Source organism: Colletotrichum jinshuiense, chromosome 3 (assembly GCF_051148585.1).
Source record: "Colletotrichum jinshuiense chromosome 3, complete sequence".
Taxonomy (NCBI): Eukaryota; Fungi; Ascomycota; class Sordariomycetes; order Glomerellales; family Glomerellaceae; genus Colletotrichum; species Colletotrichum jinshuiense.
In genome coordinates this window covers 4,729,322-4,838,079 of record NC_139310.1, presented here as the reverse complement: position 1 = coordinate 4,838,079, position 108,758 = coordinate 4,729,322, and the positions used below count along the sequence as shown (strand labels likewise).

At 51.7% G+C, this 108,758-nt stretch overlaps 29 protein-coding genes across 29 annotated transcripts; 12 read left to right on the top strand and 17 right to left on the bottom strand.

The window, feature by feature from the left end:
- Nucleotides 1-11,928: 11,928 nt before the first annotated feature.
- On the bottom strand, nt 11,929-16,817 carry EsH8_III_001265 (uncharacterized protein; the record flags this gene model as incomplete). Its single annotated transcript, XM_083262990.1, has 2 exons — nt 11,929-16,576; nt 16,783-16,817. 2 exons carry the CDS (start codon nt 16,815-16,817, stop codon nt 11,929-11,931), a joined length of 4,683 nt encoding a protein of 1,560 aa, XP_083123477.1.
- Nucleotides 16,818-18,172: 1,355 nt separating this feature from the next.
- Nucleotides 18,173-19,621, top strand: EsH8_III_001264 (uncharacterized protein; the record flags this gene model as incomplete). The annotated part of the gene is made up of 2 exons (XM_083262989.1): nt 18,173-18,264; nt 18,349-19,621. 2 exons carry the CDS (start codon nt 18,173-18,175, stop codon nt 19,619-19,621), a joined length of 1,365 nt encoding a protein of 454 aa, XP_083123476.1.
- A 441-nt stretch (nt 19,622-20,062) lies between these two features.
- EsH8_III_001263 (uncharacterized protein) lies at nt 20,063-21,658 on the bottom strand (the record flags this gene model as incomplete). Its single annotated transcript, XM_083262988.1, has 1 exon — nt 20,063-21,658. The coding sequence occupies one exon, from the start codon at nt 21,656-21,658 to the stop codon at nt 20,063-20,065; it is 1,596 nt and encodes a 531-aa protein (XP_083123475.1).
- Nucleotides 21,659-22,808: 1,150 nt separating this feature from the next.
- Nucleotides 22,809-24,029, bottom strand: EsH8_III_001262 (Phospholipase/Carboxylesterase-domain-containing protein; the record flags this gene model as incomplete). The annotated part of the gene is made up of 4 exons (XM_083262987.1): nt 22,809-22,893; nt 23,012-23,409; nt 23,482-23,517; nt 23,643-24,029. 4 exons carry the CDS (start codon nt 24,027-24,029, stop codon nt 22,809-22,811), a joined length of 906 nt encoding a protein of 301 aa, XP_083123474.1.
- Nucleotides 24,030-24,887: 858 nt separating this feature from the next.
- EsH8_III_001261 (Extradiol ring-cleavage dioxygenase, class III enzyme, subunit B) lies at nt 24,888-25,932 on the top strand (the record flags this gene model as incomplete). The annotated part of the gene is made up of 2 exons (XM_083262986.1): nt 24,888-25,088; nt 25,156-25,932. 2 exons carry the CDS (start codon nt 24,888-24,890, stop codon nt 25,930-25,932), a joined length of 978 nt encoding a protein of 325 aa, XP_083123473.1.
- A 4,641-nt stretch (nt 25,933-30,573) lies between these two features.
- EsH8_III_001260 (S8 family peptidase) lies at nt 30,574-32,322 on the bottom strand (the record flags this gene model as incomplete). Its single annotated transcript, XM_083262985.1, has 2 exons — nt 30,574-31,800; nt 31,945-32,322. The coding sequence occupies 2 exons, from the start codon at nt 32,320-32,322 to the stop codon at nt 30,574-30,576; spliced, it is 1,605 nt and encodes a 534-aa protein (XP_083123472.1).
- Nucleotides 32,323-36,319: 3,997 nt separating this feature from the next.
- EsH8_III_001259 (uncharacterized protein) lies at nt 36,320-44,435 on the top strand (the record flags this gene model as incomplete). The annotated part of the gene is made up of 7 exons (XM_083262984.1): nt 36,320-38,936; nt 38,984-39,378; nt 39,430-39,898; nt 39,956-43,402; nt 43,452-43,609; nt 43,660-44,346; nt 44,403-44,435. 7 exons carry the CDS (start codon nt 36,320-36,322, stop codon nt 44,433-44,435), a joined length of 7,806 nt encoding a protein of 2,601 aa, XP_083123471.1.
- Nucleotides 44,436-44,789: 354 nt separating this feature from the next.
- Nucleotides 44,790-45,091, bottom strand: EsH8_III_001258 (NADH:ubiquinone oxidoreductase subunit NDUFA3; the record flags this gene model as incomplete). The annotated part of the gene is made up of 2 exons (XM_083262983.1): nt 44,790-44,836; nt 44,899-45,091. 2 exons carry the CDS (start codon nt 45,089-45,091, stop codon nt 44,790-44,792), a joined length of 240 nt encoding a protein of 79 aa, XP_083123470.1.
- Nucleotides 45,092-45,567: 476 nt separating this feature from the next.
- EsH8_III_001257 (dolichyl-diphosphooligosaccharide-protein glycotransferase) lies at nt 45,568-47,127 on the top strand (the record flags this gene model as incomplete). The annotated part of the gene is made up of 4 exons (XM_083262982.1): nt 45,568-45,709; nt 45,773-45,883; nt 45,942-46,645; nt 46,702-47,127. The coding sequence occupies 4 exons, from the start codon at nt 45,568-45,570 to the stop codon at nt 47,125-47,127; spliced, it is 1,383 nt and encodes a 460-aa protein (XP_083123469.1).
- A 1,809-nt stretch (nt 47,128-48,936) lies between these two features.
- Nucleotides 48,937-51,002, top strand: EsH8_III_001256 (Rec8 like protein-domain-containing protein; the record flags this gene model as incomplete). The annotated part of the gene is made up of 2 exons (XM_083262981.1): nt 48,937-49,202; nt 49,259-51,002. The coding sequence occupies 2 exons, from the start codon at nt 48,937-48,939 to the stop codon at nt 51,000-51,002; spliced, it is 2,010 nt and encodes a 669-aa protein (XP_083123468.1).
- Nucleotides 51,003-51,472: 470 nt separating this feature from the next.
- EsH8_III_001255 (GTPase-activating protein MRS6) lies at nt 51,473-53,300 on the bottom strand (the record flags this gene model as incomplete). Its single annotated transcript, XM_083262980.1, has 3 exons — nt 51,473-51,813; nt 52,005-53,113; nt 53,227-53,300. The coding sequence occupies 3 exons, from the start codon at nt 53,298-53,300 to the stop codon at nt 51,473-51,475; spliced, it is 1,524 nt and encodes a 507-aa protein (XP_083123467.1).
- A 731-nt stretch (nt 53,301-54,031) lies between these two features.
- On the bottom strand, nt 54,032-54,645 carry EsH8_III_001254 (uncharacterized protein; the record flags this gene model as incomplete). Its single annotated transcript, XM_083262979.1, has 2 exons — nt 54,032-54,261; nt 54,471-54,645. 2 exons carry the CDS (start codon nt 54,643-54,645, stop codon nt 54,032-54,034), a joined length of 405 nt encoding a protein of 134 aa, XP_083123466.1.
- A 376-nt stretch (nt 54,646-55,021) lies between these two features.
- EsH8_III_001253 (ribosomal protein S5 domain 2-type protein) lies at nt 55,022-56,050 on the bottom strand (the record flags this gene model as incomplete). The annotated part of the gene is made up of 1 exon (XM_083262978.1): nt 55,022-56,050. One exon carries the CDS (start codon nt 56,048-56,050, stop codon nt 55,022-55,024), a length of 1,029 nt encoding a protein of 342 aa, XP_083123465.1.
- A 2,576-nt stretch (nt 56,051-58,626) lies between these two features.
- EsH8_III_001252 (alpha/beta hydrolase) lies at nt 58,627-59,415 on the top strand (the record flags this gene model as incomplete). Its single annotated transcript, XM_083262977.1, has 1 exon — nt 58,627-59,415. The coding sequence occupies one exon, from the start codon at nt 58,627-58,629 to the stop codon at nt 59,413-59,415; it is 789 nt and encodes a 262-aa protein (XP_083123464.1).
- Nucleotides 59,416-59,897: 482 nt separating this feature from the next.
- EsH8_III_001251 (NAD(P)/FAD-dependent oxidoreductase) lies at nt 59,898-61,142 on the bottom strand (the record flags this gene model as incomplete). The annotated part of the gene is made up of 2 exons (XM_083262976.1): nt 59,898-61,094; nt 61,128-61,142. The coding sequence occupies 2 exons, from the start codon at nt 61,140-61,142 to the stop codon at nt 59,898-59,900; spliced, it is 1,212 nt and encodes a 403-aa protein (XP_083123463.1).
- Nucleotides 61,143-62,273: 1,131 nt separating this feature from the next.
- EsH8_III_001250 (uncharacterized protein) lies at nt 62,274-63,562 on the top strand (the record flags this gene model as incomplete). Its single annotated transcript, XM_083262975.1, has 3 exons — nt 62,274-62,525; nt 62,585-62,874; nt 62,944-63,562. The coding sequence occupies 3 exons, from the start codon at nt 62,274-62,276 to the stop codon at nt 63,560-63,562; spliced, it is 1,161 nt and encodes a 386-aa protein (XP_083123462.1).
- Nucleotides 63,563-68,232: 4,670 nt separating this feature from the next.
- EsH8_III_001249 (NAD-dependent epimerase/dehydratase family protein) lies at nt 68,233-69,162 on the bottom strand (the record flags this gene model as incomplete). Its single annotated transcript, XM_083262974.1, has 1 exon — nt 68,233-69,162. The coding sequence occupies one exon, from the start codon at nt 69,160-69,162 to the stop codon at nt 68,233-68,235; it is 930 nt and encodes a 309-aa protein (XP_083123461.1).
- Nucleotides 69,163-71,736: 2,574 nt separating this feature from the next.
- On the bottom strand, nt 71,737-72,614 carry EsH8_III_001248 (uncharacterized protein; the record flags this gene model as incomplete). Its single annotated transcript, XM_083262973.1, has 4 exons — nt 71,737-71,805; nt 71,865-71,931; nt 71,990-72,159; nt 72,228-72,614. 4 exons carry the CDS (start codon nt 72,612-72,614, stop codon nt 71,737-71,739), a joined length of 693 nt encoding a protein of 230 aa, XP_083123460.1.
- Nucleotides 72,615-74,269: 1,655 nt separating this feature from the next.
- Nucleotides 74,270-74,690, top strand: EsH8_III_001247 (uncharacterized protein; the record flags this gene model as incomplete). The annotated part of the gene is made up of 3 exons (XM_083262972.1): nt 74,270-74,332; nt 74,391-74,543; nt 74,607-74,690. The coding sequence occupies 3 exons, from the start codon at nt 74,270-74,272 to the stop codon at nt 74,688-74,690; spliced, it is 300 nt and encodes a 99-aa protein (XP_083123459.1).
- Nucleotides 74,691-77,990: 3,300 nt separating this feature from the next.
- EsH8_III_001246 (uncharacterized protein) lies at nt 77,991-80,963 on the bottom strand (the record flags this gene model as incomplete). Its single annotated transcript, XM_083262971.1, has 11 exons — nt 77,991-78,439; nt 78,492-78,521; nt 78,578-78,655; nt 78,712-78,754; nt 78,806-78,884; nt 78,939-78,974; nt 79,030-79,210; nt 79,263-79,449; nt 79,505-79,873; nt 79,926-80,710; nt 80,765-80,963. The coding sequence occupies 11 exons, from the start codon at nt 80,961-80,963 to the stop codon at nt 77,991-77,993; spliced, it is 2,436 nt and encodes an 811-aa protein (XP_083123458.1).
- A 3,090-nt stretch (nt 80,964-84,053) lies between these two features.
- EsH8_III_001245 (uncharacterized protein) lies at nt 84,054-85,236 on the bottom strand (the record flags this gene model as incomplete). The annotated part of the gene is made up of 2 exons (XM_083262970.1): nt 84,054-84,487; nt 84,537-85,236. The coding sequence occupies 2 exons, from the start codon at nt 85,234-85,236 to the stop codon at nt 84,054-84,056; spliced, it is 1,134 nt and encodes a 377-aa protein (XP_083123457.1).
- A 433-nt stretch (nt 85,237-85,669) lies between these two features.
- EsH8_III_001244 (Alpha/Beta hydrolase protein) lies at nt 85,670-87,226 on the top strand (the record flags this gene model as incomplete). The annotated part of the gene is made up of 1 exon (XM_083262969.1): nt 85,670-87,226. One exon carries the CDS (start codon nt 85,670-85,672, stop codon nt 87,224-87,226), a length of 1,557 nt encoding a protein of 518 aa, XP_083123456.1.
- A 586-nt stretch (nt 87,227-87,812) lies between these two features.
- On the top strand, nt 87,813-88,703 carry EsH8_III_001243 (uncharacterized protein; the record flags this gene model as incomplete). Its single annotated transcript, XM_083262968.1, has 2 exons — nt 87,813-87,905; nt 87,966-88,703. The coding sequence occupies 2 exons, from the start codon at nt 87,813-87,815 to the stop codon at nt 88,701-88,703; spliced, it is 831 nt and encodes a 276-aa protein (XP_083123455.1).
- Nucleotides 88,704-88,746: 43 nt separating this feature from the next.
- Nucleotides 88,747-89,485, bottom strand: EsH8_III_001242 (NUDIX hydrolase domain-like protein; the record flags this gene model as incomplete). The annotated part of the gene is made up of 3 exons (XM_083262967.1): nt 88,747-88,985; nt 89,059-89,392; nt 89,453-89,485. 3 exons carry the CDS (start codon nt 89,483-89,485, stop codon nt 88,747-88,749), a joined length of 606 nt encoding a protein of 201 aa, XP_083123454.1.
- A 1,267-nt stretch (nt 89,486-90,752) lies between these two features.
- Nucleotides 90,753-95,165, top strand: EsH8_III_001241 (DHS-like NAD/FAD-binding domain-containing protein; the record flags this gene model as incomplete). The annotated part of the gene is made up of 8 exons (XM_083262966.1): nt 90,753-91,092; nt 91,153-91,266; nt 91,317-91,449; nt 91,504-91,930; nt 91,996-92,200; nt 92,255-92,373; nt 93,470-93,656; nt 93,730-95,165. The coding sequence occupies 8 exons, from the start codon at nt 90,753-90,755 to the stop codon at nt 95,163-95,165; spliced, it is 2,961 nt and encodes a 986-aa protein (XP_083123453.1).
- Nucleotides 95,166-95,662: 497 nt separating this feature from the next.
- EsH8_III_001240 (uncharacterized protein) lies at nt 95,663-97,462 on the bottom strand (the record flags this gene model as incomplete). The annotated part of the gene is made up of 4 exons (XM_083262965.1): nt 95,663-95,819; nt 95,899-96,734; nt 96,786-97,166; nt 97,232-97,462. 4 exons carry the CDS (start codon nt 97,460-97,462, stop codon nt 95,663-95,665), a joined length of 1,605 nt encoding a protein of 534 aa, XP_083123452.1.
- Nucleotides 97,463-101,103: 3,641 nt separating this feature from the next.
- Nucleotides 101,104-102,002, top strand: EsH8_III_001239 (zinc metalloprotease; the record flags this gene model as incomplete). The annotated part of the gene is made up of 2 exons (XM_083262964.1): nt 101,104-101,581; nt 101,641-102,002. The coding sequence occupies 2 exons, from the start codon at nt 101,104-101,106 to the stop codon at nt 102,000-102,002; spliced, it is 840 nt and encodes a 279-aa protein (XP_083123451.1).
- Nucleotides 102,003-103,663: 1,661 nt separating this feature from the next.
- EsH8_III_001238 (fumarylacetoacetate hydrolase family protein) lies at nt 103,664-104,608 on the bottom strand (the record flags this gene model as incomplete). The annotated part of the gene is made up of 3 exons (XM_083262963.1): nt 103,664-103,699; nt 103,760-103,948; nt 104,006-104,608. 3 exons carry the CDS (start codon nt 104,606-104,608, stop codon nt 103,664-103,666), a joined length of 828 nt encoding a protein of 275 aa, XP_083123450.1.
- Nucleotides 104,609-106,094: 1,486 nt separating this feature from the next.
- EsH8_III_001237 (chitin deacetylase) lies at nt 106,095-108,172 on the bottom strand (the record flags this gene model as incomplete). The annotated part of the gene is made up of 2 exons (XM_083262962.1): nt 106,095-106,649; nt 106,709-108,172. The coding sequence occupies 2 exons, from the start codon at nt 108,170-108,172 to the stop codon at nt 106,095-106,097; spliced, it is 2,019 nt and encodes a 672-aa protein (XP_083123449.1).
- Between the last annotated feature and the right edge of the window lie 586 nt (nt 108,173-108,758).

Genomic DNA, 108,758 nt, shown 5'->3' with positions numbered 1-108,758 from the left:
AGAACCTGGAACTATCGTGATTGCCACACCAACAGCTACAGCCACCACGACAGTTGGAAGTCAATTTATCACAACTACAGTCGCCTACTCCGGTATAGACCTAATTACAGGCCCAACAGCAATCACTACAATCTTCCCCACAGGCACAGAACCTGGCACAGTTGTCATTGCAACCCCAACAGCTGCTACTACACCAACAGCTGGAAGTCAATTTATCACAACTACAGTCGCCTACTCCGGTATAGACCTAATTACAGGCCCGACAGCAATCACTACAATCTTCCCCACAGGCACAGAACCTGGCACAGTTGTCATTGCAACCCCAACAGCTGCTACTACACCTATAGGTGCTACAACACCAACAGTTGCTGCAACACCTACAAGTGGAAGTCAGTTTGTCACAACTACAGTCGCCTACTCTGGTATAGATTCAATTACAGGCCCGACAGCAATCACTACAATCTTCCCAACTGGTACAGAACCTGGAACTATCGTTATTGCCACACCAACAGCCGCTGCAACCCCAACTGGCTCAGGCCAGTTTGTTACAACTACAGTTGCCTACTCCGGTATAGACCTAATTACAGGCCCAACAGCAATCACTACAATCTTCCCCACAGGCACAGAACCTGGCACAGTTGTCATTGCAACCCCAATAGCTGCTACTACACCTATAGGTGCTACAACACCAACAGTTGCTGCAACACCTACAAGTGGAAGTCAGTTTGTCACAACTACAGTCGCCTACTCTGGTATAGATTCAATTACAGGCCCGACAGCAATCACTACAATCTTCCCCACAGGCACAGAACCTGGCACAGTTGTCATTGCAACCCCAATAGCTGCTACTACACCTATAGGTGCTACAACACCAACAGTTGCTGCAACACCTACAAGTGGAAGTCAGTTTGTCACAACTACAGTCGCCTACTCTGGTATAGATTCAATTACAGGCCCGACAGCAATCACTACAATCTTCCCCACAGGCACAGAACCTGGCACAGTTGTCATTGCAACCCCAATAGCTGCTACTACACCTATAGGTGCTACAACACCAACAGTTGCTGCAACACCTACAAGTGGAAGTCAGTTTGTCACAACTACAGTCGCCTACTCTGGTATAGATCCGATTACAGGCCCGACAGCAATCACTACAATCTTCCCAACTGGTACAGAACCTGGCACAGTTGTCATTGCAACCCCAACAGCGGCTGGCACATCTACAGGTGCTACAACACCAACAGCTGGAAGTCAGTTTGTTACAACTACAGTCGCCTACTCTGGTATAGATCCGATTACAGGCCCGACAGCAATCACTACAATCTTCCCAACTGGTACAGAACCTGGCACAGTTGTCATTGCAACCCCAACAGCGGCTGGCACATCTACAGCCGCTGTCACACCTACAAGTGCTACAACACCAACAGCTGGAAGTCAGTTTGTCACAACTACAGTCGCCTACTCTGGTATAGATTCAATTACAGGCCCGACAGCAATCACTACAATCTTCCCAACAGGCACAGAACCTGGCACAGTTGTCATTGCAACCCCAACAGCGGCTGGCACATCTACAGGTGCTACAACACCAACAGCTGGAAGTCAGTTTGTCACAACTACAGTCGCCTACTCTGGTATAGATTCAATTACAGGCCCGACAGCAATCACTACAATCTTCCCAACAGGCACAGAACCTGGCACAGTTGTCATTGCAACCCCAACAGCGGCTGGCACATCTACAGCCGCTGTCACACCTACAAGTGCTACAACACCAACAGCTGGAAGTCAGTTTGTTACAACTACAGTCGCCTACTCTGGTATAGATCCGATTACAGGCCCGACAGCAATCACTACAATCTTCCCAACTGGTACAGAACCTGGCACAGTTGTCATTGCAACCCCAACAGCGGCTGGCACATCTACAGGTGCTACAACACCAACAGCTGGAAGTCAGTTTGTTACAACTACAGTCGCCTACTCTGGTATAGATCCGATTACAGGCCCGACAGCAATCACTACAATCTTCCCAACTGGTACAGAACCTGGAACTATCGTGATTGCCACACCAACAGCCGCTGCTACACCAACAGCTGGAAGTCAGTTTGTTACAACTACAGTCGCCTACTCTGGTATAGATTCAATTACAGGCCCGACAGCAATCACTACAATCTTCCCAACTGGTACAGAACCTGGAACTATCGTGATTGCCACACCAACAGCCACTGTCACACCAACAGCCGCTGTCACACCTACAAGTGCTACAACACCAACAGGCGCAAGTCAGTTTGTTACAACAACGGTCCCTTACTCTGGCATAGATCCAATTACGGGTCCGATACCGATTTCCACTATTCCGCCATCTGGCACTAATCCTGGAACTCTTGTAATTGCAACCCCAACAGCACAGTATATCACAACTACAATCCTGTATTCCGGAACTGAGCAGATTACCGGTCCCATACCCATTACCACTATTCTACCATCTGGCATTGCGCCTGGGACGATTGTGATTGCCACTCCGGCTGCTGCAGCTCAATATGTTACGACCACAGTCCTTTACAGTGGAATAGGGCAGATTACCGGCCCTACCCCGATTTCCACCATTTTACCATCCGGCATCGCGCCCGGAACTATTATCATTGCAGTGCCAGCAGCAGCCCAATTTATCACGACGACAATACTCTACTCTGGTACAGCGCAGATTACTGGTCCTATTGCTGTTTCTACGATTGAACCCAGCGGAACTGCCCCAGGAACAATCATTGTTGCTACGCCTGCAGCTCAGTTTATAACGACTACGGTCCTCTATTCTGGCACGGAGCAGATTACCGGTCCCATACCGATTACCACCATTCCTCCATCTGGCATTGCGCCCGGTACGATTGTGATTGCCACTCCGGCTGCTGCAGCTCAATATGTTACGACCACAGTCCTTTACAGTGGCACAGAGCAGATTACCGGCCCTACCCCGATTTCCACCATTTTACCATCCGGCATCGCGCCCGGAACTATCATCATTGCAACCCCTGCTACTACAGCAGGCACTCAATATGTTACAACTACAGTGCTTTACTCTGGTACTGAGCAGATTACTGGTCCCATCCCGATCTCAACTATCCAACCAAGTGGAACTGCACCCGGAACCGTTATCATTGCAAATCCTCAATCACAGGTGTCCTACGTTACCACTACAATCCTGTATATTCCAACTGCTAGTGAGCAAATAACAGGCCCAACTCCTGTCTCCACCATTGCGCCAAGTGGAACAGCCCCAGGCACTGTGATTGTGGCAACGCCCGCGGCTGCTGTATTTGTGACAATAACAGTCATATACAGTGGAACTGAAGCGGAAAAGATTACAGGCCCAACTGCAATTACAACAATCCCGCCGAGCGGCACCGCGCCTGGAACAATTATTATTGCAACCCCCACTGGTTTCTTCGTAACCAGAACAATTACAGACCCAGCTTTCAACTCTCTGTCACTTACTCAACCTACACCTATATCAACTATCCCTCCTAGTGGCACAGCTCCAGGAACAATCATAGTTGCTGTTCCAGAGTCTCTAGCTCCTAGCTATGTGACCTCTACCGTCCTTTACACAGGAACTGACAGTCTCACAACCCCGACAGCGTTGACAACAATACCGCCAAGCGGAACAGCCCCAGGAACTGTGATAGTTGCGGCACCGTTCATATCAGAAAGCGGAACATCAACTAGTAATACCGAATCTTCAAGGATTATTGAGCCTTCGAGCACCACTGAGCCTGCAAGCTCAGAAGGCATTTCGACAGGAGAGTCCTCAAGTAATGCTGAGTCCTCTAGCAGCACAGCGGAAAGGGAGTCTTCAAGCAGCACCGACGCCCCAACTACTACTGAGTCGTTCGAGTCGTCTAGCAACACAGTGGCAAGCGAGTCTTCAAGTAGCACCCAGTCTCTAACTAGTGCCAACTCCTTAAGCAGCACTGAGTCTCTAACTAGTACTGAGCCCTTAAGTAGCACTAACTCCTTAAGTAACACTCATATCTCAACAAACACCGACTCCTTAACTACAACCTTGACAAGCGAGTCTTCTAGTAATACTGATACGTTGACCAGCAGTGACTTATCAGCTAGCATCGACTTCACAACTAGTGGTGATTTATCGACTAGCACTGAGCCTTTTAGCAGCACTGATCCATCTACCAGCACTGATCCGTCAACTAGCGTGGATTCAACAGCCAGCGCGGATTCGACATCCAGCGCGGATTCTACAACTAGCAGTGATTCAGCAACCAATACTGATTCAGCCACCAGCACTGATTCGGCCACCAGCACTGATTCAGCCACCAGCACTGATCTATCTACCAGCACTGATCCGTCAACTAGCGTGGATTCAACAGCCAGCGCGGATTCGACATCCAGCGCGGATTCAACAGCCAGCAGTGATTCGTCTACTAGCACCGATCCGTCAACTAGTAGTGATTTGTCTACCAGCACTGATTTGACATCTAGCACTGATTCCACAACCAGTGCAGATTCCACAGTCAGCACGGATTCCACAACTACTAGTGATTCAGCAACTAGTAATGATCTATCTACTAGCGCGGATTCTACAACCAGTGTAGATTCAACAACCAGCGCAGATTCAACAACCAGCGATAATCCAACAGCTAGTACTGATTCCGCAACCAGCGCTGATTCCACAACCAGCGCGGATTTGACAACAAGCGTGGATTCTACAACGAGCGCAGATTCAACCACCAGTGATTCAGCCACCAGCACTAATCCGTCTACCAGCATTGATTCTACAGCCAGTGTGGATTCCACAACCAGCAGTAATTCAGCTACCAGCGCTGATTCAACAACCAGCAATGGTTCTACAACCAGCGCGGATCCGACTACCAGCATTGATCCGTCAACTAGCGTGGATTCAACAACCAGCGCAGATTCAACAGCCAGCGCAGATTCCACAACTAGCAGTGACCTGTCTACCAGCACTAATCCAACTACCAGCAATGATTCCACAACCAGCGCCGATTCCACGACTACTGATCTATCTACCAGCGTAGATTCCACAACCAGCCCGGATTCAACTACTAGTGATTCAGCAACTAGTACTGATCCAACAACTAGCGCGGATTCAACAACCAATGTAGATTCCACAACCAGTGTAGATTCAACAACCAGCGCAGATTCAACAACCAGCGATAATCCAACAGCTAGTACTGATTCCGCAACCAGCGCGGATTTGACAACAAGCGTGGATTCTACAACGAGCGCAGATTCAACAACCACCAGTGATTCAGCCACCAGCACTGATTCAGCCACCAGCACTAATCCATCTAGCAGCGCGGATTCTACAACCAGTGCAGATTCAATAACCAATGTAGATTCAACAACCAGCGCAGATTCAACAACCAGCGATAATCTAACAGCTAGTATTGATTCCGCAACCAGCGCTGATTCCACAACCAGCGCGGATTTAACAACAAGCGTGGATTCTACAACAAGCGCAGATTCAACAACCACCAGTGATTCAGCCACCAGCACTGATCCATCTAGCAGCGCGGATTCTACAACCAGTGCAGATTCAACAACCAGCGCCGATTCCACGACTACTGATCTATCTACCAGCATAAATTCCACAACCAGCGCGGATTTAACTACTAGTGATTCAGCAACTAGTACTGATCCAACAACTAGCGCGGATTCTACAACCAATGTAGATTCCACAACCAGTGTAGATTCAACAACCAGCGTGGATTCTACAACCAGCGCAGATTCAACTACCACTAGTGATTCAGCCACCAGCACTGATCCATCTACCAGCAATGATTCTACAACCAGCGCCGATCCTACAACTAGCGCGGATTCTACAACCAGCGCGGATTCTACAACCAGCGCGGATTCCACAACTACTAGTGATTCAGCAACTAGTACTGATCTGTCGACCAGCAATGATTCTACAACCAGCGCAGATTCAACAACCAATACTGATTCAGCCACCAGCACTGATCCATCCACTAGCACTGATTTCACAACCAGTAGTGATTCAACAACCAGCGTAGATTCAACAACTAGTGCAGATACTACAAGCAGCGCAGATTCAACTACCACTAGTGATTCAGCCACCAGTACTGATCCATCTACCAGCAATGACTCTACAACCAGCGCCGATTCTACAACTAGCGCGGATTCTACAACCAGCGCGGATTCTACAACTACTAGTGATTCAGCAACTAGTACTGATCCATCAACTAGCGCTTCAACAAGCGAGTCTTCTAGTAGCACTGATTCCACAGCCAGTAGTGATTCGTTAAATACCAGCGCGGATTCCACAACCGGTGCAGATTCAACAACCAGCGTAGATTCTACAACCAGCGCTGATTCCACAACCAGCAGTGATTCAGCAACCAATACTGATTCAACTACTAGCGCTGATTCAGCCACCAGCACTGATTCAACCACCAGCACTGATCCATCTACCAGTGCAGATTCCATAACCAGCGCGGATTCTACTACCAGCACTGATCCATCTACCAGCACTGATTCCACAACCAGCGCCGATTCCACAACTACTGATCCATCTACCAGCGTAGATTCTACAGCCAGCGCGGATTCAACTGCCAGCAATGACTCTACAACCAGCGCCGATTCTACAACTAGCGCGGATTCTACAACCAGCGCAGATTCAACAACCAATACTGATTCAGCAACCAGTACTGATCCATCAACTAGCGATTCAACAATTAAGTCTTCTAGTAGAACTGACTCCACAACCAGCAGCGATTCAGCAATCACTACTGATTCAGCAACCACCACTGATTCAGCAACCACCACTGATTCCACAACTAGCGCGGATTCTACAACTAGCACTGGTCCATCTACCAGCACTGATTCTACAGCCAGTGTGGATTCCACAACCAGCACTGATCCGTCAACCAGCGCCGATTCCACAACTACTGATCCATCTACCAGCGTAGATTCTACAACCAGCGCTGATTCAACAACCAGCGCAGATTCTACAACTAGTGCAGATACTACAAGCAGCGCAGATTCAACTACCACTAGTGATTCAGCCACCAGTACTGATCCATCTACCAGCAATGATTCTACAACCAGCGCCGATTCTACAACTAGCGCGGATTCTACAACCAGCGCGGATACTACAGCTACTAGTGATTCAGCAACCAGTACTGCTCTGTCGACCAGCACGGATTCTACAGCCAGCGTGGATTCTACAACGAGCAATGATTCAGCAACCACCAGTAATTCAGCCACCAGCGCGGATTCCACAACCAGTGCAGGTTCCACAACCAGTGCAGATTCAACAACCAGCGCAGATTCTACAACTAGTGCAGATACTACAAGCAGCGCAGATTCAACTACCACTAGTGATTCAGCCACCAGTACTGATCTGTCGACCAGCGCAGATTCTACAACCAGCGCAGATTCAACAACTAATACTGATTCAGCCACCAGCACTGATCCATCCACTAGCACTGATTTCACAACCAGTAGTGATTCAACAACCAGCGTAGATTCAACAACTAGTGCAGATACTACAAGCAGCGCAGATTCAACTACCACTAGTGATTCAGCCACCAGTACTGATCTGTCGACCAGCGCAGACTCTACAACCAGCGCAGATTCAACAACCAATACTGATTCAGCCACCAGCACTGATCCATCCACCAGCACTGATTTCACAACCAGCGCGGATTCCACAACTAGCAGTAACCAGTCTACCAGCACTGATCCAACTACCAGCAGTGATTCAGCTACCAGCGCGGATTCCACAACCAGTGCAGATCCAACAACCAGTGCAGATACCACAACCAGCGCAGATTCAACTACCACTAGTGATTCAGCCACCAGCACTAATCCATCTACCAGCAATGATTCTACAACCAGCGCCGATTCTACAACTAGCGCGGATTCTACAACCAGCGCGGATTCCACAACTACTAGTGATTCAGCAACTAGTACTGATCTGTCGACCAGCAATGATTCTACAACCAGCGCAGATTCAACAACCAATACTGATTCAGCCACCAGCACTGATCCATCCACCAGCACTGATTTCACAACCAGCGCGGATTCCACAACTAGCAGTGACCAGTCTACCAGCACTGATCCAACTACTAGCACTGATCCAACTACCAGCAGTGATTCAGCTACCAGCGCGGATTCTACAACCAGCGCTGATTCCACAACCAGCGGTGATTCAACAACCAGCGTAGATCCAACAACCAGTGTAGATACCACAACCAGCGCGGATTCAACTACCACTAGTGATTCAGCCACTAGTACTGATCTGTCGACCAGTGCGGATTCCACAACCAGCAGTGATTCAGCAGCCAATACTGATTCAACTACCAGCGCTGATTCAGCCACCAGCACTGATCTATCTACCAGCACTGATTCAACAACCAGCAATGATTCTACAACTACTAGTGATTTAGCAACTAGTACTGATCCATCAACTAGCGCTTCAACAAGCGAGTCTTCTAGTAGCACTGATTTAACAACCAGCAATGATTCTACAACCAGCGTAGATTCCACAACCAGCGTGGATTCCACAACCAGCGCGGATACTACAACCAGCGTGGATTCTACAACTACTAGTGATTCAGCAACTAGTACTAATCCATCAACTAGCGCTTCAACAAGCGAGTCTTCTAGTAGCACTGATTCAACAACCAGCAATGATTCTACAACCAGCGCAGATTCCACAACCAGCGTGGATTCCACAACCAGCGCGGATACTACAACCAGCGCGGATTCCACAACTAGCAGTGACCAGTCTACCAGCACTAATCCAACTACCAGCACTGATCCAACTACCAGCGCGGATTCCACAACCAGTGCAGATTCCACAACCAGTGCAGATTCAACAACCAGCGCAGATTCTACAACTAGCGCGGATTCTACAACCAGCGCGGATACTACAGCTACTAGTGATTCAGCAACCAGTACTGCTCTGTCGACCAGCACGGATTCTACAGCCAGCGTGGATTCTACAACGAGCAATGATTCAGCAACCACCAGTAATTCAGCCACCAGCGCGGATTCAGCTACCAGCTCGGATTCCACAACCAGTGCAGATTCAACAACCAGCGCAGATTCCACAACCAGCGTGGATTCTACAACCAGCGCGGATTCCACAACCAGTGCGGATTCCACAACCACAAATGACCCGTCTACCAGCACTGAGTCTTCTATCAGTACTGATCCGTCTACCAGCAGCGATTCCTCAACTAGCGTGGATCCATCAACTACTAGCAGCATCTCGACCAGCCAGTCGTCTACTAGCACTGATTCCACAACCAGCCCAGATTCTATAACCAGCGCGGATTCTACAACTATCAGTAATTCAGCAACTAGCACTGATCCATCAACTAGCGCGGATTCAACAACCAGTGTAGATTCAACAACCAGCGTCGATTCAACAACCAGCGCGGATTCCACAACTACTAGTGATTCAGCAACTAGCAGCGATTCAGCAACTAGTACTGATCCATCAACCAGCGCTTCAACAAGCGAGTCTTCTAGTAGCACTGATTCCACAGCCAGTAGTAATTCGTTAACTACCAGCGCGGATTCCACAACTAGTAGTGACCCGTCTACCAGCACTGGGTCTTCTAGCAGTACTGATTCGTTGACTACCAGCACTGATCTCACAATCAGCGTAGATCCAACAGTCAGCGCGGATTCCACAACCAGCGTAGATCCCACAACTACCAGTGATTCAGCAACTACCAGTGATTCAGCAACTACCAGTGATTCAGCAACTACCAGTGATTCAGCAACTAGTACTGATCCATCAACCAGCGCTTCAACAAGCGGGTCTTCTAGTAGCACTGATTCCACAACCAGCGTGGATTCTACAACTAGCGCAGATTCTACAACCAGCACGGATTCCACAACTACTAGTGATTTAGCAACTAGTACTGATCCATCAACTAGCGCTTCAACAAGCGAGTCTTCTAGTAGCACTGATTTAACAACCAGCAATGATTCTACAACCAGCGTAGATTCCACAACCAGCGTGGATTCCACAACCAGCGCGGATACTACAACCAGCGTGGATTCTACAACTAGCGCAGATTCTACAACCAGCGCGGATTCCACAACTACTAGTGATTCAGCAACTAGTACTAATCCATCAACTAGCGCTTCAACAAGCGAGTCTTCTAGGAGCACTGATTCCACAACCAGCGTAGATTCTACAACCAGCGTAGATTCCACAACCAGCATAGATTCCACAACTACCAGTGATTCAGCAACCAGTACCGATGTATCTACGAGCACGGATACTACAACCAGCGCGGATACTACAACCAGCGTGGATACCACAACTACTAGTGATTCAGCAACTAGTACTGATCCATCAACTAGCGCTTCAACAAGCGAGTCTTCTAGTAGCACTGATTCTACAACCAGTGCGGATTCTACAACCAACGCAGATTCCACAACCAGCCTAGACTCCACAACCACAAATGACCCGTCTACCAGCACTGAGTCTTCTATCAGCACTGATCCGTCTACCAGCAGCGATTCTTCAACTAGCGTGGATCCATCAACTACTAGCAGCATCTCGATAAGCCAGGCGTCTACTAGCACTGATTCCACAACCAGCCCAGATTCCACAACTAACACGGATTCGTCTACCAGCGTTGATCTGTCAACTAGCACCTCAATAAACGAGTCTTCAAGCAACACTGAGTCCTCCAGTAGCACTGACTCGACAGCCAGCGCTGATTCATCAACCACCAGCACGGATTCGTCTACCAGCACTGAGTCGCCTACAAGCACTGATTCCTCGACTAGCACGGATTCAGCTACCAGCACTAATCCATCAACCAGCGCGGATTCATCGACTACCAGCATCGCTTCGACAAGCGAGCCTTCTAGTAGCACTGATCCATCAACTAGCGCGGATTCATCAACTACCAACATTGATTCGTCGACCAGCGCAGATTCCTCAACCAGCACTGATTCCTTAACGAGCAGTGGCTCGTCTACCACCACTGATCCGTCTACTAGCAGCTCGACAAGCGAGTCTTCAAGCAGTACTGATCTCTCTACCAGTACTGAGACGTCAACTGCTAGCAGCGCTTCAACAAGCGAATCTTCTACCAGCAGTGATTCGTCTACCAGCAGTGATTCGTCTACCAGCAGTGACTCGTCAACCACCGCCTCGGCTAGCGAGTCTTCGAGCAGCACCGAGCCCTCATCCAGCAGCAGTACCGCAACAAGCGAGTCTTCTAGCAACACCGAGTCCTCTAGTAGCACTGAGTCATCAAGCACAGATTCCTCAACTATCAGTAGCACTCCTACAACTGAATCTTCTGCCATCAGTGATTCATCAACCAACAGTGATTCGTCAACCACCGCGTCGACAATCGAGTCTTCTAGCAGCAGCGACTCATCGACTACCAATATTTCGACAACCGAGTCTCCAAGCAGCAGTTCAACTATTGACTCCTCGACTACGAACAGCAATTCGGTTAGCGATTCTTCAAGTGAAACTTCGAGTAGTGAATCTTCCTCCAACAGTGCCGCATCGACAACCGACACGTCTACTAGCAGTATTTCCACTAGTGAATCTCCATCCAGCAGTCCTTCAAGTAGCAGCAGCAGCAATTCTCCAAGTCAATCAGCTACGAGTAGCAGCAGCGGCAGCAGTAGTATCTTGACCGGTTCATCATCTGCTGTGTCAGTCTCGATTATCACAACAACAATTTTCCTCACAGCCTCAAACGCTCCTGATGTCACAACAATCACAACTCTTGCCGCTAGCGGCACTGGCCCTGCAATTGTTGTCGTAGGCAGGCGTGCGGCCTTTGTTACAGTTGTGGGTCCTTACACCGGCATTCTCCCCTTAGTGACAGGCTCCACGATCGTCTCAATTGTTCAGCCAAGCGGCACCGTTCCTGGTACCGTTTATGTTGAGACGCCTACTTCAATTGTGGATTCCTCTGCATCTTCCTCGTCTTCAGACATTACTTCATCGACCAGCCCATCAGCAGCATCATCTTTCTCGTCAGAAGCACCATCTACTTCATCAGAAGCAGAATCGTCTAGCTCATCAGCAGCAGCAGCAGCAGAGTCTAGCTCATCTGCAGCAGCAGCTTCCCTCTCGTCTGCAGCAGCAGCTTCGAGCTCATCAGCGGCAGCGGCAGAGTCTAGCTCATCTGCAGCAGCAGCTTCCCTCTCGTCTGAAGTGGCAGCTTCGAGCTCATCAGCGGCAGCGGCAGAGTCTAGCTCATCTGCAGCAGCAGCTTCCCTCTCGTCTGAAGTGGCAGCTTCCAGCTCATCATCAGCAGCGGCAGCTTCCAGCTCATCAGCAGCAGCAGCAGAGTCTAGCTCATCTGCAGCAGCAGCTTCCCTCTCGTCTGAAGCGGCAGCTTCAAGCTCCTCAGCGGCAGCGGCTTCTCTCTCGTCTGAAGCGGCAGCTTCCAGCTCATCATCAGCAGCGGCAGCTTCCAGCTCAGCAGCAGCAGCAGAGTCTAGCTCATCCGCAGCAGCGGCTTCTCTCTCATCTGAAGCGGCGGCTTCCAGCTCAGCAGCAGCAGCAGAGTCTATCTCATCCGCAGCAGCAGCTTCCAGCTCATCATCAGCAGCGGCAGCTTCCAGCTCATCAGCGGCCGCAGCAGCGTCTATCTCATCAGTAGAAGCAGCATCCCTTTCATCAGCAGCAGCAGCATCTAGCTCATCAGCGGCCGCAGCAGCTTCTATCTCATCAGTAGCAGCAGCATCCCTTTCGTCGGCAGCAGCAGCTTCTGGCTCATCAGTAGCAGCAGCAGCGTCTATATCATCAGTAGCAGCAGCATCCCTTTCATCTGCAGCAGCAGCTTCAAGCTCCTCGGCGGCAGCGGCAGCATCTATCTCATCCGCAGCAGCGGCTTCTCTCTCGTCTGAAGCGGCAGCTTCCAGCTCATCAGCAGCAGCAGCTTCCCTCTCGTCTGAAGCGGCAGCTTCCAGCTCATCATCAGCAGCGGCAGCTTCCAGCTCCTCTGAAGCGGCAGCATCTATCTCATCCGCAGCAGCGGCTTCTCTCTCGTCTGAAGCGGCAGCTTCCAGCTCATCAGCAGCAGCAGCTTCCATCTCGTCTGAAGCGGCAGCTTCCAGCTCATCAGTAGAAGCAGCATCACTTTCCTCAGCAGCAGCAGCATCTAGCTCATCAGCGGCGGTAGCCGCAGCTTCCCTTGCATCTGCTGCAGCAGCTTCGAGCTCCTCAGCGGCAGCGGCAGCATCTATCTCATCCGCAGCAGCGGCTTCTCTCTCGTCTGAAGCGGCAGCTTCCAGCTCATCAGTAGAAGCAGCATCCCTTTCATTTGCAGCAGCAGCATCTAGCTCATCAGCGGCGGTAGCTGCAGCTTCCCTTGCATCTGCTGCAGCAGCTTCCAGCTCGTCAGCGGCAGCGGCAGCAGCATCTATCTCATCAATAGCAGCAGCAGCGTCTATCTCATCAGTAGAAGCAGCATCCCTTTCATCTGCAGCAGCAGCATCTAGTTCATCAGCAGCAGCAGCCGCCTCTATCTCATCAGTAGCAGCAGCATCCCTTTCGTCGGCAGCAGCAGCTTCTGGCTCATCAGCAGCAGCAGCAGCGTCTATATCATCAGTAGCAGCAGCATCCCTTTCATCTGCAGCAGCAGCTTCAAGCTCCTCGGCGGCAGCGGCAGCATCTATCTCATCGGCGGCAGCAGCTTCTCTTTCGTCTGCAGCAGCAGCGGCAGCGTCTATCTCATCAGTAGCAGCAGCTTCCCTTGCGTCGGTAGAGGCAGCATCTAGCTCATCCGCAGCAGCAGCGGCAGCTTCCCTTGCATCTGTAGCAGCAGCTTCCGTTGCGTCGGTAGCGGCAGCGTCTAGCTCATCAGTGGCAGCAGCAGCGTCTAGCGCATCAGTAGCAGCAGCATCTAGCTCATCAGCAGCGGCAGCGGCAGCGTCTAGCTCATCAGTGGCAGCAGCTTCCCTTGCGTCGGTAGAGGCAGCATCTAGCTCATCCGTGGCAGCAGCGGCAGCTTCTATTGCGTCGGTTGAGGCAGCATCTAGCTCATCCGCAGCAGCAGCAGCAGCAGCCTCTATTGCGTCAGCAGCAGCAGCATCTAGCTCATCAGCGGCGGTAGCAGCATCTTCCCTTTCATCTGTAGCAGCAGCTTCCAGCTCATCTGCAGCTGCAGCTGCAGCTTCCATTGCATCGGTTGCGGCAGCATCTAGCTCATCCGCGGCAGCAGCTTCTAGCTCATCAGCAGCAGCGGAAGCCTCTATCTCATCCGCAGCAGCGGCTTCTAGCTCAGCGGCAGCAGCGTCGTCTATCTCATCAGTAGCAGCAGCTTCCCTTTCATCAGCAGCAGCAGCTTCCAGCTCATCAGCAGCGGCAGCAGCCTCTATCTCATCAGCTGCTGCAGCCTCACTTTCCTCAGCAGGGGCAGCTTCAAGCTCATCCGCAGCAGCGGCAGCGTCTATCTCATCAGTAGCAGCAGCATCCCTTTCATCTGCAGCAGCAGCTTCCAGCTCATCAGCGGTGGCAGCAGCGTCTATCTCATCTGTAGCAGCAGCTTCCCTTTCGTCGGCAGCAGCAGCTTCAAGCTCATCTGCAGCAGCAGTAGCGGCTTCCCTTGCATCTGTAGCATCAGCTTCTAGCTCTTCTGCTGCAGCGGCAGCATCGGCTTCCCTTGCATCTGCAGCAGCAGTATCTAGCTCATCGGCAGCGGCAGCGGCAGCATCTATTGCGTCGGTAGCATCAGCTTCTAGCTCTTCTGCTGCAGCGGCATCGGCTTCCCTTGCATCTGTAGCAGCAGCTTCTAGCTCATCAGTAGCGGCAGCGGCAGCATCTATTGCGTCGGTAGCAGCGGCATCTAGCTCATCTGCTGCAGCAGCATCGGCTTCCCTTGCATCTGTAGCAGCAGCTTCTAGCTCATCAGTAGCGGCAGCGGCAGCGTCGATCTCATCAGTTGCAGCAGCGTCCCTCGCATCCGTTGCAGCAGCTTCCAGCTCATCCGCAGCAGCAGCCGCAGCAGCAGCAGCGTCTATTGCGTCGGTGGCGGCAGCGTCTAGCTCATCAGCGGCCGTAGCAGCAGCTTCCCTCGCATCTGTAGCAGCAGTTTCTAGCTCATCTGCTGCTGCTGCTGCTGCTGCTGCTGCTGCTTCCATTGCGTCGGTAGCAGCAGCGTCTAGCTCATCAGCAGCGGCAGCGGCAGCGTCTATCTCATCGGTAGCAGCAGCTTCCATTGCGTCGGTGGCGGCAGCGTCTAGCTCATCAGCGGCCGTAGCAGCAGCTTCCCTCGCATCTGTAGCAGCAGCTTCTAGCTCATCTGCCGCTGCTGCTGCTGCTGCTTCCATTGCGTCGGTAGCGGCAGCGTCTAGCTCATCAGTGGTAGCAGCAGCGTCTAGCGCATCGGTAGCAGCTGCTTCTATTGCGTCGGTAGCGGCGGCATCTAGCTCCTCTGCTGCTGCTGCTGCAGCTTCCCTTGCATCTGTAGCAGCAGCTTCAAGCTCATCCGCAGCGGCAGCAGCAGCGTCTATCTCATCGGTAGCAGCAGCTTCTATTGCATCGGTAGCGGCAGCGTCTAGCTCATCAGCGGCCGTAGCAGCAGCTTCCCTAGCATCTGTAGCAGCAGCTTCTAGCTCATCTGCTGCTGCTGCTGCTGCTGCTTCCATTGCGTCGGTAGCGGCAGCGTCTAGCTCATCAGTGGTAGCAGCAGCTTCTAGCGCATCGGTAGCGGCAGCTTCTATTGCGTCGGTAGCGGCAGCGTCTAGCTCATCAGTGGTAGCAGCAGCGTCTAGCGCATCGGTAGCAGCTGCTTCTATTGCATCGGCAGCAGCAGCTTCAAGCTCATCCGCAGCGGCAGCAGCAGCGTCTATCTCATCGGTAGCAGCAGCTTCTATTGCATCGGTAGCGGCAGCGTCTAGCTCATCAGCAGCGGCAGCGGCAGCTTCCATTGCGTCGGTAGCAGCGGCATCTAGCTCCTCAGTCGCGGCAGCATCCAGATCGTCAGTAGCGGCAGCTTCCAGCTCGGCGGCGGCGGCGGCGGCAGCGTCCAGCTCGGCGGCAGCGGCGGCGGCAGCTTCTATTGCATCGGTAGCGGCAGCGTCTAGCTCATCAGCAGCGGCAGCGGCAGCTTCTATTGCGTCTGTAGCGGCGGCATCTAGCTCATCCGCGGCAGCAGCAGCAGCGTCTATCTCATCAGTAGCAGCAGCTTCCGTTGCGTCGGTAGCGGCAGCGTCTAGCTCATCAGTGGCAGCAGCAGCGTCTAGCGCATCAGTAGCAGCAGCTTCTATTGCGTCGGTAGCGGCGGCATCTAGCTCCTCTGCTGCTGCTGCTGCAGCTTCCCTTGCATCTGTAGCAGCAGCTTCCAGCTCATCAGCAGCGGCAGCGGCAGCTTCTATTGCGTCGGTAGCAGCAGCATCTAGCTCCTCAGTCGCGGCAGCATCTAGATCGTCAGTAGCGGCAGCTTCCAGCTCGGCCGCGGCAGCCGCGGCAGCGTCCAGCTCGGCGGCCGCGGCGGCAGCTGCAACCTCGACATCCTCCCGAGTCGTTGCATCCGCCACCCGTGGACCCGCTTTCGCATGCCCCACAACTGGTTTCCTGATTCAATCCTTGACTCTCTTCTCACTCAATCTCGTCACTGGTGCTCGTACTCAAATCGCCGACAACATTGGTGGAGACTCGACCCGCAACATCAATGCCTTGGGTTATAATGCCCGGGAGGATTACCTCTATGGTGTTTCTCAGAACGAGGCCGCCACCAGCTTCAGAATCATTCGTATCCTGGCCAACGGAACCGCGACTACAGTCGCTTCTGTGACAAATAAGATCGTAGCCGCATTATTCAACTCTGGAGATATTGATGAGAGCGGCCAATACTGGATTACTACTGGTGGCAATGACTGGTATCAGTACAACTTGAATCCGGGCACAGCGACTTACGGCACAGAGATAGGTCGCGGAACTGTCACCAACGGAACAAATGGCTACACTATCGGCGACTGGTCAGTCGTGCCAGGCGACGGTGGTGGAGATCTCTGGTCTGTTGGTGTGCTTGGTGTTAACGCATACTTGTTGCGCTGGAACCGAACTACAAAGCTTTTCACCACAGTCCGCAATCTCGGCAACCTTTCAGGAGCGGTATCAGGAGGTACTGCACCATTCTGGGGTGCTACCTATGCTACCAACGATGGCTACCTATTCGCCGTTGAAAACGGCACTGGCCAGATCTGGCGTATCTCGATCTCTGGTGCTGTTGCGCCACTAAGATTGACCGACGCTCCACCCAGTAATCGTAACGACGGCGCAAGATGTTTGGATTCGGGTGCTATTAGTGTGTCATGAATTTGAGTTTTGAAAGCGACACACTTTCCAGAAAGAACGAACTTATTCGTACATCTTTTCTTTGTATCTTTATAATGTAATAATTAGTCAACTACTTGTAATACACAATAATGATAATATCATCCATATAAACAAGAAGATCAACCTAAAACCTGTTAGTTGCTGTGACGGATTTCAAAGCTCAAAATATATCCTCAACTATCACCTAAATTGTAATTCTTCACATACTCGCACTAGTTATGACTATTTTGCGTAGTTGCTTGCGCAGATGTATTTGTCGCAAAAGCTGAACCTTTAGCCATGTTAAGAACCTTTTTTCACGAGGTATGAAATTAGAAGAGCCGATATATATACAGTTGTATTCCAACCGTTCGTCAGTTATAAAGGTATTCCAAAATCTAGGTGGAAGACAACGACTTGAGATTGGCTACACAGCTGAGTTGGCATGTGATATTGGACCCTATCCGGCCTTGGAGCTGGCGCCCCACCGCCTGCAAGGTGCTCCGTGCATTGACCTATTTGATACGGCGCCAAGGGCAGGGTGGGGGCTGGGGTAACTCGGGCACCGGTAGCGAAATAATCCGCCGTTGCTGGGTCATTCCTTTCGCATTGGAAAATCATGGCTGCCGCCAGGTTAAGGAAACCGACACGGCAAGACGGTCCTTGTATCCCAACGCCGAAGGCACAACAGCACCTCGACGGCCTCCACACGCTTCTTTCCCTCTCTTCTTTGTACCCACCCACGAGCTTCAGTGTGATTTGTGTTCTGTCTGGTTGAAAGAACCGGAAGAACAACCCCCTCTGCACGACAGCTGGCTGTATCCGTCGAGATCACGTCTTATTATTGGTGCAATGGCGCCTCTCATCCTCCACAATGTTCCTGATGATGAACTTTATATTGGCGACGATGGGATAAAACGGCCGTATGCCATGGTTTTCCCCCAGTATGTCAATCTACCTACGCCGCCCTACAAGGGGGTATAACAGCGCGCGCGCAATAGCGTCCCACTAACCCAAAGCCTACACAGACAAGATGGCCTTCCAGGCGCCCGATCCCGTCGCGGAGTTGCAGAAACAGGCTCATTCGGAAAATCCACGCGCCGTTCGCGCTCACGCACCGGAACCCCCGCGGGTCGTCGAGAGAATCCTACAGTCGCAGCAGCAGATAAGATCTTTGGCGACTGGATCTCCTCCCAAGCCATCAACACGAACCTGGCTGCCCCCCCCTCCAACGCCGCCTCGACGACAGCAGGCACGACATCCTCTTCCTCTACAGCAGCTACTCAACGTAAGACATCAGGCCTCTCTCAACCGCCCCTTCTGGCCTCGACAGCAGCCGACGACACTCCTGCCGCTACCGGACCCCGCGCCATCCGACAGGTGCCCACCGAAATCATCCTCCGCGGCTACCGCTCGCCCTCGCAACAGTACGCTGCAATCTCTCACTACGAGCAGCTAGCGGGTCTCATTTGCGAGGACTACCCCCGAGAGCCGCCCCTCGAGCAGCGCCGATACAAGTCTGAGCTTCGCGACACGGCTTTCACCCGCCGCCGGGGCCTCACCGGAGAGGAACGCACGAAGGTCAACCGTGCCGACGGCGGCGAGCACTGGGTGAAGGTTACATTCGAGTCGGCTGATGCAGCTGACGCCGCTGTCTATGCTAGCCCCCAGCGTGTGCTGGGCTATCTCATTTACGCTGAGCCCTACCACGGCCACCCACCCTCCCGTGACGAGCCTATTCCCGATGTCGACTCCCTCGTCCATGGCCACGAGGACGAGCACAACCGCTCGCAGTCCGTTCCGACAGGCGGCTTCGGAACCCACAGAACGCCACGCAAACACCGCACGGCAAGCAAGAGCGGTGGCAACTCCTTCGCAGTCTCCAACAACCGTTTGATGAGCGACCTTTCTCCACCCATCTCGCTCACTTCCTCCAACACGATCGAGACGGCGACCATCTCCAACACGACGAGCTCCTCGGCAACTGTGACCGAGTCGCAGCCCTTGTTGCGGACCGAAGACAGCATGTTCTGCAGACGCATCCCCACGGCCCGCAAGGCCAAGCTCCTGCCCGCCGAACAGGCCCTCCTGCCGCAACAGAGCTACGCACAACGGCTAGTCAACGCGGTCCCCTTCCTCAAGTGGTTCAGCGGCTCCATGATAGGAAACGAGGTACCGCGAACCGACTTTGGAGATTTTGACTGGAACCGCGCCAGCCTGTACTGGAAGATCATCTGGTGGCTGGACGCGACGTTTGGGTTGTTCGGCGGCGAAATTTTAAACGCCGACAAGGACGATTGAGGAGGGGTCGCGTACGGACGGCTCAGCTCGGCTTTCTCAAATGGTTTTTTTTATCGTACCCTTAAGAGGCGAAGGCGTTTAAGAGAGGGGGGAGGAAAAGTTTTTATGCTCATATGAATACCACGCACATACTAGTTGCCATTGTAAATGTCTTTTTTCCCCCTTTTCGCCTCCTCACCCCCCTCCCTGGGGTTTGGAGTCAAAGGTCAAAGAACCTACCGGGAGAGCGACAGGAAAGAATACAACAAAAAAAACCCCAAAGAAAATAATGAAAGTTCTCTGTGAACAATTTGTAAGACTATGCCGCGCCGAGGGGCGTCCGTCCCTCGTCCATAGAACGCCTCTAAATGGGTATAACAAGAATAATCATGAGTTCGCCGCCGTCATCAAACCAGGAAGAAGAGCAAGAAAAAGAAAAAGGAAAAGAAAGAAAAAACCCCTCTACGCGTCTTCCTCGTTTACACTCCATCGCCTGCCCTGCCGGCCCCTCTCGGCCGTCCCGTTTGCAAATTCGGTGGCTTCCTCGTCGTTGTCCTCCTCCCCCGCCACGTGTTCCGCCGCATCCCCCGCCAAATCGCCCGCCGCAACCTGCCCAGCTTCTTGTTCTTGTTCTTCTTCTTCCTTTTCTTCAACCTTCTCTTCCGCAGCGTTTCCGCCGTCATGTTCCTCGGGCCGGCCCGTTGCACCGCCGCCGGCCAGCTCATCGGCCCAGGGTTGCTGCTCGGGCGCCTCGGCCTCGGTCTCGTCCTCCTCCTTTAGGACGCCGTGCACCCTCTCCTCGGCGAACCTGTTGTCGTCCTCCCTCGAGTCCTCGCTGAGCCCCACGCCCAGGCTGTCAAACGTCACGTCGGTGGGGTGCCGCCTGATGGGCTGCGGCGAAAAGGGCCGCACGCCCCGCGGCCGGTTGAAGTTGGTCTCGGAGAAGATGCTGTCCGCGTCGTTGTCGTGCTCCCCCAGCCCCGGCGACGCCATGGCCGCCAGGCTCTGGTAGCGGTCCGAGTCGCTCATGAGGCTGTCTCCCCTCGCGTGGCCTCCGTGCCTCGCCACGTCGGGCGCCGCGTCCGCGAGGATGCTCTTGGGCGGGAGGATGCTGAACAGCTTCGCCGTCTCGGCCGGGCCGCCGCCGGCGCCCAGCCCCGAGTGGTCCGCGGCGTCGTCGCTCGCAAACAGGTCCGCGCCCTTCTCCAGCAGCTCGTCCAGCCCGCCGCCGCTCCAGCCCTTCCGCGCGAGCGACTCGAAGATGTCGACCTCGGCGCGGACGAGGCTGCACGACGCCTCGAGTATCCTCCCGCTCGTGTCCTGGCTCTCCCTCAGCAGGGTCCGGGCGTGGTCGCCGTGCAGCTCCGTCAGCCCGTCCAGCCTTGTCGTCAGCTCGACCAGGTGCGCGCGGAACTTGCCCACGTCGCGCCGGCGCTGCTTGTGCAGCTTCAGCCCCTCCTTCTCGAGCTTCCGGATCTGCCCGCTGCGGGTTTTGACCTCGCGCACGTACGCCTCCTCCTCGTCGTCGACGCGCTGCCGCCACTTGTCCAGCTCGTGGAGCAGCGGCACCTCGAAGTCGCGGTACACCGTCTCGGACAGGATCTGCTGGTGGTTCGCCACGAGGTGGTGCACGCCCGAGGCGGACATGAGCAGGTCGGCGGTGCACGACCCCTTGGACCCCGCCGTGAAGCTGGCGGAGAGTGTGGCGCCGGGCTGGCTTGCGCCCGTCAGGGACTCGGCGCGGGCCTCCTTCAAACGGGCGCAGGACTCGAGGGCGGAGCCGAAGGCGGAGGCGGCCGTGGAGAGGGATGCAAGTGCGATACGGTAGGCTTTCGCGGTCTGGATGAGGTCGGAGTAGGCGGTTTGGGAGAGCTCAAGGTCGGACTTCGTGAGGATGGCGTGGACGGGCCGCGGGGGCGGCGGGAGGGGGAGGTGGTAGGAGGACAGAGGGTTCGCTGTCGAGGCGAGGGAGTAGACCGGCGATGATGGGACTGGGGGAAGTTGTGACGGGGTCGGCGATGACGGCCGGTCGGTGCCGGCTGCGGTTGAGGTCGCCATGTGGCCGGCGGTTTGGTGTCTTCTGTGTGGTGATGCCGGGCGGGATTTTTTTTATTTTTTTGTTTACGGTAGCAACCCTGCGGGGATATGACGCGGTTGCTATGGGCTGGGAATGCGACGGGAGCTTTTGTTGTTCACCGTGATATGTACGCCGAAGCAGCCACTAACATCTCGTTTCAGGGTCTAGCAAAAAGAAAGTAATGAATGCGACGCAACGAAATCTGCAACAGAGCCTTCCGGAGGATGACGAGCAAGATGGGGGTGAGAGGAGGAGGAGGAGGAGGAGGAAATGGTGTATGGCGATCTCTTTGGTGGCCGATATGCTGCAGATAGATGCAAGCTGCAGCTCTTGGCCGGGAGACTTCCGGCTGGCGGATTACGCCTTCATGGGGCCCATGGCGCTGGGCGTCCTTGTGATTCGGGGAGGGACACAGGTGACCCGCCACTGGACCCGGATGGGCCTTGCAGAAGGCACTGCAGCGCCACACCGCAACAGCGATAAGACCCTGGCAGGCGCCATATTCGGCGAGACGGCAAGGCGTCTGGCTGCGCTGTCTTAGGTAAGCCATGATTGCGCGTGCCTGGGAGAGACCAGGACGACCCCCCTCTCATCGAGGGCACTCAATAAGACAAGACACACTCCATAATTTTGGGCGCGCGTGACCTCACCTTTCATCTCTCAGAAATCTGACTAAGTAGCAACTGGGGACTTTGGTGATGGAATAAGCAAATAAGAGATCAAGCAGGCTTGGTGTAACCCCCCCGAATATGAGTGAGGGTAAAGTCTTTGTTGAGGAAGCGCACAGGACCATGCTTCAAGTTTCCTATGCACTCGTTATCCAGCTGCAAAGGCGATTCATCCCGTCTGCTAGACATCAAGACCGCAGACTGCCCCCTTCTGCGTTCGTCCCAGTAGTTTTCAATTGGATTGGTCGCATTCACGTAAACAAATGCTGGAAAATACTCTTATAGGCATCTTTTCGTGGGCCATAAGATAAATAATATGCGATGGCAACCGAAATTATTCCCATAGAGCGAAAAGTCTAGCTACATCATGTCTGTAAGGAAAAGCATCCCCTGCCTTCCGACTATTGCAATCGTATTCCTTGTCTCCTGTCGCTTCTAGACGTTGTCCGTCACATGCTGCCACTCACTCCTTAGTAGGCGGCAACCGCTCCCGCAGGAAAGACTCCACATCATCGAGCTCCTCGAGGCAAGCAGAGTGAGGCATGCCGCTATAAATGGACAAGTACGTCAGCAACCATACTCAAGAGAAACAACCCCCGTCAAGGCTCCAGCATAGAGACCATTCGCATGGGACAAGGGGGGTGAGGAGAAGACAGGGAGACTCACGGGTAAAGAGATCTAGAAACCTTGTACCCCAGCTTCTTCAACGCCTCGGCGCTCAACGCGCCAAGCTCGGGCCTCACGAGGGGGTCCGCATCGCCGTGTCCCAACCACACGGGCGTGTCCTGGTTCGGCTTGTCCTCGGGCACGATGCCCGCGAACTTGTTGCTCAGCAACAGCCAGCACGACAGGCCGACGATGCCACCGATCTTGTGCTTGCCCGTCAGGCCCGAAAAGATGGCCATGGCGCCGCCCTGGCTGAAGCCGCCAAGCACGATGCGGTCGGCAGGGATGCCTGCGTCAACCTCGGCCTGGATGAGGTTCTGGAAGTACTCCGAAGAGGCGAGGATGCCCGGCTCGTCCTCGGACTCGCGGAGGGCCTCAACGGTGCCGTCAAGGGTTTTCTGGGGCGTGGCGGCTGTGGTCAGTTGTGATGGGGATTGGGGGTGTCGGTCGAAAATCGTGCCGCGACTTACAATGTCGAACCAACCCGGCATGCGCATACCCCAGTTCTGTCCCAGTCGTTAGCGTTGTTGTTCTCTTCGCGGAACCTCTTGCTTCCATCTCGTGTGTCACCGATACATTGGAAACCAAAAGAGAAAAGGGATGGCAGAGGAGATGGGACTGGGGAACTCACGGCAGTAATGGGGATCTGAGGCGCGTGAGGCAGCACAAACTTAACCTCATCGAGCCTCTGTCTCCGCCTCCAGTTCTCGACGGCACTGGCCCAGCCGTGGCCCGTGTCGCCGAGGCCGTGGGCGAAGATGACAGTCGCCGTGTGCTTGCCGGCGGCGGCCGGGAACACCAGCGGGGCCGTCCGGGCGATGGAGGAGGACATGACTGTGGGGGGGAGGCCGGAGGGTGCGAAGAGTAGTTGGTCTTCAGCGACGGCAGCGAGGGAGGGATGGTGATCCGAGTTCAAAAGCGGGTCCTGCTGTTGCTCCCCGGGGTGTTGAGCTGCGGTGTTGAGGGGTGAAAGACTGAGGAGAAGGAGTGTCGTGAGATATCCCGGTGAGAAGCGCATCGGTTGGATGCAAGGGGCGGGCAGCGGGAAGATGCGATCCGAATGAGATGTGTGTTTTTTTTTTTTTTTAATGGCTCCGTTCCGATGGCGTGCGGGGCGTGACGGGAAGATCTGGCGCGGGTGGGCTCGACGTTTTGAGTGTGCAGCGTTCAGCTTCGCACTGGAACAGAGACCAATGAAGACCACTCTGTACAGTGGGACTGGGGGGGACAGAGACAGATACAGATGGCCTTGTATCTTGGCATTGCACCCGAGTAGAGAGAAAGACCGCCTTTTATCTTGGTGCTATTTGGAACTGAAGATGTGGAACATGACTGTATTTCACCTCTCACCAACCCATCTACACCTACCTGCCTGCCTTGAGCTTACAGCATGCACCACACGTTAGCCACCCCTGGCCAAGGCTTCCGCCGTGGGGGCAGAACCGCGGTGCACTATCCTATCCATCCCTAGCCCACACTTTCCCACTCGGCGGTAAACTCTAGCGCGACACAGCTCACTTCACGTCAGGCCATCAGTGGATACCTTGCCCCTAACCTCCCACTAATCCCCCAGCAACTCTTGGTAATCAACACCACTGATTATTACATCTCCCGCCCTCAGTGTGCTCAGGCACAGACCGGTACCCTCCTCCAGCCCGCCGCTAAGACACCAGTGGACCCGGCCGCGCGCGACGAAAACCACCCCCCATCATCCGGCCCCTCCACGGCGTCCACTCCGTGGTTCTCATCCGGCCGTCGGATAGCGCCCCCCCGGCTTCCACACTCTCATAAAGTGCCGTTTGTTCGGTGTCACCTTTATCAACTCCATCCATTCCCATCCCGCCTTTTGATGTTGAAGTCCCTCACGACCTTCAAGATGGCCCGTCTCAACCCCTTGTTCTTTCTCTCTGTTACAGTCGCCCTCTTAGCCTACATGCTCTCGCCGACCCTCCGCTCGTTCCTCACAACAGTCACCACTACCCTAACTGAATCCTCTCCCCAAGTGACAGAATCATCATCACAACATTCGACGATGAAGAAACCCCGAATGCCAGTCTACTTCTTCTCTCACGGCGGTGTAAGCTCACCTCGCCTCATCTCTTGGCCAAACCTCGTCCAACTAACAACCCACCCCCTCCCCGTAGCCAGACGTCATGTACAACAAGGCTCACCCAGTCTACCCAACCCTCCAACATATAGGCGCTGAAATCACCTCACTCTCTCCAACCGCCGTGGTCGTCTTCTCCGCGCATTGGCAGTCCCGCTCCTCTCGCGACATCTATGTAAACTCGGCCCCCGCTGCCCCCCTGATCTACGACTTCTCTGGCTTCCCCTTACACTACTACTCGGCATCCTACCCAAATGTTGGTTCCCCCCAGCTAGCCTCCCGCGTATGTTCCTTGCTTTCCAGCCACAACATCACTTGCACTCCGAAAGAGAGGGGCCTGGACCATGGCGTCTGGGCCGGCTTCCATGTTGCCTTCCACCCCGACACGAACCCCTTGAATGTTCCCTTGGTACAGGTCTCTCTATTTCACTCTGAGGACCCGGACGCCCATTACCGCCTTGGCCGAGCCGTCTCTGCCCTCCGCGACGAGGGCGTCGTCATCATTGGTGCCGGGATGTCGGTGCACAACCTTTACGACATGGGCAGCAGTCCCGAACCGATGCCCTACTCTGTCAGCTTCGATGATGCTCTCAAGGATGCTGTCGAGGCCAAAGTCGACGAGAGGCAGGAGAAGATGGCACAGATCTGCAGGCGTCCCGACGCGAAGCAGGCGCATCCATGGATGGATCATCTAATGCCCATACATGTGGCCGCTGGTGCCGCAGGAGACGACGCCGGGAAGCAGCTGTGGACCATGAAGGAGGGAAGTTTTGCGTGGGCTCAATATCGCTTCGGATCCGTGCCGAGGTCTTGACATAGGCAGGATGAAGGCCACCACGACTATAAGAAAACCACGTGTAAACATTGAATTTTCTGCGACACATCTATTACACCGGCCCAGGTCACTGCCGGTTTTCCATGCACCAGCTGATTACAAATGATCAACGACTAAAGCAATAGGTATGCAGTCGTCATCTATTAGGTCGTCGAACCCTTTGTGATCCATTAAGCCCATGCTTCCATGCAGTGTTCTATGTCTTTCGTCATTAATCATAAGCTGAATTTGCCCACCATCCTTGATAAAACCCCTTGCAGTCGCACACACGGAGCTCCAATCAGTAATACTCGGAAACCCATCCTCACAAGAACGCTCCTGAGGTGCTTTCATTGGACGTCACCTGTCGGCTGCTTTTTAAGAAGTTCTCGACCATAGGATGGCTGCCGGGTGTTCGAGATCTCTTTTCGTCGAGACTGGAAGCATCAAAATTGACGATGCTATTGGGGTCGCTATTATCTATTAAACGGTGGGCGGAGGCTCCCTTCTCCTTTGGAGACCCACGATTCGATTGTTCGCTGCCCATTTGAGTACCAAACTGCCGTTCCATGACCATGCCAAGCCCCGGGCTGGACGCCGATAATTGGAGTTGCCTTCGCGGCCCAGCACGCCTGACCAGCTTCACTGGAGAGCGAGTCTTTGTCCCGGAGGGAACTTTGGCCAGTTTGTTACTTGTCATGATGTCTAGGCTGGGCATTTTTGAAACCTTGTCCGTAAACTTGGTAGGGATATTGCTTTGTAAGGGACGTGGTTGTATCAACGGCATCGAAGGGGTCGTTCGCAGAGAACTTCTTGGTGGAATGGGCGGAGGGTCATATACGCCACGGAACTGCCTGGACACGCGTCCATCTGACGAAGGGACCGCATTTTCGTCCCTGCTTGATATCATGAACCTTGAAGTTTTAGCACCGAGCTCGACACGACTGGCGGATGAAGCCTGACGAGTGTTCTGGCTCATTATTCTGAGTGGCGTGGCCAATTTGAATCTGTCGGGGCGAGTTGACTTGGATGACATTGAACCCTCTGGGTCCTCAACCTCTGCACCCTCGCGTACATGACCCAGAACTTTGGGCACGTTGGCTTTCTCATATTGATCTTCGGCTATTTCATGGGCACGGGCATTGGCCAAGTTCAAATCGGTTCTCGAAACGTTGGCGGAGAGCCAAGTCTTCCACTCCACAGAACTCGCATTCGATGCTGTTCGGTTAATCGGCATTGTGGACATGCGCATCTGAGGCTCCAGTGGGATTTTCCGGTGGTTTGAAGCTTCGTGACGAAGATTATTAACGGGTGTATCTGTGTCTATGTCACGTCCAGTGGGAACATCTGAGAACACACTCCTAGAACATGCCTTGTGGAGATCCGTATCAGTAGCTCTGTGGTTTGGATGCCGCCATGGAACATCAGGCCGAGCTTGTGAGTTCAAACTCAAAGACTCTGAGTTGATTTTAGGCGAGAGAAGGTCGTCTGAGTACAGACTTTCCGAATAGGCAACTCGTGGATCTTCCTGCGAGATGCTTGGACGTCGTCGGATTGGAATCATGTCTAGATTCAACGATGAGACCGTCGGTGATCGAAGTTGAGTAGACGTCTCAATGTCCTCTTTCATCGATTCTTGCAGTGCTCTGCGGTAGGGGCTGGTCGTCCGAAACAAATGACAGGTTGGACTCCCGAAGAAGGCCGAGCTACGATGTGATAACGTTTTCAGAGAAACTGTGTTATCCTCGCCATGCTTCGTCAATGGCATTGGGGGCGAGTCTTCATGCTCATCGCCTGAAACAGGCCCAGGATAGGGTTTGCAGCATGCAATCGTCGTACCAGAATCAGAACGCTGACGATGATGGATCACACTTCCTGATGGGGATGTGGCCTCTTTTTTACCGGGGTTTGTTGCTAATATCCCGGTAGTAATGTGAGGAACCAGTGCCCGAGGCGTGTCTTGAAAAACGTCGTCCGATTGCAGCACGCATCTGATGGTAGGCGGGCTTTGACCCACGGCTTCTTTGGTGTCCTGATATTCACAGGAATTTTCTATTCTGTTGTTCTCGAAGCTCTTGGGGCTATTGCTGCGTTTTCGCAGCTGCTCCGATTGTCGTTCCTTCAGTTTGGTCTCGTTCAACCGACCCATTAGGGCCGAGTAAACTCTGGCGCTATCTACTGGTGGGACAGGACGGATCGGCTCGCCCAATTCATACCGGGACTGTGGCTCGAACTCGTAAGGATTGTGGCCGCCAATACTTGGTCGCCTGAAGGAAGAGGATGGAAGATGGGGTCCGATTTCTTTGATCACAGATAGACGTTGTCGGTCCCGTTCCCTGTCCCAATTGCTTTGACTGTTGATGGTGTAGGTTCCCGAGCTCGTCCAGCTGGTCACGCGAGACTTTTCATCGGATATCTTTCTCTCACTTCCAATGCTCTCTATACTTCCTTGACGAGAACAGAGCCTTTGGACCGAGGGTACGTTGTGTAGAGAAGGAACTCTCGATGGTACCTGCGAGACCGAGGCTTCGTCCGTCAAACCTGTGTCAATGATGTCCATGTATGGATCATCCTGTTCGCTGTCAACACCAGTCTGGTAATCAACCGCATGTGCTTCTTTCCTATCGTCCATTGCGACATGTAAGTTGTCCTTTTTGTTGCGCCGGAAAAGGACTTTGAGCTTGCTTTTGAGGCTGTTGGAAACTTTGCGAGCCTTCTTTCGCAATGAAGCGTCTTTATTGATGGTCTTGCTGCTGGTCGAATGGGCGAATTCCCCGGTTTTAGTACTGTCTCGCATTGATCGACGTAAATCAATGGAATCTTGACTCTGTTTCTTTTTTGAGAAGAAGGTGGATTGCCGGGGCTTGAGCTGTTGCTGTTGCTGGACATCCCGTCTGAAACTGTCCTCGGCTTCCTGCACTGCTAAATCGTTTTGCTGTTGATTGCTTGCTTGGGCACTTCCCGCTACGCCTCGAACTTTCAAGAAGCTCGTTGACTTCGGCGCACGAAGTCCTAAACTCTTCAATGGAGATTTGTTCTCTTCCATGTTCTGCATGGAGTCTCGCCGTAACCCGGACTGCACACTCAGCTGCTGTGGGGATCCATCATAATAATTCTGTTTCATTGGAGCCAGATCGGAAGGGGTGAACATCGACCGTGACTTGCGTAGATTTCTGTATGATGCCGGAGCAGGCGCGCATTCATCCGCGGGTCTATATGACCCTACAGGCGGCAACGAATCAATGTAGTTGGTCGTGTAAGTGCTCACCCATGGGGCCTCAACTTGGGGAGCTGCTTGGCTTCGCGGTTGATTTTCGAAAACTTCCAGTGCTCTTCGACGGCGGATGCTAGCCATCTCGATTGAATTATCGTCTCTATGATTCTGTGGTCGTCTTGACCGGGAGCCATGTTCATTGAAACGCACACTCTGTTGGCGGTACAGACCATTCTCGTCATGTTCATGGTGCACGGTGGTCTCGCTCTGGGGGCGCCTGTGGTTCGCAGGATCCTTTGGCCAGTTTTCCATGTCGAAGAGACGGCTATGGTGGTGCGATACCCAAGCTTTGATTCCAGGATCTGGGACCGAGTTTTGTCTCGCGCGAGAGAAGGACAGTGTGGCGGCGATATGAGCGTCTCTTTCGGCAGTCGCTGGGTCAATATACTCGAGTGTTTGAACAGCGGAACGGACGGAAACCGTAGACTTGCTCCGGTTCAGAGTCGATCTCGACTTGGTATTGTTGTAACGCCGCATAGAGACGGGATGTGTAGGAAACTAGGCGAGAGGATGTGGCACGATTGCGCGTCGATTAGGTATAAAGGAATTTAGAGAGATTCAAGTGAAGCTGCTGGTGGTCGACGTGCCAGACCGGGCCCAAGGCTAACCAAAAGCAAGTTGCGAGAGCATGAAGAAGTATTGTCTAAGCTTTCAAATGATGGACCGAGCAGACCGTGGTAAAGAGCGTGGGGACGGGTGTCGTCTCTCTGGCAAGGCCACGAGCGAGGATAGGGCCGAAGAGAACCTTCATGATTGCTCCTTCTTCGGGGCCGAGCGAGCTTTGAAAAGAAGGGGAGATGATATGGAAGACAAGTCCTACCCAGAGGCAGGCATGAATGAGAGGGGCCGGCTGATCCCTGATTTAGAGCAGGCATGAGGTGGCGCCGGCAAGAGACAGCTTGTTGTGTCATTCCTTCCTTGGTAGGAAAGAACAACATTCCAGAGCGAGAACTGTAAACTGACCTCAAGATTCAGGACCAAGCTCCTCAAACTCAATGTCTTAAAGCATGTTATATCAAGCAACGGGGAATAGGGCAATGACCACCATCCATAATAATAAAGACGTAACCTGGTGGACTTGTTCATTCATCTGTGGAGAGCCGAACGGTCTACTGCTTCGACCAAATTTTCCACCGCAAAGACAAGAGCATGACACATAATATAGTTTTCGACATCATTCACGTACAATCTGTGAACCAATTGTATAGGTAAGGAGACTAATTCGTTGTGCTATGAGATCTGTATGTAGCTATGAAAGCGATGCATCCATCCCAACCCATCCGGCAGTAGCCCTATGCGTACACCGTCGTTGACCCAAGAAAAAAGAGAAAAAGAAATAACTATTCAGCGCCCTGGTGGCACAACGCTTACATGGCGGTGTCCTTGAGGAACTGCTTCAACTCCTCATCGACGAGGTTGTGAATCTTCTTGGCGAACTTCTCGGCCTTGGTGCCAACGTTCTTGGCGCCCTTGACAACCTTGCCAGAGAGAACCTCGAAGTCCTCCTCAATGGCCTTCTCGAGGTCATCGATGGTGGTATCCTTGGACTCCTGCTTGATCTCGTAGCTGCCAGCCTCAACGATGGCAGTGTAGTTGTTGCAACCACCGCCGTTCCAGGCGAGGACGTTGGGGGTGTCCTTGGGGATATCGGTGAGGGCGCCAACAGTGCCAACAGCGATGAGGGCCTTCTTGAGCTTCTCGGGGGTAATGGGAGCAACGGAGTACTCGGAGTCTGAAGCGGGCTGAAGGGAGAGGTAGTAGGCCAGGAGACCGCAGATGTGGGGCGAGGCCATGGAAGTGCCAGAGATGGTGTTGACAGCATACTTGCTGCCAATCCAGGTAGACTTAATGTTGGTACCGGGGGCGAAAATGTCGGTGCACTTGCCGTAGTTGGAGAAGTAAGAGCGGCGGTCGCCAAGCTCGGTGGCACCGACAGTTACGGCCTTCTCAGCAGCGGCGGGAGAGTAGTTGCATGCATCGGCGTTGTCGTTGCCGGCGGCGACGGCGAAGTGGATGCCGGCATCGACAGCAGCGTTAACAACAGCGTCGAGGGCCTGGGTCTTGCCACCACCAAGAGACATGTTGGCGACAGAGCCCTTGAAGCCCTTGCGCTTGCCGTCCTTGGCAGCCTGAACCTGCTTAATGTGCGACTCGGCAGCCCACTCAACACCCTTGACGACGTCGGCCATGGTGCCGGAGCCGTTGGAGCGGAGAACCTTTACAGCGTAGACGTTGGCCTTCTTGGCGACACCATACTTCTTACCGGCAATGGTACCGGAGCAGTGAGTACCGTGGCCGTTGCCATCGGCATCCTGGTCACCGGAAGGAATGGTCTTGCCCCACTTGGCACGGCCCTCGAAGTCGACGTGGTCGACGTTGGTGCCAGTGTCAATCACGTAGGCGTCAACACCTTCACCGGCATCCTCAGCGTAGAGGTACTTGTCGTAGGTGCCGAAGCCCAGAGACTTACGGTGGGAGACACGGGCCAGACCCCAAGGGGCCAGCTTCTCGAGCTCGCCGTTGCACTTCTCCTCAACCTGGGACTTGACGGGGACCTGAGTGTGGACTACGGAGTCAACCTCGATGAATTCGACCTGTGGAATGATATGTTAGCAAGCAACTTCAACCAAGCGATTGGCACAGCGATGACCGAAGCTATCTGAGCCGAGCTTGGCGCTGCGGACCAGTGTAGATGTGGGTCGGGTGATGTTTTGGGCATTGTCTGGGGTCGGACTTACGTCAGGGTGCCTCCGGACCTTCTCGATGGTGGCATCATCGAAGTGGCCGGCATAGCCCAAGAAGTCCTTGCCAATCTTGTAGGTGTGCTTGAGGCCGCGGAAGACATCGTCAACCAAGGGCTCTTGGCCACGCTTGCGCAACTCAAGACGCTCATCCTGAGCGGAAGAGTGAATCTGCTGGACCCAGTTGTGGTGGTCCGAGGCACCAGAGTCGGAGACGTGCTTCTTGAACTTGACGATGTACGAGTTCGGGATAGCCTCGGCGTTAGTGGAGGAAAGAATGGGCGCGGCGCCGTCGTGTACAGTCTCAATGGAGAGGGAGGGGGTGGCGCTGGCAACAGCAGCCAGGCCGGCCACAGCACCGATGAAGCCTCTCATGATGGGCGGTGTTGTGGGAAGGGTCTACCGGAGACGCTCGTTGAGAGAACAAAGAAGAAAATGGGATTGCTGAAGCCGCCAGAGAACGACGAATACACGATGGCACGGGAGGATGGATGTCGATGAAGGAGGGGGAGGATGGGGGAGAGATGGAGCAGGAGAGCAGATGATGGAGCTTCGGAGAGCGGGAGCGGGCACATATAAAGGGAAGGCGGCGACAGCGGTTGCGTGCGCACAGCTCCTGGTGAGGTATCGGCCTTAGGACGGTTTGCGCCGCCCCAGTGTGACGCAGCCAACCAAGATAAGAGCTGGAGGGTGGCTGACGAAGCCGAAGTGGGTTTAGCGCGAAGTAGCGGCAGCCAATGGAATGACTCGATAGGGTTTCCTCGGCAATACGATAAGGGAGGGTCACGTTTGGGGATTCCCTGGGAGACTCCTCCGACGGGGTACACTAGTACGTATCCAGTACCTTACCTGGTGCTCCAGGCACCTTGTTCGATACGGGAATCCTGCTTGGGGGTTAATGGGAAAGTGCAGGTGGCCGATAGGAGGGTACTTTCCAGGAACGGGCGGCTACCTCTTCTCCTCCCCCCAAGACATCTACTCCAGCTATCCGTCCGTCCAATCCAGTCCAACAATCAGCCGCCTCTCCAACGAGGGCTTCATGCAAAGTTAGTTCAGAATGTACCATTAACTCCTTCATCAGCTTCCAATATTCCTTGTTTGGTTCTCCATTGAGAATATATTTTGTTGCGTATATAGCCGTCCTTTGTTCGTTGCAAGAACCTTTCGGGAAAGGCGGATGACCGACCAGAGTCAGAGTCAGAGCCCAGGCGGCGACGTCATACCCAAGACCATCAAGGGCGCAGGCCGATACAATGGCAATCAGTCACGGGGAAGCATGGACAAGCAGTGTGTACCTTGGCCCGTACAGCCTTGGAATCCTCCTCAACCCATGGCACCGAAGATACGCCTTCATTTCCGGGGAAGTGTTCAACGGCCGACAGGGCTCTTAAACGGCCACCCCAAGCAACAAGCGACGCTGCGTAGTTATGGAAAAAGCAAGAGAGGAGCTGGACGCCAACGCAGCCTGTTGCACAGCCTACAACCGACCCCCAGCTTCGGACGCCCGCTTTGTTCCTAGGGATGTCAGCGCTATGTACTACACTATCGGCACTCCTCATGCATTCTTCACCCAACTCTCGCCTAGTCAACAACTCTTCCCCCCTCCTACCCACCCAGCACCCACACTGTCCGCATATCCCGCATAACGCTGCATGCGATAACGCGTAATGGGTGATGGACGGAGCGGAGGGCGAGGCAGATCTATCCGGAGGACCCTGAAGCTTAACAGGCGCTGCCATCCCGTCTTATCTCAACCCTCGAGTCTTGCGTCGTTTCGTTGAGCACTGCTGTCAACCATTGAGAGTAGAGGGCGCTGCAGTTGTCATGTGCTGGCCGCCGCATTACCCACCCTGTCCACATCTGCTTTGTGCGTTTTCCCGGATCTGCCTGGCCTCGGATGGGGGAAGGAGTCTCAGCTACCCTCAGCTTGTTACTGAGCTGCCACTTTGAGCAAGGAACTTGCTCAGCGATGATGCGATTAACTGTAATAAGGTGTCCGGTCCTGCTGGGTCTTTGTGGGTGAGACCCATCCAGGATTGAATCCAAGGCGAAGAGCATACAGGGCTCCAGAGCCACTGGTGACTGGAGCTTGTTGGTCTCATCACTGCCCCGAGGTTGAATGCTGGCCGGCGGCGGTTGTCGCTCAAGGGGCCCAGTGCTTGAGCTATCCCGCAAGGTACCTTTGCTGCCCTGCTCAAGCAAGCTCCGACTGGAAGGGGTTCAAGAGCTGTCCTACTGGAACATGGAGGCGGGGGAGGCGAGGCCCAGCACCAACGCTACGCTGATCCGAGCTAGCCCAGACGCCTGACCCACGGGTCAGATGAGGACGCCCCCGTCGTGCGGTGCCTGGCACGTGCCTCCATTCCCCTGTCTCCCGTCATCGGGAGGCAGTTTGGTGTCGGAGTTGCCTGGGCCTGCCTGAGGTACGAGTTGAGGCAAGCCAGGCCAGCCGGAGCTACCAGCGGACTGAAGCCGGCGGACAATGCAGTGCCTGGCAGCCAGTCATCCAGGTTCTTGAGTGGCGACACCGAAGCTGAGGCGGTCCATGGCGGCCTGCGTTACTCGCGGTGGCTAGCAGGAAGCATTTGCCCAAATGCTGACGATAGTGCCTGAAGTTCGGATTTGTCTTCATTTTTAGGATGATGTTTTTTCCTCACGGTTCATCACCCATAAACCAAGTGGTTATTATGAGCTTGCGAGTCGTTGTCAATGCGAAGGCTGCTCCTTGGCACACCATCCTTAACCTGTTCGTCAAGGCAATTGGACCATCCACGCCAGTTTGATATGGGTGATGCATGGGGTACGCGTGTCGCGGTCTATAGAGGGTGACCCAGCTCGACACCACCAGCGGACTAGGGTCAGTACACCGACAAGCTCTACGCAACAACCCTCTGCCGTTGCCATCGTTGAACACTTTAGCAAGTGTGTGATGAGTCCCATGTCTCGGTGCTTGGGGGTTTGAGAGGCAGGCTGAAACTACGCATGCCGCCCAAGCTTCTTCCCATATGCAGCAACGCTCCGAGAGGATCCCCAGCGCCTGCGCCGATGATCGCTCAAGCAACCCCCGGTCAACGGAGTCATGACACATGGGCAGTGACCGACTCTGTTTCCTTTACTGCATTGTTGTATCCGTACCTAGCGCCGCAAACCGGTCACTGACTCAAAGAATGAGAACGACGACTACAAGACTGATAGGCCCTCACCAACTGATTCGCGTTTCTGGCCCTTCTAGCTTTGAGGGGGGTTTCATGCATCAAAGAGGGTGTTCACTTCAACCCATTAGCTCAGGTTGCGCATACAGAACAAGGCATCCATACATGGCCAGCTATTTCGCCATCCAGCCAGGCAAACAAGACATCTCGCGTCAGCTCTGTGCTCAGGGCTGGGCCGACGAGCGAACAACACATCTTCTATCAGTATGTAGTACATATCGCTATCTGCGCCTTTACGTGTGCTCGAACGGGATGAAGCAACCATGTTTCATGGATCCACTCTGCTTATCCATGTCCATTCTTGGGACCGCTTGAAGCCTTACATATCTGTCTGTCTCTCTGCTGTCTGAATTACTGGTTAGATGCTCACCATTGATCAAAGCTAGCTCGTCTGGCTCAGCTTCTAAGGAACCAGCACTGGATAACCAACTACGTTTGCTGGATAGGTATTAATTTGGGAATATGGTCTAGATTCCCTTCAAAATAGTGCAAGAAACCGTAATTGTGGCAACCAAACACGTGATGACCCGGCCATGATGCTTCGAACAACGCTTCTCCATGCAGTGTGAGATGTTCCATGAATAGTATGCGGGAAACGTATCACCACCGTCTCTGCTCTATGCGAGGACGGGGGACGTGGACCTGCTTCGGTGGAGCTGTACCTCAATGGGCTGCAATCCTTCGGCGGGCACGTACAAAGTACATTGTGCACCACTAGCACCGCCACAATACATACCCCACTCCTTCCAGCAGGGTCCGCACGTCAGACCTGCTCTTTGGCGACAAGGCGGCCACTGAGAGTGGTTCAAGCCACACTTCATCACCCAAGGCTGACACTTCCAGCTCCAGCTCCGTCTCCGTCTTCGCGATAACGCGTAGCTGCCTTGCTGGAAATTGGAGCTCTGCGAGCGTATTATCTTTTACTAGCATTTCTGACCTATCGCCTCTTGGACATCAAATCCGAAAAGGTTGCCCTTTGCCTTCCTTGGCCGAAACCCTCGATACCCGTTCCTGCCCGAGCTTCGAGCTGCCGTTACATCCCACGCCGCATCCCACTTTCGATGCTGACCAGTTTCGACCGCTGCCTGGACCCTCGATGGGTGCTGGGACTGAAGGTTGTGGAATGAAGGAATCGTCGAACTAGCCAGTAAAAAACAATTATGTCGACCCTACAGGTATCGAGGCGATACCGCTCCTCGACCTCAGCGTCGTCCCGATCATCCAGCGCTGCCACCTCCAAAGCTACCGAAATCTTGCGCGGCCTCCTCGACACCCTCGCTGCCAGCACACAACGGCGCACTAACGATGGCTATCCCGAGTTTCCCGTGCTTTCCAAGAGTCTGCGCCAAATACGACAGCATATTGCTGCGACTGAGCCCCCGAGCCCGCCCCAAGATGACTTCAGGCATCTGCGCGGCTTTCACAACCTCCTCGACGTGTTACGATCCTACTCCGGCTTTTACAACCCGCAACGCCGGACTACAGACGAAAAGGAGGGCTTATTCGGATTGTTAGAAGCCGTGCTGGACGTATTCGCTGCGGCTTTCTTGGACCATCCTGGAAACAAGCGCTACTTCCGACACCGAGTTGAAGGCGGTGGATGGGAGGCCCTCGAGCAGACCATCGCGAGTGTTGGACTCGGCGGAAGTGACTCTGATTTGTGGACCAACTGCCAGATGTTTGGAAAGCTTCTGGCCTTCTCCCTTGGCGACAAGAAAGTGGACACTCTGTGCCAATCGATCGCTTCAAGCCCAGAGAAAAAGGACACGGCTGCCAAGATAACCCCAGAGAAAGCCCTCGAACATGATGCGCCCCAAGCAGAAAAAACGACGACCATGAATTCGATAGATATTGGCCAGGATGTCCGCGACACCGTTCAGAAGAAGGCCATCTTTAGGAACCCCGAAATATTGCGGGCTGTTGTGGGCTTTTGGGAGTCTATACCGAGAGCGCAGGACATGCCGGCCAACCCCTGCTCAATGATAGTCCTCGAGATCATGTCGAGTGTGGTGTCAATCTCAATGTTCAACCTCGCGGCACTACATGCCACCGGGGTTTTGTCACGCTTTCTTCGCGTGCTCTTCGACCCCGTTCCGAGACTCGACCAAGCTGAAAAGGACAAACTACTCATCATGTGCAAGAAACTCATGTACCTAGGAGTCAATCAGCCCGCGGATACTCAGTTTTTACTGGCAAACGCCTTACCAGAGGCATCGGAGTTTTGCTTGGAGATGACGTCGACGTACAGCGGCCCCCCTTTCTTCCAATTCGACCTCTCGTTACACGGCCATTCATCCATTGAGCTGCCAACCCTAGGCCGGTCTTTCCCTCCCAACTCATCTCCGGGATACACCTTCACGGCATGGATTCGTGTGGATCGATTCGATCCCAATTCTCACACGACCATCTTCGGCGTCTTTGACGCCACCCAGACATGCTTCCTTTTGATGTATCTTGAAAGGGACACCCACAACTTCATCCTGCAGACTTCAGTCACATCCAGCAGGCCCAGTGTCAGGTTCAAAGGCATGTCATTCAAAGACAAGCAATGGTATCACATTGCCCTTGTTCACAGACGACCGAAGACAATGACTGCTAGCAAGGCCTCTTTGTATGTCAATGGCGAGTTTGTGGAACAAATAAAGTGCGCTTATCCCTCTTCGCCTCCTTTCACAAATGGCAGCACCGAAAGCTTCGCATCTTTTGCTTCCACCAATGCGAAGCCACAGCCTGTTCAAGCATTTCTGGGAACGCCAAGGGATCTGTCGAGCCAGCTTGGCGCAGGTCTAGTATTTTCAAAATGGTCTTTGGCCTCCGCACACCTCTTCGAGGATGTGCTTAGCGACGACTTTCTCGCTGTTCACTACGGCCTCTCCCCAAAATATCAAGGCAACTTCCAAGATAGTCTGGGCGGCTTTCAAACCTATGAAGCGTCTGCCAGTCTAGGCTTGAGGAATGAGGTCTTCCACCCTGGCAGGGACGAGAGCTCCGACATTATACGAGCCATCAGAGACAAGGCTGGCACCTTGCTACCAGAACACAAGGTTCTTCTCAGCATACTCCCCGCAGGTGTCTTTCGGGAAGACGGTGTTTATCAAGATACCCAGCTGTACAGAGCCTTGCCCCGTTCTGCAGCGACAAACCTCATTCAAATGACACATAGAAGCGGCTCGGCAATTGCAATCAATGTTGCGCTGCCATGCCTTCTGGATGCATTGGCAAGAACCCAAGGAGTGGCCGTTTTGACCGGTAATCCGGTGGTAGCGATTCCCTCCTACTTCGACGACAACTTCTGGCGTCTCGCTGGCTTTACTCCTTTGGCTCTTAAAATCGTCGAAAGGGCAACTACTGTGGAAGAAACTGTCCGCGCTGTCGAGATGACATTCCTTTGCATCAGGAAGAGTTGGAGAAATAGCGAAGCCATGGAGCGCGATAACGGTTATGCCATTCTCGGCATGCTATTAAGAGCAAAACTAGGCTACACAGTCAATGTCGGTGCTGATAACGCCAACTTGCGACTGCCCATTACAAATGAAGAACGAGACAGACTGAGCTTCCAACTTCTCAGCCTTGTCCTCGAATTTGTGGGATACAACCATCTCGAACCTCTGGAATCCTTCATTGTGAATCCTTTGGCATACCGTATTCTCCTTATCGACTTTGATACCTGGAGGCGGTCCGCTTCCATCACCCAGGAGCTCTATTACAAGCAGTTTGTAACATTCTCAGTGAAGAGCAAATATCATCAATTCAACAGCAGGCGGTTAATGCGCATGAGTATGTCCTTCCCCGCAAAGAATACTGATATTTGCTGACTGTGGCAGGAATCGTCAAACGATTGCTTGATGCAATGAAAGCAGAATTGATCTCGGAAGAAGTGCTACCGCACTTTATGAACGCCTTAGAGCACCTTGTGAAGTGTAACTACACGGCAGAAGTACATAGGTCCCTTGCTTTGTTCATTACATATGCCTACCATTCACCCGCGGCCTCTCTGGTACGATCCCCGAGACCGATCTCTGCCGTTGCTCGATCCCCTGTCTCCGGGTTTGCAAGGCGAGCCACCTTCGACACCAACAGCACCTCGAATACGTCGTCCTCCCGGTTCCTGACGAAAAAACAACTCGGTGCCAAGATTTTGGGAATGTACTCGACTCTTCTCTGCGAAAAAGGAAATTTAGCCAATATCCGCAAGTTTGCGAGGACGGTGACAAACAAGGTGAGACCACCGTTTGACGAAAATCAATTATTCTTATTGAGTATGGACCAGTGGTTGCTGTATCTCCTGGCCAACGACGATCCCGAAACCGTGGTATATGGAAGCAAGATTCTGGCCAGACTGCTGATCACACACGGTTCTGCGTATACGTCCAAATTCTCCGGCAAGACAGGCGGTTTCACAATCATGGCCCATCGACTGAAGCGCTGGTGGCATGTCCCTTCGCTATGGCCGATTTGCCTCAGTATTCTTTTTGGCTTTGATGTGGCGACGATTGATATAGAACGCAACTTTGAGTTCTCCAACTTGCTGGAGACATTTGGCAAGGCCCGAGTGCTCTATCCGGATTGCCTCCAAGTGCTGACCTCGATGCTACAACATGGTCTAAAGGACGTCATGAGGCACCAAGAGGATCCAAACTCGCCCCAAAAGCCACAGAACTTACACGCAAGCGGGTTTGAGGGGCTGGAAACACGACCAAGGGCCAAGTCAATGGAAACTAGAGGCCTTGATTCGAGAGGTAAGTCCTGGCCATCTTGTGCGGGAATAGCTAATCTAACTTTGAATGCACTTGCAGAAAACACACCGCGCAATAGCGAAATGATATCAAGTCATGCACCCATGCTTCTTACTATCATTCGATTTCTATCAGACTTGCATTCTCGCTCCGCAGACTTTAGAGACTTCGCATTGACGTCCGAGTACGTGAGGTACATCCTGTGGGCCTGCTACCCCATCATCGTCAGCACCGACGCCGTCACCCCCGACATTGAGCTCAACTCCCGAGACTCCGCCCTCACATTCGAAGGGGGAGACGTGATGATTCGCCCGCTTGCTGGTTCTCAGCCTGGACCTATCGTTCGAACCACAAGCACTGATGCGGTGGCTGCATTAGCAGGAAACCCCCGCGGCACTCCTCTCCGGAAAGCGTCTGGGTTTGTCTTGCTCACGAACCAAACATCCCCTCAGGCTCCAAGTCCAGCACGGTTCGCTCCAGTAATGTCACCAAAGAAAAAGGTGGCGTCACAGCAGTCAAGCAGCGCCACGCTGGACAGACTGGTTGAGTTGGTTATTGATGTCTTCATCGACCAAGTGTTCACCCGGAAAGAGTTCCCAGGCTTTGGCCTGTTCTTGAAAGTCCCACCTGGGTTCCAAGAGCATCAAGCTTACTTTGAATCATTTGTCCTCAAAAAGACACTGCAGCGCCTTGGGAATCATGTTCAACCAAATTTGAAGGTATTGTCCGAGCCGAAGGTCCTCACCAACATGGGCAGACTCACTGCACATGTTACTGATACCATCTTCGAAGGATGGTTCATCAACGGCACGGAACCAATGCTGGAATTCGCCGGTATGCTGCTTGAGTACCTTCAGCGGCCTGAGGTTTCCACTCTTAAAAGCGTCCGTCTATGTAGTCAGGCGGTGACAACAATTCGTCAATGCTTTCTCAAGCTGCTATTATTGCGGTTTTCTGAGCTGGATGATACGGAGACACCCGATTCCAGTGCGAAGGAATTCATGAGCAAAATCCTTTATTGGCAAGCTCCTATTCTAGGTTGCCTCTCCAACGAGGAGGAGTTTATGAAGCTTTTCTGGTACCAACTATATACGAAACTCGTCGACCAACGAATGCCCATCAGATTCGCTGCGGCTACCATTATGCGCATCATGCTCGTACAGAAGCCTGACGAGGCCAAGGTACTATTCCGACAGTGCGTGGCGACGGATCAACAACAGTTGACAAAAGACTTTGCTGTTAAGCTCACCGAAGTTGATGACGAGGCTTTCATCGAATGGGTAGACCAACATCGTGCTTCACTAGATGCATTTTTCTTTGGTGGCATCTCTAAAATTTGGGAGGAGTTTGTTGTTGTAGAAAATCAGCGGACTGTTGATTCGGCTAAGTTCCGGTTGGCAAAACGCAGAGACCGGTTAAAGTCATGGCAAACAGAGGCTTTCACTGTGGACAATGTCCTCCTTCGGCACGACATGGCCAATGGGGCTTGGATGAAAAGCATCTTCACAAGCGAACACTTCAAACACCAGCGTCTTACCCAGGACCAACAAGATGACATGGCCTTCCTCGCTGCAGCTTTCGTTAAGATGGATAACGACTTGCGACGACCTGGGGCTGTCTTCAGCGAGCAGGCGCAGCTCAAGTGGAAGCTTGACCGTACGGAAGGACGGAACAGAATGCGCCTGAGGCTTCTACCGGACTACTCCAAGAAGCATGTTGAATACCAGCCGAAGCGAAGAGCAGGAGAACCTACGACCCCATCTGCCCTTAAGGTGAACACCACTATGGTTCCGGCTCAAATTGCGCCATCACCTATCAAGTCAGCTACGCCGGCCTCATCACGCATGCAGTCAGTTCCGAGCCTCGACGGCGGTGCAGAAAATTCCGACACTCCAGCAGATCCGGAGCACGAAGAGGACGCAAACGAGTCTGGCGTCGGCGCTGAAGAAGACTTTGAGCTTGTAGATGACCCCAACGAAGCCAACGAAGGTGACGATGGCTTCGAGGACAAAAATCGTAAAGTCATGAGGCGACTTGAAACAGGGGACCAGGTCCAAGCCGTTTACAACATCTCCCGTATCGTCGGACTCGAGGGCTGTGAGGGTATTCTGATTATCGGCAAGGAGGCCTTGTATATCATGGACAATGTGTTCCAGTGCGCGTCTGGCGAGATCGTCAATGCATGGCAAGCCCCCCCAGAGGAACGAGATCCCTTCTCAGAAATCATTACCGATGCCAAGACAACAGAGCAACGCCAGAGCTCCAGTCGCAGCGAACAAGAGTCGCGAAGCTGGAGGTGGCACGACGTGATAAGTATCTCAAAACGACGGTTCCTATTCAGAGATGTCGCGATTGAGGTGTTCTTCACAGATGGGCGCAGCTATTTACTGACATCTATCAATCCGGCCTTGAGAGACGAGGTCTTTGGCAAATTGATGAACAAAGCTCCGCACACCAATGCAGCTAGCTCCCTGCCTAACCCAGAGGACGCCTGGCGTCTTGATGCACTCAAGGTTTCCGAAGAGATGCCCCAAGGCTTCGGCTCGAAGTTTGGGAGCATCTTTAATTCGTCGCCATGGAATCCCGCCATGAAGAAGTGGCAAAAGGGTGAGATGTCCAACTTCCACTACCTTATGCTTGTCAACACGATGGCCGGGCGGACGTTCAATGATCTCACTCAGTACCCTGTCTTCCCATGGGTTCTGGCAGACTACACAAGCGAGGAGCTGAATCTGAGTGACCCGGCAACCTTTCGAGATCTATCGAAGCCAATGGGCGCTCAGACAGCTGGCCGTGTATCGGGCTTCAGGGAGTCATACGAAGCTTTGGCTGAGATTGGAGAAACTCCTTTCCACTACGGAACTCACTACTCTTCCGCCATGATTGTGTCTTCGTATCTTATTCGCCTACCTCCCTTCGTCCAATCCTACATACTCCTTCAGGGCGGGTCCTTCGACCATGCGGACCGTCTGTTCCAGTCCATCCCTCATGCCTGGAAGTCTGCTTCTTGCGATAACAAGGCTGATGTCAGAGAGCTGATTCCAGAATTCTTTTGCTTGCCAGAATTCTTGACCAACATCAACCAATATAACTTTGGCAACCGTGAAAGCACCGGGACGAGAGTAAATAACGTTGTCCTGCCTCCCTGGGCCAAGGGCGACCCCAAAATTTTCATCGCTAAGCATCGCGAGGCGCTTGAGAGTCCCTACGTCAGTCAGCACCTACACAGCTGGATTGACCTTGTGTTTGGTTACAAGCAGAGAGGGGATGCAGCAGTGGACAATCTCAACGTTTTCCATCATCTTTCCTATCGAGGAGCGACGGACTTGGACAACATCAGTGATCCGCAAGAGAGACGAATCACTGCTGGCGTCATCCATAACTTTGGTCAAACACCTCACCAAGTGTTTACGAGATCCCATCCAGCCCGCGAGCATGCATCGTGTCCAATTCGGCGACTTGACACCTCCGTCTATGCTCTTACCAGGCTTTCTCATCCCTTGCTCGGTAAGTTGTCTCGTCCCAACGGTCTCTCCATACTAATACCCCAAAACAGAATCCCACGAAAGGGTAGCGTCTTTGATCTATTCCCCCAAGATTGACCGCCTTATTTGCGCCTCACCCTTCCGCCTCAACGTTGCTCCTTATGACAAGTTCTTTGAATGGGGATACGCAGACAATAGTGTCCGTTTCTTCTTCAGCGACAACCGCAAGGTAAGGATGCCGATACATTATTTTGAGTGATCTTTACTAAGAACCAATAGCCTGCTGGTCTTTTTGAGAATCTTCACATTGGACAGTTGTCTTGCGCCATCTTTGCCGACTCAAAGACACTGATCACAGCTGGAGAAGACTGCGTCATATCCGTGTACGCAGTACAAACCGCTCCTGGAAAGGTCGTTGACCTCCTTCCACGCTCGTCGCTCTTCGGCCACCGTGCCCCTGTGACAGGCATTGCGGTTTCCAAGTCCTTCAGCACGTTTGTGTCAGTGTCAACCGACGGCCAGGCCTTCCTTTGGGATCTCAATCGTCTAGAGTTTATCCGCAAGTTGCCTCTCTCGCGGCCTGTCGAATGCGCCCGCATCAACGATGTCTCTGGCGAGATCATGCTAGGATCCGGCCCAAACGTGGTCCTTTATACCATCAACGGGACCGTCCTCCTTGACCAGAATGTCTGTGCTGAGCCCGACGACTACGTTCACTCATGTGCCTTTTACGAGGGCGCAGGTAACGAGTGGCTTGAGAATTATCTCGTCTTCACCGGCCACAAGAGAGGCCGTGTGAACGTATGGAAGAAGTGCGTTAAAAACGGCAAATGGACGTTGGAGCTGCTTCGGCGACTGGATCATGTGGATCCGCGCTCAGAAGTGGGAGCCAACTATGAAGCCAGCATCACTTGCATTGCGCCGATGCCGCAGTGCGTCTACACTGGCGATGACGACGGGCGAGTGGTAAGTTTTTCTGTAACCAGAGCGCCAGCTGGGCAGCTACTAATGCAGTTGTTTAGTACGAGTGGAACCTTGTTCAACGGGACAGATAGAGTCTACCCAGCATTAAAAACTTGGGAGGTGGCGGTCGCATCCGAGCGAGTTTGTAAGGGGAGCATAGCGGATTTCTACCAGGCTAGCATAGAATTGGCGTCTTCGTTCTTGATAACCCTTGAAGATACGGTATTGGAGAACCTTGAGCATGCCACAATTGGATCGGCAGCGCTTTGCATGATGAGTAGTGTACAACGTGAGCCTTGTATTCGGTCTTCCCTGTGGAAACCAGCCGTGAGCTACATTTCCGACTCAGCAGCTCGCCAAGAGCCCACTCCTCCCTACTTGCTGTCTAAAGCCCAAACGCCATCATATGTACAAAGTTTCGCTATCGCCTTTGGGATCTCGTTTGTTCATTCATCGTCGTAGCCGGTCAGCTGCTTCCTGGGACCTGCGGGGACTGCACAATTGGCGTTAGCTACCATACGTTGCACTCCTAGTACCATAAAGAATTCGACTCACCAGGGTATGTGACGGGAATGGGAGGTGCGTTGTAATCGCCGAGGGCGTTTCTGACGGGAGGGACGAGTGCCAGCTGGACGGGGCCAAGGGCGCCGAGAACGACGGACCAGAAGTATGCGGGCTTCTCGCGGGATGCCCAGCGGCAGTATCGAATGGGCCCAGCCCAGAATCGGGGAGAGGCGGCGGTGGACATTTTTGGTACTGCGATTGGATCAATTAGACAAAAGGACTCTGTAATTTGCGTGTTTTTAGGTGTGCCTACTCAATTGACCGTAAAGTGCGTCGTCAAACGATTGATGCGATAGCTGGCGGACGTTTCCATGATGCCGAAGCTCAGAATGGAGTCGCGGGCGAGAGCCGCAAGATCGGATAAACCTCGTCGGATTAATATGCCCCACAGCGCTCCGGCCCCTGCAACCAGACCTCAGTAACAACCTCGCAGCTCCTGCCCACCTGCCGGGGATTCTCCGAGCTTGGCAACGGCTACGTATCCCCAAGCTTCAAGACACATGCACCGGATCCCAAAAGTGCAGTAAGCTCTCTCGCGCAGCGCTACGCAACGCACCCCAGCTGTGCGCCAACTTTCACATTCCCACCCACCACCCCCACGAAATTTTGATTTTTCGTTGAACAGACCGCAGGCTTCCTTACGCCTGTGAATTGTCAATCATGCGGTCTCTTCTTTCGCTTTGTCTGCTCTTTCTGGCTGCCGCTGTGCACGCTGTAAGCGTCACCGGCGGACGGCTCCTGGCGATCCTGGACGATGTCGCTGAGAAGGAGGGCTACTCCAAGTTTCTGGGAGATCTGGAAAGTATGTGATGGCCCATAGGGAAGCTTGTAAGGGGAAACAATAACTGACCAATTGACTTCATAGGCCGGGGATTCACCATCACATACGAGACACCCAAGAGCGATTCTCTGCAGCTCTTCAAGCTCGGCGAGCGGGTATACGACCACGTCTTACTCTTCCCCTCCAAGATCAAGGGTATGCAACGCTTTCTACAGCTCTAGATGCCTCGTAAATTTGCTTACAAGGCATGCAGGCCTCGGTCCCAACTTGACGCCCAACATCCTCGTCCAATTCATCAATGCCAAGGGCAACATCCTGCTGTCCCTCTCCTCTTCCTCGACTGTTCCCACTTCCATCGTGAGCCTTCTGGCTGAGCTCGACATCGCCCTCCCCGCCGATCGCACCGGCCTCGTCGTCGATCACTTCAACTACGACACCGTCAGCGCTGCTGAGAAGCACGATGTCCTCGCCATCCCCGCCCCGACGACCTTGCGCCCCGGCTTGAAGAACTTCTTCCACCAGGACGGTGAGGTCATTGCCTTCCCCAACGGCATCGGCCACGTCCTCGGCTCCGGCCAGCTCCTCACCCCGATCCTGCGCGCACCCAAGACAGCCTACAGCTACAACCCCAAGGAGCAAGCCGAGGTTGTCGATGCCAACGATCTCTTCGCCGCCGGTGAGCAGCTTGGTCTGATCTCGGCCTTTCAGGCTCGCAACAGTGCTCGCTTCACTGTTGTTGGTTCTGCTGAGCTTCTCAGCGACAAGTGGTTCGATGCGAAGATCAAGCCCTCTGGTACGGCCAAGGAGGTTAAGACGTGGAACCGAGAGTTCGCCAAGAGAGTTGCTGGCTGGACTTTCCACGAGATCGGTGTCCTGAGGGTCAACAACATTGAGCACCATCTGAACGAAGCTGCCAACGAGACGAACCCCGAGATCTACCGGGTCAAGAACGAAGTCGTAAGTGAAACTAGTGTCTGATCAATGTGAGAGGGGATTTTGCTGACTCCTGACAGACCTACACCATCTCCCTTTCCGAGTACTCCTGGGACAAGTGGACTCCCTTCACTGTTCCCAACAACGACGACCTCCAGCTCGAGTTCAGCATGCTTTCTCCCTTCCAGCGCCTCAAGCTTGATTCGAAGGCTAGCACCGCCGACGCATCCACTTACGCCGTCTCCTTCATCCTGCCTGACCAGCATGGTATCTTCAACTTCAAGGTCAACTACAAGCGCCCATACCTGACCAACGTCGACGAGAAGAACACCGTCTCCGTCCGCCACATGGCACACGACGAGTGGCCTCGCTCGTACGTTATCTCGGGTGCTTGGCCTTGGCTCAGCGGCATCGCTGCCACCGTTACTGGCTTCGTCTTGTTTTCGGCCGTGTGGATGTACAGCGCGCCTACGGGTGCTGCGACTGCGACCAAGAAGACGCAGTAAGCGAAACCATTTTGGGGGAGAAATATCGAACGCAGATACATAGAGGTGTGGAGACTGCGACACTTATGAACTCGGATAGAGAAAGAGCAAACGGCATCTGGATTTCTCTGGGGTCTAGGGCTTGTAACTGTAGTGTACATCTGGCATAGGATGCCCCGTTAGGTCGAGATCAAAAGCTTAGGTATCAATGACTTTTTACGTTTAGTGACCATTAAGTGTTTCCGTTGGTGTGCTTGCTTCCGCTAAGGACCTTAAAAATCGACTGTCGTGGATTAAGGTAGTCTTGGTCATGGGCGAGTCGGCTCTCTCGGACCACCTAAATACCTCGTCGTGGTCGGATTGATATTCATATATGTCATGGCTGCTCCGAGAATCCCGGTGTATATAGGCCGTAGTCCATATCACGAGGAGATGATTGACATAAGCCCTTTACCGGTCCAGCAAGTCACTGCAAAGGCCAAAGCTGTAGCGAGGTATTCCTCGCCCATTTCCAAGATCTTGTCTGGCTGCCTCCGCCCCAACTTGACCCAGAAACGCCTGGTCATGAAGCCATCATCCACATCTCGGCAGAGTATTTCTGCAAGGAAATATTCTTTTTTATTATTAAAAAAAAACCCCTGCATAAGAAGGAGCACAAGAAAGCATGAGACAAAAGCCGAGACTTATGCTTGATTTCAGACAACGTCGATCTAGTTGATGCTAGTGAATGTCGCGATGATGGAGAGGGCAAATCAACAACCCCCATACACCGGGAGATAACAATCAAGAAGAAACGAGACGATAATGTTGGTCTTTGATGTCTGTCACATAGTCAAGTTGGGTCGACTGCATGGCCAGTGCCGTCAACCAGCCCCTTTCACACCTTCTGCGCCGGCCACTGATCTGTGGGAGGACAAATTCCACAGTGCATTTATATTCCTGCTCTTTCTGTCCCTCTTTTTCTCTTCTTTCCTTCTCTTTTCTTTTAGAACAATTTTAATGAAGTTACTCGAGTAGTTTCACTTTGCCCAGATATAGAGCAAGTGCCGAGTTACGTTTTCTAGTCGTATTTAGGAAATCATGTATTTGTATTGTCTCATTGCTCAATATTTGCCGCATGGTATTTGGCCTAGGGCAGAAGTATGACTATGCAGTCAAAAAGAATAAATTCCCATTCAAAGGCTCGCACACTTCGTTGCCTCGCTACGTATCGCAACAAAAATAATTTGCATTAGTACTGTACTTCAGCGAAATCAACAATATTTGAGGGATGGCAAAAGCTGGACTTTCTTCGTATTCGACCAACAGAAGGGTATCCAGACAACTGTCATGCTCGAAAGTGGGCATGTCTTTCAGATATCACGTGTTTGTAATGGAAAACACTGCCTTGACATTTTTTGACAGTTACATACGGAAAATCCGTGCGAGGAAAGCACGAGGAGGTATAGAATCCCGGAGTGGTAGGCACCTTCCTCTCCCAGCTCCAGGACGCAACTTGGACGGATAACTCCTTTCCTCTCCACCTCACTCCTACCATTTCTGACTCAACACCGCCTACCTCATCAAGATATTCTGATTCTGCTCGGAGACTGGAGTCAACAAGAAATTAACAATACGGCCAGTTCGGCTTTGACCTTGTGTGTAGAATTCACCATGTTCTACAGCCACGAGAGTTCGTCGCCCCTTTCACATCGTAGGATGCCTTTCGACGCGTGTCTAACCATCAGCCAGTTCTCACCAGTCACCAATACGGCGTTGCGACCATTTGGTAAGCCAAACCTCGTGTATAAAGCAGACAGAATAGTTCTGATTATCTCCAGGGTCATCGCGATGATCGGCCCTCGTGGTGGTACGCGTAAGGTCACTAGGAAGGCCATCGAAGACGTCAACATTCGCAAGGCTTGCGAAAAGATTATAGAGCCTAGTGCGCCCATCTCCCTCCGCTTGCAAAGCAATCTCCTCTACGGCGTCTCGCGTGTCTTCTCGTCGCAATGCAACTACATGCTCACCGATACCGAGAAGGTCCAGGCGATGATGAAAACCTTCTACAGACTCATCGCCAATAACCAGACAGATCCCAACGCCGGTAGAGTCAGGTAAACATATTGCTATACTACTTCACTGGGTTGACACACTTTCTGATGCTTGGTAGACGCGACCAAATAACCTTGGGTGATGACCCGAGCTTCGTTCCTTCAAGCATCATGCCCCATTTCACCATCAACGACGATGGCAGTCCCTGCTTCGTCACCGGAAATCACCACTCTTTGGGCTCTGGCAAGAACAAGTCACAATCTCAACTCAGTCCCTTCCCTGGTTCTGTTGAATTATTGCCGGGCGACCGGTCTAACCTATTCATCGGGCTTGATATTTCTCAATCCCCCGACGTTCCTGGTTACCGACTTCCCTCTCCTTTCAGACACTCCTCGTCTGTGCAAAATACACTCCTTCCTCAGACCCACGACAACATGGATATCAATATGAATACGAACCTGTTCGGGGCTCTGGATGATTTCGACAATTTTGGCGGCGTGGAGCTGGTCATAGATGAGAATGGCGCGGTCATTCTTGACGAGGACGAGCTTCAATTACCGGTTCTTGGAGGGTTAGATCTTGCAGAAGCCGAAGTTCCAGGGCAACCAGAGTATAACCAGAACAAGCAACCAGTCGTCCACGGCCCCGAGGGCGATGTTCCCATGCTGGGCAGTGATCCTTTACTTTTATTCGACGATGATGCTTCCCACCTCCCGAAGTCGGCCGATCAAATACAAAGCAACCAGGCAGCCGCTCCTTCCAGAAAGCGTCGTCGTCGAGGCTTCAACCTAGATGATGAAAGCACCACACTCTCCCGTTCAGTTCTCAAGTCATGGCAGGAGCAATACGTCGACAATGCAGAAACAGCCACCAAGAGGCGTAAGCCAACCACTGCAGCCCAGGCAAGAAACAACGCATACTTCTTCATCCTTGGACAGGGAATTGGTGGTGCGGGATGCCACAGGGGGGTCTCTGGAGTCAACTATCCGCTAGCCCGGTTCTTCTCCAGGGATGCTCTTCGCGATCTTGTCTTTGGTCTGCCCTGCGAAGAAGGTCAAGATGCGCCGACGCCTTCCCCCAAAGGCCGCAGACGACGAGCAGCTGACGCATTTGACGAAGCTGGCAACGAGGGTGACGATCGCAACGTGCGAGTCAGAGTTTACGAGACGCCGCAGCAGGGCCGTTCAATGGACGAAGAGGCTGACTTTGCCATGATGCTTGGGGACGAGTCGATGCCTGAGATGGGAATGGAGGCTGCTGAACCTATGGACGAGCACATGTCGTCCTCCTTAATGCCCTGGAACCGGACTCCGTCCATCGGCAGAGGCTCTTCAGTCATCGGCCACAGTGCTCAACGTCACGAGCAGGGTAGCCGCCAGAAGTCTGCTAGTGTGAGAGGAAGCAGCATTCCTCCATTCGAGCCCCTTAACGATCTGCAGAGAAAAGACCTGGGTGAAATCCACTCTGACATGATCGAATCACATATTCTAGGACCCGAGGGACTTCAATCGGCGGGCTTCGTCGCTGATGCTCAAGAAGAAGATGAGAACGAGTCTGAATGGACGCGATCAAACCTCGAGAGCGCTAGCAGAGAGTTTCTACTATGGACCGAGGAGGAGGCGAAGACGATCGGCCAAGTTAAAGAAGGAGACCGCAACGAGAACCGTCGATGGGTCGACTTTGACAGCCTTGTTGAGCCCACGAAGCAGAACCATGTCGTCGCAGCTCAGGCGTTTTACCACATTCTCTCACTCGCAACAAAGAATGCCATCTCAGTCGAGCAGGAGGTCGAGGAAATGCAAGCTTTCGGCTCGATTCGTATTGGTGTCGACATGAAGGCGCATCTCAACAAAGTGGAGTGAGTGAAGAAGCGATGCATTTATCAGACATCTTTTTTCTCCCGCGTTGAGGCGTACGATTTTTATGACGCGACTTTGCCTGCATATGGAGGTGAACACAGACGGGTGTTGTTTGCTTTGAAGCATTGAATTGCGGCCGGTTTTTTTCTGCGTCTGGTTTAACATTACTTTGCGATGCGTCTGGTTTCCATGCATCAAACGTACATCACCATGTTCAATTGGTGGAACTGGGCGGTTGTTTCTCAATCATTAATCAGAGACCATGGGCAACTTGCGAAAACTGGGTGGGTGAATGGTCGATATGGGGACAGGAATTTGCTATCTGACAAGGTATGGGATTGCATAGAGACTTGCTAGGCTTCACACATATTAGCTAGATTCACATTCAAATGACATGATTTCGAACAAGTATGTGCCATCAAAGTCATCATCTTCATTACTTCGTACACTGCAGTCAAAGCTATCGGACACATCTACTCGTAAATCTCATCCTCTTCACCAACGCCTTCCCGATCCTCAAACTTCATGTATTGCATGTCGGGATCGTCCGCAACAGGACCCACGACTTTCGTCCAGGCCTCTCTGACTGGCTCCAGTGCAGTGTCACTGAATGCGAGATCCAGAGGCAGGCTTGGGAGGACGTCGGAAGCATCAACAGGAACTGAAGCTGCCACATGAGATTGCTGGTAAGCGACTTTGTAGATCGCCTGCGGCTGGTTTTCACACCCGCCAACGACTGACAGTAGAGACGCCAAAGCCTTTTCCAAGGCTTCACCCGAGGTGGGTGTCTTTGGTGTGACGAAGTAAAGGACACCTAGAGCAATGACCGAGTCAGTGATGTAAAATATGACGAGGTTTGCTTCGAAAAGGTGTAACATAAGGTGTACATCAGTTTGTCAGGAATTGTCGTCAAAGCAAGGCTCAGACAATGTAGATAAGAATTTTTACTGAAATCATCATGTACAGAGGAAAAAAGAAAGGAGGTAACGCAAAAGGGTAACGTACTCTGCCCAGATGGACATTCGCCCGTCTCGCTCGAGTGAGCAAAGACGTAGATGGGTGACGGCGAGACAATGTCCTTAATAGAACCGGCTGGGAATGCAATAACAGCCACAGCAGGCGTAGGTGCTCCTTCCACAACTGTCTTGAAAAGTGAAGACAGCGGCGAGTTGACAACAGCAGTCAGTCTGCTCACGCGCTGGGCATCAGAGGCAACCTCTTCAGCACCGCGGATCAACGCCCGGGATTTCACCGTGACGTCGCTGGTTAAGTCAACCTCAAACCGTGCGCCATCTTCCTGCGCATCAATCGGGCGCGTGGCTTTCACACCCGTGCCCAGCATATAGACTGCGCCGCCGACAGCACATGCACGGCAGCCGACTTGAGCGATCTCAGAAAGACCGCCCCATTTGGGGTATACGGCGGCGAAACCGGGCCCAAAGGCTCCCATGGACGACAAGTGTCTGTGAATAGACGCTAGGCCGTCCTTTGTTGTAATCTTCCCATCCAGACTCAACGTCAGGGTAACAACATAGGTTTGTAGCGCAGCGTCGAGCTTGAAATCGGACGCCAGGAACTCCGACAGAGGCTTGTCGGCGTGCGGAGTCCATATGCTCTGTTGTTCCTCCGAGTTGTAATCCAAGACGAACTTGAGGAACTTCATCAGAGACCGCTTCGCCCTTGCGGGGATGGCGGTCGTAGAGAAAACGGCCTCGCGGGTGGAAGGAATGGGCACGATGCTCGGCTTTTCATCCTCGGAACCGCTTGCTGATGGCGTGTAGATAAAGAAGGACCCGACGGCGAGAAACTCGATTTGCCGATAGGCACGCGAGGACACGAGCTGTCTGACGAGCTCCGAACGGGTGTGAACGATCTGCGGCGCGAGGGCAAGAGAATATGCTCTTGGGAAAGAGAGCGAAGGACCGCGCCCTGTTTCTACCTCAAGCTTGCTCACTGTCGCCGAGGAGAAGACGCGCGCAGAGGCGGCATCGTCGGCAGCTGCGTGGGCAGCTGCCCACTCCTCGATTTCCTGCAGGCTGAAGGCTGCTTCGGAACCGCCATAATATTCGTTGGGGTCGAGGTGCAGGATTTGTTTTCCTGACCGAGAGAGGGCTCTTTATGGTCGGACAAGGCTGCGTCAGCCCGATCGACGCTTCTGGGAAAACGAATGCCAAGCGACGACGCGCAAAAAGAGGAAGAAAATGAGGGAAGAGAGGCAGGAGCTTACAAGGCTAGCAGCGATTGCTGCAGGCCAGTGCCGTGGAGTATGACATCCCACGTCTGCTCGGCCAGCGATTCCATGGTGTAGGAAGGAGAAACCGGAGAGAAGCAAGAAGAAAATTTGCGAAAGTTGTGAGGTTGGAGAAAAGTGCAGATGACGATGGAGACGTGGTGGAGAAAACGGAGGCTCAGGTGTGCGAGCATTCGATCGGCACTGTTACTCAGCACTGTGCCTGCTTCGCCTAAAATTTCGGCTCCGTGAGATCGCGCCAATTTTTTCTCTTTTTCCTTCTTCACCATCCGTCCGGTAACCCAGCTGCGAATCGCATTCAGTAGATTCGCAGCTTATGAGGGCCTTTCATTAGGCTTCCTCGGCGCCGGGCGGTAGATTGAATTACATTCCCTAGTATCTACTGCCTTGGAATACCGCCTGAAAAGGTAGCTCGAATTGTGGAATACATATCGTCACCGCGAAGACATGCTTGTCTGTTTGCACATGTGGCCGATTCGCTTGGGCAACAGATTTCTGTTTGCCATTTTTCCGACCAAGTGAAGCAATTTCAATAGCCTACCAGTTTATCCTAGCCGGTTGTTGGTAGACATACCGAAACGTCTTGTCATAATTTGGTATGGGCAATGTCCTTGACCTTCCGACGTCTATCACAGCCATCCCTCAAGCCTTCAGCGATGATCAGCTAGGCAGCTGATGCTGATACCTCCTGCGCAAAGCCATCTTGCATTTGGATAACATACTGCCCATAAGCCATTGTGATATCATTGTCGTATCTCATCATCGTGTCGCAGAAGGACCATCAGTTTTCGCCGGCGATGTTCTTGGCATTATCCTTGGTCGTCTCGGCTTCAACGTCCGCAGCAAGGGCTACATGCTTGCCAAAGGTACATCCCTCACTGATACCCTTCTCTGTATTGCAGCAGCTCAAGATACGCATGAGGTTGGCGTCTGCTTTGAAGCGATCATGTGCCTTCTCCTCGAACTCGAACCAGATGTAGCTGTCCTCCTCACACTCGATCAACCATTCGCCTGTTGCAACGAATTACGTTAGCATTGATTTCCAAAGCTTACAAAATGTTAGCGATAGAGGTGATTTGGCCAACCTGGATGATAACAGCACGACTTGCTCGAATTCTCCTTCTCATCGTACGCCTTTTCACATAATTTGCATATCTTAACAGTACGCTTCACCGTCTTGGACGCCTGGTTTGAGTCCTGGGACGCCTCAGACGACGCACGCGTAGAGATGCGGCTGCTGCGACGCTTGAGGTCGACCTTGGCCTTCTTTGCATCGAGATAGTTGATGACGCTTTCGACATGGTTGCGGGTGGTCGCATGAGCGCAGACGGCAACGAGAATCTGAAGAAGCTCCTCTCTCGAAGCCTCCGCAAGTCGGGCCTTAATGTCTGCCATGGCTTGATGTTGATGGTGTAATTTTTTTTCCTATCCAGGAGTTGGCGAGGTCGAAAGCTTTGCCTTGCTGTGCAACTTCCCAGAAAAGGTGGTGTAAAAGGTGTGACCTCAAGATATTCTATGAGGAGTCGTCGGCAAGACGAAAGAGGTTAATAAGTGTTGATGCGCCCATGTAGGTACGCGCCCGCCTTTTCACAGCTTCCGCACCACCTACGGCTAGTGAATAGAAGCCGGCGGGTCATCAAAGCCGACGAGAGCAAGCCGTTTGTCGTCCGGTAGTTGGAGTACAATCAGGGAATCCGGAAAAAAAGAGAAGAAAATAGTCCTTTCCCCAAACATGGTTTTATTTCTCCTCCTTTGGTGGGTATCATTATCTTCATGCCATAGCCATCTTGACCTGCTCCCATCTGCGCTCCGCAACACCAACAAACTCCCGTATAAGCTGGGGCTGCAGCACTGTGCCCCCGTGCTTCGATATAGACAGCACCTTCGTTTCTCCATCGCTACGGTCCACTACCGCCGTGATCTCCTCGTCACACAAACTTTCTTCCAGCCGATCCGGGTCCACCAACGTCCAGAACTTGCCCGCGGCAGCAGGACCCTCTGCTGCCTCTCTGCCGGTGAACACGCCCGCGGTGCAAGCAACGGGGAAACCGTGCAGCGTGAGAGGCTTCTGGCTATCACGGGAACAGATGACTATCTCCCGGTCTGTATCCCACCGGGCAACAGGTATCGTAGTGTCTCGGAGGGCGGCGACAACGGCGGCCCAGGCGACGTCGAAGGGGTTACCGTCAAAAGAAATGAAGAAGATGTCGATGTAGAGGACCCAGTATGCAATCACCACCTTCTCGCCTTCGACTTTCTCCTCATCATCGTCCATCTTCTCGTCATCGTCTTCGCCTGCTGCGCCGGCGTTTTCAGAAGGCCGGGTGTGCCATATTCTCAGGTTCTCCGGGTCCACGAGCTTAGAAGAATGCAGCAACGAGTACACTCTCGTACTCAGTGTCTGCGCAAGGGTTGTAGGAGGCACTCCGGGAAGGAATTGTGGCGCGCAGCCGGTGGCAAGCTCTATGTTAGGGACAAGGAGGTCGTAGTCTTTCAGCTCTGAGCTGGGTTTGGTCTCGTCGATGTTCGCGGAGGTGCGGAAGTTGGGGATGTCGGAGGCGAGGACAGTCTCGGCACGTACGCCGCAGATGACAGTTGTGTCACCTGTGCGGACAACAGCGCTGCCATTGGCATGGGTCAGGCTGGAGGTGTTGATATTGGGGATACGGGCTTCGTCGGGGGCGCGGCCATTGCTTCTAGCTGCGTTGGCCGGTGCTGGAGGCTGGAGGTTGGCAAGGAGGAAAGGATGAGGTGAGAGCTTCGCAAATGTGTCGCGAGGGAGACCTTTTGAGGTAGCCATGGTCGGTTTATTTGGTCGTGTTGTGTGAAACCCGTGTTTTCACTCAATTGAGCGCAGAATATCTCGGCTGGTTGCTTGAGGCAGGACTGAGGTGGGATGAAGCGAGAGCTGGAAATTTTGGGTGGAGTCGGAGGTCGGCGACTCTTGCTCCGGTGGGGTTAAAAGTGCCCGGACGGTGAATGTAACGACGGGTACTCAACGACGTGACGCACTGGCGTCTTCCTTTGCTGCCCTATGGACCGTTCACCATCACCTAAAAAACGCTAGACCTAGACATGTGCAAAAGCAAGCATACAAAAGTGCCTACCAGAAAGTCTGAAAACACCACCCAATTGCTGCGCCACCTGAGCGGTGTTTCCAGACTTTCTGGTGAGCACTATACAAATTCAGCCAAATCCACGAGATCTGGAACAAAATACCGGAGTCCACGGAGAGTGAAATAAATTAAATTAAAAATGGCAGTACTTGGACTAATAGAACATTTGACCTTGAAACTCCTGCTACGGAAATAGTCTTAAAGCCTCACCCATAAACCTAGTTCCATATATCAGCAGTAGCCGGGGAAGTGCGAGTCACTTCCAACGATGTAGTCCCAAGGGGGGTCGCAACCGTGACGACTATTGTTGACGTTGTCTTAGCTGACCTGGTAGATTGCTCCTGGAGATCGTTTAGCCCTTCATTGCAGTTTCATTACCCCCATCACGCAGTTAACGCTCTTACCACTGGAGCATTGGCAGACCGTTAGCACGCAGCAGCGGGGGCCGGCGCTAAGAGTTATTTGGTCAGTTGATTGGCCCTAAGAGATGAAGAATGGAGTTCGCACAAGTAGCTACAACCGCTGGCTGTCTGGCGCTTGGGGGTCAATTTTGCTCGGAGATCGAGCTTCGAATAGATATCCTAGGTTGTGTGGGGCCAGGGGTGTGGATTCGAGATTCCTACAAGCCCCAAAGGGCGTGTTGTAACTTGCCAAATGTGTCCAGTTACTTGCATAGAGCTGACAGCCAAGACTTCATATGTAGTAAGCTGCTCACGAAAATGCACGGGACTTCAACCCCTTGTTTTTGTAATACTTGTGCTGTGCCGCTAGACAAGACACTCAAAACGGTACATGCGAGGTTGTCCGCATCGTTCCTGTAGGGGTGGGTTCCTTGGCTGTAACCTTGCTATGCATGCAACGCGATAATAATCCGTCTGTTTTTACGATATCAAAATCTAAAAGCATGAAGTTGTTCAGCTACTTGAAGGATGCATGGTCACGATGTTCTTGGGAACAATGGCCGGACCTATACTGGGGAGCAGCCATGTCTACAGCCATGGGAACCGTTTTTCGTGACACGTCTTACATTTATCGGAGAAAAAAAGAGCCGATGCGACTTTCAGAGTAGTTATGTATGTTTGAATTGCTGCCATATTGAAAACGTCGTATCTTGCTCTCCGAAGTAAGATGGGCCGGCCGTGCCGAGAGCGTAAGCAAAGCATCAGCTAGAGGGTGGGCTGATATTTCTGCAAACGTAACGTTTGTTCACGAGCCCCACGCATATGCAGCCCTTAAGAGAAACCGAGTCCAGAAGACTATTATTTACGGGTGAATTTTGCCATGAAAGTCGCCATCAGTCGTCTTAATTTATTACCCCCCGTAGATATACTTTTAGATTCACTCTGACGAAGTGGCGTAGAGTGTCTCCTGTATATATCGTCAATACTCTTAGTGAACTTGAGACTATTAGCCCTATCCTATAAAACAACCAGGGTGTATTGAAGTTCAGCTCCGCAAAGAATTGCCTTATCATGTTCTGCAGCTTTAGAAAGCTGTCAATATTCAACGAGTTGTCTATTTCACCCAAAGCTCGGGTCATGATTTGCAGACAAAATATCAGTTGGCAGCATGGGTGTCGCTATGATGACTCGGACTGCAGGGACGACTTAACAACAGTACCTAGCGTGTTGTACGTGTCCCCATATGTTCGTGAGATTCCGAATCCCGGTGTTCCGAGACCTGGGCTGTGGATCGCATGCCATGCCCCTCCCATCCATCACGGTAACACGATAACTATGTAGAGAGAGTTATAAAAGTCTAAAAGTGTTTTGATTGGAAATCCTCGGAAATACATATTTTGCTGCTGAGTATTCATTTCACCAACGGCCCAACACAACGACCAATTATTCAAGTTCGTTGCAAATTCGGCTTGGTAAGCATGGATGTCGGACTCATTTGGTGTTGCTGATTCTGACTGTCTCATGCATCTGGGGCATCTGGGCGTACAGTCAGCGTAAGCAACGTGGACTCTTCAGTTGTAAGCAGCATGCATTCTTTCGGCATTAGAAACAATTTCTACGTCATTATGATCGGTAATTCTGTGCCTATATAACAGAAACGAATCATTCGTCGATAGAGAAATATTTTGAGAAGCTCAAGATGCGAAATATCACTTGGTCTTCTCGGCGTCCAAAGTGGTTATTGGCGCTTTACTTTATCAAAATAATTGGCAGTGACGCCCAACAACGGAGCTTTTACACCTGAATCCTCAAATCCAACTATACCAACGCAACGAGAAATTGAAAGAAAATCAGAAGAAATGACTGACGTTAAATCTCCTTACAAACCGTTGGGTATCATTTTCGTCCACGGCGCCTTCCATCTACCCTCGTGCTTTGACATGGCCAAATCCCGTCTTGAAGATGCTGGATTCTCTCCTGTTATTGCAGTGCGCCATCCTAGTGTAGGAAACGACCCCAAGGTTACTACAGACGATGATAGTCGCAACATACAGGCGGACCTGGCCCCTTACTTGGAGCAAGGCATAGAGTTTCTCGCATTGGCGCACTCTTACGGCGGTACACCTCTGACCATAGCGGCACAGGGCCACTCAGTTGCCGAGAGAGCAGCTAAAGGCAAAAAGGGCGGCATACGCGCTGTTGTTTTCGTTACAGCCAATATGCCACCCAAGGCCGGGGCTAGCGCATTGAGCGTACTCCCCCCGGGTTTGGATATCGTTGATGTGGCTGACGGCTTGATTAAAGCGAACGCCAAGGCCAAGGCAGCCTTTTATGGCCCCGATATGGCAGAGGAGCTAGCAGAAAAGTTTATGACCACTCTGCTGCCACAGTCTCAGGAATCTTTGCTTGGACCAGCCTCTGTGGGCCTAGAAAACCTGACTGTTCCTGCGTATTATATTCTTTGCGAGAACGACCAGGCCATCTCCCTAGAGACGCAAGAGAAGATCGCCTCGACCATTCCGACACTTAGGAGGGTACTTCGAAATCCTGGTGGTCACTCGGCCTTCATCACGGAAGTGAATAAGTTCGTTGAGCAAATTGGTGAGATTGCAGACGAGGTCGAGAGAGAAGCCGAAGGCAGAGCATAATATAGAAAATGGCAGGCGAATTCACGCCAATTACTGTATTTAGAAAGCAGACAATCCTAAATCCTCCACCGTTTGGTTCCGATATCTCTGCAATGGAGTTTTGTATGTGCTAGGTGTCACTGGAGTCAATCATTCAACAGCGAACGGATCAATATAGAGAATACGAGACGAGATTCACGGATGAGAGAGACTTAAAAGAGCATAACGCATTCAAATTACAGAGAATCCCATGGCCCAATTAATTCAGGTGATGGCGTAATGCTAATTCAGTATCGTAGTTTAAGAGTTTGGTTCAGCTAGTGTCTCTGAATGTCGGAAATGAAACCTATTCTTACATTATCAACTAGTGGTTTCCTGCTCAAGTTATCAAAACACTGTGAATTGTCTACTTATTGAGTTTTTGTATTGTGAAGGTGAAGTTAAGAGTTTCAGGCGATCAAAATAAGTGTTTATCTAAGGCCCACTCTTCCAAGCTTTGTCTTCTAACCGGAACTGTATCCCACCACTGCAAGAATCCTCTTGACTAACTCATCAGAAACAGGGAGGACATGATTGGCCGCTTCCAATGCTTCCTGTGCGTAGTCAGGAGGATATATTAACTTCTGGTTGATATGTTCCTTGACTTTCTTTGCCAAGTCTCCCGAAAACCGTACCTCTCTCTCCCAACCCCCAGAAACGACAGCCCCCCATGAGCCGAGATCAAGACAGCAAGTATACTCAGCCTGTGAGTACTCTACAAGGGGCTGTCCAAGGAGTTCTGCCGCAGCATTGTGACCAGATATGCGGCCGAGCTGAAGGGCGTGCTGGCAAGACATTAAGGCGTGATGGCCATCGGTGTCTGCAAGAGCACTGGCAGCGTCTCCCGTGACGAATACATTCTTGGTTGAAACCGCACGGAGATATCGGTCGACCTGAATGCGAGACAGATTGTCTCTGGGTCCGTTGATTTGCTGGGTCAGAGGTGTCGCCCTCATCCCGGCGGTCCAGATGGCCGTTTTTGTTTCAATACGCTCCCCAGAAGCGAGATTCACACCCTCGGCATTAACTGCTGCGACAGCAGACCCGAGTCTCACTTCTATATTGAGCTCTTTCAATGCCTTCTCGATGACGGGACGAGGGCCTGGTCCAAGCTCAGGACCGAGAGCATCTGCAGATTCCACCAGAATGACCCGGAGGTTGGCAACGTGACTGAAGCGCTTAGGTAATTCAGCTGCGAGCTCAATCCCAGTAAATCCGGCGCCACAGATGACGATGGTATCGCGAGCATTCGTTGCTGGGAGTGATGCGAGACTCTCAAGGTGAGCTTCAAGCTGGGCAGCAGAGTTCAGTGTGTCTATGTCGAAGGCATGTTGTTGAAGTCCTGCAACGCTTCGAGGTCGCACAACAGAACTCCCAGCTGCAAGAATGAGCCGGTCATAGGTGATGCTGGACTCGACACCCGTTGGGCACCGAGCATGAATAGTGTGAGACTGAGTATCAATGGTCTCGGCGCTACCCTGGAAGAAGTCTATACCTGCGGACGTGAAAAGACCCCCAAGTGGAAATGTCATGCTAGAAGCGTTAGCCTCGTATAGTCGTGGTCGAAGAACCAAACTCGGTTCAGGGGCCAGAACAGTGACCTCGACGGTCTTGTCCTTGTTGTCGATTTGGTTGATGAGACGCTTGGCTGCGAGGGCGCTCTAGACGCCGGCAAAACCCGCTCCAATAATGACTATCTTGGTTGACATGGTTGAAAGAAGTTTGGAGGGCACGTCGTTTAGAAGACGGTTTGAAACACGATTCAAAGGTCTGTTGATTGGAAATTAAGCAAAATGCTGCTGTAAGGATTCTTAGTCTCTGCGTCTCTGGGTTCAATTGACAATGGGCCTCTTGCCCTTTAAATCCTCATGTTCCCAGAAAATTTTGTGCATTCAGTTAAATGTCAGAATACATAGCATCGGGGCTGTTTAACCATTCAGACTACTAGAGTACCGGGTTTCCATTGTGCCTTGTAATAGGCCAGTCACAGGGCCTTTTTTTGTTCCGTCAGCGTGGGCTTACATCGGGTACCCGATAGGCCCACAACGGGTCCCCGAGTACCCGAGTCCCCACACTGGTCGATGTCGTGAACCGCAACGACAACCTCATCCCGTTACAACTTTTACATTCTACCAGTCTCCATGTATTCTGCTACAGCACACGTGCCACCCAATGATGGAGCTAGCCGCTCTTCATTGGCCTGCTTGACGTGTCGCTCGCGTCACGTGAAATGCGATGGGAACAGACCACACTGCCACCGATGCGTTGGTGCCGCGAAGCAATGCCAGTACGCCCCGTCACGTCGTGGTGGACTAGACCGTGCAGCTTTGGCAGAGAGGCGCAAACGTCTTGCGGCATCAGAAAGTGTTGCGTCGGTCGATAGACCCACTTCGCAGCCATCAACGGCTGCCCGTTCGAGCCAAGAGCCTACCACTCAATTCGTCGAGGGAGACAACTTCAATGGTTTTAGTTATCTCAATGGCACCGATTTAGGTGATGGTAATTCTGCCTTAGTAACATCAGAAGAATCTCAAGATCAATTCAACAACATCGAGAGGGATCCCTTGATCGCCTCATACTACAAGAACTTCCACAAGCTTCATCCTTTACTCTTACCACGGGTCCATCTCGTGAGGCTATACCAAAATCAGAGCCGACAACTAAGCTTCAATCCTCTCATCGCCGTACTTCGTCTTATTGGAAATATATACGCCTCTCAAGAATGGTCAGTTGCTCTCAAAGACGATGTTGAGATGTGCCTCTCGCAAGCACCACAAACAGATCCCGTTATGGTGCAGTGCCGGCTCATATATTCCATGGCCTTGTTCTGGAATTGCTATATGACTCAATCGAAGCAGCAAATGGATATAGCAGTACGCCTTGCCATCGATTTGCAGATGTTTCGTCAGGATTTTGCGACAACGCATGGAGGCGAAGATCCAGTGCTGACGGAGTGCTGGAGGAGGACGTGGTGGATGTTGTACATCGTGGAAGCGTACTATGCGGGAACCCTAGGAACAATGAACTTTGCAGTTGTAGATATTGAGGCCGCTGTGGACTTGCCTTGCGAAGAATCGGAGTATGAGTCCGGGGTAAGTCACAACAACATCGCCGGGTTGCGGCTTTTGGCTTGGAGCTTACCTGTTCACAGGAAATCCCCGAACCAAAAACCCTGGAAGATTTCAACTGCCGCGAATTTGCTTCTGAGGACGTCTCGTTCTCATCCTTTGCCTACCTCATTGGCGCCGTAAAATGCGCGGCATTGGCAATTTCTATGGCACCAAAGGTTGCAGCCAGGGAAGATTCGGTGCATGTGATTCAATCTGCCGACTCCATCATCGAAGCATGGTCTCTTTTATTGCCGAAAGGACGCAAGCAAGTCATGAATGATACTGGGGATATTGACGAGCTCATGTTCCAAGCGCACTTGGTTGTACATGTGTAAGTCTCTCGCTGCTTGCTGCATATCCATTTAGCCAAATGCGATTGAAAGCTGAATCGTCCTTGTAGTGCGACTATTGGCTTGCACAGACCATTGTCAGACCTGAGATTCAATCCCGTGGAGGATGTTTCAAGTTGCGCCCGGGAACCGCCTCTCGATAACCCCAAAACGGAGCTCGTCAACGTGCATACTGTACGAGTCCTACGATCTGTGGAGGCACAGATCTACCTTTTGGCGCTACCTATTCGACCGTTCCATCATAGCCCATTTATTACCTGTATGGTTAGCGAAGGAACACTAGCGCTACTCTCAGCCTGTCATTTCTTGCTTAAAGGAAAGAAGTTGACCATCGCAAGAGATCAAATTCGGATGACAATCGGATGTCTCAAAGCGTTGGGCGAGATCTGGCCTAGAACAGCGAGAAATGTGCAAGAGATACAGGCCATTGCTCGCCACGTACTAGGGCTCGAATCCAAGGTCCCCAACAACAGCAGAACGACAGCTTTCAGTTCATTGCCAAGTCTCTCCGGTGGTGGTGCCACTGAAAGCCTTGGGACAGCCCCTGAGATATCGAGCAGCGAGACCGACGCCTTTGCGTCCTTGAGTTCAATGGATAATGTATGTGGGTGGTACAATATTGATGATCTGGGCCCTCAACTTGCGGAGTGGATGGGCAATGGGCCGTGATTTGATTTTTGGGATATGACACTGAAGTGAGGCATAGTGGTTGTGCAGGATAGTATCTGGGTTGTAAAAAGTTTTGTTTTTCAATCACTGAAGACTGCACTGTGTTATGCGCCATGTTTTGGAGTCTTATTGGCGGTAAGATTTATGTTACAAAGTAACCTTCAAATGAATTCAATCACAGCCTTTTGTCTACGACCCACGCTCTTCAACCTCATGAAATGAAAACGGCTTTACTTCCAATATCCTCAGATACCCAGCATCAATCATTTTGGGTGCCTTCCAAAGTCTTTCGCCATTGGGAGAAACAATGAAATACTTGTAGCAAATGTTGGGACGCCCAGCCGACTCAATAGCCTGTCCTTGTCCTAGTGCCCAAGGCGGCGGCGGGTCCCCAATAGTGATGATGATCCCGTCGTCCTTGACAGTGTTCCAAGTCTTGCTCAAGCTATCACCGCCAACTGTATCGAGAACCAGGCTCACACACTTAATCTGGGTTTCCCAACCAGGATTATTGTAATCGAACACTTCGCATGCGCCGAGATTCTTCATTGCGTCTTGGTTTCAAGATGAAGCCAGGGCAACCGCATGACCACCTACCATCTGGTTGATCAGCTGCGCAGCTATTGTGCCAACTGCACCAGATGCCCCTGTAATACGGACTCTCATGCAGTTACAGGCATTGATGTGGCCGCAACGAGTGCCTATGGCAATTTCTTTTGCGAAATTGGCTGCCGATGCCGTCATTGTGGGACACGACAACCACGTGCCAAGAGTGTTCTTGTAATGTTTCAGAGTCGCAGTCGAATGGCCATGTACTCTCTTGATCCCGCAAGTAAACAGCAGGAGGAGGCTCAACCTCGACAGCATCAAATAGAGCCTGGGGCTGGGATTCGCATTGAAATTCCTCCAGGGTGCTCTCCGAATCTGTATGAGCATAAAAATAAACACTACTACATAGGCCGGTCCGGAACGCCTACATATTTGTTTTGTTATACGACGAGATTAAACACATCGATCGTGTATTGGGTAATTGGGTATATTGTTTTGAAACGCAAATTTCTTGAGCAACGAACTTGTGTTCTAGATTTGTAGTCTGACATTATGATCCAACAGCTTTCCGAGCCCAATCTGGAGCTCCAGGTTCCGAAAACGGTGAAGCGACCACTTTAGAATACCAATCTTCCTGCTGTACTCCTCTCTCCACATCTTCCCGCAATGCTGTTAACGGGGGCCGATTGACTAGTTCGAATGGGAAAATGTACGTCTCCCTCTTTTCTTGTGTTGGAGTTGGAGGCGGATCTTGATTCTCAACCACCGGCGCGACTTCCGTTGTTGTTATGCGCTGAGTCCTGAGCTTACTGCCTCTGACGAATTTAAGCTCAATTATTCTGCTGCTTCCAATGGTGTTTCGACTTGAATTTGGCGACGAGTTGAAGCCATGCATATATAGGATGTTGATAGCAGGAAGGCATGCACACATCAGACCTATGCTCACTTCGGCTGTTCTGAATGTGCCGTCAGTCACTGCAAGAAGTCGACAAAGGAAATGGTAGCGGGATAGAATTAGCATACCCAAGAAGGTTGACGCGTATGAGGTCTACTGGCTCATCATGCGAATTCTGTAGCTTGATCACGAGAACCAGTCTTATAATGCTTGCCGCCGTAGCGATGCCCCCGGAGCTAAGCATGGCAATGACCTTGAGCCGTTTGTTCCACGACATCCGGAGAGTCACAACCACAGGCACAGGTAGGCATAGAACGGCCATATCGGTGATGGCGGTAACAGCGGTATCAGATACCAGGATGGCGCGCTGATTGTAGCAGGTAGCCTTAGTTGTTGGATCCCAAAAGCCGGCAACCGGTCGGCATATGAGTGCCTTAATAAAGAGAACCAGTATAGTATAGCAACTTATGAAGATGATGACAGAGTATGTGCCTATTATCGTTTTCCTGTGCAGTTTAAATACTCTGATCGTGATCCAGAGGAGGCTGAGCTTTGTGAAATAAGCCGAAGGAGTATAGACGAGGGTAGCAGCATAAACCCCCGGAGAGGACGTCAGTTACTTCTGGACTCTGGTGTTTTAAGAGAAGGAGAAAATATACCTTTTTAAAATCTTTCAGACCTTCCACTGAGACTTCATAGACATGAAAACCGCCGCCAAAATAGCCCGCTTGCATGAGGGTGGTTAGTATCGGCGCAGTTTCCTTTGGCTTTTGTTACTCACCTACGATCGTCGTGGCGTAATACCCCAGAGACATGATCTGCTTACGCGTCAGTATTTGCATAATGTCTGATATCTACTCTCAGTCGATGGTTTTCTTACCCATGCTGTCAATGACATCCCTAAGGAAAATGAATAAGAATTCTATCGACGAATATTAGGAAGCAGGGTGAACTTACAGTCATCAGTGTGGAAAGGGGGTGCAACAAAAGCCTTTGTGTACAAACGGAGGGCCATGAATAAACTGACCAGAGTTATTGCCAGAATCTGTGACACGAGGTTGATGCTATGCAGAACATCCTCCGGGTGCTGCAAGTTAGGTGCTATGTGTTCAAGCAGCAGTGCCTCCCCATCCTGATCAGACATAGCAGTTAAATTAAAAGACAGTGCACTTGAATCGACGTAACTGGTAGTCAGCGATCTCAGAGCGGCTCAAACAATGTATAATCTATCGTTTTCCACGAAAGACACATGTGCTCACTGAGGGTGCTTCCAAAGCGAGTTTGCCATGGACTGTTGTCACAGTCCCAAAATCCTACAAATAAAAATTCGATGAAAGGCTTTACAAGCTGATTAAATCTATTATAGGGCGTGGGATACAGCGTCTGGGCTGGCTTCAAGGTTTCGAAAAGCAAGGCTCCTCCCGGGTGAGAAAGCCTATCTTGGACATGGAAAGGCTAATGCACAAGTTTGCTTAGCTCCTTGAACATTGTTCTAGGTACTTGAAGCCGGAGCCTGGAGCCCGGAGCCCGAAAGACACCCTGGCCTATGCAGAAGAGAAGTATCTTCAAGCAGACAGCGGAAATTGGATTGAAGGGGCTATCGGGATTCCGGTGCACCTACCTAGGCTAGAACTTGTGAAACCCCGGAAATTGTTCGCAAAATCTAACCCGCCACGCGGAGAAGGTTTCAGGCTAACTCGATATATCGAGAGCCAGACATGTCAATATTCTTTACCTGTACGGACAAATTCTAGTCACTAGATTCCGCACAAGATATCAAACCCTGCTACGGTCTAGGTAATCGATTTTCGGGCCAACCACTGCTTGAGGTTATAACGACGACGTGGATATGAGCTTTAATTACTTGAAGTTATGAAAATAGCGAGAGAAAATCCGAGTCTGCCATAGCTCAAGGCATAATCTGCGTGTTGAACTTGCCTGTCTTCAAAAAGTGGAGTGGAGTGCGGGAGCTAACTCGACCAAGATTTAATTTTTAGAAGCAGATCATTGTGATGTAATTGGTAGGTACAAACAACCTTCCGGCAATATGCAGTATGGTTGCTTTTCCGGCCTTGGTTGATCTTAAAGAGTCAAGAATGTAGACCGAATACACGGAAACCTTGAAATATCGCTGCCGAGGCAGTCCTGGCAGCACGGCCCCATCTACCTGGTAGTGGGGCTCTTGCTTTGTCCTGCAATCATAGTATCGCGACTGACTCATTGATTCTGTAATGGTGTGTGGGCTCCTTCTGCGTCTTTCTTATGCTTTCTACTAGTAGATTAGAGACCAACCCCTGCGCCGGTGTGGTCGTGTCTGTGCGCTCGGATTCTATTGGGATAGGATGTGACATAACTGAATCACAAGTCCCGGGGTTAGCTAAGCTGGCTATCGACCAAGAGAGGATCGTGATTACCGTTCTAATGAATCGCGCTGAGCCACTGAGTTGCCAGTCGCCAAGTTACATGCAATTAAGGCTAGTGTTGACAACTAGCCCAATCTAAAGAGACCAATGTTATATTCAATCGCAACGTCTATTTACAATTGGGATGGCAACGCCATGGAATCCAACTGATCTGAACAGCAATTTACGTGCCCATGTGTTGTTCTAGAATAACTTTGAAATCCCAACCTGGGTCTGCTACCGGTAGATGTAGGTAAGCCGTGATGTTTGGGCGGTGGGACTCATAGGTGCTACCCTGCCTTTTGAACCCTTGCGACCCCCCACGTGCGACCCAACTTAAACTGGATGAAACGTCCCCCCAGTAGTAATTGTCGCGAAATTACGCCCGCGAAGTAAAAAGATTATAGTTTTGGCGCAGAGATACGGCCTTCTTGCAGCTATCGTTAACTTCGTCCGGTAAATATTTTATTTTGGCCTTGGCTGTTCATACGTCGCAAGCAAGCATGCACGCTGTAATCACATTGGCGCATGCTTCGGCGCAAAGAGTGTGGAGGTCAGGGGATGAGAGCCACCGCTGTTGTGCCAGAAGCGACTCGGACGCAAGTACCAAAGAGCTAAGTCACCCCTGGGTTTGAGACTTATTACTTCCAGTCAATAATTGCGCTGGTGATTCAATATTTTTGCTGGCGTAATTGCGTTTCTCTTGAGTTAACTGTCCTCATACGCCTCCCGATTTGTCATGGAGGCCAATGGTGGCTGGGCTTAAGCAAAGGTTATTTCGTTGTCAAGAGAGAGTAATTGAACTTGGAGAGAAGCAAAATTGTTTATTGATTGTTCGTCTTGTGAGCGTAATGGTATTGAAATGCAATCTCAGTGACCGTGTTCTTGATATCGTTACGGCGATATCCTCCCAGGGCTGCCAATTGCACCGCGTCGGGCTCATACTCGACTACCCTGTCGCCTGCGTATAGCGATCCTCTAGGCATCAGCGGGTGTTCTTGATCCAGTACTTTCAGCGTCTGAGGGTTTCCAACAGCCTGGAAGAACATCTCAAAGTACTCCGCATAGGTCATGTTCTGGTCTCCAAGCAAAATAGCCATTCCTGATACAGCATGGCTGTTCTCCAGAGCTCCAGCAATAGCTTCAGACAGCGATTGGGTAGAAATGAAGTTAAGCCCCCCGACCGGAGCAAATGGGGGGATGGGTAAGTCGCCCGTTGCATAATCAATGTATGCCCTAAACATGGGTATGGTCATGCCCGGAACACTGCCAACGACGATGGGCGGATCAAGACTGCAGGCGTGGAATTCGGGGGTAGCCAGTGCTTTGACTCCGTCCGCAGCCAGCTTTCTTGAGCGGACGTATGGGCTCGAGACGGGTGACTCTGGTACGACGTGTGGGTAGACGCTGCCGATGTGAACGAACTTCTTAACACCGGCCTGTCGGGAGAGCCGGGCAAATTCTGGTATGGCTTGTCCGTTGGCATAAAGGTAATGCTGGTCCGCTTGTTGGCCTTCTGGGACGTGGCGGACATCGCTACCCGCCGCAAAGACAACAGCGTCGAATTGGGATAGCTGCTCCAGGCTAAATTCTCCTCGTAGATAGCTCCCTTTAATAAAAGGAAGCTCGGCCAGGCCAGGGACTTCGCTAGGTCCTCGACGGCCAGCGATGGTTATTTCGTATCCTTTAGACTTGAGGTGCAATGCCGCATGGCCCCCTATCATGCCAGTACCGCCAATAATAAGTGTTTTCATTGCGTTTGATTAGAATGTGAAGGTGTGATGTCGTTGTGTAGCGTGTCCATCCGATATGGGAGCAGGGCTTGACCACTTTTTAACCTGCTCCCTGTCAGGACTTGGCCAGCTACGCCGACGAAATCCAATCTTTGTTTTGTGCGTAGAACCCGGGCGCCGGAAGTGTGAATCCGCCAAAGGGGAATGTAGCACAAAGCGCAAAACTTCGTATTCGTCTTCTTTAGCTGCCTCCAAAGCGATCATCTTATTTTAACTATTTCCTTTTCAAGATTAGTATTATGCTCTACAACCATAGAGTTATGGAGCTTAGTATGTCTGATTAATAAGCTGTAATGTCTATCAAGGTCATAGCTGTGTTGTTGCCAAGGAAAGCCCATAAATGCTGCAGGAAGCGTGGAACCTATGCGCTGGAATCATGAATCCACCGAGGGGAACACATTACAAAGCGTAAAACTTCGTATTCGTCTTCTTTAGCTGCCTCTAAAGCGATCATCTTATTTTAACTATTTCCTTTTTAAGATTAGTATTATACTCTACAACCATAGAGTTACAGAACTTAGGATGTTTGATTAATAAGCTGTAATATCTATCAAGGTCATAGCTATGTTGTTGCCAAGGAAAGCCCATAAATGCTGCAGGAAGCGTGGAACCCATGCGCTGGAATCATGAATCCACTGAGGGGGACGTATTACAAAGCGCAAGACGTGGTATTCGGTTCTTTAGCGGCCTCCGAAGGGATCATCTTGTTTAGCCATCACCCTTTTTTGACTAGTACTCGGACTTCGTTCAGGGTTTTGAATGAACAGAGTATAATGATGACCAGCCGAAGTTTGTAAACATGCACATAACGGAAGCAATTTTCCACGGTATGTCAGGCAATAATTATCCACAAGCGCGACTTACTAAGCCAGGGGGTTGCGCAAGATTGTCTCTCGGTCTTTGAATTCTAATGTAAACATCTATATTTCTCTGTTGGTATCACAGGATGCCCGTACGGGTGGTAATTTAAGCGTAAGCGACGAATGGTCAGAACTGGTAATGTATTCTGGTGTGTGTGTGTATCTATTAGAAGAGAAAGTAAGTAGGTCGGCAGCAGCAGCAGCAGTAGTGAAGATGTCGCTGTTGGCAGCCCGGAGGTCGGATCTCCGGGTTCCGCTGCTGCTGGCCGGCTCCCTGTTTTCTGGCTGAGTAATCCAACAATATCAGTTGCTTGTACACTCGTACTCTTTGTTCTTCCTCGGGATCCTGCTTCCGGCTTTGGTCAAATACTACACCTTGCTGTATAGGGGGTATTTCTGGGGGATCGCAACAAACGGCGGGGGCGGTCTGCCAGGGCTTACTACTACTCGGTACGCAGGACCCTTGAAGGCAAAGGTACAAAAACGGAGGCAGCGAGAGAGGGCGCCGATCTTAGTGAAGGACGCACCATATTTTAAAAGGTTTGCCCCCCGCAGACTCAAGAGGGCGACTTGTTAAGTCTGAATATTGAGAGGGTATTCTCTGCCCCCTGGAGCGGACTTCAACCTTGCATTTCTACCCTATCTCGAGGCCTGCTTCGTCAGACAAAGCTTCCATCCGCCCAACATGAAGTACCGCGGCGTAGTTTAAGACGTTGACCTCACTTCAAGCCAAACCCCCCGTCTGTCGACCCCTTTAACCCCGACCTCGTAGCTCACGATCTTCGCGTCATCGCTAACGACCTCCACGCCAACGCCGTACGCATCAAGAGCAAATCCATTCCGCGTCTCGTGGCCACTGCGCGCGCTACTCACGCAGTAGGCCTTTCACTGAGGCAGCGCAAGGCAGCTGAAGACCTCCGTAGGGAACGGCTTGACATTATATTTGTCGCGCAGTGCCTGTACACAATCTTCAACCAGGGAATAATTCCTGGCGCGACTCTAACGGAACGTGTCACATGGCTGAGTGAACAGCTGGGCAACGAGCTGGCGGTGCCGGTGTCTCGGATGGGCTGCGCAAGGCGTCTGGAAAGCTCAATGAAGTCCTTAGGTCGTTTTTGCAAACAATATGGCCCGTTTTCCTTGGCCGGGTGACGTATTCGGAATGTAAACGAGAATCCGTGGACTGGGCGCTGTTTGAACTCGTTGGCGTCGACCACTATTGGCAACGCGAGAGTGAAGGCGAGTACCTCGCTGGCCTAGAAAATACCGCTGCGATAAGCCGCTCGCTGTGATGGAGTTTGGGCGCTGTGCGTATGAGGGCTCTGCAGCCCTTGAAGCCGGCGGGTTCATGCTCCTGGAAGGCTGGCACTACTACCGCAGGGTGGTCTCCATGTCTTTAGACGCGGCGGGAGATGCATCGCAAAGCCTATGAGGCGCAAGCATGGCTGGAGCCAGTTGCCATGGGTGTGTGAAACACTTTTCTATTTTTCTGTAGCTTTCTATACTACAGCCGCACTTGAGACAACTATCCTACGATTCTGATTTCATAACGATAACGACAGTCCAAGATGCAACCGCCGTGATTGCTCCCGAGAAGTGAGGCTGGCGGTGGGATCTGTCTCGACAAGCTGGGCGACGGGCCGTGCAAATTGTCTTCTCGAGATGAAAGACTGATTTACCGGCAAGTGAGATCACCGGTGCCCCTGTCGTGGGTGCAGCGGTTGGAGTCGTAGGCGTAGCCAAGCTGAAAAGGCCGGACAGTTAGCGACCACACATTGCCAACACATCTGTAGGACAACTCACGTTGATCCATCCGCCCTCGGCGCGGGTGTAGAACTGATTGTTTCCCTCCATATACATGCAGTCATAACTGTGAACAAGAGCTGTTAGCCTGATGTTAGTCTATAGCAGAGGTGTCGTGTCCTTACTCCGTGTTGAGAGCCCCAAGGGTGAGCTTGGCGCTGACTTTGCCAATGACCCCCGCGGGACGTTGAACGTCATACCCTTTGTTGTAGCAAATTGCAGCAGGGTACCTTCTAATGTCGGGGTTGTTATCATACATGCGGTTGACGGTGTTCTTGACAAAATTCTCGCGGACCTGGGGGAAGAGTCAGCCACTGATGGGCGCAACTGCGAAAATGCAAGCCAGTTTCACAGAATGCTCACCGGGTTCCAGAAAGCCATGGAAGCAAGGCCGCCAATGGCCGCGTGGACGGCCGCAGTTACTACAGAGGCAAAGACGTTGATAGCCGGCCCGGCAATCACGGCGACAGCCGGGCTGACGCGCTTTTGCAAGGCTTGCGTGTCCTGGCCCTCTGGCGCGGGTTCGACGACGAACGTCCCGTCCTCCTGCTTCTTTCCTGTGAGAGACACAACAGCCCGAGAGGGCGGTGTGTCAGCGCGCTCCTGAAGGGCATCAACCGCTCCAGTAGGCGCGTCATCGCCGGCGGCTCGGTCTTCGATGGTGTTGATTCCGCCCTGGGGCAGAGCCAAGGCGTTGATGGTGGAGGCGCAAAGCGCGACCTGGAGGAGAGTGCCAGCGGAGAAGTGCATTTTGACAATACTTGAAGTAAAGAATGTTTGGTTTGTTAGACAACGAATGTCGGGGCTTAGAAAGAGTGAAGTAAAGAGTGAGTTGAATGTGATGAGATGGTGGCTGAGAATCGATGGTAGAAGCGGCTCAACATGGCCTTCTTATATTATTATTTGAGTACCCATCATTGGGCTTGAAGGACTGGATCGTCTTCTCGTGGGATCCCCTTTTGCCAGCTGCGAGTGTGCTTCAGTATCAGAAGGCATCTCGAACATTCAAGCCCATCCACTGACTCGCCGTCTAATCCACATCGCGCCTTCACCTAAAGACACAGCCGCAGCAGCTCGACCTCAATCTTTGGTCACTCGGGGGCAATGCAATACCTTGAACTGTAACACATGAATCAGTTCGTCGCTATTAGTGCTCTTGGCGTTGTAAACCGTCTGTTTAGTGTAGTAGAGAAATTTTGGGGCGTGTAATAGGATGAAAAAGTAACTTTTTCCTTAATCTTTGGTCCTCGGGGAGAAACTTTTCAAACCTTTTCGTGCCTGTCTAAGCGATCGATGTAGATCCGGCTGTCGGAAAGCTTAACTCATGCGGCTAATGCACACCACCCTATACCGACTTCTAACACGTTGTATTTCCAGGCTTCTAATCACCCAAAATCATTCTTTTCGGGAGTCGCTTGCCTTTTCAGTATAATGCTACCTCTCAACGCTTTATTCTCTACTCGCGCAGCTCTCAGTAACCGAATTTGATGCTTTTAGCCCCGTATTGCCTATGACATGTGACATCTGCTATATCAGCCATGGCAGTCTCTTGGCACTATCACCACACCAAGATCCGGGTCCCATGAACAAATATACTGGCTGGATGGTCTTGCCAGTGCAAGTTGGTATGCCTCTAGACTGGGATTCTTTGTCTAACAGACTGTAGGCTATTCAACTTGAAATTCATGAGAAACCTAAACCGCACAGATGCGCCATCGGCCAAGCTCCGAGGCTCTAGAATTCCCAAAAGTATTTGGTACACCTTGCTCCATCCCATCGTACTTCCGGAGATGTAAGAAAATCGCCATATCGTCCTCCTAGCCTAATACGGAATATATTCTCCAGTAGAGCTAGTTCCATGGAGCCCGCGGCCGCCTTAAAACTCTAAGCGTATGACTCAAGGCCACCCACTCACCGACGCTGCGTGCCCCTGGAACTATTGGCTCGTGCGAGGCAATACTGTGGTCTCGACCGATTATTTTCATCTGCCAAGTGGCCGATTGAATGAAATTAATTGCCAAGCACTCTGGTAATGAATCTTTTTGTGTCTGCCTAAAGTAGCATGAGATCCAAAGTGCACCGCCTCGCTTTAGGCAATCCGGGACTTTGAATCCCTCGTGATAGTTTAGTTTGGTCAAATGACTTGAATATGTAGAAGCTACAGAGACGTATGACCCGGGATACTTGTGTTGGCACGTGTTCTTGAGATGGTAGTAAAGCCTTGTATACTTACCCACGATTAGGTTGAGGAACCTGGGCTCGTTATTCTGTCAGGTATATAACTCCTGTGGCGACCGACGGATGTAGTTGCTTTGACTATACATTCATCAAAGCTACTAGAACATCGTTTTATTTTCATAACACCCACACTCATTTATCCTTCAAGGCCACTCCGTTCCTTCAAGATGATTTTTGGCAACTCCATCACCATCGTTCTGGCTGCCCTCGCAACCAGCGCTTATGCCATTGTGAGTTCTCGGAATCAAACCGCTCATATTGAGAATCCTTCTAACTTTTGTTGTCAAGTGCCATATTGGCACCAGCATTGATATGAACTGCTGCTGGGGAGGCACCGCTGGCGAGGACGCCTGTTTCCGCCAACAAAAGTCCATCAATTGCGGCAATGGAATCGAGCAGGCTAACTTCTGCAAGAACATTGGCATTGACCGGACGAGATGTGTAAGTATTTGGAAAACCCGTGCTCACTAAAGATCCTGTAGAAGCTGATCCTCCATTTTCTAGGACGCTGATTGTTGCGACCCGAAAACCGGCTGGGGTAAGCCGTGCCCTAGGGGAAAGAACGCGTGCAATGGCATTTGCCCTTAGGCATGACTCTTACGGGCTTGGGAGTAGGAGAATAAGGCAATCCTAGGGTTTTAAGACGAGATTGGCATGCACACGGACCCCGGCGCACATCAACTGCTGTATTTAAAATCGTCTTGCTAGCAACACCTGCTCTACACTCAGGGAGCCGCCTGTAACACCTACTCCCAAGACGTACCTTGGTCCCGTCCTAGATTCATCCAATCTTACGGATGAACTAGAGGACTGCGAGTCAATATCTTGACTCCTTTACTATTGAATTACTGTACTACAAAAAGCGCCCAGGGCAGCCCGCGAGCCACAGCATAGACGGCAGCAACGCGGAGCAGTATTTTTATCCACGAAGAAAATGCACGTAGCGCGATTTGTAAGTAAATCGAGTTTTACTGCAATTTCTTGCCTGCTTGGCTGGGGTTATTAAATCAGCCCAAGTCGGGATTCCATCGCGGGTGTTCTCCACGGGAATCCACAGGGCCGGGCCTTGGGCCTAGAAGTGTATGCCCGAATCGGCGAATACCCGCTGCATTGCCGGACACCACCCCACCCACATCTAAACTCCCGCTTAGACTCGTCCTGGGGCACTGTCTCCCGCCACTTCTTCCATAGGTGGAAAACTTGGCTAATTATCATTTTTTCCCACAAACTGTTTGTCATTCATTGCCTCAGTGATTTTCTGCATATTATCTTAGGGATTGCTCCTGCGAAATGCCTAGTCCGCACAGTCACCAAAAAGTCTAGCTGTGAACATCAAACGGAATGCACTTACTATTTGTTTATCTCCGAAGACTTCACCACACTCAGTATCAAAACGACACATACAGGGCATAATTTATTATTCGGATATGAAACTGGAAGAGGCATGGTGAACCAAGTTCGATTTTACGACCAATGGAGATACTCGGGAGCATCGCTCGTTCGCCAACTGTGATTTTCGAGTTCCAGGGTAAGTGTTGGAATCACAGGTTACCCGTACGGGAGTAATCGAACGTAATCAAAGGGTCAAACTAGTACTGTATTCTTCTTTATATCTTGTGTGTAGAAGAGTAGGTAGGTTGGCAGCAGCAGCAGTAGTGAAGATGTCACTGTTGGCAGCCCGGAGGTTGAATCTCCGGGTTCCGCTGCCGCGGCCGGCTGCTGCTGCTGGCCAGCTCCCTGTATTCTGGCTGAGTAATCCAACAGTAAGTGATTTGCCCTCAATTTAAAGCCTAGGCTCCCGCTTGTCTTCCTCGCTGCTATAGCCCTTGATCACTTTCGCCGATAGGCAGCTGCTCATGCACGAGCTCCAACTTCAATCCCTTTGGTCCATCGATCGATGGTGGAGGAAGTTCATTCAATCTTCGTCTCTTCCGTACTGTCTTCGTATATTGCCGTTCTAATTCTTTCTTTTTCTGATTCAGTCTTATGTTTACATTCCTCCTTCCTGGGGAATTTCTGGGTAGACCTGACCGCCGCTCTGCCAAAGCCCTAACATATATTTCCTGAGAAGGAGCAAAAAGTATATTATTGTCTTCTTCGAAATCAGATGAAGATGATGGTGGACCTTCTTGAGAACCCTGGCTGCGGCTGAGTTCGTTGGAAACATCTAGGCTGCTGCTAGCAGAATTCTGGGTTAATTTGAAGGGGAGCTCGAAGTCCCGGAGATTCTCTCTTAAAGTGGCGTTTGTATTGAGTCGTGGTTCCATTTTTTGAAAGTTTTCTCGGAATTTGGAACTATTGGGCTGAAATGCAGTCTTCCTAACAGATATTTGATCCCCTTTTCTTCTCCTAGTGTCTAAGTTACGGTAAGACAAAAAGTCTTCCCTGTGGCTTCTTGATCGAAGCTTCAAGGCAGCGAGCATAGTGGTTTTCAAAACGTTATCATCTTTGGTATGATCTTTTGATATCGTGTAATGTATCGATGAATATGACTCAAAGCTAGCTCCAAGTTGAGACTTGAAGTGGAACCTGGAATTTTGCTCGTCGTCACTCTGCCTCGTTTGGCTAAGCTTTGAGCGTGGCATTGCAAGAGATTGAATATGGACCTGGTGCTCGGTATTCAAATTTGAGAACGCTGTGTCGTTGATGGAGATGGAGCGCTCCATCGTGGACGAAACTTGGAGGAGTTGCTCATCATCCGGCGACACAGTTGATGAATGCCTTGGAGACGGTGGAGCAGGAACTGCTGGGCGCTCTGCTATCAGTTTATTCTGCCTTTTGATCATATGCCTTAATCGAGCTTGTCGTTCCCATATTGACTGTCTATTAAAGGAAGCTGTCTTTCCTGACTGTGTGTGTATAGATAGGTTGTGGTTTGAACCAGGAGAAAGTCCCGTCGTTTTCTTCCACTCTTTTTCTGTTAAAGTTTTTATCTTGTAATCCTGTGTTGCCTTCGTTTTGTTCTACTTATGCGCTGTGTCAGTGCCTCATTCTAGCTATGCTAGGCTTTTCAATAACTCACCAGATGTGGATCATCATCAATCAGCGGTTGAAGGAACGACCTCAATGTGTCTCTGGGCTCTCGTTCCTCTGCATGTGACCCGGGTAATATCCGATCGATGCCACTCTTTCGTAAACCGTGAGGGCTCAACACCTCAGCCTGGCTATAAACATCGCCTTGTGAGGAAGCACGGCCCTCCTTGTTTAGTCCTTCTTTAGCATCGTGTTGATCAGGCAACGTCGGTGAATGTGTAGGATCTGGCGAAACTACTTGAGAATTTCGAGTTTGCTTGGTCCGTCGAGAAGCTTTCGAATTATGCTCAGCAGCGAAGCGCTGATGCAGTGGACGAATGTTCATACTAACTCAAGATACCGGCCGACAGAAGGCCTTGGTAATGCGTTAAAATACCCTGAACAACGTTCGTAGTTGGAATTATCAGGTTTAATTTCCGGCTGTCAAAGGATTTCTTTGTGCGCTAGTTAAACCCAAAAGACTGTAATGATGTGATGTCGGCAACAAACTTCGAGAGGGGGGATAATCATGTCATCACCTTATTAATCATTATGGCCACTGGATAATCGCCCGGCTAAATTACGGGGTTGCGGGTGAATTATCCCTACCAGACAATGCTTGAATAGGGATTGGCAATATCTCCGAATACCGGAGGACGCTCTTGAGATTATGGTCGAATGGTATTACTGAAGACTTCAGTGCATGAACAACCCCTATTGCTTGATCTGCACGTTCTGATAAACAGTTAGTCTCTCATGAGCTAAAGATTGCAGTTTGAAGCTATTCTAAGAAGTTTTACATAAAAGCCAAAGTATGGCAAGAAAGACGGTGTCAGAATGATCTTTTGTAGTAATGGTTTCATGACCCGGGCACAATTATCGCTCCCCTCGCGCGCGACGAATGTCATCCGTCGAAAATCCCTGCCCCAACTCCTTCAGATACTCGTCAAACTTGTTTGATTCTTCAATCACAGATAGGATATGCTCATATCCCAAGGGCTTCTGACGATAGAGTGCTAGCTGACGAGCGGTTGAAATGGCATTCCGAATCTCTCGCCCATTCAGGTTCGTCTTGGACAGGTCCTGTAGATGAGCCCGAATCTCTTCGGCGTTAATTTCTGTTTCTTTCCGACGGGTTTCTCCCTCACAAAACTCGTTAGTAGGGGGCCTAGACTTTTCTAACTGTTCAATGCGGTTGATAAAGTTGCCCCAAATAAGCAGACGTTGCTGTTCGCTGAGATTCTTGTACCGCAGATTTAGCTGGATTCGAGACTTGAAAGCTTCATCAAAAGTTCCGACCCTATTACTGGTAAGAATCAAGATACCTATATTATCAGTTAGCATTACGCTAGTTACGTCTCGACCCGAAGCAAATACCATCGTAGTATTCCAAAACTCTGAGGAAGACTTGTGAGATTGAGTTAGCTCAGTGACTTGCGCGACTTTCATGACGCAAGGCGTACCGGAGACGAGTGCGTTTCTCTCAAGGTTTTTCAGCGTTCGTTCCTCAAGGAAAACATCGGCTTCATCGAGAAGTACCACTAACAGCGTTAGCACGAATTGTACAAGGGGATACAGACTTTTTTTTGCAACATACCACAGCCCCAAGTTTTCCCCAGGAGCAGAACGGTATCCAAGTACTGCTCACACATTTAGCAAGGCATTTGATTATATTCGTGCATTAGCCTCACCTTCTCTACGTCTTCTGCCTTGGTTCCAATGTCACCGCAAGTGACCCGATAGAGGGGCTTTTTGGCAATCTCGGCCACACTAACGATCGTGTTAGTCATTGACGTAAGATGTAAATAATCATTAAATAGAGACCTTTCCGCTGTTAATGTCTTTCCCGTTCCTGGGCCCCTGTAATTTTGTATCAGCTTCTGGAAACGGTTGAGACACCACTGTAATTTCATACCCGTGGAGCAATATGAAAAGTCCATTGCCTTTCCCATCAATGATGTCGGTGTTTTCTTCTGCCCTCAGCCGAGTCGTCACGACCGCCTTTACCAGCTCCTTTGTTTCTTTATCAATGACCAAGTGATCAAAGGCTTCGTTGTTCCATCTGACATCCTGCAGAAAGGCGACTTCGAGTTTCACTATTGACGTGAATCAGTATTGCCAAGGTGTTCAATCAACCAAGTGCCTTACCCCATTCTTTCTTTTGCATATTGAAGCCAATTAGATTTGTCGGGAGACACATGAAGAACTGGTTTCCAAGATCTGGTTCATCTTGAGCCATGATCTCAGTTCCAATGTCGTCGCTTGTTGCGTCGTCGTCCGTGTTAGCGTGCATTTGATTATATGTGCGGAAGTCGATCATGAATCGTGCATCAGCCTAATGAATCATTGTAAGCAAACAATATTTATGGTAGCGTTACATGGATCCTCACTGATGTTTGAATACCATCGTCTGAGAATCGAGACGAGGAAACATAGTTTCTCCGCCGACATTTCCAGAACATCTTGCCACGGCTTTTCAATGCCTCAATCGTCCCCTCGCTCGCATAATCCATCGGGTATATGAGAAGATCCTCAATCTGGAACGATCCATCGGTTTCCGCTTCTGGGAGTTCGCCTATGTGAATGGATGATTCAACTTGTGTGAAAGTTCCTCGGAACGTCCAAAAGCTGACTCTCATGGTTGCAGAGAAGTTTTGGGGGGACGGTTGATTTACCCTCAACCAGTTGGTGGCAGATACTCCATTTAATTGAGATCTTTTGCTTCCCTCGGTCTTAGATATCAAGATGGACTTTGGGACCTAATTAGAGTCAGTATTTAGTTCTCAGTGAGCCGAGGCTGGTTGAACATACGAACAAGTACCGAATGTACTTAGCTGTGATCCTACCCTGCGCAAGCAAGGAATCCACTGCACTCCATTCTTTCTCCAGTCGGCCATGAATGTATGTTTGGAAGACTTCAAGATGTTTTTGGAACGTTGGGCTCAGTGCATCGCTGATAAGGTCAATCTCTTTCCGTCGGTGAAACCACCACAGATACGGAAAAGAAATATCATCATCGGAACGTCTGTTGAACTTCGGATGCGGAATGCCTTGCAACGCTAGATCAGCCATCTCCTGCAGGGTTTCCGACAAGTCCTCAGCAACGATGCTTATGTCCTCGCTCTTGAAGAAGCTTGAGGGGTCCGAGTCCAATGTCCTTGTTACACGGCTATGATAAGCCACGGTTTTTGGGGCCGATTCCGCGCAGCATTCAAAGTTGCGATAGACAATGAACGTAATCTCCTTGTTTCTCTCAAGATGGAGTTCGAGATGGGGGATTGCGTGGCTTCCCCTCAAGTGAGCGTCGTACGGCCCGGTCTCCACCACCCACGGCTCATCAAGATATAGTTCTTCGGTGTCCGTATCAAAACAGTGTATCTTGTATATTACCTCGCATTTGGGAGGCTCTAGCTGCTGCATAGCTCTGTACCTCAAGCTTTCAGCTTGCTTGAGGGTGTCGGATGCGACATCCATCGCCTCCAAGATCTCATCATCGGGTATGTCGGGTGGTAGATCTAAAAGATGGCACAGCTCACGGCGCCAGTCGATAGTGGTGATTGGGTGCCGCCTTGGTTGATACTCTGAGACACCAGTCCCTTTACCAAATCAGTAATGAACCAAAATTACAGAGGCAGAGCCTGAAATCTTACCTGAATGCTGGCTCTCAGGAGTTGTTTCGCGGCTTTGTGACGATGAGTGGGCCTGTCGAGCATGTGCCACCTCACCGTCAGCCCGATAGCGGCTGCTTAATGGCGCAATCTTGATTCTCTTTGCGGAAGATGAAGAACCCTCCAATCGAGGCGGAAGCGGCGCTCGAGACCGCTTCGAGCCTCGCTTTTCGCCTGCCATCATGTTCGGATTGTTGGAAACGATAGATAGATGTAGGTTTCAGAGGGTGATGTTCGCAGCCTGATTACGATCATTATCAACCAGGCTGGGGTTTTGGCCGCTGCATGGGTCAGCATCAATACTGTCCATTCATAGGACGGCTAACCGAAACCCCATGTCAACTTTGGCTTACTATACGCCACATCCAGGCTTCACATGATGTTTTTCTTTCTTGAGAGGCAAGGCTGGGTTAGCGACATGGATTTTGCGTGATCTATCAACTATAGACTCTCCATTCTTGGAGGAATGCTTTCGCATAACAAGCTCCTGTTGCAGCTGCGTAGTCTTGCCACACCTTGCTCTTATGGCTATCCGCATAATCGCATACACCCTTGATCACAAGGCACGGAAAAGTATCCCAGACTCCGGCAGCTTCCATCTCAAAAGCGATCACGCCTTCTTCCTTCGCAATGTTATCGCGGTGCTCCCCCGACTTCATGACTTGGTCTCCAGAAGCGACATAGCCAAAATGCACTGCCGGGGAGGGTCCCGATGATCCGAGTGCTGTAACGTTCAGAACCGCGTCAAGTCTTCTGCGAGCCACAAGCTTGGTCTTGTCGCAGGACAACTCCTCGCATGTCGAGCTTCGCGCCTTGTCACAGACGATGTCTGAACTAGATCCTGATGGGGAGCATACGGTACAAGCATTCGCGTCGTTGTGCTTGTGTCTGTAGGCTCCTTGAAAGGCCATGTCTTCAGCTGCGCCAGGGTATTTTACCGAATCTCCCAGCTCTTGTCTCAATGTCTGAAGGTGTTCGTATGCCTTTTCTTCTAGCCTTCGACGGCCCAACCGCCCCTTTAGCTTGTTGAGAAGACTCCTGATCCCCGCGGGAGGTTTCCCGAAGTTGTCTGATATCGCAGCCTTCCTCACGAATCTGTCAGGAAACTGTCTTCCAAAGTCGTGACCAACGAGGCCCTCGCTGATAACTACATCGCCGAGTATGATCTCCAGTTTTCCTTTCTCGTAAAATGGGACGCCGCCACAGATTCCAACGACCAAAGCCAATTTCACATTTGGGAAGCTCCGTCGGCAATTTGTCGCAACGATCGCGCCACTGCCCTTACCCATCCCGGGCATGTGAACTAGCACTATATGATGGTTGCCGATGATGCCGAAGGAATAAGCGTTGCTGTCATCCAGAGCTCTCATCTTATCTATCTCGATGCCATCACAGTGAATATCAAAGAGAGCTTGAACAGCATCAGCCTCCAAAGGCAAGGCACAAAGGATGGCGACTTTTATTTGTTCAGGATGCGTGAGGGGGTCACCAATATCTTGATAGAGATCGATGACGTTGGCTCGATCTTCGAAGGGTAACTCCCGCACTCGATTCTCTAGTAATGTCCAAGACTGTTGCTTGTCGTTACTTTCTGAGTTTGGGGTCGGGGAATCGATATCAGGTTGCTCAATATTGGCAGTTTTCGATGATAGATTTGAATTGAAGCTGTAAATCGAGGAAGCTTCTTGGGTACCGACATTGGCATTCTCGGCGCTGGTGTATGGCAGTCAGTATTAGGTGTTGAGCCAAAAGAAATTATTTTACGTTACCTTGTTGGGATTGCGGACCCAGGAAGAGTTTCAGACTCTTCGCTGGACTTTGTAGCGGTATAAGGCGGTGGCGGTATTGGCCTTTCAAACGGTTGAAGAGAAGCCAATTTGCTCTCTGTTGGTTTTGCACCCTCGATGCTAAGAACTCCTCCTATGTCCGAATTTTGTCCCTTTCGTCTGAGAAACATCACTTTCAAACATGATGACTGTGCCTCCCACAAGGCGTTCATAATTCTTTGAAATTCAAGTGGCCAGCACTTCGTAACATCCTCAAAACGTGGCGAGAGTATTCTGATGTCCAGAACGATGGTGAGTTTGGGAATGATTTTGCAGACATTCATCAGTAGATTGAACAATCCCTGACAGTTTCGAGGCTCCTTGAAGGATGGCATATTCTTTGAGAGAAAAGCCAAGGGCTTCTCCACAGGAACGAACCGCAAGGCTTGGACAATTAATTGTTCGATGACCATCTCGGGAGTAAGGCTGGCGAAGAAATTGCCTTCAACTGAAGGCGGGAGACCACTTAGCATGATGATAACGGGATTGTACTGTTCGATGTGGCTTATGAGCTCCAAGCCAAACCTTTCCAGCCGCTGAGTTCGTGGAATAGAGGTTTCCAGCGAGATAATTAGTGGTTCTGTTGATGTGACCCATCGTCTTAGAGTCTGATCCGCCCATATGTCTCGTGTATAATTGGGGCTTATAACACTGGAGTCTGCTCTTGCGAGAACATTCAGGAATGCCTCAAGCCGCTCCCGCATGCAATAAGGGTCAACAAAGCAAAAAGAAAGCCGAGAGAAAGCTAGGATCTTCCATAACAGTGATGGATCGGGCAGTAGCAGAGTCTCCCACAGAGTGCCTAGACGGTCACGCATACAACCTACGCAGCTGTTAGCAATCATCATGGGAATTTGAGGCAAGGAATAATGCTACTCTGTATTCTGGCGCGTATTTCTTGCAGATGAATGGAGTAATTGACATCTTGTGTTTTGAGATCGATCAGAATGTGTGCGGTATTATCTACACCTAACGGCGTGTCACCACCATTAGCTTCAGCCTCGACCACAACTTTCTGTCGCAATAACTCCTCGAAAAGAACTTGAACTTCTTCATTCATTTCCAAATATTACTTAGAATGCTTTATTCATCAGTCATCTGTGGTGTCACAATCTATGTTGGCTGCAACGAATAATGAACTATGGAATATCGGCGGGGTGCGGACAATCATACTGCTTACTCATATACCTGTTTGGGCTTAGCCATTCATAAGTCTTGAAGTATGGCAATCAGCCAATAATCAACTCAGGATGTCATGTTCTGCTGCAGCCCACTATCCATGCACATCGGTGGCACAAGAGGGGGCGTGGGGTTAATCGTTGGCTCGCACCTGGGATATCAATAACACTACCCGTCCTACTCATTGACAAAACACCGCCTGTATCTTATGAAAGGGTAACGAACAGTGACAAAGCCCGAATCTTGATTACTGTAGCACCGAGGCCTCAAACCGCCCAGTATATCTCGACCTTGACGCTCTCAACGTAATTGCACCAGCCACCAAACCTCGCCTTAGCCCATACTGTGACGACATCGCCCAACTTCAGATCGCGAACAAATTTGCCAGTCCCAGTTCCCCGGCCTCGGCCAATTTCCGCCAGACGATCGGCCTCTGGCGATTCAGGATGAATATTGTCGGTCCAAGACCATACGACTTCATGATCCATAAACTCCTTGTGGGCAGTCTTGTTGTTTTGGATTTTGAGGTTCTCCAGCGCGTGCATACTGTGGTGGTATGCAAGTTTTCCGTCGGGTGTCACTTCGACCGGAGGGTATATGGACTGTAGACCGCAGGTGCAGAAGTTTGTTTCGTCGGTTTCATGGTTCTTCTCGTTGTCAGGATCTTGGCTGGATGCAGACCTTTCACATGATCCGGTGCCTAAACTGTCAGTATTCCACAGGACCCGAATGGGTGGTGTTTTACTCACAAGTCCGATCCTTGTCAAACTTCTCCAATCCCGCCTCAAACCATGACCAAGATCCTCGATAGGTTCCTCTGTCGCCATGTCCGCCGCCCCATCCCTGATCTTTACTCCGCAACTTGAACACGATCTTCCGAACGGGGTGGGTCAGCGTTGGGGGTTGCTTCATCGATCCGGCGAAGTATTCTCTGGGAGCTTCGGAAGCCAACTCCGTGGGGCTTGATGTGGGTTCCAGGAGAGTCAGGTTGCGGAGTGGCTCGGTGACAGGGGATCCGTTGCCCGACTTCGGCGGAAGGGGAGCGGTCTTGAACGCTGGGCCGACTTTCTTGTAGCCGAGGAAGCCTATAGGAGGACACCTCAGGATAAACTTGTTCTCGTCATTGGTCGTGCCGACAACGCGCAGGGGGTCGCGAAGGGTTGTCACCCGGTGGTATATGCTGGCTTCGGAGTGCGGCCAGTACTCGGCCTGGTCGATAATGAGGTCTAGAAGCTCGGGAGGGAAGTTGAAGGCCTTCTCGAACATGGTCCTAACGATGACGACATCGGTGGGTGTGGGTTTGTAGTTTCCGGGCTCCTGAGAGACCTGCCCGGCCAGGTTGTTTTGCGCATCTGATTGCATGTTTCCGACGACTCTGGCAATGATTGCACCAGCTGCGACAGTTGCTATGGTTCCGGCGTATTGTTGGAGCGAGGAGAAGAAAGCCATGTATGCTAGGATAGAATGTTTACAAGAGGCGAAAGAGGGGTAGGCTACCTAAGTACGCCAATTTCATAGGGAACCTCGTACCTAGTTGCACGACGGTTACGTGTGGAGGCGACGTCAGCTAATTAGGTATCTGGCAACTTCAGGGTCTGAGCACGGAGGCCTGGGGATGCTTAAATTGACGTCAGTGGGGGAACATGGATCACCGGCGGGGTGGCCCAGTCCAAATCATGGATATACCCTGTCGTCGCGATAGCATTATCTCTTATCATCACGTGAAATTACACCATTTCCAGCCGCCGAGAGCCGATACTGGGCCGTCGCCATCAGAGCTCTCCAGCTTACAAACCGGCCTAAAAGCGTTGATATTTCTGTCGGCGAGGCCTCGGAAGTCGTTTTTGACTTCTTCAGAGCCCCAATTGCCAATATCTTTGCCATGAAGTGTCAAAAGCTTGCCTCGGCGGCGCTTCGCCAGGTCCGCGCACCGACCCCTCGCATCCAAGCTCCTTCCGCGTTTCGGAGCTCGGTCGCCGCCACGGCACCTCTTGGCAACCGACAATGCGCCCGTCGATTCCACTCCAAGCCAGCCAGAAAGGCCTCTAATAGCCCCGGCGATGCGTCTAACCCGGCGATGGCATTCCCATGCCTGGACGCTTTGGAAAACCGATCAGCAAGCCTGGAAGCCAGGTACGAATCCAGCGGCCCCGAGCCCTCTTACACAGCTGGCGCAACCGAGATATATCACTGCAAAGACCCTCTCCTCCTCGACTGGGGTGGCGTTCTCCCCGAATTCGATGTCGCATACGAATCGTGGGGTGAAATAAACGCCGATAAATCAAACGTCATTCTCCTGCACACCGGCCTATCCGCGTCATCACACGCTCACTCGACCGAGAGCAACCCGAAACCTGGCTGGTGGGAGAAGTTTATCGGGCCGGGGCTGGCTCTAGATACCAACAAATACCATGTTATATGCACAAACGTAATCGGGGGTTGCTATGGATCAACGGGGCCAAGTAGTATTGACCCCGCCGACGGGCAGCGATATGCGACGAGGTTTCCCATTCTCACCATGGAGGACATGGTGCGCGCGCAGTTCCGCTTGCTCGACGGGCTCGGTGTGGATAAGCTGTATGCCAGCGTTGGTTCCAGCATGGGCGGAATGCAGTCACTGGCTGCCGGTGTATTGTTCCCCAACCGAGTTGGCAGGATTGTGTCCATCAGCGGCTGCGCTAGGAGCCATCCATACAGCATCGCCATGCGCCACACGCAGCGACAAGTACTGATGATGGATCCCAACTGGAACAGAGGGTTCTACTACGGCAGAGTACCGCCGCATGCCGGCATGAAGCTCGCGCGAGAAATTGCGACAGTCACATACCGATCGGGACCGGAATGGGAGCAGCGATTTGGTAGACGGAGGGCGGATCCAAGCAAGCCGCCGGCGCTGTGCCCAGATTTCTTGATCGAGACATACCTGGACCATGCTGGCGAGAAGTTTTGCTTGACGTACGACCCCAACAGTTTGTTGTATGTTAGCAAGGCGATGGATCTCTTCGATCTCGGTCGCGAGAACCAGGTGGCCGCTGGCGCACGAAGGGCGGAGCGCGAGAAGCTTCTCGAGTCTGGTGATTCACCTACAAGGAACGACGCAGCGTGCAGCCTTACTCTTCCGGAGACTCCTTACGAAGAGCAGCCCGAGTCTAACGCCGGCGCCTCGGATCAGCCTGTGGAAGTGTCATCCAGACCACCTGAAGACCTGATTGCTGGTCTGGCGCCTTTGAGAGACACTCCGGCTCTCGTGATCGGTGTGGCTAGCGACATTCTTTTCCCGGCTTGGCAACAGAGAGAAGTCGCGGAGGCTCTGAAGCTCTCGGGTAACAGGAATGTGGCGCACTATGAGTTGAGTGAGGAAATGAGTTTCTTCGGCCATGACACATTTTTGTTGGATCTCAAGAACATTGGTGGAAACTTGAAGAACTTCCTGGGATAAGGGCATTTTTTAGCGGGATTATCTGTTCCGTTTACTGGCATTCAGACTGAACAACAACTGTTAGCACTGGAGAGTGTACAAAGTTGTGGGAGTTTAGGAAAATATAGCAAGAGCAGGCCTGAAAGGTTGTGCGCTCTTGGTAAACCCATGTACATTATCTAGGCAGGAAAAGCATAGTCAACGATTTGAACCCATTTCAATTAATACCATCATAGCAAAACTGCAGTTGATGAGTATTCGTGGCGCATTGTTTTCGTTTGTATAGATGTGACCGGGAGACGCAGGTCATCGCGGGTTAGTGAGCAAAGCATCCGATTAGTGATTCGATGCCCTGTTGGAAACCGCCCCGCCAAACCTCATTGGTCTGACGTCAACTCTTCACTTACATCAACACCAGGCGAACTACAAGGTTGGTCGCAACTTCAAAGTGCCCAAGGTTTCCATCCCAAAAGAGATGAGGACAGCTGCGCTTGGCCTACGGAAAAGAGCCTTGGATCTTGGGACGGGGCCAAACACTTCCCACCTTCAATTAGCGACTGTGCGATCACGCGCTCCATCGGCTTACCTACTTCGTGCCATTCGAACCATGACCACCATCACCTTGAAAGATGGCGGCGTCCAGGTAAAACTACCTGATGGCCTCTCGGAAGATCAACTCCTGGCCTTCAAGCCATTCAATGTATGACGAAAGACTTCCATCTACGACACCCAATCAAACAGACACTGATGCGATCACCAGAACTGGGTCAAAGGCCTAAACAACTCACTAAGCTTTCAAGCTAAGAAAGAGAGCCACCCATTTCATCCAGATCCTTATCAGCTGCGCGGCATTGCAGTACAGGCATTCGACATCTTCGGCTCCGGCAGAGTCGGCTTCCTCAAGGTGACGGCTGAGGTGACGAACAAGGCAGGCGAGCGACTTCCGGCCAGCGTTTTCCTTCGTGGACCCAGCGTCGCAATGCTTGTGATGCTTATCCCTGAGGACGCCCCCCCTGGAAGCGACGAAAGGTATGTCGTTCTTACGGTTCAGCCGCGCATACCTGCCGGGAGCCTCTCGTTCGTGGAGCTGCCTGCGGGAATGGTCGACGACAGCGGCAGCTTCGCCGGCGCGGCTGCAAAGGAGATCCAGGAGGAGCTGGGCTTAGAAATTCACGAGTCGAAACTCACGTGCCTGAGCGAACTGGCCGGCGCGGGAAGCTCTGAGGGAAACGAAGCCGACGAGGGGCTTGCCGAGGCCATGTACCCCTCGGTAGGTGGATGCGACGAGTTCATCACGATTTACAGTCATGAGAGAAGAATCCCACGCGAGCAACTGAAAGATTGGAGTGGCAAGCTGACGGGGTTGAGAGACCACGGCGAGAAGATTACGCTGAAGCTTGTCCCGATGAGAAACCTCTGGCGGGAAGGCGCGCGGGACGCCAAGTGTCTCGGGGCACTAGCTTTGTGGGAGGGACTCCGGCGAGAGGGTAAGCTATGACTTGGATGAAATGGCCTTCTGGAGAAGGGGAATAAAAACGGTATTATAGCTTGAATTTCTTGGCTAGCTCGATGCCCTCGGCTATCGTTCCAACCCGGGCGTCAATCGCGTAGCCCTCTGCTTCGAGACGGACGCACTCGGACCAGAAGTTGGCCAGGGGCACAGTGAAGACCTCGATAAACTCGCCTTCCTCCAGTTCTGCCTTTGGGTTCTGATTTTCGGGGAGGGAGGTGTCGATTGTGACGTGAACCATGCGGAGGTTCGTGTTGCAGAAGCCGGGGTCTGGGTGATTTCCAGTAATTTAGCTCAAGATTCGGGAAGCAACAAATTTCGTATGCACAGATGCGGGCCTCACCATTGAACATGATCGGTGTTGTCTCAGACACCTTGCCAATGTATCCAGTCTCCTCCCTGAGCTCTCGCACTGCAGCCTGCTCTGCCGTCTCCCCCTCGTCGACGAGGCCTGCGGGTACCTCGATCGTAACCTTATCAATTGGCGGGCGGTATTGCTTCTGTAGAATGATTTCGGGGCCTGTGGGCTTCTCCAGGATGGCGACAATTCCGACACCATCAATTTCACCGTTCTTTGGACGCGTGCGACGTTCTGCGGATTCCCAGGTGCGGGCCTTGCCGTCCTGGTCGTTATAGTCGATCTTGACGAGCTTGATCCAGCGGGCCTCGCCTTCGGCCTATTCGAGAGTAAAATCAGTTGCTGGGTAACTGTAACATTGCAGTTGTTAATGACTGACCAGCGAGCTAGTGGAGGTTACTTTGGCAGACATTGTAGTGCTGAGTGACGCCTCCGATTGGGCTCCCGGTGTGTTAAATGTGAAGTGAGTTGGAGAACGTGGGCTGTGATGGTCTGGCGGGGTAGCTCCGTCACAGGTATTACAGCTGCTTCCGTTACAGACAGCAGGATCCAGACCCCACGTTCGTGTGCTTAGTCAGCAAACACCCTTAAAGCCCTGTTGCTGTTACTGGGTGCTGAAGCCCCCAAATCCTCTTTGACTCTCCCTGAACTGCGTCACCTTTTCCAGGAAAGACCCTCGAAGAGCAATGCACTGTCAGCGAAGATATGGGCGCTTAACGAAGCAAGCTGCTTCTCGCTAAGGTCCCCTTGAGAAGACAAGCCAAGGCTCTCTTGCCAGAATTTTTGTTCCAATGCAGACATCGACCTCGAATTCGATTCGAGATGGGAACATTATTTGACGTCTTACTACGATGGATGCCGGCCGCGTCACCGCCAGAACCGCGTTAGTCTTGGTTAAGCTTTGGCCCGGCGCCCCAACGCTGGGAATCTCCAAGGGACCCCTTGTCTTAATGAATCGCTGAAAACCATGATGGCGAGGATGTTGATTGATTTCCAATCAGATGTTTGGGACGAACCTGCCATCGAGCACTTGCCGAAAGAGTAAAGTGCTGAGTTCGATCATTTGGGACGAAGACAACTATGTAAACCGCATGCAGAGTCGCGATGGTGACGTAATAACTTTCGTCGGTGTCGAAAACGCGGTATGCGTCGTCAAGGCACACGACATTGGAGGACGAAGCGTCTGACGTTGCATGCACCCGGGCATTCGGCGCCCTGCTGCACTGGCGCACTTTTACGACAGGGCGATAAGCTGATCTTTCGTGTCATGGAATGGGGTATCCTTATTGGGCATACACGTGTACTATGTACACTGCTTTACGGATACAGAGTCCATCTTACGGTTTGACTCGCATTAGCTCTGGGTCCAGGGTCCTCACAAGGATTGGCCAGTTCGTTGGTCGTTTACCAGGGGTCTGAATCCTTCGTATCCTGGAGGACCTCGGATGGTTGGCGACTCAACTCCTCCCATCTTATCAACCTTCCTCTCCCGGACAGGGATGGGCAGAGGCTACGCCACACCTAATGTGCATGGGGATATTCCAGACTCTGGCATATAATTTCCGGCGAGCCTCTCATCATCGCACCTGTTTCTTTCTTTGTTTGACATGATTCTTGCTTACCATTAATGCACGTCTGTCTAGTCGGTCTCTCTGGTCTTGACAGCAAATTCTTCAAAAATGGCGTCTGCGAACTTCGCTGACGACGACAGCGATGTGGAGCGCCGGCCTGTGGAGGAGACGCCACTTCTGGCTCACGATCTGCCTCCGAAAGTTGCCCCTAGTAGGAGTTATCAGTTAAAGGTCATCGGCTTGGCAATGACGTTCATTGTCATTATCGAAGTTGGCGTGTTCCTTCAGGCGCCGCCGTGCTACCAGCTCATGGAGGAAATCATCTGCCGCAAGCGCTACCCCGACCACGTTTTCTCAGGTGTGGATGACGATATATGCAAGAGTCCAGAGGTGCAGGGTGAATTGGCAATGATCAGGGGCTGGAATGGTGCTTTTGATTGCGTAGCTCGTAAGTCCTGGGCAACAAAACTAATGGCAAGAGGAGCTCCCTTCTGATGTTTGTTTGCAGCTCTCCTTACGGCTATTCCTTATGGAATCATAGCCGACAAGTACGGCCGCCGTCCAGTTTTATCCCTAGCCATGTTGGGCATCACTTTGGAAATATTTTGGTTGATGCAACCGCGTGAGTTCTGGTCGGTAAGAGTTGACTATCATTTTGTTGACAAGTAGCAGTTCTGTGGCCCGACGTCTTGCCTCTCTGGACCATGTGGTTTGGATCTATTTTCCAATTCATCGGAGGAGGCGGAGGAATGGTGCAAGCCATGGTCTGGACCATGATCTCAGACGTTGTCCCCGTATCCAACTTGTAAGACTCCCCCATGCGCCGCGGTATGGAAGCTTGGCGACTGACATCGAGTAGGACTGCGGTTTACTACAAAATTGGAGCCATCGCCCTTGGCGGTGAGCTCGTCGTGGTTCCACTTAGCGCTGCCCTGCTGAGCAAGAGCCCATGGCTTCCTCTTACCCTCAGCATGATTATCCTTGTCATTGGAACGTGCATTCCACCCTTCATCCCGGAGACGCTCGAGCTGCGCCGAGCCGCCGACCAAGAAGTCGAGCAAATGCTCCATCGGTCCGAAGACGGCTCGAAAGCAAAGCGCACGCTGAGGGAGCAAATAGTATTTGCCGTGAAGAACGACATGACCCATGTCTACACCTTCCTCGTCAAGTCGAAAAGCGTGCTTGCCCTGGTGCTTGGGTTCAACTTGACCGTCATTGTGAAGTATGCAAAGAATGAAATCATGACGCAGTATGTCCACAACCTGTTTGGTTGGTCTTGGGCGAAGGTAGGCATTCGATCTCCCAATAGTTGGTGATGTACGGCAGGGCGTATGCTGATTGCTATGCATAGTCGACACTTCTCGGAACTGTCTCGACAGCCACAAACATAACGATGCTGCTCGTCGTTCTGCCAGGACTTAGCTGGCTTATTACCAAACGGACAGGCGTGCACCCCCTAATCCGCGACCTGTGGCTCACCCGAATGGCTGGTGTCCTACTGGCTATCGGTTGCTTCATGGTTGCCATCGCGTTCGCGCCCTGGTTTTTGATTATGGGTATGTTTCCCCCCTCGCACATGCCCCCAGGCCCGTCTGCTGACACATGGCTAGCTCTCGTCATCTTCTCAATGGGTTGTTGTTACACAAACATTTGCCGAGCGGTGCTCAATGCTGTTGTCGAGCCGCATACGATTGGCACGCTCAACACAGCCATTGCCTGGGTTGAGCAGGTGAGTCTGCTGGTTTCTGCGCCAGTGATTTCGGCTCTGTTGAGAGCCGGAGGCGAAGCAGGTGGGGTATGGGTTGGATTGCCGTACATGGCGGCGTCCGTTATGGCTATTGGGGGCACTCTCATTGTATTCCTGTACCGTTTGCCTGGAGAAAAGCTTGTTTGATTTTCATTTGTAGTAAGACGGATGGTGCAGACCAACTTATATCACAGCATCATGGCTTGGGGGTATTTAGTGCAGGATCTGGAGTCGTCGGGACATTGTCCAACTCCACATGCAAGCGCATGATCATAAGAGTGGCCCCAACATCTCTGCCGGTGTCAGTTTGTGAGTCTGGGGCAGTAATCTGCTAAATTTGCATCGCAAGACAACATATAAAATGGTACAATAGAGACAGGGCAAAAGGAGCCAGAATAGATCATCATGCATTCGGCTGTCCGATAAATAAATAAAAACGATTTGCGACTGATGACTTTGTTTTATCTGACAAGGGAAGCAGCATAGCAGTTGGGTGTAATGTCACAGGCTCCTCTTGCCATGGATTGGAGGGTGGCAAAGCTAGAGGGATTGACATTTCATACAACAAGAAACAACGGCTTGAAATTGTGCGCTCTTTCCGCTGGCATTTGGGCACGACTGCTGTGGGGTTAAGTTTTTGGCTGACAGAAAGGAGGTCGCGGTATCCGTATTGTCCAAATGGTCATTTGCTGACCGAATTCTCAGATCTCGGCCCGCCGCACAAGCCCATAGTGATTATTCCCGGTCCCAGACCGCCACCTCAGGGCACTTCGGATAACGATAAGAGCTCCCACGCGCTGATGGTGGGGGTGGGGTCACCACATGATGTAACATTGAAGCGACCCAACGACTTTTTTGCGAGGCAAGGCGGACGGACAGCTGCCTCTGCATTCCTCCACTTCTCCCCTCCTCCCTGAATCCTCCAAGGCACCGATATTCGAACGTCGCTCTCAAATACTCTACGAACTCCGATCGGTACGGGAGACGAAACCCAGTATTGTTTCATTTTTCTCTCTCACACCGACCCTCACCAAACTCGCCCATCATAGGCCGCCGACGCCGCGACAAACACCCCAAGGGCCGGCCCAACTCGAACCGGTCGCGCAAGAAGATGGGTAACGAAGAGTCCACGATGCTGGACGACAGCGTCCAGCCCAAGACTTTGGAGTCGCGTACCCTGGGCGCCATCGCCGACTACATCAAGTCCGGCGATGTCAAGAAGATTGCCGTAATGACTGGTGCCGGCATCTCGACCGCCGCTGGCAGTACGTCCACCCCGAGACATAACCTGCCCTTTCGTACCTCACATGTGGCGGAACCCATCTAACAAACCCACAGTTCCCGATTTCAGATCCCCTGGAACAGGTCTCTACGCCAACCTCGCGCGCCTCAATCTTCCCTATGCCGAGGCCGTCTTCGATATATCTTACTTCCGCAAGCACCCCGAGCCGTTCTATTACCTCGCCAAGGAGCTCTACCCCGGCAAATTCTACCCCACCGTCTCACACGTCTTCATCGCATTGCTTGCCAAGAAGGGCCTTCTGCAAATGAACTTCACACAGAACATTGACTGCCTGGAGAGACGAGCTGGCGTGCCGGACGACAAGATCATTGAGGCGCACGGTAGTTTTGCCACCCAGCGCTGCATCGAGTGCGCCGCGCCGTTCCCCCCCGATCGAATGGAAGAGCATATCCAGTCCGAGATTGTCCCCAACTGCGATGCATGCGGTGGGCTCGTCAAGCCTGACATTGTGTTCTTTGGCGAGGCTCTACCTGAAACTTTCCGCAACAACACTCATCTACCCACCATGGCGGACCTGATCATCGTTCTCGGCACCAGTCTTTCTGTCTACCCTTTTGCAGGCCTAGCTGAAGCATCTCGGTCTGGAATTCCCCGCCTGCTTCTGAACAGAGAACGCGTGGGACAAATGGGTCGCAGAGCTGATGACGTTGTCGAGTTGGGTGCTTGTGACGCTGGAGTCCGTAAGCTTGCCACTTTGCTCGGATGGGCCGATGAGCTTGAGGAACTATGGCGCAGCGTTGTCGGTGAGAAGGAGGCTGAGCGGCAGCTTGCTTCGGCAGCGGACGACGGTGAGCTTGATCTTGAGGAGGAGATCCGCAAGGTCACCGAAGGTGTCGACACCGCACTGAAGCTGGACGACGACAAGGAACCTGCCCAGAAGCTTGCAGAGGAGCCAGAAGCTGTTGGTTTCCCATTGCGACAGGATAGTGGAAGCGACACCGAGGACGCACAGAAGAGCATTCCCAAAGGTGTCGTTTCCAGAATGGCCAAGGCAATCCAGGGCCAGGACCAAGAAATCGGCACTGACATCAGAGACGACCGGGGCCGCGAAGGCAGGACAGTCAACGGATCCGAAGGAGCTCCCAAGGACGCGGTCGACTTCCGCATTGAGGCGAAGAAGAAGATCCAGCTTGCGGCACAGGGCGCCGCCACCCCGCTCGACGAGGTCGCCATTATCTTCGACCCGAAAGCTCCCGTGGCCGAGAAGAAGGTTGAGGACCCAAAGAACGAAGGTCTACTCACCGGGGTCTCTCGGTATGAGGGTAGTTCCGACCCGGATGTTGGCGGGGATCCTACGCCCTCCAACAACAAGCAGGAGACGGTTGCCTCTAAGGAGACATCAAGCTCCAGAACCCAACTACATTCAACGTCCACTGCGACACAAGATGTTCCGTCAACAGAGAAGAAGGAGGCGACACCACCTTCTAAGGAGACAGGGGACAAGGCATCCTCGGATGATGCAAAGTTATGATCATTCAATATCGTCAGGCATCTTTCACCTTGGCTCCAACCTGAACATTAAAGCTCACCTACATTTTTTGGCTGCAGTCAGTCTCTCCACCATCCACCTATACCCAAACAACGTTGATTACACCATATATATCATCCCTTCCATCTATGATAATCCAGAGTTGCATAGATTTTCCCAATCCCTCTTGATGATGCTCGACTACTATGCACCCCGGCCTTTCGCTGGTGACTAGCCCGCGCAATACCAATGGCCACATACCATGTTGGGAGTATTGCCATGGCAGTAATATTTCAAAAATAGCTCGGTTGGCCATTTTGAATTCCGAGATCCTGTGAACTGGAAGAGGTACATGCATTCTCGCTCACGTCATGATACAAGCCGGACCATGGTTGCTTAAACTTTCAAGCGACACCTAGCTGAACCACCGTTTCTCAAGCCTATTGAAATACCCCACTTCCAAATCTTAGCATGTGCCATTGAATCTAAGGCCGCTCAACCTACCTGGTGCTGGGGGCTTTCTCGACATTTGAGTACGGACTCCTCTGCCTTAGGTGCGAGCCAAACTGCCATAGTAGCCCAACCGCTGGGAGCCCGATACCCAGCGCGACAAAGCCAAGCACGGTAGCGGCCCAGCCATAACCGAGTCGGTCGTACCTGTTGAGTCTTTTAGCTATAGCCGCATTATCAGTGCAGTGAGACAAACATATAGGGGGCAAACAATGGGAAAGCAAACCCAGCTAAACACCTGAGAATAGATATGGCTGCTATAGCACTAGCTGAGTACTGTCCGTACGTGTCGACAATGTATGCATTCACCGAGCTCGTGCACACCGTTGCTCCAGCCACAAAGAGAGCACATCCGACGTTGGGCATGATCCAGTGCAGGACGGCCTCGGCTGACCAGCCATACCAAAACAGGCCGCCCCCGAGGAGAAGAGTGCCTGGTGCCATGACAGGGATCCGGAACTCTGGCTTCCCTGTCCCGCCGTTCCGATTCGACATGGCTCGGTATATTCGATCGATGGTCATGGTGTATATAGCCGTGGCCAGGCCGGAACTGATGGCTATGGAAATATAATTGAGGCCAGCAATCTGGACGCTCTGATGATACCGATCCGTCCAGAGGCTAACAAAGTCTGCGTAGAAGATGTAAGTATTGCCATATAGAAAGGCGTTGTACAAAGCCATGACTTGAATAATAGGCTGTGTCGCTAAGAGCTTGAACGGCCGAGCCAAGTTTTGGGAAAGCACTCGAACCGTTACGTTGTCGAGATGGTCGTAGTGCGTATGGTACCTCGTGTTGCCCGTCTCCTTGATGATTGCCCACTTTCTCCGGCGGAGTAACAAGGGCGGGTATGTCTCCTCCAGTAGGTAGAGACCGATCAACTGTATGCAGGCGCTGAGAATGGAAGTCGAGAAGAAGGCCCATCGCCAAGTAGTGTACTTGGCGATGAAGCCGCCGAGGATGACGCCGAAGAGTGGACCTGCTACCGAGCACCAGCTGTATATAGCGATTCCTTTTCCGCGCTCCCTGGGCCGGAACAAGTCGCTGATGGTTCCGCCTCCAATCTTTAGGCCATTAGTATACGATCATGTCAGTGATTTGGCGACGCGACTCACTCCCAACGTAGCACTGGCGAACAACCCAGAGACGAAGCGCAACGCAATGATGGCTTCTTTGGATTGCGACGCGCCGCATACGGCGTTGAAGATGGTGTACAGCAGGTTCCAGGACTGTATCACCCTCATGCGCCCGAACGTCTCCGAGAGAGGGCTCGCAATCAGGGGCCCGACGGCAAACCCCAGGAGGAAGACAGACAGCACCATCTCCTGCACCGCCGGCTGCTCGATGTGCAGATCCGAGGAGATGGCGGGCAGCGTCGGCGCGACCAGGCTCACGGCGAAGAGACTGATGAAGACGAAGAGGGACATCCCGAACACTGCTTTCGCCTTCCTCCTCATGGCCCAGTTCTTTGGGTTTCCCGGGTCCGTCGCCTCGTCCTGCCACGTTACCTTCCTCGAGTTAGTAACTGCCTGGAACTCACGAGCAAAAAGCCGAAACTCACCAAGTAATCGTCCCTAACATCTCTTTCCGCATCGCGGTTGCCGTGCGCAGCTGCACCTGCCTTGGTTGTGCTTGGCAAAGTGGCGTCGTTCTCATCCCGGCCCTTCTTGTTCTCCTCGGCGGGCTTGTTTGGATGTTTTGCGTCATTGGCAGTTATGGCAAAACCAGAACCACTCTTAGATTGTCGTGTCGGCTTAACCTCGCGGGGTTGGACTCCAGAATTCCCGTCCATTGCGACGAACTCGCGAGGATCAATGAGCGGAAATCATTAACAGAGGGACTGTGAGTGGAGGGAATATAAGTACACAGCGGGCGCCCCTTGATTCAATATGCGTCTGGATTGCGTGCTTGACAGTCGTACGGCAGCCTGGAGGCAGGCTATGATCACCCCCCTCCCCCGGGGTAGAAGGTGCTGAATCTAGAAAGAAGGAAGTAGGAGCAATATAATAGGCTACAGATCTTTATAATTGATAGGTGAGCCTTGTTTTACTAGTAAAGTTTCGAGGAATCTATCACTCCACGGGAGACAGTATATGCGGTACTAACAGCACATTACTCGGAGTAACCATGCCCCAATCTCGTAACAGCAACTTCGGTTATTACCTTTATTAACACGCCTATGTAATAGTTTATAGACCGGTATTATGGCTTGAAACTTGATACAGTTAGTGGAGACTCGGAATTTGATAGCAATTGCCTCGCCCACGGCTGGTTGTGAAGATATCGCAAGCGTTTGGAATGACACATGTGCTTCGAAGCAGGTAGCTAGGGAACGTATGGACGGAGATTTTACGCAACAGCAACGGCACATGTACTGGGCTCAGATAAGCATGCGGGAGGTTGCACCATTGCTGAGGGGTATGCATGCCCTCACCGCTGTTTACAGGCAACAATACTGGCGTGGATGTAGGCGGAGATAGCAGGGGGGGGGGGGGGGGAACATAAGGACCACCTGGTTCCCAATCAACGCGGCTACCTTTGCCAGCTTTACCGTGCTTCTGAACCCAGGGCTTTAGTAATGTTTCATTTATTTTGCAAAAGGCCTTTTGCCAATACTGACAAACTATGGAGTCGCATATTGTCAATTAGGCAGGCCTAGAGAGTGAATGTCGTCGAAGCAGATGGTTTCGGTGAATTATCCCATTCACCGGTATTTTGGTTCAAAGTCAGCTTACACAACACAAACGAGGTTTCACATGGCCAAGCTACAAAACCTTCTATTATTGTAATACTTTTAGACCTTGGCATCGTAGGACTTTCTCTTCTCTTGGTATTCCGTATGATCCCCCCCCCTTTCTTAGTTGTTCGTTGCATATCAATGACACTTGGCTCGGTTGAAACGACAGTTTTCAAGTCACGAATATCCAGTAACGCCACACGTTCGGCATTTCAGCATTCCAGGTCCCATTTCCAGACCCCGTTCTCTGGCGTGATTTCATGGGAGGTGCCCGTGGAGAAGTTGTAGAAGATGCATTCTCCTGTGCTCGGCTCCCAGGTAAAGGACCTGCAACGCGGCGGCCTGCGGGCATTGGTGCAAATTTTCCAACACGTCAATGGGCCATCATCGACATACGATAACTTGAGTGTGCTCCCCCAAGGTTTAAGGTCTTTTCTCCCTTCCCATGTTGCTTCGATTTCATACTTGGCGGTGGGTGAAAGCCATGAAGCGGTGGAGGTTGTGGCAGAGGTTGTTGTAGTAGGGATAGTACCGGAGGATATCTCTCCACACTCCAAGCACTCTTTTTCCGAAGTCCACATGTCGCTTACTGCTTTTGCCCGGGTGACTTTTACGGCGCGTTTGTTGGCGGTATTGCACGTACCAGAGTCTGATAAGGTAAACGATTTGCATTCCCCCCAGCTACGGGGCTATGCAGCAAGAGTCCAAACACTGACGGGGTTGAACAGGCGTTCTTGGATCCAAAATAGCCAACGAGCCATTTAGTCTCGATTCCACACATAGCGTCGGGCGGAGTGCAAGAGGAAGTGGTCGTGGTTGGAGCCGAAGAGGTCATTGTAGCAGCGCATGGCCCGGCGTCGACTCCCATAAGAGCCAGACCGGTAATGACGGGCGATTGATAGGTTTGGCTGCTGTCATGTAGGTTGTTGTGGTTGCCAAGGGACAGAGAGATGAGAAAGCAAGTTGGTAAGTCAAATCGGCCCCTGCTTAAATATCTGGCCACGACAATTCAACGCGAAAATATAACACCTGCCCTCTGCATGGGAAATGTGATGGGCCGAAACTGCGCGCAGTATTGTCTTTAGGCAACATAATTTCGCATGCAACTAAGATCCAAGATATGCAGTGCTTCATATTGGCGCGCAATACTGCGTCTTGATTATTTGCACCTTGGTAAGCTCAACCGACGAGTTGGCCCAAGAGGCTGCGAAGCAACTGGACAAAGTGAAAACACATATATACGGTAAGTTTGCTGAGAACAATGTCTGATCCGATAATTAGCCAGAGGTGTCGATACAGTAAGCCTAGGCAGCTTCTTTGCAGTCCCAAAAGCAATCATTCAAGCATTATGATGAACAAGGATGACCTGCATGACTATGGGCACAAGAATCCACTTAACATTGGCATCATTCTGAAGATCATCCGTATTACAGCCGCTTAAAGTCTCCGCATATTCTTTCTTTGACATACTTCGTGAAAATATTACGTTTGCGCTTGCTCCGTCACCCCACCATCGCTTCTGCGGCATGGGCTGGAGCCAAGAGCTTACTTATTGTTGGATTACGTGACCAGAATACGGGCAGGCGGTCAGCAGCAGCTGCCGGCCGCCGGCCGCGGCAGCGGCCGCAGCAGCGGAGCCCGGAGGTTACGTCTCCGGGCTGCCAACAGCTATATCTACACTTCCGCTGCTGCTGCTGCCAACCTTCTACTTTCCCTTCGATATACCGATTTACAGCTTCCGAATATACCATATTGATATTCGGCGAGCTCCAGCCCATACGGGCAGTCCTGTTGTATACAACAGACACCCTGTGATTCCAACACTTATATACGGCCCATGCCGCTAAGTTCATCCCATCCATCTCATTGAAAGATCGGATGATCTTCCCGGTTTTATTTGAGTATGTAGACCCTGCTTTAATTTCTAACATGAGAACCGCTCATATGGTGTTGAGTTAGCACTCTGGGCGCTACCCTACCGCATTGCCATGAAGGTTTGGGCGTGCAGCCAGCCATGCCTTTGTAAATTATCGACGTATTAGCCATACCATATTGTACTTGAACTAGTCTGCCCCATGATCTCAAAAGCTATCGTGCTTGGTTGTTTTTATTTGAAACGAATGCACAAAAACAACCTTGCCTGGAGACCATGCTATGAACTCGAGTCACACTGCTTCTGCCTAGCAGTTTTGAACCTTAAAAGACGCCCTGATAGCTTTCTACTGTCCATGTCAGAACTTGACCCATGGTTCTAAAGGACTAATATAGTCTTCTTCTCAACACTGATATTCATCTTTCCTGGTTTAACCCTGGGCATCTCCACTTGTCTCCGTGAATTGCGCCTTCCAAAAGAAGCCATTCAGCTGTGATAGGTCACATGGAGTACTAGACCAATATAGTGGGTTCAATACGATATACCAGCCAATTAGAGATACAAATATGAGCATAGCCTTGAATAATCCCACCGGCAACTAGGGAGGTTGAAATGTTGAGCAATGCCAGTACGAGCCACAGCCTTGAGCACTCCCACCGGTAAACAGGGGTATTGAAATATCAAAACGGACAAAGAAAAGACCGCGAGTGGTAACACACTACGTCTTGAGGTTCTCGGTTAAACTTAAGAGAGCTTTGGAACACAATTTTGTCGAAGCCGCACCCATTCTAATCTTTGGTTTTCTCGCCAATCATTATACGTAATGCTCCTAAACATCATTCTATTCGCAGCCCTAGCTGCTGGGGCGCAGCCTTCCGTCCATGCACAGAATCGAACCCTCGGTCGGTGTGGCACCGCTCATGTCCCGGATAGCTTCGCAAAGACTGTCTCCGAGTTGAAGTCTAAGGAGAACGCCATCAAGCTACGCGCCCGCAGTAGTAACAAAACGAGCAGTGCCCTACCCACAATCGACGTCAACGTGCACTTCCACACTGTCAGCTCGGAAAACAAGCGGGATTCAATCTCGGACGACTCGATCAACAAGCAGTTCGTGGTACTTCAGGATGTGTACGCAAAATATGACATCAACATCCAATGGGACAGGACCATTGCCTCGCGGACTGTCGATGACTTCCTCGCAACTGGACAGTGGCCACTGACCCGAGAGCAAATTGCGGCCAAAAAAGAATGGCTTACCAAGACCAGAAAGGGGGGTTACGATAATCTTAATGTCTATTTCTGTAGGTGCCATTCCGAAAAAGCCGAGCTTATGGACAGTATTAATATTGAACGTATTCAGATACCGATATGGCCGAAGAATTTTGGGGTAGTTGCAACGTTCCTCGGGACAACGTGACTCGTAGCTTCGATGACGACGTCTTCCGCGAGGATGGTTGTAATATCAACGCTGACAGCCTTCCTGGGGGTCCTTTCGAGAAAGTTAATCTTGGCTACACTACTATCCACGAGGTGGGACATTGGTTTGGGCTTTGGCATGTCTTTGAAGGGTACAGTTGTGAGGGGGTCGGAGATTATGTCGACGACACACCGACAACGAATATAGACACGATTGGATGCCCCGTCGGCAAAGACTCTTGCCCAGACCTGCCGGGCTTGGATCCAATCCACAATTATATGGACTATTCAAATGATTCTTGGTAAGCTTTCGAAGCCTCTTGTAACTTTGATTGGCACTAACCATCACTGACCAGCTTCAATGAATTCACCGAGGGACAGAAAGTGCGCATGCATACTATGTGGGAAGCACTACGGCTTACTGTAAAATCTACAAAGAGAGCATCCTGATCGGCCTGTTCTTGAGGAGAGGGGGGGGGGGGGGGGGGGCTGATTATGAATTCTATGATTCTATGCTGCAACCTGAGAACCATTGTAACATTTGTGGTTGTTGTGACTCTCACGGCCTTACTGTTGGTATCACAGGATACCCGTACGGGTGGAAGATCAATCGAAGAGCAAAACTAGTACTGTATTCTGTAGTTGTAGATGTGTAGAAAGAAGAAAAAGAAGCAGCCAGCAGAAGCAGTAGCTGTTGAAGATATCGCCGTTGGCGGCCCGGAGGTAGAATCTCCGGGCCCGACTGCTGCCGCTTCCCGTGGCCTGACCGCCTGCCCGTATTCTGGCTGGGTAATCCAACACTTACTTCACATGGTGTAAATACTATACTAGAATTTGAAGACTAGCGCTGCATAAGATCAGCGTATCCGTTGTAACCTTAAGGAGATGTACTTTATGTCAATAAATTCAACTAAGGACTTGAGTTTTTTGATTGATGCGCCGTTTGAAGCAGCGTCGTCTTTGTTCCCTTAAGGCAGAATGGATAACATTAACCAAATAGGCTCACAAAACTCCATTTAAGCTCTGAGAAACTCCCGCTACATCCTCAAAAGCATGCCAATGGCCTACATTAGGCAGAACAATATGTCGAGAGTTTCCGATCTTGTTGGCGAGTTCCTCTATCAATGAAGACGGCGAGACTGTATCCTCTTGTCCTGTGATGATAACTGTCTCAGTCTGTAAGTTCTCTATTTCCAGAGGTTCCGTGTACAAGGCAAGAGCTGAACAAGCTTTTGCAAATGCCTCAGGATCTTGTCCAAGAAGGCTAAGTCTCACAGCAGCTACCGCGAGAAGATTGGTCTTCTTCGTATGGTCAGAAAGCTGGCTTGACACAACTTCATCTACGATAGCGCTCATACCCTGGCTTCTCACTCTGGTTGCAGTATCTTGCCAAGCATTTGCCGCAGACTTTGAAAGGGGCGATGGTGGCGGCCCTAGAAGAACCAGCTTTTTGACTAGCGCCGGGTGGCGGAGAGCAAAGTTCATGGCAACGAGACATCCCAAGGAGTGAGCAATCAGAGTTGCGGGGGACTGGGGCGAAGCCTCAGCTAGATCCAAAACGCTCTTCAGTCCGGCAGTTAAGCTATCAATGGTGATCGACTGAAGCGGGTGCGTTGGGGTGAGACCGTGTCCTTCGAAGTCATACACATGTACAGAAGCCGACTCTGCAAGAGAAAGCGTCGAAATCAAGGGAGACCAGTATTCTTTGGTACCCCCGATTCCGTGTATGAAGACAACAGGGTCTTTATTTGAGCCAGTGTGTTGATAGCCCATTCCGTGGAGACCTTCGTAATTAGGTGTTAGACCAGCCTGGCCTTGGAGCGACTTTTCTCCGTTTGTGAGCCGGAATGCAGCAAGAGACTCTGCTCGGACTCTGGCCTCCGTAGTGTTCTTTGTTGAACTGTCAGCAACCTTGTTTGTCAGAGTACCCAGGCCGGTGACGGAGACAGCAACTTCGTCGCCGGGTTTTAGGAAGACTGGAGGGCTTCGACCGATCCCAACGCCTGCGGGCTTGATTTGTAGTTAGCATGGAGCCTGGTTTAAAAAGGCTTCAGGAAACTTACTGTGCCAGTAGCAATCACATCACCAGGCTGCAGAGTCTGGCCCGCAGAGAGAGTGCTGACGAGGTGGGGAATGGAAAATATCAGGTCTTTGGTTGTGGCGTCCTGGCGTAGCTCGCCGTTGACATATGTCTGGAGACGTAGGAATTGTCCAGCATCTGGTAATTCATGCTTTCGAACAGCAATTGGACCCTAATCCACCATTATCAGCTTTGAGTCAGTGATCTAGGTTTGGCATCCAATGCCTACCATTGGGCAGAAGGTGTCTGGGGATTTGCCGATGTAGAACTGCTTGTGGTCTCGCTGTCTTTCTCTAGCCGTCACGTCGTTGATGATGGTATAACCCCAAACATAATCCCACGCATCTTTCTCACTGATACGGTAGCCGGCTTGACCAATAATGACGCCAATCTCGCCTTCGTAATCAGCGCTCTCGGTAAAGCCCTTGTGAAGCTGGATTTCATCACCGTGGGCGACGATAGAAGTGGCACGCTTGGTGAAAATTACAGGGTGGCTGGGAAGGTCCACCTTATCAGAACTGTCGTATCCCGAACTGTTAAACTCCTTCGCATGCTCCATGTAGTTCTTGCCGACAGCGAGGACATCTCGGCCTGAAATAGGAGGGAGTAGTTTCACATCCTTTACAGGTACGGACAGTCCCGCAGCGATAAACCCATGAGCTCTTCCCTCTATGACCTGGTACAGGTTCTCTATGGGCGTCCCGGAGACGAAACTGAGCGGTTGAATAGTTTGGTTGTTCAGGTCCAGATGACCGATTCGGGGACGACTGGTGCCCTTCTGCTGATAGGCAACAAAATTGGTGGCGCCATTAGCATCACTCGGTATCGCCATTTTGAAGTGTTGTACAGTCTAAGCCGCCGGTTGTCGCTATGGGCTCAGGAGAGGCACAGACTGCTGTTGTTGCAATATTGTAAAGTCGAAAAAGTGGCCGATGATACCATTTCCCGCGAATCTTGTCTTGAAATGCGACCCACCTATCGATAACGTAGACTCCACTCTTGAGGGGTTGTGATGCGACATCGCAAACATACTACACCAATGACCATGCAACCAATCCGTAAAGTTGAGTCGCACACAGAGACGTGTACGGCCACCTAATTTCACAGACAAAAGGCTTTCCTACGCACCCGCAAGGAACAATTAAGCCTCAATTGCAAACTGTGCCTTTTTGTCTACTTGAAATTTGAGCTTAGTGAACCCATATGCGGATGTTGTTTGCGACGAACTATGAAATCAATGAAAACGGGGATCGACTTCAGGTCTGGTCCTCGACGCCACAGCTGATACAACCCCGGAACTATTATCTCTCTGGTCTCATTTTCTCTCTAGGATTCATATTGTGCAAGGATACTTTTCAATCATGCTTCAAGAGCCTTCAGTGAATCTTCAATTGGAGCCACATGGGCATAACTAATAGATAGGTTTTGAGCAAGGACATAGCATTAACGACTTCAGATTTCAAACGGTAGTCACTATTCATCAAATCAAGTAATTTGGGCTGTTTGTTGCTTGATAAGCTATTCGTTAATAGATTCAGCTGCCGCTGGGGAATCCACCGGTTCATAATCCCAAGAGCTTTCATTGCAGTTCCTGTCTGCAACATAGCCAAATCGCCATACCCGGTCCAAGTCTGAGTAATAGTATTTAAGGTTTTGAAATGGTATACTTTGCAGTCTATCATCTTCTCAGTATAGTTCCAGGGCTTGCTAAACTATGCGCAGTGAAGGAATGTTGCTATACCAAAGTGAAATCGAAGTTAGATAAAATTGAGCGATTCGCCCAAAACACCCGGCACAGAACGGCTCGCAAGATACGGCATACCGTTCAGATTCTTGCGGCAACAAGCTACTCTCTCTGATTGTGGTGCAAAAAAAAAAAAAAAAAAAAAAATCGGAATCAGACATAATGATTTTTTAGTTTGAATTAATAATAGAACTGGTATGCTGGTCCGAGCGGGGAAAACGATGAAAGGACTTCCATTAGGATTTGCCCGCTAACGTAGTACATGCCCTTAATCTTTCTTCAGGTGAACCGTTGGCCTTGGCATTTTGATAGTTCGGGTCACCGCAGTAGGTTGTTTCAGCCCACCACGTGCTGATACATTAGGTCTTTGTGTAGAACATCTCTCACAACATCGTGAATCCTTTGGTGATATGTGTGGAATTGCGTCGGCTTGGCGGTCATGACTAATGAAGTAAGGTATACTATATTGACTTTATACACAGATCTACAGGATATACGTAAGAAAACTTGTCTCAAGCCACATTATTCCGACGCGCCAATTATTTACACACGCAACCTCTCTGGCCAAAGCATCTTAGGTGCAGGTGCCGAACAGGGGCTGGCAGCCAGCACCGCAGTGGCCGGTCGTGTCGCCGCAGAAGCCGTACTGACTGCAGCAAGTGGTTCCAGGGCAGGTGTAGGCGTTGGTGCCACCGCAGGAGCTGTCGGGGCTGACTCCGCCGACGGAGGTCGGGGTAGCAGCAGGAGCACTGGAGGTGACAGAGCCACCGGAAGCAACGGGAGCGGCGGCACCGCAAACACCAAAGAGAGGCTGGCAACCAGTTCCGCAGTAGGCCTGGGAAGAACCGCAGAATCCGTACTCACTGCAGCAGTTTCCAGCCTCGCAAACGTAACCCTCAGTACCACCGCAAGCACCGTCAGGGCCAATCACACCAGTGGGAGTAGAGGTGCTGGTGATAGTGACGACGATCCTGGAAGCGGTAGCGGTAGGAGTCGAGGTGCGCTTGGTCTTGTACCAGTTGGCCTCGGGGTCACCCAGGCACTCACCAACGGTGACGGCCCTCAAGTTCTTCTCCTTGATGACGCGGAGGAACTCGGGAACGAGGTATTCGGCAGTGTTTTGGTGAACCTTTTGAATTGTCAGCCATGTTCAGCTCATTTACTTGGTAATAAGTTGGTTTAACTCACCTCGTGGGCCAGGGCGATAGAGCCACCAGCGTTAACACCCTCCTCGAAGATACCGACGCTAGTAAGGTTGCCGAGAGGGCTGTTGTTGGCGTAATCGAACGAGTCAACATCGGCGTGGATGACGTGGTACTCGAGGGCCTTGAGGATCGACAGGGTGTTGTCGTTCCAGCTGAAGTAGGGAGGGCGCATGTAAGTGGGGTATTTTCCGATGATGTTGATGAGAGCATCCTCAAGCGAGGTCATCTCGGGAATGATGTCAGCATCGCCGAGGGTGGCGAGGTCGGGGTGGCTGTAGGTGTGGGAACCAATCTGGTGGCCATCGGCAATCATGCGCTTAACAACATCCTGGAAGTTGTTGATGTTGCCAAAGTTCTCGCCGTTCACGAAGAAAGTGGCCTTGGCACCAGCCTCAGCAAGGAGGTCAAGGACGTGGTTTGTGTAAGTGAACGGGCCGTCATCGAAAGTGAGAGCGAAGTCACCCTCGACAGTGCACTTGGTAATGGCAACACCGTAGGGGATGGTGGTGGCCGGAGCCGTGGAGCTGGGAGCAGCAGAGCTGGATCCAGATGCCGTGGCCGTGTCGTTGCTGCCAACGGGGACAGTGGTGCTCGGGACAGCAATGGGCTCGGTGGGAAGCGCGGCGCCGGGCACAGTGGTAAAAGAAGGAACAACACTGGGAACGGTGGTGTTCAGGGGGAAGGGGACGTAAGAAGAACCAGCAGTCGGCTTGCCCGGGTACGAAGGAACGTTGCCAGCCGGAACGGAAACGGCAGCCGAGGGCTTGCTGGGCCACGAACCAGGCTTTCCGGGGTAAGATCCCTTGTCGGAACCCTTATCAGAACCAGAGCCGGAGCCGGAGCCGGAGTTGGAACCCGAGCCGGAGTTGGAACCCGAGCCGGAGTTGGAGCCCTTGTCGGAGCCCTTGTCAGAGCCGGAGCCGGAGTTGGAACCCGATCCAGAGTTGGAACCTTTATCGGAGCCCTTGCCAGAGTTGGAGCCAGAGCTGGAACCGGAACCAGAGTTGGAACCGGAACCAGAGTTGGAACCAGAGTTGGAGCCGGAGCCGGAGCTGGAGCCAGAGCTGGAGCCAGAGTTGGAACCGGAGCCAGAGTTGGAGCCAGAGCCAGAGTTGGAGCCAGAGCCAGAGTTGGAGCCAGAGCCAGAGTTGGAGCCAGAGCCAGAGTTGGAGCCAGAGCCAGAGTTGGAGCCGGAACCGGAGCTAGAGCCTCCGGTGGAAGGGTTTCCGGGCAGGGCGGGAGAGCCGGGGTAGGAGCCGCCCGGGTTGGAAGGAACACCGGGAATGGTGGTGTTCACGGGGTACGGAGGGAAATGAGCCTTGGTGGTGCTGGGCTTGGTGACGGGAAGGTCTTCATCGCAGAAGGTCTCGTTCGAGGTCTGGCGGCGGAAAGGGGTGGCAGCCGCTCCAGCCACGAGGAGCGACGCAGCAACGGTCTTGAAATGCATGATGTAAAAGAATGACTAGTAATTGATATTATAATGAGTGACTTTGTTTGAGAAAAGAGTGACGCTGTCTTGCAACAAGACTGACAGTTGGCTAGTAGAGAGAGAAAAGAGACCTCGGAGTGAACACCACGGCACGGCAACAGCCCATATATTCATCCCGTCGGCTTCGCCAAGTCTGCGTGGCCCCCTATGCAGGTTGGGTTGGGAGCACTAGGCCTCCCCAATCGATTTCATCACGTTTAATTGCCAAGATTCCCAGCCAAGACTTGAGGTCCCAACTAACAAAACAAGGCCGAGTCATGACTGGGAATCCTCGCTCGGGCGTTGCACCGCCCTGCAGGAAAGAAAAGAAACCCGGTTAGCTCGACTTGGCACCTGTTGGACTTGCGACCATCTGCCTGGGAAACGGAAGCGTCGAAAAAGCTCCTTCATTTCGAAGGAAGGTATTTTGTTAACCAAAAGTGTATTGTATGGGACTTTCATATACTTGTCCAGGATCCCCTTGCCATGCATCTTCGCACTGGCTACTTCATCCCATCTGCCCAGCGTCGAGAGTGTCGTTCGTATGCGTTTTGGTCGATTGAAT